This window comes from Python bivittatus, unplaced genomic scaffold (genome assembly GCF_059951505.1).
Source record: "Python bivittatus isolate LINGU-HERP-01145 unplaced genomic scaffold, Pbiv_v1 ctg000480_np1212, whole genome shotgun sequence".
Lineage (NCBI taxonomy): Eukaryota > Metazoa > Chordata > Lepidosauria > Squamata > Pythonidae > Python > Python bivittatus.
This window is the reverse complement of record NW_028277075.1, coordinates 35,839,699-35,965,786: the sequence shown is the minus strand read 5'-3', so window position 1 is coordinate 35,965,786 and position 126,088 is coordinate 35,839,699. Positions and strand designations below refer to the sequence as shown.

At 40.6% G+C, this 126,088-nt stretch overlaps 1 protein-coding gene across 1 annotated transcript; it reads right to left on the bottom strand.

Annotated features, from left to right (window-relative positions):
- Positions 1-7,047: 7,047 nt before the first annotated feature.
- Positions 7,048-81,045, bottom strand: ALX4 (ALX homeobox 4). Its single transcript, XM_088145753.1, has 4 exons — positions 80,571-81,045; positions 34,317-34,627; positions 17,650-17,778; positions 7,048-12,493 (listed from the first exon to the last, which is right to left on the bottom strand). The coding sequence occupies exons 1-4, from the start codon at positions 81,043-81,045 to the stop codon at positions 12,170-12,172; spliced, it is 1,239 nt and encodes a 412-aa protein (XP_088001879.1). The 3' UTR covers positions 7,048-12,169.
- Between the last annotated feature and the right edge of the window lie 45,043 nt (positions 81,046-126,088).

Sequence of the window (126,088 nt, the reverse complement as noted above, 5' to 3'; positions counted from 1 at the left end):
TGCATGCTGGGCTACTCACATGTAGATTTTCAATCCCCAGGAGCTCTCTCTGGGACCTCAGTGGAGTGCTAGCCCTCTTCATGAGCTTGTGGCTGGATGCTAATCTTGAGTAGAAGTCTGAGCCCAGATTTCCAAGCCATTGGGGACTGAGTGATCCTCACTTTGATCTTGTGTTAGAGTCTGGCTGAATTGCTGTGGAGGGCTTAGTTGGATGGCCCTTATTTGAGGTTATTAATCGCTACATTCACAACAAATAATTTTTTAGAAATGAAAAATATGGGCAAAACATGGCCTAAAGTAATCAGTCTCAGGTAATGTACTACTTAAGTATTACTTTACTTTCCCTGACTGGAAATGTTAGAAGATCACAAATCTCACAGCTCATATTTAACTTAGTTTCTTTTGAAGTTCTCAAAATCCAGGAATTATGGCTACTGAAATTAGTGGGACATAATCAGTTTATTATTTGGTTGTTTCTGATTTTTCATAACCCAATGGACATCATTTCAGGAGAATTGTTTGTGAGTAACTGCTTTTTTGAGTTCTTGTAAGCACATGCATTTGTCATCAATTCTAGTATCTAGTCATCTAGTCTTCATTTTATTGCCTTCAATTTTTCCAAGCATCAGGTTTTTTTCCAGTCCATTTAATTAACTTACCTGAACTTGGCTCAAAGATCCACATTTGCTAGAGAGTGAAAATTTATGGCAGTCTGATAAAGTAAGGGTAGAAAACTAGACACGTATGTGCAACAGCAAGACATTTTTAAGCATGTATTTTCTTACTCACAGAGCATATTATTTCTCAAGAAGGTCCCATGTTCCCTTGGCCACATCTTATTAAAAGAAAATGCAACTGAGCACTGGGAAAATATATTAGTTTGGAACTGGTTAAATTGTGAGAGTCACATGATTTTCCAAGGCACCAAGGAAAGAAAAACATTTAAACATCAACAAAAACTCACTCAAAATGGATGGTGAAAAGAGAGACTGGAGTTGTTCCCTCCCCTGGAGAAAAACACTACAGTGATGATAACTACTAATGTTAAATTCACTGCAGCATTGTGATTCTTCTTACTATAGAATGATAAGCAGGGCACAAGCTATACATTGTGTTTATTGTGCAATAATTACTACATAATAAGGGAATACATCTTTTTGCTTTCAGCGCAGCACATACTGACTAGGGGCTTCAGTGATAAACAGAAATGATGAATGCTACAAATGTATGCATGAAGCCATAAATCATGGGCTATGGGAACAATTAGTCCCCACCTGAATCCTGTAAATTGGCTTTAACACCTGAAGAAAAGAATTGCCCTGAGCGCTAATACATTCGGTGGTTTCAAGTGGATTTAGTTATTCCCCTAAGCTGTGATTTATAACTTTACATATTCTGCTTATCGATGGTTGAAGCCTTGATTCAGGCCAGTAATGTTCTTCCTAAGAATGGAATGAAAAACATCTGAGACTAAGTGCCACCCAACACCACAGGAAACATCTGAACCAAGATGGCGGTCCTTCATGGTAGCCAAAATTTGCCTTAAGCACTAGATAACAGTGCTAAGTTCTCAGACCATCTCTATTTTTTTATTGGGGTGAGTATGGTTGCTTTCAAACTTACTTGAGTTTGATGCTGTTTGGAATCACATGCCTTCTCTGTGTAATTTCAGTTCGGAACGAACTGCTGTTTTACAGATCTGCATCTGCTGATCTTCAGGATTCCATGGCCTGCCAGGTCCTTGCATTGGTTGTGCAGGAAAGTTGTGTTTCTCATTAAGAGGATAACGAATGGCAACATCTGAGACAATTAGCTGAAATGGAGCAGTGATGGCGAGTGGCTGAGGCATAATCCACTGGAGGAAACACAGCACAGCTCTGATAGGTATTCCCAGCAGAAATTCCCACAGGATTTCTGAGAAAGGATAGTGAATGGAGAGAGGCCCCTGTTTGCCAGCTTCATTTTCCGGAGTTGGTTCCAATAATTCCTCTCTGAATGTCCTTGACTTTATCCTCATTTGCCTTGATTGTCAGTTTGCTTGGAGTCAGAAGGAAAGTTTAACTCCTTCCTTGCCAGTGAAACACTTCTACAGTTTTTACTGGATATGTGGGAATGGAGACATTAGTGGCATCTGTGGGCTGATACTTTTATTTGATCTTAAGAGGTCTTTGGGGAGTGGAGTACAAGGGGGTGTGCTATTAAATGAGCTACTACTAAATTTCATTAATGACACAGAAAATAATTTTCATCAACAAGCCTTTCTGTTCACATGAGTGGACAAAAATGACTTTGCTGAAACCCAGCACTCTGAGTCATCCCGTATGGGGGTGGAGGGTCCCTACAATACAAATATAGCAGATGTGGTATTCTTGAAACTGAAGTGTGAATCCTTTCAGCATTTTCAGTGCAGGTCAATGTAACATCAACAGGGTGGGTTGATTATTATTATTCCAAATTTCATCCGATGTTGGATCTTCTACAGCAAGGTTCCTCAACCTTGGTGACTTGAAGATGTGTGGACTTCAACTCCCAGAATTCCCCAGCCAGTGTGCTGGCTTGGGAATTCTGGGAGTTGAAGTCCACACATCTTCAAGTCACCAAGGTTGAGGAACCCTGTTCTGCAGTGAATGATCGGACTGGCTGCAAATATGAATGACCTGTAAGCAGCATGAAAAAAGAAAGAATTGAGAAGCTTTTCTTGGCATCTACAGAAAAGAGAGCTGGGCAGCAAAGACTACTGTACATTCTAAAGGTATAAAATCGGTGAAGTTGCCTAGCATCTCTATGGTGTTAAAAAGGAAATAACTAGAATAATTCTCATTCTATTATATTGTGTACATTTGTACTGTACACAGTAAAATAACTAGAGGTCTCCACAGGATTGAAGCCCAGCTGTAAATGGAAAGTGAGGGTATCAGCCTCTTACTCTTACTTGCCTTAAATTAAATACAACACTAACCCAGAGTCTCTTTAAAGCAGGGTTCCTCAACCTCAGCAACTTTAAGATGGGTGGACTTGCACTCCCAGAATTCCCCAACCAGCACACTGGCTGGGGAATTCTGGGAGTTGAAGTCCACACACCTTAAAGTTGCTGAGGTTGAGGAACCCTGCTTTAAAGAGAGGTTTGCCACTCTCTCATATAAATAACAGCTATGATCCTCTCTAGATGTGCATTATTAAATACTGCTTTTCCATAATGAAATTTCACACCATGACTAAATGGGGTTCAGGCTACCAAATAACTCACTAAAGTAAAAAGTCTGTTGGATTTTGAGTTAGTGTCCCCGCTCTTTGCCCATATTTTGCTTCTAACTTTCCCTGCAAGTATATACTGTAGGAGATTCAGATGACATTCCCATATCCTTTCTGGCTGTAAGAGAGTAGCCATATAGCCATAAAGATAGCCCCACATTCATGGCCAATACAGCCTACATCGATTCCCTCCCCTGGTCTCTTATGTTTATCATGCCTAACCTTTGCAAGACTTCGAGGAATCAGAGGTCTTGGCCAGGCATTAAATAAAGTTAATTCCGGTCAGTGGCACCCCTGGATCTGGTTATTTGTGAGTACAGTGGGCTATTATGCCACTGTTAAAGCTCTGACAGCTTGAAAAATCTCAGCCCGCTATCATATAGGGGTAGGGGTTGATGAAAATGTGTTTTTAAAAACTGTCACATGATCTTGAATAAGTTCAGAGCCAACCCTCTCTCAGTGCCAGATGTTTGCTTCCTTTGAAACTGTGCTTCTATATAAAACTCTCAATCAGTTTGGCCCCACAATACTTTATCCTAGAACCTCATTGTGAGCTCCAAGACAAAGCTTCCCTTAATACCATCTTTCTTGGTCCTACAATAGAATTAACTGGTAAAATTCCCCACGATTGTCCTATGTCTGAGAATATTCCTTCTTGGGAGGAGTGTACTCTCTAGGCCAGTGTTTCTCAACCTTAGCAACTTTAAGGTGTCTGGACTTCAACTCCAATTCCCCAGCCAGCACACTGGCTGGGAAATTCTGGGAGTTGAAGTCCACACACCTTAAAGTTGCTAAGGTTGAGAAACACTACTCTAGGCATATCTGTGCTTACCATTTAGGCTGCTCCTGTCCTGTACTCATGCCAGCTTGACTCTAAGCTGGTCTAAGAAAATCCTGTCCAGATGGAGGCACTTTGGCAACAGCTTGTGAGGAATTCTGTCTCGACTCCTGGACTCTGCTGTGATCTCCCATTCATCCTTCTTTTCCAGGGAAGTGACTGCCAAAGGATTTCCTCTAGGTGTGCGTGCCTGTGTACATAAATCTATCTATCTATCTATCTATCTATCTATCTATCTATCTATCTATCTATCTATCTATCTATCTAGATATAAACTACCCTCTCTCTCTGAAGATACAGATTGTACACATACACATAGTTATCTTAAAAGATTTAAGCATCAAAATGCAGATACATGCATTCTTTTCTTCTTTAAAAAAAATCCTTTCTTTCCAGCATGCACTCTAATTGTTTTTATACTTCCCTTTACTAGCACTCTGAAACAGCACAGTGATTATGATTTTTTTTTTCTTAAAGTCCAGGGGAAAACTACTCAAGGAAAAAAGTCAGGTTTTTGTATGTTTGTTTTAAAGTTTCTGCCAGATTTCAGATGGGTAACGTCCTCTATGTTAAATGAAGATCTTAACTATTACAGTATGCTATTTCAGCAATACTGGTAAGGGAGGAATGGAAATGCGTGGTAAGCATTGGCTCAGTTAACCTGCAACCAATTGCTGTAGCCCACATAGGAAGTAGCATTTGAGGTGACAGTGCAGAGAAAGGTGTACTTCAGTAAACATGCCCTAAGGTCCCTTTGAGGGTCAGTGGTGGATTGTCCTTTCTGTCCTCCAGAAACTGGTGTCCATCTGTTCTGGGAATGGAACAACTGGGCTGTGTGTGAAAGTTCTTTATCTCAGAGACTGGGGTGGAAGGAGGTCTTGGACTATACCATTTGAACTAGGCACGGGGGAGTGAATGCCTATTCTTGCTGTGCTATGAATTTACGGAATTGTTTTACTATGTCTTTAATGCTTCTGTTCCTTTAGGATGATGCAGCTGCTCTTATTCTCCTGTCCTGGTCCTGCAGTTTCTTATACAATATAGTTTATGCTCAATCTCCTCTACCTTGGTGTTCTCCAGCCTCTACTGTATACCTTGCTGTCTAGGAATTATGGAATTATGTGGTGTATTTTATGGGATTTATTCAATCCATCTAAAGAACATTAAACTAGGAAAAACTGGCATTGTTATTAAACCATGGAACTGGAAATGCCACATTTTCTATTTAGTTTGCTGGGTGGGAGGGTTGTTTATATATTTACATTTGTTATCCATCCACTGGCTTAGCAAACCATTCTTTCTTTATGGCTTTAATCCAGTAGTATAACTGAGCTATCCATGTTTTCTGGTAGGTTCTGAGTAGGTAAAATTCCAGTGATAACCTAATAGGGATTGTCACATAATCACTTAATAGCAGTGATTGTCATGGTTGATCAAAATTCAACATAGAATTTAAAAAGCCACATAGATAAATTCAGGTTCCCATGAGAGAGGGTTGGTGTGATAAAATCCAAGGCATATGGAGAAAAGAATTGGATGCCCCTTCTAAATCAGAGTTTATAACTGAGAGAATGAAGTCCCATCTAGTGATAAAATCCAGTCATTTTCTTCTTTCTATTGCTAACACGTCACCCTCTCCTAAGGTTTTTTTTTTTTACTTTCTAATCCAATCAACCTCCCTGTATTCTCTAGAAGTCTCCCATCCAAATCCTAACCAGTCTCAGTCCTGCTTAAGCTTCCAATCCTAGACAAAGTTAATTAGGTGCTGCAAATCAAGGACGAGACCAAAAGACCATTCACTAAGCTTTGTGTTATGCTAATAGGAGATATTAATTAACAGCTATCCTTTTTTTGTCCAAGGGCAATGGTACAGAGAGTCACAAGAAGACCCATTAGTGGCTCAACTGAGTGTCTGAATTTATCCAGGTAGGTGAGAATGAGCAAGAAAGAGGCAGCCTTCCAGTCCGTCAGCTTTGTGTATTGATTAAAGGAGGATTGGTAGGGAGGGAAAGGAATAATTCTCCCAGCCAATTCTCTCAGGCAGACTAACCCAAGCCAGTTTTATCACACCTATGTAACCCATATGGGAACAACCTTCCACACAACTGGCCAAGGTAGAAAGATGTGTTTCCACATGGCATTCTTGATCTAAGGTGGTCAGATGCTTTTAGTCATTCCTATCCAAGGCCAGTCCAGTAGACGCAACAGCATGGGCAAGTATGGCCCTATGATGACTTCTGGAGGAGAACCTAATGGAAAATAATGGTCAAAAGTGGTTAGCTGTGTAATGTTTCAAAGGAGAGTCCTGAGAATAGACACCTATCTTATTTTTAGTCTCTAATGCCAGATTTGTCTCTTAAAAAATGAATAAGCAAACCAACCTTGTCACGTTTCCAAGGACACACGTATTTTGGAATACTGACTTGAGAATACCAATGCCACCTCCATATCCTATGCCACATCTTTGAAAAATAGTTTTGTGATCAGATCTTCCCTTAATTTACCAGCAGTCTAATTTTCAGCCACATATTGGCTGCTCTGACTTTGCCTCTAGGATGTTCTCATCATTGCTTCTTGGTTCCTAAGACTCTCTAGAGGCAGCGAGTCCGTGAGCTGCCACCTGTTGTTAATCTAGCCTTGTTTAATCCATTCTGCTCTGTGTCAGCAGTTCAAAAGGGCACTGTTAGTATTTTTTGCCAACTTCAATTAACATGAGATTTTGGAGCCCCCCCCCCTTCCCCCCGATCGCATTTCATTTGCTATGAGTCAGGCACAAAATAGACAGATTTCAGTTCAGAGCAGAGCAGAGACAGTTTATTGCAACTAAGAATGACAACAATAATAATATTTATGTGGCTCTCCCCTGTCTGTGCTCTGGATGTTTGCTCATTCTTTTCCAGCAATTTTTTGTCCGTTTAATTTTTGTTTGCAGCACTAAAAAAAATTAACCATACTGCCACCCTCAGCTCTAGGATAGGAAAAGATGATACAAGCAATAATTTATTTTCCCCAAAAATTAAAGGAAAAAAAGAGCAAGAAAGAAAGACAAGGTACAAAGCAATTTGTTCTTTTTTTTAATATTACAATGTAATGAATTCGCAGTACATATCTGTATAGGCAGTAACATTGTATGGCACAACCTCACACTGCAATTTTGTAGGCTTTCCTCCCAATCCATTGCTTTATTCATCAACATTTTTTGAATGTATATTTTAATATATTCTGCCTCAGGCCATAAAGCTAAAGGAAAAAAAAAAGTTGCATTTATACAAGGTTACAATATTTTACAACAATGCAATTGACTGAGGTTTCTTTTCTTATGATTTTTTTTCTCCCATTCTCCCTGTCAGTCACTGCACACCCCAAAACAGATATATTATTACACATTGAAAACTGCCCTTCAAGATCAGTAGTACGAAAGTCCTAGCACTATCTATGTCTGTGGAAGGAGGACTGGATAGCAGATTACCCCCAATTTGCTGTCAAGAGTTGGGGCAGGATGAAATGGGCCACACCTTGCCTTCCCTGTAATACCAGCCATGAAGCTGAAAGCCGTGAAAAAGCTTTCATCGAGGTTCCATTTGGGCTGATTTTTTCTGAAAAAAAATTACAAACATTTGCTTTTTTCCTGTGTCAGTCAAAGCAGCAAAATAAACAAAGTTCTCAGCAGCTGTGTCTTGCTGATTATTTTTTCAAACCATTTTCCAGGAAACTACCTTTTTTCACTGTTGTTTGTTTTCAAAATGCTTTGCAATGAAACCTTGGTGTATGATGAGACAAGGCAAAATTATTAAAGGAGTGAAGGGGGGGAAAAAAGATACAGGAATGCCCTGTAAAAGAAAAAAGGAAAAAAAAATAACCCCCTTCATTTAGCCCATGCTGTGTTGCCTTGACCAGCAACTCATTTACCAATGGAATGGAAAACAGGGTACGCCCACCTTTCCTTATCCCCCAAGGAAATGTCTTCTTGATTGCTCCCTGCACACAACTTCCTGGGTTCTAGCTTGGCAATTGAAGACCAACTGCTACTGTTCAGGCATCCAAAAAGCCTCTGGTGCTTGCTACCAGTATTCAACTCTTGTGCTGTGCCTATTAATGGAATTCTCTTGTTTAGGATGCATTTCAACAAAAAGTTTCCACTGAAGTTACAGTACAGGTAAATGCTATGTTTGATATCATGTGCACACACACACAACCCCCCATGGTAATCCTATGTTGCTTTTTCCTCCTCTTCCCATGTTTCTCATATGTAAACATACCATTTCTTTGTCCATCCACCACTGTCAGCCAGTGGCATGGAGTGAGGGGCAAAAACAGCCCTAGGTAATTCTGCCTACTAATGAGAGGAAGGAGGAGACTTAACACAATGGCTTATTCCATCATTGGTTTTTCAAGGAATTGATACATACAGTACTATATTGGGTTGAACATGATACAGATCCTGAAACACCTTCTGAAGTATATGTTACTGATGTACACTTGAACCATTCACATTCAAAGCCACTTGGGAATTGACATTGACATGAGATGAACAGCTAGTAAAAAAACTTAGCCAAAAATATTTTTGCCTGCTTTAGGCCTTTGAAAAGTCCCGTGCAACTACATGGCAGTTTTAGGGGCTGCTGACTTAGCATGAACAGCTAAAGTAGCTGCATGATTCTATTTCCAGTCCTCTTTTACCAACTGAAAACAAAGAACATTGGAGAGAGCTAGTACACTATCTCCCTGTTATGAGCAATCCTCTCCTTCACCTAAAAGATGGCAAACTTAGCTGTTATATAATAAACATGCCTGGAGCCAGCATGCACATAAATGTGTTTTCCTAGGTATGCACACTCAGGAACACAAAAACATGATTAGACATGGATCATGTCTATTATACAATCATGTCATCCCTTGCTTGAGACTTCAGGGTCTAATTCTCAAGGATAGCCTTAAAATCATTTGATGGCTCAATGTTCTCCGGTCATGGGAGGTAGTGATCACTGCCTGGGATTGTTCAATCTTGATTTCATAGATTAAAAGGGGTACAAAGCAAACACGTTTTTTTGTTTTTTTTTACAATCTTTATACACAGCATAACGTGTAAAAGTGTTGCATTCTTATTCTAGGAGCACCTTAAATGCCTTTCTGAAGGTAGCACTTCTATTGATATCTTACTGCATTTTCTTCATACTTACCCCACAGGGCAACAAGTCTAATGATGTTTTGCATTCCCACTGATTCCAATGGAATTTAAAAGTATTTACCAGATTTTTTTCAATGATCTTTAACTGTTTGTAGGAAAACGCAACAGTTAAAGTTAACTTTTAATGGTCTTTAACTGCTATTAGGAAAATGCTACAGTTAAAGCATGGCTTTAGTCATATTTGTTCCTCAAAGCCTATTTGCAGCACCCTAGGGGCATTTTCAGGATATATGAGAATAAATGCATCTGTATTACATGTGCATTGGTGTGTGTTACGTGCAAAAATTGTGAACAAATGTCTGATGTGTGAGAATGTTATATGTGGGTCTGTATGAAAGAAAGACTGTGAGGGGGTCTTCTTCTTCGTCATCATCACAGCAAATCTACTCATGTTTGCCATGCAGACTTCATAAAGTTTCCTATAAGTCAGCGTGGCTCTTGACTTGCAAAATGCTTCTGGTCTCTCTTCCCTAAAGGAAAAAAGTGTAGGCCTTTTTCCTCTGCATGCTATAGGCAGACTTATTACCATAGCTAGTCAGAAGTACTGGGGCTCCTAAGAAATGTTCCGAGGTGCTGGGGTTAAGAACGTACGTGGGAAGGGGAGTAACCCTCAAGTACGTTCTACCTCATTCTTATAAACTGAATGCATCCTCTCTCTTGCTCGCTCTTCAGATTTGCCACGGGTTTCTCTCCTTCTGGGGTTCTATGTGCTTGCTGTGGTACACGTGTTTCTTGACAGGCGTGCCCAGCTGTAGGCTTCCCATTCCAGGATGAATTGTATGTGCACGTTCATGACTCTGTGGCCACCTGCAGGTCAGAATGCTGGTGGGCGCTCATGCCCTGGAAGGCCTGCTTTTGTTCTGAAGCCCATTCAAATCTATCTGAATTATAAAGTCTGCAGAGCCACTGCTCGCCAGAAAAGGAAAGATCAGTAGTTACTAACCCAGTAAACACCTCTTAAACACCAGTTAGACGATTTCAAGCATTAAGTTTCTCTCCTCTAGTGGATGTGAATTGTTGTTTGAGAAACCACAAAACCCAAGCACCATTTCAGCTTTTTGAAAAGAATCTCAGCTGGCTGGACCCAAATCCTCTTTGATTCTTTTTTAAAGAGGGCAAACATGTGGAAATTGGGAAGTTGCCATTATCCTGATGAATGGGAACAACATGAGGCAGGCCTGTGTCTGCTACTTGGCTTTGGGGGGGAAAGCAAAAGAATTTCCAGCTAAGGAAAAAAAACCTCTTGCTTTATTTCTTCAAGATAGGCCTTTGAGTTATCTCCACTGATTTGGAAGGAGCTGGTGTTAAAGAAGGAATAATTTGATAGGGACACCAGAAAGGCAGTATTTGAAGTGGGTTATTGCCCACGGCAGTCTTCCTACAATCCCTTTGGAACCACGGAGCTCTCTAGTTATTATCCAGAAGCTTGTATATGAAATATCAGTCTAAGAAGAGAAAATCCTATAAATTGGTCTTCTTTCAGAACTGAGTGTACTGCAAGAGCAGACCAGTGCAGGAAATTAGGGAGACATTTTCCTTTATTGCCCAGATTTCTCCCAGTTTTGTTCTTCATTGAAACCAATCATCAGGCTATGGTTAGGTAGCACTTAATTTATGGATAACATCTCCCACAACTGATTTGTTGATGTTGCAATAAACGTGTTTGTATGATGGGGAAGTGGTACCAAAGTGTTCCAAATACTAGGCACCAGATTAAAAAAATGTTGATTTGGATTACACCAGCCCAGGAGTCCTTGGCTTGCTGTTTGAATTAGCTCATGGGGTTATGACTACAAAGTGACACCATGGGGACAAACCTTTCTCTTTGTAATTTCTGTTTAGGGACAGTATATTCTTAGCTTGCTTTTCATTGAACCCATGGTTGACTCATGCCTTCATTGCTGCACCCCTTGGATAGAACAGGAGATTGAAGGGGTGGCAGGGAGGAAAATAACAGGATAAAAGGAAAATTACAAAAAGCAACTCAGCAACTCACACAATTCATGTGGAAGATAAGGTGTGGACCAACTTCCAGCTGCAGTATGGCAACTTTGCTATAAATACCTGAATCAGGACACCTTCTACTCAGAATAGACCCATTCTTCCCAGGCTTTGGCACCAGCCATCTGCAGTGATAGCAACCACATGCTTTGTTGCTAGGGATCATAAACCTGTCTGTTACATTAAAATACGATGGATTAAAAAGAGCTCACATGGGAGCATTTAGCCAGACATTGTGGGCTGGTCTTTGTTTGTTTTCTTGTTTGTTTGTTTGTTTGTTTGACAGAGAGAGAGAGAGATCAGATGAACTTCCAGATGGATAGCTCCTAATGCTACCAGTCAAGAGAGCCCATGCAGCTATTTCTTCTCCCCCTCTTTAAAAGACTTTCTGTAGTCAAAAATGAGAGAGAGAGAGAGAGAGAGAGAGAGAGAATGTGAATGTCATGGGAAAATACAGGATTTCAAAAGAAAGATAGCACTCTCTGGAATCCTACCCCCCACCTGGTAATTCTGTGAAAAAGGCAAACAATTGCATGATGGAAGCCTTGGTGGGAGGCAGCTCTCATGTTAGATAGAGCAGGAACGGCAAACTGGCAATCAGGAGAACCACAGCATGAGGGGAGTAGAAAACTCAAGTTTGTCTGATGCAGGAGAAACATCCCCCCTTGGCTTCCACATTCCTGTTCCTGGGGAGGGGGAAAACAGGCCTACATGCTTAAAACACTCCAAATACGGCAATATGCACAATGCCATTATCCCTAAGGAAGCGAAAAGTGCTGCATTCAGACCTCTGAGGAGGGCGCACACTGCCCCAAGTCCAAGAGCGGAGGGTTTGGGTCAACGGTCCTGCTTGAGTTGTCCGTTTCTCGAGGGCAAAAGCGGCAGCCCTGTCATGTTGCCCACGATATGGCAGCACTGTGCTCCTTGGCTTTCATCCGCAGGGCTGCAATGCTGGAAGACTTGCGGTCGGGCTCGCCGTTCAGCTCGTAACCATTGATGCTGGGGCTGATGCCGGCACTGCCAAAGAGGCTGCCCATGTGTGTCTGCCCCACGTGGCTGCCGGGACCCGAGACGCTCAGGAATTCGGAGACTCCTCCAGTGGAGTGGGGATGAGCATGGGGGGACATGCAGGAGGGCACCGAGTCACAGGGCACTACACAGGCAGGCACAGGGGAGGCAGCACCGTTGTTGCCGATCCAGGAAGGGTTCTGTATCTGAGATGGAGCAGAGCGGGGAGGGAAGGAAAGAAAGAAAACAAAAGGAAAGGAAAGGAAAGACACCAGTTAGTTCGTATTGGCTCCTCCCATGCTACAAAGGCAAAGAACAGGGCCTTCCTAAAGGTGTGGATGGATTGTGCACTTACTCTAATACATCTCTCTTGCTCAGTCAAGCCAGCCCCATCCAGTGTAATAAGAGAAGCATGTAAGAGTCTTCTTTAGTGTTGAGGGTGTAAGAGATGGATGAACCCAGAGGAATTTGGGAATTCAGGGGGAATTTAGTCCTAATAAACAGGTTTAGCCTTAGTCAAACAGACTTCATTATAGTATTAGGATGCAACAGCACAGAATAGATAAGCAAACACCGCTATTGCTTACCCAGATGCAAGGGTGCAATCTGGTTGTGGTAGAACTACACACCACACCGTGAAACAGCTGCCATAGAAACAGGGCAAGTGCTATAGTGGGTTACTATAGAAATGCCATTATTATACACATGGGCAAACTTGGGGGGGATTTCCCACTTGCTCAGAAATATGTAAATGACCAAATGCGGATTAGCCAATGCCACTGCACAGTTTGAAAGGCCTTGTGTGAAATTGACTATACAGGTAGTCCTCATTTACCAACTGCCTCATTAGTGACTGTTCAAAGTTATGATGGAGTAAAAAAACAGCTTTGTGACCAGTCCTCGCATTTAGGACTGTCATAGCATCCTGCAGTCATGTGATTGACATTTGCGTGCTTTCCAACCAGCTTACGATAGAGTTAATGGAGAATGCAGAAGTAAAATTGTAAATCACAGTCATGTGATGTTTTGCTTAAATGCAGTGATTCACTTAACGACTGAATGGGCAGTGATGTCATAAGTCTGTCATGGTCACGTGATTTTCCACTTAGTGACTGCATCACTTAGCAACAGAATTGTGGGTCCCAATCGTGGTCACTAAGGGAGGACTACCTGTATAAGCTTGCTTGTATGTATATGTCTTTCATCTGCGGATGTTACTTAACATGTCCTTGCGTGTTTGATCAAGAATCTGCCAACTCTTAATAAAGTTTTGGAAACTTTTAATCCATGTCCTGATTGAATAGAGGAATGGATCTGAGAAGGGAGAAAGGCACTGGGGGGCAGTGGGATTCTCAGGGTATTTCTCCAACAGGAGCCATCACTGCTCTTTTTCTCTCCCTCTCTCTCTTTTCCCTTCTGCTGTGCCTGTAGCTCAGACACAAAATACACATTTCCATGAGAAGGCTTTTTTTTCAAGTAGACACAGAGAGATACCCCAGCTCCTCCCTAATTCCAAGAATAAAAAAATTGAATCTTTTAAAAATACAAAGGTAGAACTGTGGAAGAGAACAGAACAGATCTTTATTCGGTCAGTGACCAGCAAACCTGAGGAGGAAACAGGAGAAGCTGGGAATGGAGGCTGGGAGAACATGGGACAAATGCTCCCATCGGCCTCAGATTAAAGTCTGGAATTTTCAGGAAGAAAAGAAATATAGGAAGGATACAGGATTCTTTCACTTCAGAAAGTCTACTACTGTTGGAAGAAATAGGTAAATGACTAGACAAATGAGATAGGTCTTTAATTTCTGTTTTATTGTGCTTGGGCTAAACCAGGATTCACTGCTTTTTATGTTTCTATATAAAGCAGGAGATTCTGTTCTGAATCATACTTCAGGTATGTTCCAGAAGATCTACATTTTTTTACCCTGTGATATGTTTTAAAGTTACTTTGTGGTATGTTTTCAGTTGAAGGCTGTGCTCATTTTATTTTTCCTGGATGTTTGTCACTCCTTTCTGTTCTTTATTATTTCAAGTTGTTTTAATAGTTTATGCCACCCAGAATTGTTATAGAATTGGGCGGCCATACACATTTGAAAATAAATAAATGAATGGTATTTTCCCATCTCTTTGCTGAGACTTTGGACAGAGAAATCCTATTTATAGTAGAACAGTAGTTTCTTAGGATCTGCTGGATGCATTACACTTTTGTGATTTTATTTTTTTAATCAACCTGCTGTATTTCTATAATCTGAACAGTGCTGTACTTCATCTCCTTCACTATTGAATGTGTGCATTGGGGATATTTAAAGTTAAAAGGGGGGATTTTGAAACTGGTTTGTCTCCCAAGGAAGGGCCATTTCCCTCCCCACCCCCAACTCAACTTTTACCATTTTATCACCAGAAAGGTAGCACAAAGTATGACAGATCTGCCTTTCTCATACACCAAGGTTAGGGGGAGGCGCCAGGTGAGAAGCTGTATGGTGGAAGATAGGTGGTGGCAGTGGGAACTACCTAGCTGCTACCCCAAAGCAAGGGGGGAAGATGACCTCAAGGGCTTATGGAAGAAGAGATTTGAGACCTCTACCTTTCTAGAAGCATACTTCTGACAAAAGAGTATTTATAAAAACATACAACTGTTGTTTGGGGAGGTGAGAGTTCATCAGCCTTATTTTTCCCCTTCTTCTTCCCACCCCCCACCAATCTGATGAAGTGGACTGTGATCCACAATAGCTTATGCGTTACTACATGTATAGGTCAGGACTCACATAACTCTTTGTGGGGTTTTTTTTGCTGCAAAAGAATAACAAAGGCTAAGTAACCCTTTAGAAACCATAATACAATTCATACTCTAGCACCCCTTTGCCCCCACCACACTTTTTTTAGGTTATGAAAGGGAAATATTCTTACAATAACTAATGATCGGTGAAGTCCAATTCAACATGCACAAAAGGAGGGGAGAGGAAGAGTGGGAGGTGTGAAGAAGAGAAGAGCGTAAGATGAAAGAATGCAAGAGGAGAGGATCCAGATGGGGAGTAGGAAAAAACAGTTTTCTAGCAGGCCTGCATTTCTCAGCCTTTCATCATCATTTGCTCTGGCTCTGCTCTGACCTTTACTTCTGGCAGATTACAAATAAGTGGCCGGTATTGCAAGAAGCAGTAGCATAAAACTCAAAGGCGATGAAAATAAGCTCCACAAAATGGCAAGAATCCTGATGCCATTATATACATTGATAATTCTACCTCTTTTACAATATGAAGTAGAACTACAGTGACCATATGTCCTTTATTTCAGAAAGCTGCCCTTTAGATGTATTTATTTTTCAGAAACTCACCTTTGTCCTTTATTTTGGTCATTTAATTTTTACCATACAAATGGTACCACTTAATGCACAGTCTGATTGCAAAAATCCCTTTTAATACTTGCTTCTTATAACTTCATGGTTTTCTATGCTTTTTAGATATTTTTATTAGAAAATGCTTTTTGTATAGTTTTGTCTTGGTTTTGCTCTTGAATTTTCCTTTGTAAAGCAAAATTATAAACATAAACAATTTTTTTAATCTTTATGAACCTCTTGCAGATTTGCCCCCCTTTCAGGTTTGTCCTTTATTTTTCCAAAAAAATATGGTCACTGTAAGTATAACTTTAGTTGCTATCATCTCAAACAGGATGATATTATGCAGCTGGAGAAGGTTCAAAAACGACAGCTAAAATGATCAGGATATTATGTTTCCCTTATTAGGGAAAAGCTAAAAAAGTTAAGGGTCTTTTGGCTTGGAGATGAGGAGGGAGATTTTGAGGGCCATTAGCAACGACATATTTGTGAGCTTAAACTCCAGGAATTGAAAGAAAGCATTTGTGAAATTTCAGGATGCAGGGAAGCCAGATATTTCCTTTCAAGGAATAGTGATTATAATTTGGGGGCAGTCAATCTCAGTTAGAATCATGGTGAAGAAAAAATACTGAAACTCCACCTCGGCTTGCTATCGTCTTCATAAAAATATGCTGTTTTAAAAAACAGACCAGAAAACCTATCTAATTTGATGTTCATTTTAACAGCAAAGTTGGGGATAAGAATGATGTACAAGATTATAAATGTAAAAAATATTTCTGTCTAAGATATATGTAGTTGGTAGAGTTTGAAAAACAGTTTCATATATTTTTTGGCATCATTCACTTGTGAAATTCACTTCTGCAACATGTCTCATGCAGATGGTAACTAGCTTAAACATTAGGTAAAACCAAAATATGAAAGAGACAGAGGAGGGAAAAGCAGCCCAGAATGTTACCTAAAGTATTCTCTGGCTGAGAAGTAAAGGTCTTTTTTATGTAATGACCTTCCTCAAAGAACTCTTTTGAAGTCAAAAGATTGCTAAACTGATAGGTCTGCACTACTTTTAAAAAGTTCAGAATTTCTATTCAGGGAGTATTAAGGTTAATTTATCTGCCAAAGAACTTCTGGCATTGCTAAACATTCCAGTAAATGTTCCAGGCGGCACATTGCAGAAGGATTACTAGTAGAGGATTATGCCATATTATGGATGTTGCCATTAAAGACTTCTTGGTATGATTCTAAGACAGACCCATCACCCCACCTTTCAAAAAATTGGGATACAATATGGGCAGCCCGAAAATTGATAGCCTGTAGAGTCTGAAGATAGGTTGTGACATATTTTCATGTTACCACTCTTTAGTGCAGTCTGTCTTTCTTTGATTAAGTAATTCATAAGATGGGCTAGTGGTAACATGGCAAGGTAAATCAGATCATATGACTGAATTTCATGGACTTCTTCCTAAGTAATGGGCTTAGGCAGACAAGAAAACAAGCAAATGGATCATCAAACAAATCAACCCAGAGTTCTCACTCAAGGCACAAAAGATCAGGCTCAAATTACAATACTTTGGACATATTATGAGAAGATAGCTCTCTGGAGAAGGCTGTACTGATGGGAAAGGTGGAAGGAAAGAGAAGAGGACAACCAGAGGCAAGGTGGATGGACTCAGCTGCAGTGTCATGGGTGCACTGTTGGAAGATCTGAAGGACCAGGTTAGGGATAGATTGTTATGGAGAAAATCTATCTATATGATAGCTAAGAGTTGACACCAACTTGATGATACATAATCAATCAATCAATCAATCAATCAGCTTAGGTCTGCAAATGGGTAGCATATTTTCCAAACTACCTCTGCATTTCTCCATATTGTGCTGAATTTCATAATTGTTACAAACAGAAAAGGTTAAAGCATTAATTTCCTGAACCTTAAAACTCTCATTTCACCTAACAATATCTCATTTGGTTTATGACAGAACTTCTGATAAAACTGTCAGAAGTTCATGATAGGTGTGTTGATGAAAAGCACTTACCTGGGCATAGTTCTCTGCTCGAGTCAGCAAAGGCAGCTCATAGGCAGTGGAGAAATGCGTGCGAACCTGTTGCATTTGACCAAATCGCTCTCGTTTTCTCCATTTTGCTCTTCTGTTCTGAAACCAAACCTGAGGAGATCAGCACCAAGAAATCCACATTAGAGAAGAAGCAATCAGTATCACTTTGCTATACACAGACAGGTGTTCTTTCAGGAGGTTCAAACAGCACAGTTGTGCAGAACATTGGAAAGTGGTGCTTTGCAATGCACGCAAGCACAAATCAAGCACCTTTCTTTGAACAGTTAAAGCAGCCACCCTTTGCAGAAAGTGAAGCAAACTGGCTGTGTGTGCACACATGTGGAGATAAGCTGTGGACTGCTTCTGAAGGAGTCATTTCAGGTCTTCCAATGATGAGGCTACTTCCACTATTTGAAGTGAAATGCATCAATTGTGCTCTTGTGTGTTATGAAGCACCTCCTTCAAAAACAGTACTTTGTTTAGCCCTAGTTAATAACTTGAAAAGAGGCAGTTTGGTGTAGTGATCAAGGCATCAGGCTAGAAACTGAGACTGAGAGTTCTGGTCCTGCCTTAGGCACAAAGCCAGCTGGGTGACCTTGGGACAGTCATTCTCTCTCAGCTTCCACTTCCAAAAACCTTGCCAAGAAAACTGGAGGGACTAATCCAGGCAGTCACCAGCAGTCAAACTGACTCAAAGGCAAATCATCATCATCATCATCATCATCATCATCATCATCATCATCATCATCATCATCTGAAGGAAGAAATGCTGCTCATGAAACACAGAATCAAAGCATTGGAAGCTATCCCAAAAGTCATCTAATCATATCCCTTGCTCAGTGCAGGATCTGCTGAAACATTTCAGACAAATGAAATGAAAACCTCCAGCGAAAGGGAACATACCACTTCATGAGGCAATTTGTTCCACTGATTGACAGTTTGAACCATCAGGAAATTCCTTCTAATACCTATCCTGAATCTATTTTCCAGTAGTTTCAACCCACTTATTCAGGTTCTGTCCTCTGGGGGAACCGAGAACAAGTCCATTCCCTCCTCAGTATGATAACCTTTTAGATAAGCAATGACTGGTACCATGTTGTGGTGAAAGACTTTGTTGAATGCTTTGCTGAAATCTGGGTCCATGACCATGGCATTCCCCTGATCCATTAAGGTAATAACTGTCAAAAAAGAAGATGAGGTTAATCTGGCCTGCCTTGTTTGTGAAAAACCCGTGCTGGCTCTTGTGAACTGTTGCATTCATATTCAAGTGCTGACAAATATGATAATGAATTATCTCTTTGAGGACCTTGCCCAGCAGAGACATCAAGCTAACAGGTCTGTAATTTACAGGGTCCCCTTTTTTGAAGATAGGAACAACCTTTTCTTTTCTTTCCTTCAGTCTTCTGAAATCTAGCCAGTTCTCCAGAATTTCTTAAGTTTACAGCTGGCAGTTCTACAAACATTTCTGCTCCTTTCTTCAGTACTGTAGAATACAATTCATCTTGTCTTGGAGACTTGAGTTGGTTTACATTAGCTAAAATGTTCTTTTACCATCTCCTTGCCTATCCTGATCTGCAACTCCCACCTTCCACCAGCTGATGCCATCATATCATGTTCTTCCCTTCACATGTTGTCATTATTTTTATGGTTGACTGCAGTATGTTACAGCACTATTTTTTTATCCCACATTTCTCCTGCACGTATAGATGCATGATAAAGAAAATTAATAGTAGTGCTACTACTATTTCATCCAAAAAAAAAAAACCAAGCCCAAACAGGAGCCAGGATGTAAGTTGCCAACCCCAGATTAAAGCAAATAATATTCACTCTCCACACGCACAATTGTACATCCCCAAAAATTGAATAGCTGTAGGCTATGGCTCAATTTTTAAGTATCATATATGCGATTTACTGCTGAGAGTGGTACAGCTAGCTAAACCTATTTTTATTTTATAGGAATATAAGATAAGCTCTGCTGGATAAGACCAAAGGCCTATCTAAGCTAGAATTCTGTACCATGCACAAGATACATTTAAGACATTTATCATATGGACAAGAAGGTAATATTCCTCTTCTACTGTTGCTCTCCAGCAACTGATATTTAAAGTATGCTGCCTATGATTTAGGCAGTAGAAAACAGCTTTTTTCTAACTGTATAAATTGGTGGCCATTATCAATATTGTAGTAGTGAAATCCGCAGTTAATTCTGTCTTATCTAGCTCTCTGCCTGCTCTCCGTAAAGGGTTCTTACATTTCAAGATTCTAGGCCAAGAAATACTGATACTGTCATAATACATTATGGATATCATAAAGCTAAATTGTCAATGGTCAAAAGAGAATCAAAAATAAGAGTTGAATCAGAATTCTAATCAGCTGCCATAATTTTCATCCTTTGCTGCAGTTCAGCTTTAAGAATGATTAATTTCAGATTGGATGATGCAGTACTTAAAATACTGACTATTATCATTCTTATTTTTAAAAGTATAATGTAATGATAATAAACTTAAATGATAATAATTATTATAAGAAATCACAATATTAAGCAAATAAAGATTTGGGCATTTCATTGCACAAATGAAATTTCTATGTTCCAATTTGCTTTATGTATGTTTGTTCATCACCTGGGTCAGTCATCTAGTCCCCTTAATAAAACTCCAGAGATGAATAAACACCACCATTAAACATAATACAATTATTTAATACAGATATGTAATGGTATGTGAATCTATCTGGTTTTATTTCAATGAATATTTCCCCATGTTAACATGTATTATTTTTCTATTATTCTTCACTTTGCATATTCTTCTTGTCTCTTGTGTCTTTTTAGAACCAGGATAATGAGAGAGAATAGCAATTCTCTTCTGTGTCATCCATTCTCACAACCCCTTCTCCTATTTTTAGAATGACTTCCCTTTTAAACTGCTGGAATCATTCTTGCCAGGGCCTCACTTTGATGTCTGAGAAGAGATTTCCTTCTGCTTGCCTGAAGTTGGCAAGGAGCATCTCAGTGACCTCCCCATGCAGCATGAGATGGTATATTGCTTATCCAAGCAGCAGCAGCAGCCGCAACAGCAGTGGAAGTAAGGCCATCACTCATTTGTGTATAACGGCTAGAACTGTATTTGTATGACTGCCTGCCAGCTGTAGCATTTTGAGTTAGGGCAATTATTTTGGCCTTGCTTGGCCTGCACTTTATACCAGAAATGATGATCCCTACCAGTTAGACAGGAACTCCAAGAGACTACAAGATCAAACAGAGAGCATGCTGGGCGGGGGAAGGGGGAGAGGAGAGACAGAGTGGGCTACATCAATGATGATGATGCAGGAACACACACTTATGCAGGAAAAAAACAGCCTAAACAATGGGGCTGAAAGTGATCTAACTATCACCCTAGTTAGACTGCCTTGCCTTCACCGTACATTGACATTGACCCCTCCTGTAAGCAGTCCAGCTGGCAGCCACTTGCAGGCTTGGCCAAGCCCGTGTATCTTTGATCTGCAGATGCAGAGTCTAGGATGGTGACCCTGCTGTGTGAAAAGGAGTGGATAACAGGTAGAGAGGGTGCTCTCAGTTGGAAGCAGAACATATGCTATGCACATGTGCCCATCTCCATAGATGGCAAACACATTTCTCTCTGTCAGTATAAAACATTCCCTATGGTCCTCCTGAATATGCATGATGTGTGCTGCAGAATCGTTCTAGACTGCCCAGGCATGCCCAAAGGCGAGGAGAAACCTTAATGGCAACTTTTGATGGGAAGGCTGTGCTGGCAATATGTGTAAAAGCCCAAATATCAAAGCAGCTTTCATATTCACAGGTTAAACCCTTGAGAGGAACGAAGCTGACCCTGGACCTCTAAGTAGATTGATCTGAAGGGGAACCAAGATCTTTTTTTCCATTTCAGAATGATCAGGTATTTGAGGAAATACAGTGCTGTGTTCAGAGCAAGTCTGCAGGACAGATGTCCAGGATTCTGTTCTGCAGAATAAATAGGAGAGCTTCGGACAAAGCATGGCTGATTTACCCACGTTAATGTAAGGAAGTAATCTAAATTAACCTCTAAAGAGGAGGAGTCCAATAAGGCAATTGGATCAAGAATGTAAAATTATATAACTGCTCCACAAACTAGAAAAATAATCTGGTTTTCTACCTGTGTGCCAGACAGATCCTCCCTCCCTCCTAGATGTTTACAATTAGGATGCAATTGATTTTTAAGGATAGGCCCTGCTTTTAATTGAATGTACAGGAATTCTGTCCTGTGATTGATTTTGAACTACATTAAAGGAGGTGGGGGCCTCTCTGGGCTGAATTTGGGCACCTTGGAGTTTTCATATAAAGTTGTTGAAGTTCAGTCCAGAGATCTAGAAAAGGTTAGGGTTAGGTTTAATGTTAGTGTCAACACTATGTTCATTCCTCTTGTCTCTTCCTGTGTTTCTTTTTAATAAACATACTTCTCAATCAAGCAGTGATGAGTTTTTGGGCTGAGAAAGCCATAGGAAACTAGACCATGGCCATTCATCCCAAAAGCTCATCACTGTTTCATTGATGCCAACTGTGAAAGCCTACACCAGTATATAGTTCTCAATTCTTTGTCAGATTTTTCAGAAAAGTGATAGTTGATTGCTAAGTATTTAAGAGAGGGAGAAAAAAAGAGAAAATCTATTCTAATGCCCAAAGTCCTGTTTTTCCTGCACCTTTTATAAGGTGATAACTCCTGATAACTGTTTCTAATATTTTATGTCTCAGCGGGTAACTTGGAAGCTATTCAGGACTGGACCAGGTCTGTGCTTGGATGGGAAATGTCCAGGGAATACCAGGTTGTTGTCTAGATTGGGAAATCAAAACATTCCAGAAAAAGACAATAACAAATCACCTTCATATTGGTGCCAAGAAAACTGCATACTGATTTAATTATTAGGACTTGAGCTCAAAGTGAGGGCATTTTTACCTTTTATAATATTTTTAATTCTGATGGAATCGAATAGTCTTCAGATTATAGTCCAAGTGCAAAAAGGCCATTTGATTCCATCAGAAGCAATACTTAATTGGAATGTGCAGTGACAATATCATATGCTTTACTTTTATATTCATGATGGCCAAGGTGGACAAGACAGAACTTTCATTTGCCTCACCAACAGAAGCATCAATGATAAGCAGACATACTTTCCTTAGATAAGTAGGAGGTTCATGGTATTCATGAAAAACAAACTAGAAAACCTGTCCTCATGTTGAGTCAGCCATGATGTTTATTTCAGGTGTACCAAGTTCAGAAAAATTCTGAGCATAATGCTTCATAATCTTTCCAAAGTGATCAAAACCAAGGGGGAATCATCACAACATTTTATCTATGATTCAGTGCTTTGGAACACTACAGAAAGGCAGATGCTGTGTCTGTTGAACAAAGCTAGTCTCAAACAATTCTACTTTTAGCTTCAGTTTCTATATATTGTAAATATATAGAAAGCTGGAAGAGACTGGAATGGAACTGTATGATTGTCAGCTCTATTTTCTAATCATGGAAGTTGTGTTCAGGTGACATTGCTGACTAAGCCAGCTGCTCCCTGGGACAGTTAACTCAACCCTGTCTACTGGCACCACATAAATGTAGGTGACTCCATTCGTCATGTAATGGCCATTTTTGAAGCCCTCCCCCCCAAGCTGGTAGGCTATCATGAACTGGCTTTTTAAAATTTCTGGTAACAACAGGAAAAGTGTAGCACCTCTTCCCCAACACCTGTATGTTCCCTGTCCTTCAGGTAACTGAACAGGTGAGACATAAAAAGAAGTGATGGAAATGGAGATGGAGTGTTTAGAGAAACTCTGTTTTTTAAGGTTCTGAAAGCATGACATAGTTCATTGGAAGGAGTTGCTTTAGCTCCAGGGCAGTTTGGGGCTAAAATTAACTCCTCCAGGTTAGTTTTGGAGATTGACTATGTAACAGCATTCGCATCATACCCAAACCTCTCCTTGACCTAGTTAATAATGTGTGTGAACAGAGCCAGAAAATATTTCATCAGGGCTCATTGGCCACAGTACTATGGGAGAGGGGAGGCTGAGTTTTATTTATTTATTTATTTATTAAATTTTTCAACTGCCCATCTCCCCCCAATGGGGGAACTCTGGGCGATTCACAACAAATATTAAAAACATAAATGTATATAAATACATAAAACCTTAATTAAAACATTACTAAAAAGGAGAAGGAGAGTCCAATGAGGGTGAAAAATCTGAGGCTGAAGGCAGAAGGCCTCTATGGGGCTAGCCATCCCCATGCTTGAGGTATTCCCACCCCATCCCAGGCCAGGTGGCAGAACCAGGTCTTCAAAGTCTTATGGAAGGCCAGGAGTGTGGGGGCCAATCGCACCTCTGGGGGCAGAATGTTCCAAAGAGCAGGCGCTACCACAGAGAAGGCCCGCCTTCTGGACCCCGCCAGTTGAAGTTCTTTCACTGAGGGGGTCCGAAGCATGCCCTCTCTGTGTGATCGGGTGGGATGGGTTGAGGTCATAGGGGAGAGGCGGTCCCTTAGATAAACTGGTCCCATGCCATGTAGGGCTTTAAAGGTGATAACCAACACCTTGAATTGGACCCAGAAGCAAACTGGCACCCAATGCAGCTCACGGAGCAGAGGCGTTACATGGGCCCTCCTTGGGGCTCCAACAATAGCCCTCGTGGCTGCATTCTGGACCAGCTGTAGCTTCCGGATACTCTTCAAGGGTAGCCACATGTAGAGCGCATTGCAGTAGTCTATCTGGGAGATAACAAGGGCGTGAGTGACTGTTCGAAGGGCATCCCAATCCAGGAAAGGGCGTAACTGATGCACAACCCCAAGTTGTGCAAAGGACCTCCTTGCCACGGCTGCCACCTGCTCTTCAAGCAGGAGCCGTGAGTCTAGGAGGACCCCCATATTACGCACTGGATCTGTCTGGGGCATTGCTACCCCATCCAGCACCAAAGATGACAAAATCCCGGATACAGAGGAGCCATTAACCCACAGCCACTCTGTCTTACCAGGGTTCAGCCGAAGCCTGTTGTTCCCCATCCAGACCCTTACAGCCTCCAGGCACCGTGAAAGGGTGGCCACGGCATCACTTACTTCACCAGGGATGGAGATGTATAGCTGCGTATCATCAGCGTACTGATACCTCATCCCATGATGACGGATGATCTCGCCCAGCGGTTTCATGTAGATGTTGAAAAGGAGTGGAGAGAGAACTGAGCCCTGTGGTACCCCACAAAGGAGGGGCCGAGGATGGGACCTCTCGCTCCCTATCACCACCAATTGGGATCGGCCCTGGAGAAAGGAGGCGAACCAGCACAAGACTGTGCCACCCACCCCCAATTCCCTGAACCGTCCCAACAGGATATCGTGGTGGACGGTATCAAAAGCCGCTGAGAGATCAAGGAGAGCAAGGACGGTCGCACTTCTACCATCCCGCTCCTGCCAGAGATCATCCATAAGTGTGACCAATGCCATTTCCATTCCATATACAGGCCTGAAACCTGACTGGAAGGGATCTAGATAATTTGTTTCCTCCAGAACCCTTTGGAGCTGTGATGTCACCACTTTCTCAACCACCTTCCCCAAAAAGGGGAGTTGGGAGACTGGACACAAATTGTCCAGCACAGTAGGATCCAGGGAGGGTTTCTTGAGGAGGGGGTGCAACAAAAGCAGATGGAAACACTCCCTCCTGCAAGGATGTAGTAACCATTGCCTGGATCCAACCACATGTCACCTCCCGAGCTGCTTTCACCAGCCAGGAGGGGCATGGGTCAAGATGGCAAGTGGTGGCCTTCACAGTTCCCAGGATCCTGTCCACTTCCTCAGGAGCAACAGGATCAAACCATTCCCAGATAACTGGGTAAGAAGAGTCCCCCGGTATCTCCCCAGACCCTGCCCCATGCTCGGAGTCTAACTTGGAACGAATCTGAGTGACTTTGTCCTGCAGATGCTCTGAAAATTCCTCTGCACAGCCCTGCAAATGAACCCCCACATCCCCCTTACCAAGGAGGGACCTAGTGATCCTAAACAGGGCCGCTGAGCGGCATTCTGCGGACGTGATAAGGGCAGAGAACTAATGACGCTTCACCGCTCTTATTGCCATAAGGTAGGCCTTGATAGCGGCTCTAACTTGTGTTCAGTCAGATTCGGTCTTTGTTTCCCTCCAGCGGCACTCTAGACATCTCTTAACCCTCTTCAGCACCCTCAACTCTTCCGTGAACCATGGGGAGTGTCGGGGCTGATGTGGCAAGAGAGGTCGCATAGGCGCGATCTTGTCCAAGGCCCCGGCTGCCTCCCTATTCCAGGCAGCAGCCAAGGCCTCCACTGGACCATGCAGCAGATCCGTGGGAATATCCCCCAGCTCCTAATGGGTCCATCAGGCACCAGGGGTGGACCAATCGCATGGGTCCGGCCTCCGTGCAGAGGGGGGTGGTATAGGAGAAACTCAGGGTCACCAGGACGTGATCTGACCATGACAATGGGGAAAGTTGTAGATCTCCCCTAAGATCACTCTGCCATTGCTCCAACAAGAAAACCAAATCTGGCATGTGGCCACTGTCTTGGGTTGGGTCCCGCACAATTTGAGACAGGCCCATGGCTGCCATGGTATCCATGAACTCTTGAGCTGCCTCCGAGGACTGCCCCAAGGACGGTAGGTTGAAGTCCCCCAGAACCATAAGCCTGGGGAACTCCACCACCAGCCCCGAGATGGCTCCAGCAGCTCAGGCAGGGAGGCTGCCACACAGCAGGGAGGCTGGTACAATAGCAGAACTCCCAACTGTTCATGGGCGCCCAACGTCTCACAGCCAGAAACTTGTGGAGCAATGCCCCTGAAGGCCACTAGAGATTCCCGGATCACAACAGCCACCCCTCCTCCCCTGCCCTGGCATCTTGGCTGGTGCCACACCGAGAACCCAGCTGAGCACATTTCCGAGAGGGGCACCCCCCCCTTGGGCCCCAGCCAGGTCTCAGTAATGCATGCCAGGTCTGCCCCCTCCTCAATGATCAAGTCACATATGAGGGGGGCCTTGTTGTTAACCGACCTGGCATTAAGCAGCAGCAGCCAAAGGCCAGGGCCCCTACGAACCTGCTGACCAGGCTCTGGGAATGAGCCAGGAGGGCCGGAACACGCCACCAGTAACACACACCGGGGGCGTCTTTCCCGAAGATGGCCCACCCTCCAGCTCCCGCCATAGTGTCCCCTATCCCTCACCACCTCGATAGTGTAGCCCACCACATAATCCCCAGGGGCTGTAGGCCCAAATACCTCCACTCCTGAACCTCCGGGGTCCCTAACCCGGGGCAAGGGTCCCTCCTTCCTGTTACTTATCCTCATTCACACCCAAACACTCACAGGTGAGGGAGGGTCGCCCCGAATTATATTCAGGCAAGGAATTATATTATTCTTTGCCTGAAAATGTCATCTATTTTTCTCAGGGAATAAGTTAAGGCACACTCTTTTAAAAATGAAAGGCAGAATTTAAAGGAGACTAGCTCTAATTTCCCTTCATCAAAACTTCTGTAATCTGGGTGCTTCCAGTGAGGACTCATGGCGAACTAGATGTCTCCAAGGCAGCAGAAATAGCATTGTGGTGAGATCAGTGGTCAGATAACATTTTCTGGCCGGCCAAACCTCTCCAGATAAAGGAAAGATTGTGAGATCACCCACTTATACTCCAGACAGCTGCTCCTCATGAGTAAATTGCAGGAGCTGAAGTTTCTGCAGCTCATGAGTTAAGCAGGTGGGAGCCAAGGGATATCCACCAAGTTCACAGCCTTAATGTAGCCTTATGGAACAAAGTTCTGCTGAGCCTCGTTTCTTAATCACTTTTGGAAATTGCTTATTAATTGCTTTTTGAGTTTTAAGAACTTTTTGATTGAGAAGTTTTATAAGATGCACCAGGTGAGTTTCCTCTAATCCTTAATGAAAGAAGTTTTAAAGATAAGTTTAAGGGCTTAAAAAAATATTTTTTTGGAATAAGCATCAAAAGGGTGATTAGAATGTTGATTTTGGAAAGTTATAAATGGACTAGGGGTCCAAATGGATTTGAAATAAGGTTTTGAAATTGATCGTGGGAATCCTTCCCATGAGAATATGCTGTTGTTTTGAATTCTTGAAAGAAAATATGATAGGATAGAAATTTGAATGATGGACACTAGAAGGAACCAGAGGGAACTAAAGATTACAATTAAAGAGGAAGAACGCTTAAACTTAACTTACAGAATGGAGCAAAATACTTTAGCACTGGACATGTTCAAGGATATATGTGAGCAATGGATCCAGAAGTTAATCTTAAAAGAGTCTGCCATTATAGATAAATGGCTTTTAAGAGAAGTTGGAGAACAGAAACAAGTTTCGCCTGATGGGACTGGGACTGACCTGAAAGTGGATTTGAAATTGACAGGCTGCAAGAGTGATATGGAAAAAGATGTTACACTGAATATACAAATGAAACCAGCTGATGTCTTAATAATGGAAAGGGATGTGCAAGTAGCAAACCAAAAGATGGACATGAATAACTTTCTTATATTGGATCTACAAAAGAGATCTGTTAAAGTTCTGAAGGAGTTTGTCAGAAGAGATAAAGAAAAAATGAAAATAAAACAAGCTGTAGGACATTAGGGATTAAAGATCAAGATTGTTAAAAGTAAAAGGAAGGAATATAAAGTGGGTTTATTTGATCAAGGTTAAAATACATATGTTGCTATTTCTGGTAACCCTTAATGGACTTTTGCTGACCAGGAATGAATGACAAAGTTATAAAGATTTGTTTATAGATATGAGATGAGATATGAGATGAAGATATTTTTTTTTTGTATTTTAAGTGAAGGTGAAAAATTGTTAAAATTATTTATACTTGTTGTGATGAAGGGGGAAGCTACTTCTTTATATATTTCTTTTCTTTTTACTTTTTCTTTCTTTTTTATTTTTCTGTCTATATTTTTTTCTGCACTTTCTATTTTTTCTGTTTATTCTTTTTTATTTTTTGTAGTTTGTATTATTTTTATCTGTTTAACTATAATGTTTAGCAAAATTATTATTTGTAAAAAAGCTTCTGTAATCTGGCAAGTTACTTGCAAGGCATCACCTCACTATATCTACAACTTCTGAAGACCACACCTAACAGCAGGGGGATTAGCTAATCCCCCACCTCCAGAAACTTGAAAGATTCCACTTGAAAAATAAAAACAAATGAAACCCTGAAACCAGCACCAACAAAACCACACACAACCTTCTCTTAAACAACCCTCTATTTCCCTGCTAATCAGTGGGAGTCAGAAAACTCATCAAATCTCACCTGGAGTAGAACCTAACTTGAAAAAGTTATTTTCTGAATCTCAGAACTGGGTCCAAGTCAAATCCTCAATTTTGTTCCACCGTGTACATGATTCAGTATTTGGCAAATCCTGAAAACAATGTTTGTGAATCCTTGCAAAATGATAATTCACCACTATTGACAAGAGCCATCTTCTGGGTTATTTCAACAAATGCCTAGAATCAGCTCATAACAGAGCCTTAACTGATATGTGTAAACACACCTATTATAACCCAGATCTTTCTTGAATATTGTGTGTATTATCTATTCATATTCATATGGTAGGCAGATTTGTCTTTGGAGTCCTTGGGGCTCTCTGAGCTTGGTTGTTTGCTTGGTCTAGGATGCTCACAGTTTCCCAGTTGAAATTCTGGTTGAGTCTGTCCATGTGTTGTGAGATTAAGGAGTTTTCATTGTGTCTCCTGATGGCTAGTTGGTGTTCAACTACTATTATTACTGCTACCACAATTGTAAACAGTTTATGCTTTAAGTACAACTATGAAACATTCAAGACAAGGAATTATGCCAGTGTTTCTTAACCTTGGCAATTTTAAGATGACTTCAACTTCCAAAATTCCCGAGCCAGCATGCTGGGGGAATTCTGGGAACTGAAGTCCAGACATCTTAAAGTTCCTAAGATTGAGAAACACTGGAATAAGCTGTTTCTGTCACCTCCAGCAGAGGAAGAAAATGGAAGCAGTCCAAGAAGATTAATTTCACTAACAACTCACTTGACAGGCCAGATTCTTTTGGCTCCCTTCTTCCCACTTTTTAGTTCTAGTGTAAAGAGTTTTTTATCTCAGCATGTGGTGGCCCTGATTAACTTTGCCTGGGCTATAAAAGGAACAGACATCTGTTCCTATAAGTTTCATTTAAAAACAAATGTATTTCAAGCTTGTTAGAACTTCCTATTTATATGTTGATGGCATCATTTTGGTAAAAAAGAACCATACTTAATGCAGGAATATCAAATACATAACTCTGTTGTTTTCTGACTCTTACTCACAGTTCATCCCTAACGTACTCCAAGCAAATTGTCACTCACACAGACCACATTCCAACATGCACACATCAGTCTCTTTCTCATGATCAATGTTTCTTGCCTCAACTGATTCTCTCAGACACGTCCCCAGCCCTGCTTTTCATCCTGCTTGTCCTTCCTTTTCTTTTAGAGGGCAAGAGACTTGTTCTCTTGCCTGAATACAGGAAAAGAGCCAGAATTCATCTTTAATCACTGAAACTGGACACCATTTTATCAGTGGCTTGGAATGGGAAATTGGAGCTTGGGATAAGAGAGCCGAATCTCTTTAGCTTATTTTCATTTCATGTTTAATTTCCTGCAGGCTTAGCTCAGCCTTTCCACTTCTTCCACTAGCCTCTCAAGGTTTTATGGGAAAAAGGGGATCAAGATATATTACTTTTAGCTTTACGTTTATTCTCCCCTCCTGCTCTTTCTTCTTCAGCAAGGATTTTGCTCCAGCAAAGTTTGACATTTCACCTTGCTTTCAAAAGCCTTCCACAGTGCAGGGTCATCACTAGAAAAGATTTTCATTAACAAGAGAGTATTCTGGGATGAACAAAGGTTTCTCAGCACTCCACACAATGGAAGGAAGCAAGATAGAAAGAGATGGCTCCCAAACAGGACCAATTGTTAAAAAGCAACTGTAAGCAACTGTATATCCTGCAGATCTTGGCTAAGGTAGCTCAGTCCTTCACCACCACCCAGTTAGACTACTGCAGTGTGCTGTACAATGTTGCTTTTGAAGACCACTCAGCAACTGCAGTTGGTGCAAAAAGTAGCAACCGGTTTATTGAGTGACAGCCACCACGGCCATGTAATGCCTTTGCTACAGGCCTGCATTGGCTTCCACTAGGTTTCCAGATACAACTGAAAGTGCTGGCTTTAACCTGTAAAGCCCTCATAGTTTGGCTTCTACATATCTCCAACCAAAGTCAACATGTCCAGTACATTCATCCTGGGAAAAGTTACTATTGGTTTCCCATTTTTATGACCTGTGAAGACCTAGAGCCTGGAAAAGGAGCTTTGGGGTGATGGTTTTAATTTATGAAATAGCTTCTAGCCTGAAGTTAGACTGATACCCAACCTGATGACATTTTGGAAATGGGTTAAAATGGAGCTTTTCTGGAAAATGTAAGGAGAATGATTGGGTTGGAAGTATTTTTTTATTGTTTTTGCACAATTTATTATTGTGTCTTATGTGTTGCTATGTTGTTATCCATTTTATATTTTAGGTTAATTGCTGGGAGTCCTTGGTAATTGCATGTAATACAAACAAACAAACATGTACATATATTGCCAAGAGTGAACATTTTTTTAAAAAAACTAGTTGCTACTGTATAACTTATCCTCCCAGGCAGTTACAGGAGCTCTTCTTGTGGCATAACAAAAAAAAGGTGTCCCATTTTTAGCAGACTTGGCGTCTAGGAGAATTAAGTGGAAGCATTTTAGCTCAGAGAAAACCTGATCTCCTATACCCACTTTTCTCCCTCCCTCCCTTCCTTCTTGCTTTCTTGCTTTCTTTCTAAATATGCTGCTGAAATCCAGTAATTATGCTGTTGAATGTTGCTGGCATGCTATCAGGGTGTTTCAGGAGTTGCAGACAGAGTGTGGGTCACCTAATATTCACCCCTGTATTACACAGAGAAGATGGGTATGGACAACCTTTTTTGTGCATCTTCAGGTACCTGAGGAGCTGTACATAGGAGGCTGCCTTGTGCTGAATCTCAGACAGTTGGCCCATCAAGTTCAGTACTACTCAGACTGACTGCCACTGGCTGCCTTTCCAAATAAACTAGAGTTGGTGAGAATTGTCCATGGAACATCTACAGGTAGTCCTCAGTTAACGACGGTAATTGGGATCGGGAATTCTATTGCTAAGCAACACAATTGTAAAGTGTGACATGACGTGACAACACTGACTTATAATGGGAGTTCCAACTGCTGTCATTAAGTGAATCCCGCATGATTGTTAGGCATGATGTCATGTGATTGCCACTTGCAATCTCCTGCCAGCTTCCCCATTGACTTTGCTTGTCAGAAGCCAGCAGTGAAGGTCCAATTGGCAATAATGTGACTGCGGGATGCTGTGACCATCGTAATTGCAAGCTGGTTGCCAAGTACCCAAATCATCATCATGTGACCACAGAAATGCTGTGATGGCTGTAAGTTCAAGGACCAGCCATAAGTCTCCTCTTTCAGCACCATTGTAACTTTGAATGGTTGCTGAATGAATGGTCATTAACTGAGGACCACCTATATCTTCAAAACATCTGCTGTAGCACTGAGTTTCTCTGAAGAATTTTTTTGTAACGACTGTACCAAGAATTGTATATAATGCCTGCCATTGTTGAATGCCAGAAGTAGAGCGCAGAAATCTGTCATCTTGAATTAAGCATTCAAGTTGTAACAGTACTATTCCACACAAAGTAAGGAAGCAACCCTGGGCTTGCCCTCAACAGCTATTTCTCTTACTTGCTTGCTGATAAGGGTAGCCATGTAATATAATAAACATGTTTCTCTGATTCATTCACTTTTAGGTATATACCTATCTTGGATGCATATAAAAATATAATGATGGTGATGGTGATGATGATGAGGATGATGAGGATGATGATGTGCCTTTGAATCAATGTTGACTCCTGGTGACTTCCTGGACTAACCCCTGCAGTTTCCTTGGCAAGATTTCAGAAGTGGGTTGCCACTGCCTCCTTCCTAGGGCTGAGAGAGAGCGACTGGCCCAAAGTCACCCAGCTGACTTTGTGCCTAAGGTGGGACTAGAACTCACAGCATCCCAGTTTCTAGCCTGATGCCTTAACCACTACACCAAACTGGCTCATATAAAAATATAATTGTTGTGGTTGTTGTTTAGTCGTTAACTCGTGTCCAACTCTTCGTGACCCCATGAACCATATTGCGCCAGGCCTTCCTGTCCTTCACTGCCTCCCTGAGTTTGCTCAGTTTCATGCTCAAAAAAATATATATATATATATAAAATACTTAAAGCAAATTCATACAGAGCCTGTAGCTCACACCTAAGGCATCTCTACACAAATAATACTAGAAGACTCCTAGATCTGGCTGGTGAGGGTATGCTAGATCATTCTGCATGTCAGCACTTCAGTTGTACAGTCGACAGAGGAACACTACAGTACTTGAGAAATGGTGTTTAAAAAGTGTATTTTATTTCTTTAAGGATGGGAAAGAAGGATATATTTCAGCATAAATGGGGAGGCACAGAGCAAGATAGGCTAGCAGCTGTGGGCAGATTGGCTGAGAGTTCCATGCATATAAACAGCCCTGTCCTTGTTGCATTCCAATTTTGCATTCCAATTCCAATTTTGGAGAAGATTGCAAATGGTTGGAACAGTCCAGAGCAAGGTCACTTGGACTTTGAATTGGAACTGGAAGGCTTTCATAGATGGAAAGTCTTATTGTCTGGAAGCATTTCTTTAGGGCGCCCTGGTTTCCACTCAGATATTTTACTGCTCAATTGTGAATTCAGAGATTTAGAAGAAGCCAGAAATTGCTTGGTGTCATATACTAGCTTGATTCTTATTTATTTATCTATCTATCATATTTATATAGCCGCCCATCTCACACAAGGCGACTCTTACCAAATTTGTATCTGGATATAGAACAGCTTTCATTACACCTTTGCACCAGGAAAGGAGATTTAAGCTTTTCATTTTGAAAGATTTCTTAGAGGTTTTCAGTGCAATGGACCAGCTATCTTTATTGTCTCACCTGAAGATGACTGAAGCCATGTTGGCAGTTTGTTAACTAAATGCAGGAATTGTTGTTGTATAATGTGTACCTGGGATTTGCTCCAAATTTGCTTTCTGATTTATTAGTCCTTTTGGTTATTACTCTACAAGAAACTTCTAGAAGAGATCCTCCAGAGATTTGATATAATTAACAGACTCATGGCATCCTCATAGTTTCTCTTCTTCCACTCACTTCAGAAGAATCGCTGCTTGATAAATTGGCTGTAGGGATGATGTCAAGGGAAGTAAAACTAAAACCATGGAAGGAAGCTGGAAGTTGCTAGATGGTTTAGTAGTCACATGACAGCAGATCAAGGAGGACTCTCTAGAACAGGGTTTTTCAAACTCTGCAACTTTAAGATGTGTCGACTTCAACTCCCAGAATTGCTGGCTGGGGAATTCTGGGAGTTGAAATCCACACATCTTAAAGTTGCAGAGTTTGAAAAACTCTGCTCTAGAATATTACATACTATTGTAGTTATAGACATGGCAACTTTGTGGGCTTACTAGTTCCCTTGCTCCCATGTCCTACAGTTTCTGCCCTTACCTGTACTCGGGCTTCAGTGAGATCTGTCCTCATGGCTAACTGCTCTCTGGCATAGACATCTGGGTAATGGGTCTTCTGAAAGACCTTTTCCAGCTCCTCCAATTGGTAGCTGGTGAAGGTGGTGCGGTTACGCCTCTTCTTGCCCTTGTTGCTCTCTGAATCAGTCTTGTCCATTGGACTGGGAAGATCGTTACTTGCCCTCTCCTGGGATGCCTTCACACTGGTCTCTTTCATGCCGAGGTAACTACCATCCATTCCAGCAGAATCAGATCCTGGCTGCAGTTCAGTCTCTCCCAGTGAACTTTCTTTAGCTATGTATGAGATGGGGATAGGGGAAGGGGAAGGAGAGAAAGAGAGAGAGAAAAAAACATAAAGCTGTGGATAAACAACTTGCTCTGAGCTGAATGCACGCTCTTGAAGAAAGAAGACCCAGGCAAAAGAGATGGATTTAAGGAGAAGGAGGTGTGCCAAGAGGATGAAACATTAAGAAATAAGAAATGCAAGGCCATTTGACTTAGGCTGTATGTAAAAGATGGAGGAAACAGCTGGAGGCCTATAAAATAAGTGGAATCCTTTAATTTACCTTTATATTTATAGGCTTAAAGAAGATCAGCTTTATGCTCCCCTCTGACAAAGATTTGAATCTATTGTGCTAATTCTGCTGCGATTTCCTATGCTGAAGTGGGCTACTTCAGACTGTACAAATATGACAAAGGTCCATATAATTTGTAGGCTATTAGATTTTCCCCTGTTTACAAAATGCGCATTGGACATTTGGATAACTGTGGCTACTTCACCCTGCCTTCCCCAATCTAGTATTCTCCAGATGTGGGGAGACCGCAATTCTCACAATTCCTAGCCAGGACTGCATGACCTTTGGTGATGCTGGCTGAGAATTCTGGGAGTTGCAGCCCTATGCCTCCTGGAGAATGTCAGACGGGATGGCTGCTGGACACATGGCCTACGGTGGGGAGCGGGGGGAAGAATTTCCAAAACACTCTAGAAAGGAAAGTGCACACACAAATACAGAGAAACAAATAAGAAAGAGTCTGGGAGCACCTTTGCTGACTAACCACTTCTATTAAAAGGCATAAGCCAGTGTTATTCAAACTTAGCCACTTTAAGATGTGTGGACTTCAACTCCCAGAATTCCCCAGCCAGCCTTGCTGGCTAGGGAATTCTGGGAGTTGAAGTCCACACATCTTAAAGTGGCCAAGTTTGAAAAACACCGGCATACGTTTTTGTGAGCTGTGGCTTACTTCATCAAATACAACTTTATCAGATGCTGCAGCTCATGAAAAGTAAACCCTTTTAATAAAATTGGTTAGTCAGAAAAGATAGCCGAAGACTTTTTCCGACATTTTTCCACCATAGACAAACACGGCTCTCCTCTGACAATGGAGAGCGAGAGAACATTATACTTCGTAGCAATGCTCTCTCTTAAACACACTTACAGCCTTATTCTTACTTTTAATTTATCAGTCACTTTTAACTTTATTTCTTTTTTTAAAAAATGACAGAGATCTGCAGGGGGGAACAGATGGGAAATCTACTTTTGTACTGAGAACTTGTCTCCCTGCCCCTTCTAGTCCCTTAGATTGTTAGCCATCAATCATTATGACTTCTTTCTGGGTTTTTTTGCTTTTGTTATCAATTCCAGAACATATTACATTCAACTTGCAAGAATTTGTCATCTTATGCTTCTGTATGACAAACAAATTCTGGGAGTTGAAGTCCACACATCTTGTATTGGTTCAGTAGACAGTGGATCCTGGATATTTTAGCAAATCATGAGTAAGTGAAGTTTTAAATCTTGGTCCTCCCAATTAAAATCTAACACACAGTACATATCAGTGAAGGGTTTTGTGAAAGAATAACAATATACTGTGCTTATACCTGATAATCCATTAGCTTCCTAATATGTTTTTGCTGGAACCAGAATTACACACATCCTGCATTTTTGATGCAGTGCAGTGATGAAATAAGAATGGGAAATGAGTTATTTACTTAATTTGCAGTTTTGGGACAAACCATCACTGCACTTTAAAATCTGCATGTTTCTCCATTTTCTGATGCCACTGCTCAACCAAAAATGTATCTACTACTGAAAACAGCATCCAAACCTCTAAAAATTAAGTACAAAAGTGTTCATTAAAAGGCACACAAAAGGCATTTGTTAGGAAAAATGTGTAGACGATAATACAATAATAATCATTCTTAAAATTGCAAGGTGATCCAAAATGAGAGGAAGTGAGTTTAAGTGTGAAGAAATGAGGAACTGAACAAAATCAAAACTGACAGAGTTGTCCATCCTTAGTTTAAGGATGCTTATGACCGTAAGCAATCAGCTAGGCAATCCTTGATTCAAATGTCACCAATTACTAGTTTGGCATGAAGCAAATGACTTAATGATAATTCACAGTCATTTAGATCCTCACGATCATGCCAACTTCAGAGTCTTTTTTATTTTAGAAAATGAGTGCCACTTTCCCCTCCTGTTTAGAATCCACAGACAGCAGAGCATGGAAGTATGGTATATAGTCCTATATTTTGTTTTGATCTGGAACTTACCTGGAATGTGGGACCTTCGGGGCAGGGGGGAGGGACAGAAAGAGAATGTAAATGAGTGTGTATCACAAGCTCCCATGTTCATGGTAATGGGGAAATACACACATTCCAAGTAAGATAAATATATGTAACTATCTTTACAGTGGAATCAGCAGCTCTATTTTTCCAGGATTCCAGATCACACAGAGAAGGCTTTCTGGATATATACATTGCTGCAGATGCTGATGTAAGCACATAGCTTTCTTATTTACTGATCAAAACATTTGTACACTGACTTTATTCTGTCACCAAAAGGTGGAGTTACTGTAGTGATCCCACTTCTCTCACCAATGCATTTAGCACATATGAAATCGTATGAGAGTTCTCTCCTCTTAAAAAAAAAAAAAGTAAATTAAAAGTGATAAGTGATCATTGGGTTTTGAGTGACTTGAAGACACTGATGCTCCACAAATTGGAGGCTACTCCTGTATACAATGGGATACAAGCCTATTCAGTGGCCATGTGACACTGCCTATAAAGCATACTTCTGTATTTAAGCTTCAGCCATGGGGAGAAAAAGATGTCTCTCCCAGTGATTCTGTGAAGTCCCCAATCTGGCAACCATTACATTGACATTTTCCAAATTCATTCCCCTGTTTATGGCCCTTCTTAATTTGTCATGCCTTCTAAGCCATTAATTGTACAAGAGCATTTACAGAAGACTCCATCTGAATGTGAAGCCACATGCTTTTTCTCCTAGAGCTGGCAGCAGAGGCTGAAAAGAACAATGGCTGGAGACGGGGTTGCCTGCCATCTGCCAACTTTTTTTCCACAGAGCTTTTTGTCTTCTTTGCTCACTTGCTGTTGCCAGTAGAGAAGAAAACGCATCATGGAAGTATATGAAAGAATTGTCACAGAGGGGGAATAATGCGTGTGTGCACAGCCCAGGGGGGAGGGGAATGATTATTGGACCGTTGTATCTTTATTGGATGCAGAACAGGCTCTGGAGAGAACACAAGCCAAGAGCTTTCAGCAAGTACATCTCTCCATTGTCTGCAGACAATAGACTCCCATGCACTGACCCCCCGACCTGCCATAGGGCCTGCAGATAAGATTTTCTCACAGGATATAGCGTATTTCAGGGCTACTCGCATCTAATTGTGTGTGTGTGTCTGTGTGGTTTTTTTCTTTTTTTAAACTATTGTTGAATTAAGGCAAACAGATTGACAAGGTGCTTCATAAATAAAACAATTGGGCAGTCTGTTTTTATAAGTCATGTATAAAGTGTGGGCAATGTACTTGTGTTTATTTGCATTTATTTCACCGTGTGTCCTTACTGTATACAGAAACTCTGTTAAGCCCAGATTCTCCAAAGAAGCAATCACAGATATCAGAAATGCCCATTCCTATGTCTATGTCATTGGCACTTTACACGGTTGGTTGCAAATACTATCCAAACGCTATCGCTCTGGGGCAAGGGGAGACATTGAAAATGTGCTTCCACCCAGCTAGGATGGCTTCTAGTGCTGCTCTCAGCCTACATCTCCCAGGTCTGCCAGCCACAAAGTAGAGGCTTTTTGGTGGCCACTGTGCCCAAAACTGGCTGTGGTCCCCATGGTAACGGTCAGCATAATTGGCACTTCCTGATCACCCATCACCTGGCAGAGGGCCTCGCACAGACCAGACACTATGGGCCAGTTTCCCATTACTCCATGCCAAGAACTCAGCAAGCAACAAAAGAAAAAGAACACCAAGAGACTCACACACAGCTCGCTCTCCCAGGCAGATTCCCATGGAGAAACGAGATTGCCTCGAAGCCCCTACAACAGTGCTACAGGCCTCAAGGGTGAAGATTTGTTTCCAGTTGGACAGATGTTCTGGGAAAGAGTTCTTTTAGGCTGGAGGACTTCTTTGAACATGAAGACCCATCGCTTGTTCTTGGTTGGCACCAACAGGATGAATAGGAGTAGGAAAACATTGGTCCCACTGGGGACTGTCCTATGAGTAATGGTTTGGAACTCTTACAATTACATTGGTAGTGGGCAGCTCATGATGACTTTTGGGAGGGATGCTTGAAATTGCACATATTGCTCCATCGTGGGCTGCTTCCTCCCTCTCTGCCCTTATTTTTTCAATTTGCAGAAGGGGGTCAGAGAAAATATGTGCCACAGGCTCAAAATGGGAGTTTCAATTGCCTGTAGGTTAGAGACGTACTTCTAGGGAGGGGAGAGGAGAGAACAAAGTGCAGAGAAACCACATATAGGATCAGGAACACAGCAATGTTGTTATTGTTCTGAAGAACAGAATAGCGAAGGGCATCCCACACATAATGTCAACGTAGGTAAAACCCAAGGCTGGCAATGGTTTTTTGATTCCAGAGGCAAAGTATCCTGCCAGAACCTCTTCCTTTGGATAATAACATAATAGTCTAACAGAACCATTTCACCGTCTCTTCATTCCAGCCAATTTTGGTTTTCTGAGTCCTGCCCCTACTTGCAGTTTACCACAGTGCACTCATATTCTGAGGACACTCGCATGCTTTTGGTCCCACAGTATTGCTCCCTTCTTGTTCCCAGCCCATGAATGAAACAACCAGAAGTCATAAACAGAAAGAGCAATTTTAAAGTAATATTTCTCCCCTTCAGCCCAGAGGTGTCTGCAGATGTGATTTTAAACATTCAAAATGGTGGCCACGACTGTGTGATCAAAGCTCCACCTGTCTTTTATGTGCATCGACATACCCCAACACCAGGCAGAGCTTCAATCCCACCACTGTGGCTGCCATCTTCCCTATTTTTACCATATCCTGTGGACACCACTGCTTTAGCTGGTGCTCTTTGAGGACTAATCTGAGTGACTGATCACAGACATGGAGCACACTGGCCCCTGGACCTGTTAGGTGGACATCTTGACAAATGGCTAAACATGCCTTTCCAAACACCTACCTACAATCACCTAACTCTGCTGTACTCATGCTAGGGAGAATGACAGTGGTAGTTTTCCTGACAGTCATTAATGTTTGGTAGAAAGGGAAATGAAGCTAGGGGAATCCACTCATTATTTTGCAGGCATTAAAGCAATAAGCAATAAAGCAATACAGTCAGTTTGGTGTAGTGGTTAAGGCATCAGGCTAGAAGCCTGGAAACCATGAGTTCTAGTCCTGCCTTGAGCACAAAACGAACTGGGTGACCTTGGTCCATTTGCTCTCTCTCTTAGTCGTAGGAAGAATTATGCAATGGCAAGCCAGTTCTGAAAAACCTTGCCAAGAAAACTTTAGGGACTAGTCCAGGCAGTTGCCAGGAGTCAACACTGACTCAAAGGCACCCCCCCCCCCCCCAATAAGGACAGCACAAGTCAGCAACATGACTGCTGTGGTAAAGTGTGGCAATCAGGGCAGGAAATTTTATGTTGGCATACTTTTCTACTGGCTAAAGGATTGGTGGATATCATTTTAATGTAGCCATCTGCTGGTGCCTTAAATCTAGTTACCCCATGACCACACTAGGAATTAAGAAACTGTGATTTGCTTAGCTTTGACATATCATTTTGAAGAAAAAGCAAAGTAAAAATCCAGCAGACCCTTTTAAAGCCTGAGCTAGATGTCAGATTAAGGGATGATTTCCAAATTATTTTGTTTGTGTTTTGAAAAAAGATTTTAAGAAAAGATAAGATGGAAAAAGCAATAGGAAATCAACAAAATCTAGATTGCTGACTGCCAAATTTTGAGGTAGAGCAATTGCACAATATAAGCTTCATTGGAAGAACGCCAAGTATAACACAGAGCTATTAGAGTAATCTAAATAGCTCAGTGGTATCCAATATTTGCCCTCTGATAATTTTCATCTGCCAAGATAGAGAAAGAGAGAGAGAAAGCATATTCCCTTGAAATAAATGGAGCCTTTTCTGTGTATGAAAACTACAAGAAGGTGGCAAATTTCCCTACCTACTCATCACACTAAGTTCTGAAAAACTGCATGTTATATGATAAAGATATTTGACCATTAGTTTATTTAATTTTTTAGAAATTTTGCTTCAAGCTAACACATAAAACATATGAATTTATTTAAGACAGTTGAATGCAATCCCATATTACAATGTTTTCAGGGTATGTGCCATAATATAATGAAGAGCAATTTAAGATACAAAACAAGCACACCATCAAAACTTTCAGAAACACAACAACAAATAGAATTTATAGGAACCCCTCAATGAAAGCACCATTTTTAAAACTGAGAGGCCCAAACTACATGAGCTATTTTAAAGGCATGAAAGCCACCTGGGTGATTTTGGGTCAGTCACTCTCTCTCAGCCCAACTCACCTCACAGGGCTGTTGTTGTGGGGAAAATGGAAAACGTCCCTCCTGGAAAAGTATTAGGTACGTTTACCACCTTGAGTTATTTATAACAATAATAAAGGTGGGATAAAAAAATCAGAAGAAGAAGAAGAGGAAGAAGAGGGAGGGGGAAGGGGAGGGGGAGGGGAAATCAAAAGAAAGGAAGATCCCAGAGATTGTGGCCCATTCAAGACCTTCAGAGTTCCATTACAGCATTATTACTGTGAAAATGTTTTCCTCCTAACAATGATTTTCTGTCTCACTTCATTTGGTGGGTGCAGTGGGGTGAGTGCCTCTAAGATTACAGCAGGCATTTATATGGCAGCATATGATCTTTTGGATCCCTTGTTCCAAAGTAATTTAGAACTTGAAAAGCTAAATTTGTACTTAGTCCCTCCTGAGAACTAAGAGCTAGTGCATTTGTCAAGCCACAGGCATAATTAGGTGAAAACATTCAATCTCACTTAGTAATCTTGTGGCCATTTGTTTGGATCAACTGCAGTTTTTAAACTGTTTCAGATGAATTTTTTTAAAAGGGAAAAAATGCAAGTCAATTCTGAAAATCGAGCCAAAAGAAAGATGCTGATTTTGAACATGTTGAATGTTATTTACTTTTGGGCAATGGTGGTGTTGATTCTTATTTCAACCATTGAAAGAAACAAAGTTCTTTTCAAAAACTGATTCTTTCTGAACACAGGAGAAGGGAAGGTTAAAACGCTTTGTGGAGTTAGAGGAAAGCACAGCGGTGTATGTTTTCCTGAGATTAAGGAAATCACTAGGAGCAGGCCTTTATGAAGACATGCCATAGCGTGTGTGAGCATCTGGAAAGTGTGAGCTACTAGATTGCCTTAGTAAGGTAATAAAACTTTCATCATATGTGCAAAGTTGCTGTTAATACTAGTTGTCCATTGATACAAGATGGGTGCATGGCAGTTCTTAGTGGTAGAGGTACTTTTCCTTTGATAGTTTTTTTTTTTCAGATCTGTCTGTCTATCTATGGGTAGAACTAGCACATTCTGGATTCAGTTGAACCAGATGGGCTGAAGTCCTCTGGATATCAATAAGGCTGTCACAGGTTTGTTTAACATCCAAGGGTGGATTACCCAGACTCACTTAAGATATTCCCAGTGAGACACTGCACACACAGATTTTTCTCTCCCCTTTTTATATTGGGGTTTCTTTACTTATAAAACCAATATTCACAGTACAAAAGTGTTCTTTTTTCTACTCAGGTGTCCCACTAATACAGTTTTCACCTAACCTATATTTCTATCACTTGATTTACTATTATACTACTCTAACTATTAGACACTACTGCTATCCCTAGAATATCTATTACTATTCCCAAGTACCAATGCTCCTTTAAAAGGACAATGCTCCTGGCCTTTCCACAAACCTTGACTGCTGCTCTCTCCCTTGCTTCCTTCTGCCTCTCCTCTACACACCCAACACACTACCATACCACCCCCCCAGCTGTTCCAAACACAGGGCTTTTTAAACAATCTCTCCCCCATCTGGATGCTGAGGTGCTTTAGAAATAAACGGAAAGGTACGCAATTTCCAGTTGCCTACACTCTTTTTACAACCCATTCTCCCACAAAGGCATAACAACTTTTCCACAGATTGCACTGCAATTTGGACAAGATAAATTTGTTGCAAATATACCTGTTCTGAGCCAGTATTACATACTGAGATGCAGCTGTTAACAATAGAAAATAATTTCATATTCTCCCTTACAAGGACAATGCATCCAAAGAGAGATGGGTAACTTGGGATCTGTCTTGTTATTTTCAAAATAAATTTGGCATTTAAAATGGAAGAAAAGGAGTGGCATAAATCATAACAGAAGATACAAGGTAGAGATGGACAATGGAAGTTAACTGTTGCTGTTCTTTTAACATCTAGCCTTGCCAAGTTGATTCCTAGCCCATAGATAGATGGACAGATAGACAGATATACACACATATACACATACATACTTTGGGCTAAGATATTGTGTATAGTTAGGCTACCAGGAGTGTTCACTGTGTTGCCAATGGTGGAATGGCCATTAGATATAGTTGCTATTATATAAATCAATGTGATATCAGCTATCCAATAAGCAGGCATTGAGAATTAGCAGCGACACCAGCAGTAACATGTAGGAAATATTACTGACTTAACAAGAAGACTACCTGTATCAGTGCTGTGACCTGGTGAATAATGCTGCCAGCAAATAAACGTGCCCTTGACAGAAGGCAGGTTCTCTACCAGTAGTAGATGAAAAAAATACAAAATAAAATAAAATTATAAAACTCTACCCTCTTGGAAATGTGGCCATCAATTCACTTTGCAAAGCTCAGCATGGCACTTGAGTTGACAGGAGTTACCTCCTCCCCAGTAAAAAACTGAGGTGTACAAGTATATCCTGCATAGAGTTCCTCTATACATCTAGCCTGGATGTGTTGTCTTTGACAAGAAAGTGCAACAATGTTCAGCCCATAGTCTTGTAATAACAGTTCTGGAAGGCTAAATAAAAGTTCTTGTTATTACACAGATAATGGTGTACACCAGTTTTGGACAAACTATTAATAGAATATGGTGTCAGATGTAAAACAGAAGCTGAAAATCTAACAACAGAGAGCACAGATGACCTATATTACAAAGCACGCATCCTCTGTAGCAGTGTTTCTCAACTTTGGGAACTTTAGGATGTGTGGACTTCAACTCCCAGAATTCCCCAGTCCAATGGAGGGTGTTCATGGAATATTCTGCAGGTCACTATCATGATGCCTTTTTAGAACCAGCGTATCAGCTACTCCCCAAAATGGTACTTGTGACTTGTCAAAATTGATTTTTTTCCCCACAGAAAATTAAAAGTGGCTGAATTTTTTTACATTTGCCAGATCTTGTACAAGATTGCAAAAATCTTCACCAGATTTCATGAGGCTCTAACATTAATTAATGTGATTTCATGAGGACTGAGGGTGAGCTCACCCAAATCTCAGGGGTTTGGGGAGATTTGGGAGGTTGAGATGGTGGTGTCTGTGGAAGAATTTAAGCCATTTTAATATTAATAAATATTTTAAGCAACTATTTAGCAAGCACTAGAAGAAAGTAGGTACATAATAGTTTCTACATTGTTTTTGTGGTTAGGCTTCAAGAGGAAGTCAGTCAGGGCAGCTAGAGCTAGCTGAACCTGTGGTTTGACAGTTAGCAGGTACATTTAGTGGGTCTATTTTAAAATTTGGGGTTTTTTATAATTAATATGTAACCAATCACATTTATAATCTTGCATTTCCATGCTGCTTGATTATAAATACATCTTGTTTCCTATGTATTGGGGTCTTGCCCATACTGAATCTTACTGCCCATCTTGACCTCATGTATTGGGGTCTTGCCCATCTTACTGAACGTGTCCACGTGTGCTAGCTTTGCAAACCCATAATACATTTTGGAGATCGAAGCACTCTAGTGTCCTGCTTGAGTAGAGAAAATGAACCTCAGCTTGAGAAGGGAGAGAAAACTTGTAAGACAGAAATGAGATGGAAATTCAGGAGTTCCCTCTTACAGATTTTTCTCTGCCATGTCCAAAGCCTGAAAAGATTTCCACTCTCTGGAATAACCTTTGCAGGTTCAGGAGCAGAAAACTGATCTGAAGAACAAAATGCTGCACAAGAATTAAGAGAGTAATGGAAAATTATCTGCAGAAGACAGAAATAAATAACAGTACTATTTGCAATATTTGAAGAATTCTGCACATCCTGGGGAAAAATGCTGCTATAGAACACAAATCATTTTATGAAAGGTAGCAAAGATTAGGAGAAGCAGTAGAGGGACAGGCCCCCCAGTACTTCCTAATATGCAAAAAAAATTGTGTTGTTTTATGACAGTAATGAACCGAATGCATAATGGACTGAATATCCATGGGATTCACCTCAAAAGAACCTGAAGAGTAATTATTGTAGGAGGAATGTCTGACCCTAGAGAAATGTTAGAAAAGAACAAGAGCATACAGTATTGAGATACCCTAAGCATGCATGACATTGCTGTAAAACTCCAAGAAGTGAACGAGTTTGATACATAAGTGGCAAGTTACAGACAGGGGGTTAGACTGGCTGCTACATCTCTCACCAAAAATTTACTTTTGGCAAAAAGAGAGGCAACAAAAGAAGGCATAGAAAGAAACACAGCAAAGTGGAGGAATGCCTAGCAAAGGAAACTATTTGTCTCAACCACAAAAGAAGAAACCATTTTAATCAACTTACATTCCAAATAATATGGACCTAAGAAAAATGAACAAGATTCAGAGAGAGACAAGGAGAGAGAGAGACATAGTGAGAAACCTTCCAAAGTAAAAGACAGTAAAAATTCATTGTTTCTGGCATCAATAATAAGAGCAGGCAAGGTTGTTATATGGACATCAGAAAATCATTCAGTTCTCATTATATGCAGCGTACATTAGAGCATACCAGGAAGATAAACCGTAGAATGCTAGGAGAGAGGAGGAGGGTTTAGAAGCTATGACTATAACAGTATTAACAGGATATGAAGAGCATCCATTAAATGTGGCTGGCAGATGTGGGTCTTATAAAAGAGTACATCCTTTAGAATTTACATAATAAATACTGCAAAAGCTGTACAGATAGTGCAGACCAAAGATAGTTAAAAACTGTAGCCCCAGGGCCTTGTGCAACCCCCAAATTCCTAATTTTGCCTCCCCCCCTCCCCAGTTTTTCTAACTGTATGACTCACAAGCAACAGCATAATTGCTGAAAATATCAGCGCAGGTTCTATCCTTTGTAACTGAAAAATAAATAAAAATAGTGTCAGTCCTCATGCATTTTTTTAAGAAAAGAAAAGAAATCTTAACCCCTTCCTGCTAGAGAAACAAATATTGAAAAAAATTAGCCTTCCTCATTTTATTTCTTTATTGGCTGCCCAACTCCAATGGACTCCATATGCATGATTTGGGCCTGCCCATTTTGCGTTGTTTCTCCCCTCCTACCCCTTCCCCACCCCCAAAATTAAGTATGTCTCCTGGTCACCAAAATGTTCTCCCTTACTGGTTTACATTATACATCCAGCCAACATCAATGAAAGTTAAAATCACAAGCTAAGCCAGTTACCCATACTCAAATGATGATTCCTATTTAATGATAAAGGGCACATGTAGGGTATATAAATCCATAGAATGAACCCCTATAATAGACAAAATGAAGAAAAGTTCAGGACATACCACATTTTAGAGAAAAATTCACTGGAACTTAAAGAGATGCAGAGAAGGGCAACAAGGATAATCAGGGGGTTGGAAACAAAGGTTTATGAAATAAAAATGTGGCATAAGGTATCATAGAATCATGAAACTGGATGGGGACATGTAGGCCATTAACCTCAATCCTCTGCACCATGCAGGAATCCAGATTAGAACATCTGTGTAGTGGGCTGTCCAGACTCTTATTGAAACCATCCTTGAGGAGCTGCTAGCAATCCTCCGAGTAATTGGTTCTAGTGTTCAACTGCTTTTACTGTTAGGATAATTTCCTAACCTTCAACCAAAATGTGCCTTCCTGTAGTTTAAATTTATAATTATGTACCCTGCCTCTGGGATAGGAGAAAAAAAGTCTTGGCTTTCTTCTCTGTGCCCCCGCTTCACATAATTGCAGTATGCTATCATAATCTCCCTGACTTCTCTTCTCAAAACTAAACTTTCCCAATCAGTTCTGTTTTTAGGCTTAGTTTCAAATAGCCTGATCATCCTCACTGTTTGAATCTTTCTCACAGTGTGGCATCCAGAACTGGACATGCTAACTGACATATGGTCCGACCAATGCAGAATAACGTGGTATAATTACTTCCCATGATTTGGAAACGATGCTTCTATAGATACAGCCCAGCATTGTATTTCTGTTTTTTCTGGCCAGATCATACTGCTGGTTCATATTGACTTTGTAATCAGCTACTATTCTAAGATCATTTTCACAAATATTATTGCCAAACTAGGGATCTCCCACTTGATATCCATGCATTTGATTTCTGTTTTCTGAGGGCGTAACTTTGCATTTCTCTGTTAAATTTAATTATGTCATTTTAGCCCACTTCTCTTATCTGCCAAGTTCATTCTATCTTCCTGGGTATAAGCCATTCCATCCAACTTTGCATCATTGGCAAATTGAAAAAATTCCCTCTATCGCTTCATCCAACTCATTAATACAACTATGGAAGATTACACAGTCTAAGACTGAACCTTGCGGCCCTCCACTTGGGATCTCCCAATCCAGGCTGATGAGGTATGGTTGATGGGCACCCTTGGAATACATTTCTAAGTACCAGCTAAGTATGTCAAATACCTGGTAAAATATCACACAGAAGAAGGTCTCCTGCTTTTTATAGTGCCAGGAAGCAGTTCAGGGAGTAACAGTGTTAAGTTAAAGAAGAAAGATTCTAGTTAAATGGTACAAAAAACCTCATAATAGTAAGAACCGTTGAACATAGGAATGAATTCCAAGGAAATGGTGAGCTTTCCTTTAGTGGACAGGCTCAGAAAGAGCCTGGAGACAGCAATATGTCAGGCATGTCTGGATTCCTGAACTTAGCAATGCCTAAATTTCCCCTTTCAACTTTATGTTTTTATGACTCCATCCTTAAAATATGAGAATTTCTTCTTAAATTACATATGTGTGTTTGTGTATTTGCATGTTTTCCCTCCCTCCCTCCCTCCCTCCCTTTGCTTTTAGAGGAAGGAAACCCTGGTTTCTTTCAATGTTTTAGTGTGTTTCTTCAAACATGCACTCATAAATACATACACTCCCAGGTGCTCCATCTGAGGATAATACATCAACAATATAAAAACTACTGGAGGGGACAGATGAAAACTAAAAAGTAATTTAAAGAAGATGCTGATTGGAGTCAACAGAATCACCTCTGCTAACTCAGACTGTCTGATACAAGAATCAGATGCAGACAAGCTTGTAACAATAAAGTAATTGGAAACCCAGAGTCTGGCTCAGAGTGGGAAAACTGTAACAGGAATGTTTAACCTGTGATAAGTTTTAGCCTCTGGATGGGGACAAATAAGTGATTCAGAAAGGCTACAGGATGTATTCAGAATGAAGGTGGTGAAAAAAACCTTCCAGGAGGTGAAGAAACTCAACAAAGGCCCAGAAATAACCCTTCCCTGAGACTAGTACCTCCATGTTTTAATGCAGAAAGTGAAGTCAAGTTAATGTAGTTGGGGAGACCCAGGTTCTAGCCCCCAGTTAGCCAGAGAAGATCACTAGATCAGGGTTCCTCAACCTTGGCAACTTTAAGACGGGTGGATTTCAACTCCCAGAATTCCCCAGCCAGCCTTGCTGGCTGGGGAATTCTGGGAGTTGAAGTCCACCCGTCTTAAAGTTGCCAAGGTTGAGGAACCCTGCACTAGATGGTTTTAGGCCAGTCACTCTCTCTCTCTCAGTCCAGCTTAGCTTACAAGGTTGTTATGAGGAAAAATAGAAGAAAGGAATGATATGTACAACGCCTTCCACTCCTGAATGAAAGGTAGGATATAAATGTAATAGATAGGTAGACAGACAGACAGAAGAACAGTACTGTTGTAAGAAGGGAAATGTTCCTTCTATATATTTATAAACAAATAGTAAGAGAAGAGATAGATCACAAGTCAGTAAAATACATAATAATGAAGGCACCTTTAGCTGAAATGTTAGCCAGATGGAAAGATTGATTTTATGTTTACCAAGATATGACCTGGGAATCCCTTACAAAACAGGGGGAAAATACCTGCAAGCAGGCATATTATCCAGCGCAGTCTTCCTGGAAAAATAATGCCAAAGGGGGAAATCTAGAGCAACATGTACACATAATAATAGAGAAGATTTCTCCAAGAAAGGAGAAATTGAATGAAACAAAATATGAAAGAGAGAAAGACGAAGTTATGCAAAAGTTGCTTAGAATAGGAGTAAGTGAGGGCCAGAAAGGGATAGAATAGGAGTTGAGTCAAGGACCGAAAATAGATAGAGCTAGGACAAAAAATTATTCCAGTTATCTTAGATTAAATATAATTACTGGGTTACTTCCAATATATTTAGTCATTCCTCCCTTTTTGAAATTGGTTGCAGTATTTTGGACAAATTCAGGGAGTCATAGGATTTGCATCTCTGGCTTAGAATGTTAAGATGATAAATGAAATAAACTGATACAAATATTTAAAGGTTTCTGGGAAATCAGATAATTAACAACAAAAATGCCTTTTTGTTTCAAGTAGAACAGATGATCATATAAGATCACCAAGAAGAGTATCCTAGGAAATATTCACAAGGGGACTTTGGCAAAATGTTTTGGAAAAGGTAAGTATGCAATACACTATATTGATGAGGGACAAGGTAAGGTAAGGTATTTATACATTTTATAATAGTAAAAAGGAATTCTAAGGAATTACTGGCTTTTAAAACCACATGTCAGATATGCAGATTAGGATTGATTTGGACGTGACATAATTATTTGTTCATTATGGACTATTCAATCTTAATTTCAGGTATTGAATTCTAATTCATATTCTAATGAAGCATGCAATGAAATGGGCTGCTGTATTTATCAGCTGGACATCTAACTTTGGCTGAAGAGTATAATTTTCGGCACTCGCAGGTATATACATAGATACAGCGAATTGACAGGGAAATATGTATGGGTTATCATCAGATGAAAAAAGCAATATAGGCTAAAAAGACACATATAAACTTGCTGTGCCACAGAAATTCCAGTCATGGATATCTACGTCCATTCACCCAAACATAAATAGACAAATGTAAAAAAAAAAAAAAATCCTCCCAAAAAGTAAATGAGATAAGAAACAATATTTTAAATTCAAGGTAAAAATAAAGTACGCCAGCAACAACAACAAAAATGCAGGCAGTTGTAGAGAAATTCCTAGGGAAATTCCAAAAGCCACAATCTACAGATTCCCCATAGAATGAATGTGACCTGATAGCTTTCTCAGGTGAATCCAGAGGAAAAGGGCAGAACGAAATGGCAAGAAAATTACTAATCAGAAAGACGCTTGAGGAACAACAAAATCAATCTTAAATGATCAGCAAGCAGATCAAAGATAGCATTCCGTCTGTGATCAGCTAAAGGTCTGGATGCATTATGTACCAAAATGAGAATTGGTGTTAAAAAGTATTTTCAGGTAATAAATAAGGGAAGGTTTTGCTTTTAAAAAAGGAAGTTATGGTGGTTTGAACTGTGTAAAAATGCATGATCTCAGAGTACCTGGGAGAAGGGCTAGGATGATCAAATTCACATACTGCGGTGTTCTAAAGGAAATACCATCAGTCTTTTTATAAGAAACTAGAAATAGCACACTTTCTAACAGCCAGGCACTACTGAACCCGCTCAGTTCTGAACTTGAATGCACCCGAATGGCTAAGTGGTCACAGATGGATTCTAGTCTGCTGAAGCTATGAAATGGCTTTCGTTTGTTTGTTAGCTTTAATGTGAATCGGTTTAGATTACACATATTTTTAGGAATCATCTTCGTCAGACACTATGAGAAGATAATACATAGATACTGAATGAGATTTACATTCAGTATCTCCAAATCGGAATTAGAAGTGACTAAGATGGTTCCAAAACTTGAATTAGCTACTGTGCAATGATGATAAGTTTTAAACCCCTTTGGAAATATGTTTTAAGAAGAAGAGAGGGAAAGGAGAAAGGAAGTGATTTTTCAGGAAGTTTAGGTAAAAATAAGTAAAGATTTATATATAAGCTAAGGAAAAAAATATAAATAAAATTACTAGAATACTATAAATGCATAGAATTAAAATGCTAATTATAAAACTGCTTTGTGAATAAATATTAAAATACTAAATAGCTAAACTAAGTGAATAAAGTATTTTATTTGTGTACTGAACTACAGCACTAAAATACTGGCTTGCTAATTTTGAAATTGCTTCTAACCATTATCATATCTAGCCACCAGGGGGCATTTAATGTGAAAATCTAATTCTATACACACCCAAAGAGAGAAAGTGTGTGTCTGCATGACACAGATACACCAAACTATGATAGCAGTATTTACTTAAGTACAGGTAGTCCCGGGGTTAAGAACGCCCAGGTTACAGATCACCCATAGTTAAGAATGGAGCCTACTATAGCAAATATCAAGTTAAATACACGATGATTAGAGTTCATTACACAATACAACTTATACAGTATTATACAATAATACTGTTCCGGCTTACATACAAATTCAACTTAAGGACAGATCTTGGGAACAGAACTTGTTCTTAAACTGGGGACTATCTGTAATTACTTAAGAGAACACCTCTTCAGGAAGACTTACTTCTGAACATCTCAGTGCAAACATTTGTACTTGATTCTGTCTTCTCACTTTAATGGATTGCTCATAATTTTAACTCACCTGCTAAACACGTTAGTTTGAAATACAACTTATGTTTATAGAACAAGAGATAAGAGATTCAACTAGCCAATATTTCCACTCCACTTCTGCTTCGCTTCACTAGAATGCCATGAAATGTATTCAAACAATGTGCCTAAAAATGTGTATTATACAGGCTGTTGGTGGTGCACAGGCACCTCTGAGGTTGTGTTAGCCATTCCTCCTCTGGCCAGTTCCGCACAATTACTTTCAGGCACCAGGTCCTTTTGCCTGAGACAGCACCTACATTTCAGGTTAGGCTGTAAGACATGTCTAATTTGTTGTGCTAAATGAAGAGATGGAAGATGTCAAAGAAGACCATTTTCCTATTTATATGATGGGTGCTGTGTTGCTTCCCATGGATTGCCTGGAGCAGAACTCCTATTGGCTGGGAAAAGACTAATGAGTTGTCTTTGAGGGATGGAAGAGAGCTCCCAGAAGATTTAATCAATTTTTAAAAGAGGTCTGAAAAACCAGCCAGGAAAAGCCTTCTTCCCTCAAACTGCCCTTACCCAAATCTACAGCCAATGGAGTGATAGACAATCAGACCCAGAGCTGCAAATCTTAGGATACTTCCCTAGTACTACTTTAAAGCATGGATGAACCTTGCATGCAAAAAACCCCCAAACATTGCTGTCATAAATGCAGTTATCCAGATCATCAGCTCCACCCTGGTTTGGAACGTCTGGAGCGGGACAGGGCCAAACTGGGCTGTCTTCATTGGCAGATTTTTTAATATGGCCCCTGCTTGGCATCTCTCCCTTCCTTTCTGGCATTACTATTTTCCCTCTGCCAATGTTATCTGCCGGCAGAAAGCACCCACAGATCAGGTCATTCTAACAAGGAAGGGAAAGGCTATTGGACCTAGTTCTGAGAGGTCTAATGGCAGAAGAGAAATGGCAACAGTGGGAAAGGGAGACAACCATACCACCAGATATATCTATTGTTGTTCACAAAGAGGCTGCAAAAAACACAGATTTTACAAAGCACATTGCTGTGGTGGAACACAGCAGGAAAACCTACTTTTAATAGAGAATGGGAAGATGCAACCAAAGACTATTTAAATTCTGATCTGAGAACTAGATAAGAGTTAGGGTTACATGATTAAGTGGTAACCTACTACTAGTGCCAATTGAAGCTGGGGAAAGTTCCTAAAAGCATAACGCTGTGGGTTGGAGTTACCACACACTGTTTAGGGAATCTTGGCATTCTCCTCATATATTCCACAAGTCTTTGAATCCAGCCTCCATAGTTCCCTTCCAAACAACTTCCAAGTAGGAAAATAGGGTATTGGAGGCACCCCTGCTGAGATCATTTTTGGTGCTTGGGTGAGATATGAATGTTATTTGTAGAACCTGTTTTGCAATCTGTAAATGTGGAAAACCATTTTTCTACTGTTCTCTCTTTGAATTTGGCTCTCCTCAGATGGTATCTGGTTGATGAAGAGGACAGCAAGAACCTGAGTCATACACAAGTCCTTACGGTATATGGCGAACCAAACAGAACAGGAGCTTTCAGTGATTCAGTTTCCCTTGAATCATATCTTTTAATAAGATCTTACAAAAGTTAAGAGTTCTTTAAAAATCAGATCAGTTTCAACAAATACTACAACAGTGGGACGTGAAGTGCTTTTCCAATATCATAGACAGGGTGCAGAGAAGAATCTGCATTTGCTTTTTCTGCTTTCCAAGCATCAAACCAAAAAACAAAAGAAAACAAAAACCCCGGATAGGATTTAAATAAAATCAGACAGAAGGTAAAACCTCCTTCATAGTCTAGCTACAGTCTTTGCTGCTGGTTTCTCATTCATATGCCACCAGGTCTAACCATGTCTAGCTTTTCAAGACTAACAAAGGTCAGCTATATGCTATCACTTTGCTGGGCAAATCAAATAAAAAGCATAGCAAAATACAGAAGACATCTGGCGAAAATCCCAAGACAGAAATAGGGATTTATGTTATTGTTTTAATACCATGTCTTTTCTTTTTCTTTTTCTTTAAGTATCTCTCAAATAGTTAGTAAAGTATATTGTGGAACAAATTCTGATTTCCATATACAGTCTGCAAAATCCAATTTAACCAGTTAAGTTTCTGGTTGCTGTTTCTACTACAGTGTTACATCAGCCTGCCAAGGATAGAGAAGGTCCTCTACTCCCCCTCCCACAAGCTACTCAAGGTTGCAGTAACAGGAGAGATCTGCAAGCTCTTCCCATTGACACAATGACAGCATCAGATACAATCCAATGCTCTTTAAGAAAATTGAAGATGGCACACCATTCCAGTGACCTCCTTCCACTCTTGTTGCTAGGCGAGCAAGTCCCCCCCCCCCCACATTTTAGAAACAATATGACCCAGCACAGCTATATACAGAGACAACAGTATGACTGAAATGAAAAAACATTCAACAGGTACTGATGCTTCAGTCATATCAGTATCAACTCCATGGTGGTGTAGGACCAAAATCTGTGACAACTGCTAATATTTCAACAAGTTCATGCTTTCCACAACTCTTGAGCTGACTTGCATTTTCAACAATATTTTTGTTTACTTCTTCCCCCCACAAATGCCCTGATTTCCTGCCTTATGATTATCAGCTCATCAAAACTTTTGTTTACATTCCTCAACTGTAAATTACATGGTTCTTCACTGAAACCATGCATTATGGAGTCAGCAGGGTATAGTGGTTAGAATGCTGGTCTAAAACCAGAGACACTGGACTTCAGTCTATACTAGCACTTGACTCTGACTGGTTCATTCTTTCTCAGCTTAATCTATCCCGTAGGGTTAAGTCACTGAACATAAAATAGGGAGGGGGAAAGGAAATAAGAATGTAGGCTGTCCCCTTAGCTAATTGAAAACAAAGTGAGATATAAATAAACAAAAAATCCCCCACTATTATTATGTATGTTATGTAGTATTCTGCTGGCTTGCTTCCCTAAATGTGGAGTCATTGTGGTACCCTAGACTGTTATTAATACAAAATGTCGTATTCAGTTTTCTACATTATATCGGATTAGCTATAGAAACATTTTTATTTACAAAAGGCATTGCTAGCTAAGGAGATTGCAGCCAGGAAACAAAAGGAGTTAAAACCAGAACCTAATGGAAATTGCTATGCAGAATATTTATGTTGGAAATATGGACAACATGAAGGGTCATTTTTATCATGCCTGGTGAAAAAGCCAGACATTTCTGGGTTCAAATACATATAATGATACGAAGAATTTTAAAGATCAACATTCAACTGAAACCAGAACTTTTCTTGCTGGGATTAATGGACAGTCACCAATAGAAGATAATATATGTAGCTCAGCGTCAGACTGTGGAGTCCTTGGGGTTCTCTGAGCTTGGTTGTTTTCTTGCAGACATTTCATTACCTGGCTAGGTAACATCTTAGCACTGAAGAAGTTACCTAGCTGGGTAATGAAACATCTGCAAGAAAACAACCAAGCTCGGAGAACCCCAAGGACTCCACAACTGACAGTCAATTAGCCTTGGAAGATTATTCTTACATATGATTACTGCTGCAAGATAACTGTATGCGCAAAAATGGAAAGACTCTGAAATACCCACAATGGAAGAATGGTTGGTAGAGATGACAGAACTAGCAGAGATGGCAAAATTAACTTGTCCGATTCAAGAAAGATCAACAACTACATTTATCAATGACTGGAAAACCCTTATGCACTTTTTGCTGAAAAAAGAGAAAAATGAGTCAGAAAGAAGTCAGAAAGAAGAAAAATACTGGATGACTTCCAGTGCCCAAATAAGATCTCAACAAATATTTATTTAAATTATTTAAAATATCCCTACCCTTTACCTGTATCCCAGAAGACTGCCATAAAAGATCTGCAAACAGGCTGTCATTAACCTTTGCTGCCCTAAGTAAAGCATATTTCAATGGCAAAGCCATATTTCAGTTTCAAAGCTTCTGTGAGCTTCTTCCTCCTTCCTTGCCCATCTCCTTCATCTGTCTTTCCAGCATGACTTCTAGCACTGGCATTCTGCCTTAGCAAAGGCTGCTAATGGGAGAGTTCATTAGTGTTACATTGGCTTCTGATCTGAAGGGTAAAGCACCTTGAAGTGTTCTGTCAATCACAACTCTAAGTAGTTACTCCAGTGTCACACTTTTTATTCCTTCAGTTGAGAAAGAAGGAATTGCTTTGAAGAACATTCCCATTTTCCAGTTATTATTTTCCAATCCCTCCAGTCTCAGATGTAGGTTTAGATCTTTGCACACAGTGAAGTGAGTAACTCAAACCTTCTCAGGATCAAGTCCCCAAACCTTTAAAACTGCATGCCAGGCACAAGATAAGGAAAAATAAAGTGAGATAACAGAACCAATGCACTTGGTTTTCTCTACCAGATTTAGATCAACCTTACAAGAAGCCCCAAAACAATTTAAGTGACATTCGGTCAGATTGTCATCTTGTTTCTTCCATGATGAAATATAACCTAACCAGGCCAGTTCAGACTAAAAATCTATCTCATTCAGCATCACGTTTCCTGCAGTGGCAACCAAACTGATTAAAGGAAGTCCAAAGAATATGGAAGCAATTGCATTCTCCCACTCATGTTCCCTAGCAACCAGTATTCATATTCAAGGTGGAGACCAGGATCCTGAGACAAATATGTACCCAGCTTCCTAAATGAATGAAACTAAATGGGAATAGATGACCCCCCTCTATATTGAGCAATAGACACCAAGACTGTTTTCATACTATGAGAGAAAACTATTTCATATGGATAAGTAGGAACATGTAAAACTAAAAGTCATGGTTGCATTTTCTGAGCATCTCATAAGTTTAGATAGAGGGCAAAAAGTCAAGATCTGCAACAAAACGGGTCCATGTTATATTATACTGTTATATTATACTCCTGATCACTGTCATAAGGTTCACCCAGACAGCCAATTTTGCCGTGCTTCCTCCTCCCATCCTGGAGCCAGGAGAGAATCCCATTCCATGCATCTGAAAAGGGGCCATGGTGAGCTGCAGTCCATACAGCTGAACTGCACAATGCCTTAGAATCAGCCCCCAAATGAAATTTAAATATCACTACCTGTACAGCATGTGTGCTGGGACAGTGCTCCTAAAGTCTGGGTGGTCCATCCAATACAGTTTTTCTAGGTTTTTTCCCCCCAAAAGACTGTTGATTTATTGACATAATAATCACTAGGTGGCAGCAAAGATTTTTTTCTCTCTCTCTTGACTGCAGGGTCCCCTGATTTCTGCTGCCCAGAATCAGCCATTGCATAAAAGTTTTTGGAATGTTGGTGTGTGGCAGAGATGCATTAAGCTGTAGGGTACATTAACATAATTATCCCAAAATGATCATTGACCTGTTGACAGTCAACCAATCATCCACCAGGAGGCAGCAAACAGAGTTTTTGTATCTCTTGGCTGCCATCTAGTGGTCATCTGGATCTCTGACAAGAATTGTTGAAGAACTGAAGTTTGAAAAGTGGGGAGCAGCTGTTGCTGTGTATGTATAGGTAGACTGGTCAAAATGCAGTGAGTATGAGTGGCTACAGAAGCTGGATTCTAATCTCCCTCACAACTAAATCAATGGCCAGTGCAGCAGAAAGCCTTTGGACCATCCTTCACACATAAAGAAAGCCCCCACCCCAACACCTGCCCTAGAACACAATATGAATAGAACTGGTGTTCAAGAGCAGGAATAATGTGTATGCAGTGTCCGCCTGTTGGGTGCTTTGGGTTGCAAGGGTCTCAGTTGAGGTAGTAGCCACTGTTAGGTCAGTTGGTCAACCTATCTTTGGGGGGAAAAATCCACACAGAAAGAGGCTTTGGTAGCTGCAGTTCCAGTCTGCCTCACAGCCAAAACAACACTGCAGCATAGGAGCAAGCCCCAGCAACAGAACAGAAGGGGATGGTCCCACAGCCTACCTGCTGGACCAGTTGGAGCTAAGCAGTTTGCCATCTCTGACCTGTATCTCAATCTGCTTCCTCCGTGAGCCCTGGATTGTCTACATGGAATGTCTTGTGCTGGCATAACAGTGAAAACACCTGAACAGTTAAAGCTGTCTTCACATGATTTTAGCAGCAAACTGTTAATGAGACAGAAGTGACACTGCAGAACCAGGTCCTCAGCAAACAGGAAATTGGCCATCTTTACCGCTGGGGCAAGGAAACAGTATGGATGAGCTTCTAATTAGTCAACCATGCTCTGTTTCAGGATACTACATTCTGTTCCATCTTTGATTTTTTTCTTGTTTTGGTCCTCAGCATCCAATCAGTCAGCATTCTGTGGCCTCTGAGTATGTTCAATCCTTGTTCCACCACTTTGGTATCTCCTTTAGGCTTTTATTTCCACTAAAGACTGGGGGGTATATTTCTGTAAACCTAAGGGTTGTCCTGAATCAGTTGCTATCTGTGCACAGGTAGGCTGTTTGGCTTCAAAGACAACTGCACACACTTCTGAAAACTGGAAATACAGAGAAAGCAACATTCTGTGCCTCTTGTTAAAGCACAACAAGAACCTCTATAGTTATATTTGTTGTTGGGCAAAAGAGAGTGTTATAAAATCAATGCCGAAGAAATAGCAGGCAATCTATAAAGCCTAATGACATTAGGGTTATGCCACCTGCTGAGTTAACCTCTGTGAAGATGAAATGGCCGCATTCCAGTACACTTAAGCCTGATTCACACATTTCGTATGACCATAAACGGACAGAGGGATCATTGAGTTGCTTGTATACAGAAAAAAATAGGTTGTGTGAAGCTTCACTTATTTCCTGGGGAATGTGTTGAAGACTGGGGTGCCAAAAAATAATAAACATGTGCACATGTGAGTGGAGGATTTGAGATGCAGGGAAATAGATGGAATGGCTTTGAAGTTTTTTTAAAGGCACATGTCAAGCCCCCTCCCTGCCCATTTCCGTTTTCCCAACTGTTTTGAGATATGCCTATCTCCAGGGGTCTGGAAAGAATGAAATTAAGGAAGAAGAAGAAGAGATAAACATTTTAGATTCCAATAGATGAAAGATACTGGAATTCACAGCAGGGAATAGGAGAAGGGGGAGCTTGCCAGTATTGGTAGAGGCATATTCTCAAGCTGTCCCCAGAATCCAAAGCTGGAGGAATGTTTGAAAGGGGAAGTTTCTGTCTTCATTTGCTAGAACAACAAAAATTCTCTCTCTCCCTCTCTCTCCTCTCTCTCTCTCTCTTCTGCAGGCTTCTCAACCTCTCTAGTAATTAGGTCAAACTCATACAAGAGCTTTAGAAGGACAATACAGGAAAGTTTCCATAATTTCTGGGGTGCAGATTTTTCTGACTTTAATTTCTTGCAAGATTGCTTTCAGAGTTGGTCCAGAAGAAGCTACTGAATCCCCTGAGCCATTCAGAAAGATGTTATTTTCTTTGGGGAATCGAGCCTTCAGAAGTAGAAATCACCAAGTTCCCCTTGATTGGATTGTTAAATGGAAAGGTTTTCCTCCACCTATTTCAGCAAGCTTTCATTATGACAAAGAGAACGATTATTCCAGCAAAGGAGCTATGATGCAGCAGTTATCTGGAATAACTGTTCCAATGTAGAAAAAAGAGTTTACTGCAAAGTAACTGTGCTTAAATTACAGGCCAATCTTATGAGTGTTTACCTAAAAAATATGTCCACCACAGTTGCCAACTGAGAATAACATGTCATAGATTGAATGAGGTGAACTCTAGCTTGCAATCATTGAAACAATTTAAGAAAAAAAAATCTTTTCTTTCCATTCCCCTCTTCCTCCTCTGTTGTTTATCCTATGTTGAATTTTTGGTTGTCAGCCATTCAAGGCTGGTTTTTTTTCCCCTGTACTCTGCTAAATGCTATCCAGATTTATGGTGGTATATTATTATAGTATAATACTGTATTGTTGGAAGAGAAGAATCCTTCTGAGTCCCATCCCTTAGGCGGTGTCATCTTCAGGGATCCTGGATCAGACCTTCTCAGTCACTGCCTCCCTTCTCTTGAACAGTGTTCCATCCTCCTGATACTAAATGGGCCCCAACTCTGTTAACTTTCACCAAAGCCATGAAGACCTGGCTAGTATTCCAATAGGCCTCTGGGGGCTAAGGAAGCCTTTTCAATCTCTCCTCACGTGCATGCTGCTATGGTTGTTTCTCAGTGTGGGGGATGTTACTCATTCATTTATTTTATTATGTTGTTCTGTTTTAGTTTTAATCTTATTCCTGCTTTGGGAGGTCTGTATACGGCTCTGAGTTAGGCACGTCTGTACTGGCATATAAGCCTCATCAAACAAACAGTAATAATTAAATACATGGTCCTACATAGGAGAATGAAGATGAGAAGAAACTGCTCTTTTGAGATGTATTACTTCGGTGTAAGAAAATTCCGCATCCTCATCATGCACGTTCATCATCATCATCATGCACGTTGTGTTCTTATGCCCATCTTTCAGCATGTGCTTCTTTACTAGGTAATGATATACATTGGTAACACGCAGTCTGATATCTGGTAGAGGAACCTTCATGAGAAAAGCAGATTTAACCATTCTCTTGTACTATGGATAGTAAAAGCATCTCACATCAGCTGGGAAATGTTTCAAGATTCTTTCAACGTGTATGTACGCAAAAGCTTAAAGAAGCAGACACTTTTCTGGGAAAAATGGTTTAGCAGAGTGGTGAAGAGCATGAGCAATGCGTTGGTAGTCTTCAGTTTTTCATGTTTTTCTCCAAATTAATGCCTAGGCCAACCACGTAGGGCACCCAGACCATGCCAGATTTAGTATGCTTAAAAAACAAAACAAAAAACAAAACTGGAGCGTTGTCAAAGCTTTGTTTGGATCATCACCATGTTCCTTCCTAGGATCAGGCATGAAAGAAGACAATGTGAGAATTTCAAAGTCCCCAGGTATGGGATAGAATACACCATATCTTAAGCCAATTAAGTTCAGAGAATAGGAAAATGTGCAGTACTCTGTTCTGGCATGCAATATATAACATATAAGATGAAAAAGGTCATAGGCTGTCCTAGTTGAGTTTGCAGAAAGATGCTTCTTTCCCATTTATTCCAAATAAGTGGTTGTTCAAAAAAAATTGCCTACTACCATTTTACTTCCAGAGCACCCTATCAGGAATCTATACCCATACAGTATTATGTTCTGTCTCTCATGGTGTTCATCTTAGAGGTATCTGTGCAAAGATAATCAGTTAATCAATCAATCAATCAATCAATCTAGAGTAAATAGATTAATTTATGTACCTTCATAGAATGTTAACCAAAGATGAGGAAATTAGTGGAGAAACTTTTAGAAGTGCAAGTGTTGGTAGAAAAGTAGGGTAATACATGGTATGTAACAAAAATAATGGGTGCTTCTTCCCACTTTATTATATGGAAGTGAAAATCAGTTATGTTAGGAGACACATAAAAGGTTGAATGCAGAAAAAAGGGGGTATTTAAAAAGAATGTGTAATAAAACAAAAATACATAGAATCAAAATGAATGAGTGCTGAATGAATGTTGAATACAATGGATCAATACAAAAGTGAGTGGCCAATATAAAAGAAGTAGAGTAAGGTGGTTTGGTCAGAAAGTGAAAATAAATGAGGATTTAGTTGCAGAACTAATATATGAAGGAAAGGTATATATGTCCAGAGAAAGAGGAAAAGTGGGGGTGGGTTATCTGAGGGAACACTCTCCCTGATTACATCAGCCCATCCCTTTAGATCCAGCAGGAAAGGCACACTATGTATTCTATCGGCCAGGGACTTGCATCTGGTGGGTCCCAGGAGGCAGGCCTTCTCGGCCGTGGCTCCCTCCTTGTGGAACATTCTCCCCCCTGAAGTGAGGCTCCCCATTTCCCTGCTGTTGTTTAGGGAGTCCCTCAAGATATGGTTCCAAAGGCCTGGGGTCTTTGGAAACAGGAGACATTCTAAGATGGCTCCACTATGATTGATATTCTGCTCTCTCTGCAGGGCTTGTATATTTTAAAATTTTAAATGTTTAAACTTTTTGGTAATGTTGCAGTTTAATAACTATTTTTCTTTTATAATGATTGTTTTTATCTGTTTGTTATTTTATTCAATTGTTGTATGCTTCCCAGAGTTGCTTTGTGTGAGATGGGTGGCTATATCAATGTGAGATAGATAGATAGATAGATAGATAGATAGATAGATAGATAGATAGATAGATAGATAGATAGATAGATAGATATATATATATATATATATATATATATATATGTAAATAAATAAATAAATAAATAAAAGTGATAAAATCATGGCTGGATGGAGTTGATGAGATCCGAAAAGAAAAGAAAAGACACAAGAATTTTAAAGAACAAAAGGAAGCGACGTATGGAAATGGTGGAAACAAAAATGGTTTGCAAGGATTGTAAAATATGGCATTAATGCAAATTAGATTTAATCTATTTTTATTTCTTTATCTCATGCCTTTAATGTCTTTGACTTACTATTTCTGTTTGCAGTGGTGTCTGCAGACTCTCACTGCTTTTGTCACAATGAGTATGCGTGTGACACTGCAATGTACATGGTTGAGCTTCCATTGCAATGCTCTATATATCCCTTTTTTCCTCCCTTCCCTTCCCTTCACCCCTGCTCCCTCCCCCACATGCTGCAGTCTGTCTATAATGTCCGATTTCCAAAACTCTTAAGGAAGTAATGTTTGCCTCAATCCTGGAACAGGCAGGTTGCTCCTATTTAAAAGCACAATCAGTCATGAAGTCCTTGTGTTAAATCAAATCTGGTCCACGTGCATGATTTCAAATGGTATTTCACTGCATGTATGAAAAGTGATATTTGAAAATGGCCTTGTTTCATTAAAAAAAAACAACACAACAAAAACTAAACATGGACAAAATCAATATTGGCTCCCTGATTTTCTCCCATCTAAAAAGATATGCTCTGACCCAGCCCAATCATTTCATCTAAAGATCTTCAAAATAGCAGCAAGCAAGTCCCATCTCATCTATTATGGGAGGATAATAACGCTGCATCACTTTGCAGGGTACTTGTAGAATGCAACAGAGGAACTCGTGCAAAGTGCCTGATATTTTGGATATTGTGCTCCTTCAAACTGATCACAGTCATTTGTTGGTTGGCTCTTTCAAAATTCGTGCCTGCTGTAATTCTGTAGCTGCTTTTGTCATCTAGATGTGAAAAGTAGGGATGGACCCCTACAGTCTTTTTAGAAGGCTATCCTAACCCTAATTCAAAGAGACATAAGAAAGAAATGGATTATCAAGGTGTAGCTACATTAAACTATAAAAGTAGCTTAAATTAAATTAAATTAAAGTAAAAGTGTATCTACATTAAATTAAAAACGGATAGGCTACATGAAGAGAGCACCAAATAGACATGAAACAAAAGTACAGGAAGCCAACATCATTCATTTGCTATAGTGCATTGCCAAATTTTCATAGAACTGTATCACATGGTTATTCACAGGATGCCCTGAGACATTCTGAGATCAGCTATATTGGAGAAACAGACGGACATATGCAGAAATGTGCTTGATAGACATTGTTCTGAATGTCAATGAATGGTGGCATAACTATGTCCAATCTTATGGAATAAGAAGTCTTATAATAAACAGCAGGGATTTATTTCTCTTAAAAACACCATCCTTTCTTAAAAGGAGTATAAACAGCAGGAGTCCTTATATTTGAGCAGGAGTGCTATATTTCCAGTATCCTTCTGTTAGTACCTGGTTCCATTAAATATATCCCCCTCTTGTAAATGTTTGGTGCAGTGGTTAAGGCATCAGGCTAGAAGCCAGGAGACTGTGAATTCTAGTCCTGCCTTCGACATGACCTTGGGCCAATCTCTCTCTCAGCCCTAGGAAGGAGGCAATGGCAAAGCACTTCTGAAAAATCTTGCCAAGAAACTTCAGGGACTTGTCCAGGCAGTCACCAGGAGTCAACGCTAACTCAAAAGCGCGCATGCGCACGCGCACACACACACACACACATACAAACACTTGTAAATAAATGTTAAATAGGTGAAAACTTCAGCTTAAACAAGCATTTCAAGAAAATTGGTATAAATACTTCTTTCTGCTCATCTACCTGGGAAGTTAGAAGCTTTATTTGATGTCACATAGACTTCCCTTTCCAGAGATCAGATAATTTGTAATCTAAATTTATTATCCAGGCTATTACTATTTAACTGCCAGTACCTCTGTATCTGCAGTCTATACTGGCAGGTCTTATAAATGAATGGCCCTTGCAGACAGATAATTAGCTGATGGAATAACCAGCCATTCAACATTACATTGTTTGGAGGAGTTGGGTATACATATCACACAAAATAAGGGCTGTTTGGTTTTGGTTTAGGGTGCTGTGTAAACCCAGCCACTATGATTTACAAATTATGGTGTACGGCATATTACTACTTGTGGGCCTAGTCAATTGTGCTTATTCAACAAGCCATAATTTAAAATTGTGGCTTACTGTGATGTGTGAACCCAGCCAGACATACTATTCAGGCAATTTGAGTAAAATCTAGTGTTAGCCACTTGTTTCTCATTATGACTCATACCCTGTAAATTGGTTGTACATCTTAGAGCAGAGATTGGTTTCATATTAATAGATATATTTTAGGGACATTTTTTCTCTATTCCAGATTGATAAATGGATCAAAGAGTTAGCCACGTTATAGATGCAAATCATCAAAGCACACGCAATCTATAGATTTAGGTTGTTAGCTGTATCTATAATGTGATCCTTTTATGCTGTGGTTTATCATTTTTTTACTGAAATGTTCCAAGGGGTACAAAAACTATCCTAAGATATCAAACTCTGCTCACTCACTTTACTATCCATGGATCAAGGGCTATATCCTGCTTTGTGGGGTACGTCCAGAGCAGCATTCTAAAAATGGGCAGGGCCAAGAAGCCTCCAATTCTGACTGACAAGGAGGGGGAAAGTGTTGGAAGAATTGCTAACTCAGGTCAGGTGAGCTGTGGCTGTCAATCCTTTGCTGCATTTGCTGTTTGGCACAGAAACTATGGAGAAAGTGAAATGAAGCCACTAGGGCTAACTGTCCAGTTGTATTAGCTTTTTGCTTAGGGCTCATATTATACATTGAATCATGGCATATATGAGAACCAGAGTGAAGCAGCGGTTAGATTAGGAGCAGAAAAATGCAGGTTCTTGTACTCCCTCAGCCTTGGACATTTACTGGTTGACGCTGGGACAGTTTCTCTCCCTCTCTCTTATTCAGCCCATCCTATCTCACAAGACTGTTGTTGTGGGGGGAAAAAATGGAGGAGAAGAGAGCTCCTAGAGGAATATAAATGAATAAATATGTTTGCTGTTGCAGGAAAATGTTCCCCAGTTGGTTGCCCTCCAGATGAATTGGATTACAGCTTCCATCACTCCTGGAGGCGGAGAAGGCATTTGCAAGCAGTTAAGCACTAAACCAAACCAAAACTATTTCTTTTATGGAGGCCCAGACAGGTTTTCACAAGATGACGGATGCTCAGCGTCTTGAAGTCTCCAGGATCTGTAATCAAGTATCCAAAGTTCGTAGCTACTTTGCCCATGTGACCTACCATCTGATTAGTTTGAACTTGGTATAATTGCCATTTTACCATTACGGGGAGGCATACAGAACGTCCTGAATGGTAAACCTTTGCTCCAAATACAAGTCACCATAAAATATTGGCCAGTTCCTTCATTTTCCTGCCTCTAAAATACCTTTAAACTAATTTAGTGTTCATTTCCTTTCCCTAGAGAACTCAAGCAACATTCTGTTTGTGAAACAGTTTAAATGCATGAACTTCTGATGCACTGGACAACGATTCTCATCATCTTTTCCCTGTGTGTGCTGTGGTTGTGGATGATAGGGGCTGTGGTCCCTACATCTGCAGATTCCAGGCTGAGTGAGTCTAATGACAAATCCTTGGGAAAGGCTGATCAGCCTTCGAAAAAGTTTGGCGTGTAGATAGGCGGCCACATTTCCATCTTCCCATCTTCATGGTTTTCTGGTAAGCCCATGAAAGCCACTGAATCATAAACATTCGGATGTCAAAGAGGAAACAGGGCTGGCTCCGCAATATGGCACAGTGAAGTGATCTGCACTGTGAGACAGGATGGATGAAGGGTAGGAATTTTGGATCTGAATGCCAAGAATGAAGAGACATGACATTTAAAAAGTGCTAACCAGGGCTGGGTGGGAGGAAGAGGCTGACTCCATCTGGAACCTTTTCAGCCTTTAGGTTGTAGAATGGCTCAGTTGGCTGGCACCAAAGATGTGACTGGAAAGGCCTTTTCACATCAGGTTTTGGCAGGCAAAGCTCACCTCTACCCTGCAAGGGAAATGCATCATAGCCCTGGGTGGAAAAAGGAATAAATCTGCTGGCTCCGAGAGCCTGAAGTCTGCAAATTAACTCTCCTTAAGCCCTGCGTGCATTAACTTGGGAGGTTAGAAAGTTGCGCCAAAACGTTTCTATTGATGCACAACTTGTTTTGTAGAGTCACCCAGAAAGGCAGCCAGTGAATCACTCCAGCCGCCTTTAGTCATGAAACCACACCAAGTGCACACTCCAAGGCAGTACAAAATAAACAGCCTGCATAAGCCCAGATAATGCACGCACACACACACATACACACAATACACCCACCCTTTTGATCTGTGCTGCTTGGCCTCTGTGTATCTTTTTAAAGATGGGGCATCCCTTCACAGGACACACATTTGGGAAGCATTCGCAGGCTTTTCACCCAGGCGATGCCTCCCACCCCTCCAGCTGCTTTGTGGTGGGTGGTTTGCTATGACAAACAGAAAACTGTCTTCCACTTCTTCTCCTCCCCTGTCTTTTTCCTCTCTCCCAAGCTTTGGCCTTGGCCACAGCATTTCAAACAGATTCCAGCACGAAAGCCTCAGACAACGCAGAGTTAACATCAGAGCAATTCCGCTGGGAAAGAAACAGCCTAGTGCGGTGAGAATCTTTTTTCTTCTTCCTCTTTTGTTAGAAAGGAAAGAAAAGTACGAGCAGCAAGTTTGAGTCTTTGACATTTTACTGCTTCAGGTAGGATTCCGAGGAAGGAGGAGGAGGAGGAGGAGGAGGAGGAGGAGGAGGAGGAGGAGGAGGAGGAGGAGGAAGGCAGCCGCCGCCGCCGCCGCCGCCGCCGCCGCCGCCGCGTCTCAGTGCAAAAGATTCACATGCATCTGGTTCGAGAAAGTCCTACCTTTCAGCCCCCGATTTGGGGCGCAAAAACCTCGCCGACTGGCTGCCTGTGGAGACGGAAAGGACTCCTCCGATGCTGCCTCCAGGCAGGCAAGGACTTACTCCGAGCTCAGGACGCCTTTCACCAACTTCTAAAGGCAGCTCCTCTTCTTCCCTCCTCTCTCTCGGGGAGGCGGGGGGGGGGGGTGCTGGAGCCGTTTGAATGACCGCTCTGACGACCTCTGTTGCGCAACTTGAAGGCGGAGGCGAAAGCCGCTTCCGAAGCCTTCCCCCGGCAGCATCACCCCAAGGGCCAAAGGGAGCTCTTCCAGCAGAGCGCGGAGAGGGGAAGCGAGCCAGGCAGCGCCGGAGGGGCAAGTCGGCATCTGCGCTGGGCGCTCCTTTCTCCGATGCAGCCACATGGGTGTGAGAGTCATGCGTGCAGGACGTTTGAGTGCAGGCGAGAATTGGCCGCGGGTGGGGGAGGGGGGCTGTTTGTTGTATACACCAAGTTGCATATCATCATCATCATCATCATCATCATCATCACCACCACCACCACCACCACCATCGTTTCTTGCACTGGGCAGGGGGTTGGAGTAAAGGATTCCGAGGTCCTCTCCAATCCTCCCATTCTATGACTGGGCCATTTCTCAGTCGCAAACCTTCGAATTCTGCAAAACTCTTCATCAGGCCAGACAGTAAGGAACAAAAAAGAGAGAGGCAGAGAAGCGGCTGGTAGTCAAGATATGGAAATTATTTAATTACAGGTCTTAAAATGGAATGTGAGAGTAAGTACTCACATTGTCAGGATGGAGATGGTTTTCGATTAGATTTCGATACAGTTTTGAATATATAAAATCCAGGTGGAATTGTCTTCATCCTTCGGTCCTTCATATTTTAGGCTAATTTTAGATGGTATACTAGAGTAAAAACAATTTTATTTCAGTGGAAGATAGTGAAATGGGTCCTTCAGTTCTATTTTGAAACCAAAGTAATTTTTCCAGACACTTTTCTCTGGTGACAATAGATAATGGACTTTTTCTTCTTCCATCTTGTGTTGGGTATGTTTGTGGATGTATTGCTTTCCATTCCTCCCATTTCTATTCATGATGATCTCCAGGTTTGGTGAATCTGGGTTGTCTCTTCATTGTTCTTACACAATTATGCATCTGCACTTTTCTTGTATTCCCTCCCCGCTTTTGAAAATGTGGAAAGGTGACATCCAATGTAGAGGTACTGCATAAATGCCTGATGGATCCCCTTCCTTAGAAAGTAGTAATTTTTAGAGGAACTGTTCCGAGGTACTGCCAATTTATGGGGGTCCCTTTCTGCCTCTTGACTGCTGGGGGTGGAAATCTCTTTCTGTCCCTAGCCTGGTACTCAGCTGCCTTTTCCTCACATCTATTTCTATTTGAGAAGTCTATAATGCTGGGCAAGGTGGAAGGAAAGAGAAGAAGAAGACGGCCAGCACTAAGGTGGATGGACTCAGTTACGATGGCGATGAATGCACTATTGGAAGATATGAAGGACCAGGTTGGAAGCAAATAATCATGGGGAAAATCTATCTATGTATTCACTAAGAGCTGACACTGATTTGATGGCCCATAATCATAATCATGAACCTCTTACCATTCTCAGTTTATAGAGAGTGACTTTATTAGGTAAGAGTTGTCAAGTTTGATTAGGTCTTCATGTGCCAGCTGATTACCCAATATTATAAAATGTTCCTCCATTGGTTAGATTTGAGATTAGCAACAAAACATGATGTCGCCATTTTGCTTTGGAGTTTTGGGAAAATCTCTCTGAAAATGTCTCCTCATAGAAAATGTTGCAACTTGAAATGAATTGCGCTTTGCCTTGGGTGTGTGTGTGTGTGGTAGAGTAAGATGCTTTTTCTCCTCAACCCCACAGGTTGGTATATTGAGTTGATAAGTTTACATGTTTACTCCAAAGGAGATTGTTGTGACTTAATCTTGCACAAGTTTATGGCACGCTAATTCAACCTTCCTTAGCCTGGTTCCTTAGCCTGACTTCTCAACATTGGGAAAATTGGGACATTCAGATGACAATGAGGCATCACAAATGGTATCACTTCAGTGGATCAACAGCAATCATAATTCAGAATGTGGCAACAAACAAGCAAACAACCCCCAAATGCTAGCAAACAAGCCACCAAAACTTCTCTGTTGTTAAAACAATCCTTTAAGCTTACATCACATGTTTTTCTTCTTATATTTGTTTTTTACTTGTGGAACATTAAATAAAACAAAACATGGAGAAGCATTAAAAATTGATTTAATAGCACAGTCTCCTCAACATTTCATTTCCTCTGTAGTGATTTATACAGTCATCTAGCCATAATTGCGGCATTAGACTGTCTTCATTACTGATATACCAGCATAATGATGGTTAGATGATGCCATAAATCACCATAGAGGAAATGGCCTTTGATTATATTACCTCTTTCACTTGCCTGCATACATCCAGTCTCAGTTCCAAGCACGTGTGAACCATTTGGTAAGCACACATTAGCATAATCTGGAAGGTAAAAGTTATTTTAAAGATGTGAAGCCAGACTGTTCTAGTGTAATTGGTGTGAGAGAAGCAGAAGAATTATTTGGGAAGTTGGGAAGCAGATTAGCATGTGCAACTCTTTATATTTCCCAAAATATATATTTGGCAATCACTTTCTTTTTTTGACACCCATAATAAATAAATAAATAAATAAATAAATAAGGCACAAAAATATATCTCAGAAATGAAACAAAATATAGGAACTCCATTTTTCATTTTACTCAAAGTAGTTTTCTTGGTCAAGGAGACAGAGGAACCATTTTTAACCAGCAGCAAACCCAATGGGAAAGCAATTTCTGTGGCCATGAACAGCCTCATTTCTTTTTCCTTTTCCTTACATAGTATGTGCTTTATTAATTGAATTCCTGAGTAGATTATAATGTTTTTGGTACAACAAATGCTCAGTCTACAATCTTACCTAACATTTATATTGAAGTAAATCTCATTGGACTAAACTTCTGGGCTTAACCAAATAAAGAATTGCATTTCAGGATTCTCCCGTCTCCCACCTGTCATTTTTCTGCAAGTTGGTGTGTATGTTAATTTAAGATCTTAAACTGAATGTAAGGAAACTGTGGCTCTTCAGATGTTTTTAAATTCTAGTTCCCATTAGCTTTAATTAATATGGCCAATTGGAAGGAGTGTTGAGAACTGGAAGGACCACATTTCTCACAGTGCCCAATACCCCATTGAATCAGGGTTTAACTCAGTCTGGTGTTGTACAGTGACAAAGAAGTAAATTACAGAGGCTCAAGATTATTCACATCCAGCATTTTTTTAAAGGTGTAGGGAACAGCACAGCAGAAGGCCCATATACTTAGAAGTTAATTCTATGATGTTCAAATGTAATTCAGTATATTACAATGAATTCTCCCCCGCCCCCCCCACACAAAAACTTCCTCTTCCCCTCCCCCAGCCTGGTGGCCTTCAAATGAGCTGGATCCTAACTTTATAGTGGCCAGTCACTATGTACCCTAGGAATTCTGGGAATTGCAGTTCAAGCATCTGGAGGGCACCAGATTGGGGAAACAAAAACAAAGGGTCCTATGAATCTTTACAAATTCTCATATTTATTGATGCATTTTCCCAAATTAGGCTCTGCTTCATTTATGTAAAAAGGAAAAAAAAATGCAAGAAGTGAATTGATATGGGAAATAACACAGGTAACAAAAGGCAGTGTAACAGCTATTTTAGAATGGACGGCTGCAAAATCCTGCACGGATTTACCAGGAGTAAATCTCAAGGAGCATAACAGATTTTACTTGTGAGTAGACATGCTTAGAGTCTCACTGTTAATATATTTAACACGATTTACAGTATTGTCATCTGTTTTTGTTCAAACCAAGCCTGAGCACATCTCTGACTAGCCGTGCGGGACCTGGCTGATGGACGCAGCTCATCCTATTTGCAAGGATTCGGACCAGAAGCCGCCGCCGCCGCTGCCGCCGCTGCCGCCCCTTGACTTGCCAGCTTCAGAGCCGCCGTCGCCGCTGTAGCGGCCACCTTGTCCGCCCCGCCAATTCCCGTTATGTGGGCAGATCCTCCAAGGGCGGCAGCGGAGCGAGCCAGCTCGTAGCTCGTTCCCCCGCCGGGAGGAGAACCGAAAGGGCTTGGAAATCGGGCGGAAGGGAGAACGTTGCCCGCGGTAGCCTTTTTTCAATGGGCTGAGTTCGCCCAGCTGCCTAATGGGACTCTGTAGAGGGAGGCTTAGCACGTTGTAGGAATCCTTACTACTGGGCCGGGTGCTTCAATCTTTGCTAATCCCTATTCACTAATGCCGGGCGTTTTTGTCCTTGCCTGATTCTGCCAGAGGAGGGATAGCCTTCAAAGTCCAGAAGAAGGGCAGTTTCAACCTCTGGACACCACAGACACCCATCATCACTCGGGCCATTTCTGCACTAGTAATTTATAGCGTCACTTGGCCATGCTGATGTTGATCCAGAGCCCATCTTCATCACCATCACATAGCTGGGAATGGTCTCGAGCTGTCTTCTCACTAGAGATTTGTAGCATTTTATAGGGTCCTGCTACTATCACTACAATGATAGAAAGTCTGGGGTAAATTCTAGGCATTTATAGCAACTCTAGCATCATCTAGCCATGGTTGTAATATAAGGCCAGTTTTCATTACTGTTATATCAGTGCAGGATAACATTGTGAGCCTTTTAACTCACTAATGAGGAAATGGCCTGTCTTCATTATAATAGATGTATAATCACACCAATGGTTGGGTGTATAAGATGCTATTATTTACTAGTGAGGAAGCAACCTGGGTATGAATGAAACCAAAGGGAAGATTGGATCTATTACAGTATGTGGGGCATGGAGGAGGGGTTCATAATTTCAACAAATCCCAATCACTGTGGCTGGGAAGTTTAAGTTACCATGTAAAGCCCTGGTTACCAGGTCTTTCCAGGCATAATCTGAAGGACTGGTTAATATACAGAATATTTTCTCCTATAAACTCTACAAGGCTTTAAGATCTTCAGGCAAAAGTCTTCCCTCAGTCCCACCAAAAGGTAGGTCTGGGACTGGTGAGGTTAAAATAAGAGAAGCCCAGATTTGAACATTTCAGACCATCTGATTCCACACAGATTATCGTAATTCTGAAATAGGTAAAATCGCTTGAAAAGTATTCTAAGGATTCTCTAACTAATAGAAGAGAATATGTGTAACTCAGGGTTGAACTGTGGAGTCCTTGGGGTTCACTGAGCTCAGAGAACCCCAAGGACTCCACGATTCTCTAACTCATTACTCCTGAAGCAGTTCAGATTAAATTTTATTTCAACCTCCATTTCATTCTGATAGTCTGTCTGAACACAGCAGACATTTTAGTCCAATTCATTTACCAGATTGCATAAAGTTGCTCTAAGAACCCAACCCAGAGTTCTGAGAATTTATTTATGTGATGGATATACCACCTTTGTGCCACAGTGTGCTTGATTATTCTAACCATCAAGCAGCAGCAAAAATTGGTCCAAATCCAGAACTACATTTTCTAGTGTGTATGTATGTGGGGGAGGGGGATGTTGCTAAAAACAGTTCTATCATAACAAATTAAATCTTTTGTTAAGTAGGAAAATAGCTAGTTGCCCCAATTTAGCACCCTCCAGAGGTACTGGGATTCTCATAATTCCTATCCAACATACCCTTTCTTCTTATATTCTGGCTGGGAATGATGGGATTGGCCAAACACATCTGAAGGACATGTTGGGAAAGTGTGGTATAGGCTCAGGAGGTATCTGGTTCTGAACTATTAGAGAAGGTGATAAGTTACTGAAATTGTTTGTTCTTGCCTTAATGAAGGGGAAAGTTATTTCTTAATACATCTTTTTTCTTTTTTCCTTATCTTTCTTTTTTTCTTTTTCTCTGCATTTTTTATTTTTTATATATTTTTCTTAATTTGTATTACTTTTTAAATCTTTGTATCTGTAAATTTCAATAAAAATTATTATATAAAAAAGGAAGTAACTGCTGCTATCAACCACTGAAGTTTTGGTAACTTCTTTGGGGAGTGATGGCCATGGACTCATGGACTTTTATAATAAGTTCCTGGACTCAAAAATGTTCCACTGCTTCTCTCTCTTATTATCAGTGGGTAAGGAACAGCCAAGCTAAAAAAGGCAGAGACATCTTCTCTGTCCCATCTGCTAGAAGCGATATTTCTCCTTTAAGGGTAGGTCCAGAAGGCTATATTTTAGTGATATGGAAAATATGATTGACTGCTAGGTTATGGAAGGGCTGAGATGTGTTGGTGGGCCTGCTAGAGCTATAAGTCAGGCTACATAAATTAGTGGTTCCATCCATCCATGCCTGATTCGTTGACCTTGATGCCTCTAAGGCCAAGTCACAGTGATATAAGACCAATTCCATTTCAGGACTCTCACACCAGCATGGAATTAGCTGGTTTTGTTGGCCAATGGAAGAAGGCTGCCCAAGAAACAGTCGGAGAAGGAAAGCCACAACAATGGTTATGTCAATAGTCTGTGGCCAAGTGTTATTTTTTTAAAGCATAGGAGGTTACTGGGTTTATACCAGTTTATACCAGGTACTTGGCTGCACTTAACTGAATGCTGATTTACTGAACTGACTGAGTTCACACAGCATATTGAACCAGAAACTACCTATGCTGGCTCATTCTTACAATGTACTGGGCCAGGTACCTTTTCACTTAGTGTGTTACGTGAACCCAGCCTGGCTGTATGCAATCAGTATGGTAGAGAACTGTATTCCAGCACTCTAACAAAGCAAAACAAAGATGTTGAGCACAAGTGTTGACCTTCAAACAGATTTAGTCCAGCAGTAAAGCTCCTTGGATAGCTTGTCCTGTCCAAAAAAGAGAAACCACCATTGGAGAGGCAAAAAGTGCCCTTCAGCAGAAAGAAAGCTCAGCAGATACTCCCAACAGCCAGAAACTCAATGGAGGTCGGGCTTCTTGTCCTGCAAAATCTTTGCCCTGATGGAAGCCTTCAGTTCTCAGCTGTTTTCAAACTCTCTGAAAGGTCATTTGGAAAAACTGCCACCCTCCTCAGGTTTCTATGCAGACAGTCTCTTCCCACTCCCAACAATGCTGCTTTAGAGACTGCCTGGTTATTCCCTCTCTAAGAAAACAGGTCATTAGGAATTGCCAGGTCTGGCACTTTTAGATCTTTGAATGCCAGGAAAACAGTTTTTCTTCTATCAGGCCAGTGAGAAAATATCCCAGGGCACATTCTCTCTTTCTCTCTACGCCCCCCCCCCTCATGCTGTGAAAGAGCATCCCCACCCAAGCACGCACACATGCATGCCTGCCTGCCCCCTTCCCTTTCAGAACCATTTTAAGAGGGCAATATATTTAAGTATGGAGAAAAACCATTTATCTCAGCTCCGAGTTGGAGAAATACTAATTCAGACTACTTTTCACCACAAATCATATGGGGGAGCTTCCCCTCCCTTCTACCATCTTCTAACCAAATATACAGCTTACTCTTACATTTTCTGTTTTCCCCTTAATTACAATTTCAGTTTGAAGATGCACAGTCCACAGTCTTTTTGATACAAGGAAATTCAGAGGGTCATATTCAGAAGAGAGAGGCATATTCAGGTGTGTTTATGCAGGCACATTTCATTCACAAACAAAAACCTAATAGAGGTGGATGGATCAGATACCATTTCCACTGGAGGTTAGAACTCATTTGCATTTGGTACAACATTCACACATGTACACCTACTTGTAGCAATTAATCAATCAATCAATCAATCAATCAATCAAGCCTCTTAAAAGAGGTGCCATTTGCTTGCTTGTGATTTATAGCCTCATCTAACCATCGCTGAGCTGATATATCAGACATGAAGATCAGCTTTCCATTGCCACAACAGTTGAATAATTTGTAAAAAGCAGTAAATAACTAGTGAGGAAATGGACTAATTATGAAGGGGTAATTAAAGACCTGTCCCTCTAATGTTATTTTGCACATTTGTTATTATCAAGTACAAGTTTACAAATGTAGAAACTTCTGAATAAGCATGTATGTTACATGGTTCAATTCACAAGTTCCATTTGAAAGTGTATTTGTATCTGTACCAAATATGTGATTGGTTCTGTCAGAGAGGGACTTCAATCACTTTCCTCATCCCATCTCAGGAGTCACTCCTTTTCCAAACAAGCTGAGCTTCAGCTAAATCTAGTCTCCTTTTAAACAGATGTGACTCCCTCGGTTCTGGAGAGATAAGGGGAAAGCATGAAGGGGTCCATTTAGTTGTGTCACCTTTTAACTCTAGAAATAAAGCAGAGACTCTGAAGACCGGCTCTGATGACCCAAGGCAAGGGCCAAATGGAATTCTCTAGGCCAGAGGCCTCTAGTTTGCAGGGACCTTTCATCTCCTGGAATCATGAGGGTAAAGCTGGCCTGGAGAGCAGCCCAAACACTCTCTTTCTGTAGACACCATTGAGAAGACAGACTCAAGATCCACCCACCCTGCCCAGTGCTGGAGAGGCTGAACCTGAACCTGGAGGGGTAAAACAGAGGGCTGACAATAAAAGGGGTTTTGGGCCAGGGAGGAAGAGGAACACTTCTTAAGCAGATCCCCAAGGGACCTTAACCGCCCCCACATTTTCTATTCCCGGGGCACAGCCTTATCAGTCCTCACTGGGGGGATAGAATTAGGGGGATAGAATTACTAAGGCCTACCAAGAACTGACTCCACACTGACGCCTTTCTACCTAGGTCAATTTGCAGAGTTTGGCTGCTGGTAGAAGTCCTTCGAAATAGCGCTGAGGCCACGAGCCAGGCTTTGACCTGCAGCTTTGCTTTGCCCTATGGGGGAGCCTTGATTTCCAGGAAGGGACCTGAAGCGGCAATCGCTGAATGGCATAGAGTACAGTTCCCACCATTCATTGGGAAGGGAGGGAATCATTGCTCTCCCACATCTGGGGGATCCAAGCTTGTATAAAACTACATGACAATAATGGGCCTTAGAAATCGCCATGGAGGGGTGGAGGGGAGGGTGTTGGAAAAGCTTCCCTTGAGGTTGCCGCCCTTGATTCCCCATGGTTGAAGGAGCCAAGACACGGGCTGGGCCATACCTCCACACTTGACAAAAAAGACGGGGAACAGGTTTCTGGGGGACCCCGAGTGTTCTGGAAAGATGTCCCCTTGACGCCAAGGGCTTTAGCTGGAATGTTAAGGGGGGGTTGGCGGGTGAGCCCCCGACCAGATTAAGATCCACACTGAATGTCAAGCAAATCCGTTGGAAACCAAGGGCCTCTCTTCCGCGTCGAGTGCCGCTGGCTGCAAAGGTTGACTTCGCTCACGTTCCCGAAGTCCAGTTAAAAAGTGCATGTCCAAAACTCTGGGAGCGATTCTTGCTCCAACAGGAACCGCCGAAATCTCTCTCCGGCCTCCCCGCACAGCAGTAGTCAGACCTTGACCAAGAAGCCCCGCTGCTTTCCAGGCGTTTCCTTCCTTGTAAGGGCTTCGTTGCCCTGCGCCCTGGAGGGGCTTCGCCCAGGAGCCGTGGGTTCTCCATCTTGTTCCCCCTCCCAAATATTGCCGCCTTCTCTAAAGGGAGACGGTCGGCCTCCCGGGGGAGTTCCTGTTCGGAGGAAGCCCCAAGCCGAGCGAGGCAAACCGGAGTTGGCAAAGCTGTTGCGAGCTGGTGAACCAGAACGACACTTCGCGCCACCGTTCTTGTTTCTTGCTGTTTACGGTCTTTGCCAGGCCCTACATCTCATGAACGGCTTCGGTGGCAGAAGTGGCGAACTTGGAGCTGTGATTACAGTCGCTCGGCCCCGGGAAAAATGTTGTTCGCTTTCGCTAGAGAAAGCTGCCTTTGATGCCAGAGCTTTTAACGGGATGCAGTGCTTGCTTTCCAGCTGCCACAGCAAGGCCGATGAAACGGCCCGTGCGCAGATGTATTTTGCTTCTGAACGTGCGAGAACCGCATCCGGCTCTTTCTTCCCTCTCATCCCGATATGGGCTCTTCCAAATGAACGCTTTGCTCCGGTTTGAATTCAGGATCGCGTTCCCAGCGTTGGAGATTCATCAAGACCGGTTTATCTCTGGTGGAAAGTACAGTCTATTTCATGCGTTCATAATTGGCAGCCCTCGCTCCCTAACCTCTTCTTCATGCTAATCAGCAACTATTCTTTCATCAATATTCTTTATTATTGTGATTCATTATCCCCACAAATCCAGGTGGTTCCCATTAAATTGCCTTGTCCCTCAAGCCACATCACACACAACGCCACGGAGCTCTGCTTTGAAAATACGCCTCTGACTGTAAGGTGGTTGGAAATTCTGCTAGCATTTAATCAATCGCCATCCTTACCGCTGTGGCCACCCTCATTTAATGGGTCCTTTTCCCAAAGACAAAGATCACGGGGAAGGTGACGGGGACTTTTCTCTCACGGGACGATGAGCAGTTATAAAGCCAACCTGGACTTCTTTATTTTTAGTTAAAGTAGCACGAATACTACCCCTTATAAGAATAATACCGAACATTAACGCTAATTAATTTGGAAATTAAGTTCGCGTGATTTCCTTGTGATTTTCTCTAAATATGATTAGGAATTGCACATTCCTCGGTGTTAACACAGTCGGGCAGAGTAAGAAACCTCTGGTTTTCAATGGCCATTCTCGTCTTCACCAAATAGTGACAATCGCAGCCTCGGATCCCAAGCATCTGGTTTAAAGATTCCGACACAAGGGCTAGAATCAGCTGATTCCGCGACGCAGAGCTATTAGAGGCGTCCAACCGCGCAAATGGTTATTCAGAACAGATCCAGGCCAGGTGTCGGGAATAGTTCCTTATGAGAGGCCCTCCTTCCCCTGCCCCCGTTTTCCCAATTTATCATCCCGAAAGCCAAAAGGAAAAGTGGCGGGTAATAGACATCTTCCGGTGCAGGTGAATATTTAGCTATTGGCGGCGACTGACCAAGGCTATATAGGGCTCTGCCCGGTGGAGAATGCCCGCACGTAGAGCTTATTACGCCTGTCCTGTCGCTCTCAACTTGGAGGGGGTCGCTTTGGGGCTCACCTTGGACGCTCCATTGTTTAGGAGGAGATTTTTTTTTTTTAAAGGCAGACCAGAATCGGGGCCACTTATTTCTCTTTCCTTTCCCGCGTGACAAAAGAGGGTCGTTATGTGGGTGCTGGGGCTTCCCGCTTGGAGCGGTTCTGCCCCAAGAGATTTCAGCGTCAGCTCCCCTTTTCTATTTTTAGGGGAGTTAAATACTCGCCTGCTTAGTGCTATATTTGCCCTTCATAAGAAATTGAAGAGGACATCCTGCAGTCAAATCAGTTACTGAAACCTCCTTCTTGGAAGGAGAATGGTGGAAGGCTCCAGGGCCTGCATTTTCCACCTCCCTAGCTTGACTTTAATGGACCTCCAGTTTCATTCCCCTGGAGATCGGCCGGCTGAATTCGGCTGCAAATAGGTCAATAAGCAGGCACGGATCCGTTCCGATATGATTGTGTGAGCAAGCGTGCATGGAAGGGACCAAAACGTCTTGTCAAGATCTTAGTCAAGGTGGAGGTTGACAGAAAGAAAATATATGCATGTCCTTTTTCAACGCATTTCTGAAAAAGGCACTGCAGAGAAAAAGTCTTCTGTCACACAACATGGACCACCCGGATAAATTTTCTTTCGTTGGTCAGTTTAGCTGAGAGTCCCAGCGCCTAATCCACCCTTGATCCTGGGCGCCTAGTTGGCCATGGAATTGAGCAACCGGCTTTGTGGTGCATTCCGACGTTCCTCCTCGAATAGGAGAATGGAAATTCAGTAGAATTTCCCAGTAGACTCTGGGACCTGGCTGGATATCTAACGAGTGAGTGAAGCCAGAAAACAAGGTAGACAGGAGGATCTCTTTGCTCTTCCAGTGATGGATGGCTTATTAACATAACCTCAGCCCCCATCATTTTTCCTCTAGGTCCAAACACTCCCAGACTTTCAAACTTCTTAGAAGGGTCGAAAGGGCTGTTTGTGGAAGCAAGAAAGTGAAATAGAGAAAGAGAAAAATTTCCGAAAGTAACTGGCTAGGAAAGCCAAAACCGGGTGCAAAGACAAAGATGTTGAAAGACACAGGCTGAGGTGCAGGGGTTAGACCGACTCCCCATGAAAATCAAGAGGTGCTAAAAGAGCTGGTGTGTGTGTGTGTGTGTATGTGCACGTGCCTGTGTGTTACAGGGTAAGTACAGGATAAAAGCTCATCAGCCAAAGACTCCAGCAAGCAATAGCTTGCAGGTTGCTGAAATAAGTGTAACTCCAGTTATTCCTTTTTTGTATTGATCATGGCCCAGCCAGACTTGACCGACTTAAATCATTGGGACTTTAAAGCGGTCAGCAAATTTTAAGATGATAATGATTAGAAGAAGGAGGAGATGGATAAGGAGGCATGAAATTACACCTCTTGCCAATCAAGAGATCTTCCCGAATTCTAAATCATTTTCTTGAAAATAGGTTGTAGCTTTGAAATGTATATTTAGGACTACATTTATATATAACCTAAATTTATACTTAGGATCATAAACTTTACAAAGCTGATTTGTTTCCCTTGTCTCCAAGCAGAGACTTTTTTCAGAATTGAAAGGAAAAGACAGTTGAGGTGACATTAAAGGATGTTTTTGTAAGGGGGGGGGAGCTGGCGGAAGAAAGATTCAGAGAGATAATCCTATTTTCACTTTCTTTATCACTAATGTATTCTCCCAGAAGAACCGCCAAAGCAAACACTTGCTTTCCATTTTAACCACTCCTTTAATGTATAACGAGAACGAATCCTGGATAAGCTATTCATGAATTCCATGCACCTAATTAATTGGCACTAATGAAACTTTGCGGGTGGCATTCAGAAGTTCAAGGCCGAAGACTTTCTATCGGGAAAGAAGGAGGACTTTGGGGATGCTAAATATGTGATCATTGTGCTCTTCTGAGGCACTTGGGCAGAACAAGAGAAATGGAATAAAACAGAATTAGGAGTCAACCTTTGCCCCGTGATTAGCAACGAACCTCGCAAGTAAAATGTCTTTTCTGTGCCTGCCTCCAACACCCCTCCAGACTTTCAGACTTTTTTCTTTCTGAAAGAGAATACGTAATTTTGAAATAAATTCCATCCCAATCCCAGGAAATTACTTCCAAGCCATGCTTCTCCAGTCAGAAAATAAGAAACAGCTAAGTTATATAAGGTAATATATTAATCAACATTCGCACTCTTTTGTTTTAAATTACACGGAAAACCATGAAGTTCACAGTAGTGGACTGTTAATCCCAGAAAGGGATGTGCAGCTCAACAGCGTGTGAATCCACTAAATTAGACCATTTGCAAATCTCCTTCTCCCCCGCGCAATCAGGCAGTGGGCGGCACATCTCCTTTCGGAGGCTTCCTTTCTGAGATTTGGCGATGCCCCTTTCTTTCTAAGCGGTCGTCTGCCTCGGTTGCTTCCCGTCATGGAGCCAAGAGGCCCATTCATGGACTTCCACTCCAGCAAACGAAGGAGCCCTGAATTGCCATCGCTCTGCTTTGCAAAGAGGGAAGGGGAGAAAGGAGATACCCGCGCTCTAATTTTAAGTCCCGAAGAACTGGACGGATACACCGAAAAGAGGCGGACCAGGATTCGCAGCCCGGAAAGCCGTGCCCATTCTGGGCCGTGCAAGCAACCGGCCCTGGCTGTTTTCGAATGGAGCAGCGGCTAGACGTCTTGCCCTATCAGCCCCGGCCCCGGCCCCGGCCCCGGCCCCGACCGATCGGGCGACTCACCGTAGCAAGAAAGCTGCAGGGCTCCGTTGTGGCCGCTGGTGTCCTGCAGCTTGAGGCTGCTGCTCGGGGGGCTTTTACAAGAGCCGCGCTGCCCGTAGAGCGGCGGCGGTTGCTGCAAGTGGTACTTGTTAAAGGCGGCGGCGGCGGTGGTGGTGGCGGCGGCGGCGGTCGAGAGCGCCTGTTGCTGCTGCGCGCCGCTGCCGTCCAGAGACTGACATTCCGGCTGGCTGTAGCGGGTTCGGCGCTTGGGGCTGCTGCTGCTGCTGCTGCTGCTGCCGCCGCCGCCGCCCCCGCCGCTGTCTCCAAAGCTTTGTCCTTTGCTGGCCAGGAAAGCGGAGCTGAATTTGTCGCTGCTGCCGGGAAATGCCCTAAAAGGCGAGGAGCCGTCGACGCTGCCTTGCGAGGCGGCGTTGTAGAAGGAATCCATGGCAGCAGCCGCCGGGTCGCAGAACGACACGCAACTCTCAGCATTCATGCCTAAAATTAAAAGGCCCCGGCAGCAGTGTCCTCATGCAACGCCAGCGAGCCTTTCTCTGGGTTCCCCCCACTCTTCTCCCCCCCCCCCCGCAAGCTCATGCACACACACTCACCGACACACGCAGACACACACCCGCACACAGACGGCTGGGCTAGCCAGCACTAAGCAGAGTCAGATGTTCTCCGGAGCTAAGCAGATCCGTCCCACCCCGCTGCAAGAGGGGAAGGGGCTCTTCCCTCTCGCCTCCCCTTGGGCTCGCCGAGAGGGGAGGGAGGGGCGAGAGAAGGAGGGATTCCTCTGAGGGAGCTCTTCCTTCAGCCCCTTTTTTCTCCTTCCTTAGGTTTTCCTCCTTCTCCTTCTCCTCCTCCTCTCCAGCCCCCGAGCCAAGAAGTCGGCTCTCTCGCCCGGCGCTGCCCAATCCATTCGCGCAAAGAAAGGCAGGAGAGATGGGGAAGCGGGGGAGAAAGAGGGGCAGGCTTCCTTGTTTGTTGTTTTTGCATTATTTATTTGTTTTTAAGTAACCATTAGAAAACAGTACAAATATAGAAGCCGGGGAGCCACATGGCGATGATGCAACTGGGGCTGCCGGCTCAGATTTGCGCAGGGCGGAAGAGCCGGCCGACTCCAAGGCGTCCCTCCGGGCATTCCTGGGCCGATTCCTCCGGCCCCCCTTTTTCTTCTTCTTCGGGGCTATAGCCCGGCAACTCTTCTCTTGCCCCGGCGGAACTTTCCCTTGGGGAGTATCTCTCTCTGCCTCCCGCTTCTTGCTTCCCAACCATTGGGCTCCGACCGATCATTTTGGGTTTGCTGACCGGGAGAATGACCACCGACGCCTGGGTAACTTGGCCGGTTTTGCGAGGCAGCCTATCGGCTTGCTGGCTTTGATTGCTCTCTTTCCCAACTTTTGTGCTGGAAAAAGCCGGGGAACAAGTATACATTCAATAGGAGGAGCTTTCAAGGGAAAGAAGAAAGCTTCACCGGTTGAATGCCCACCTGGATTGAATTTTAGCTGGTAAAGGTGCGGAATTTCTTAGAATTTAAAGGGGGGGGTCTATCCTCCCCCACGAATCCAACCAGGCAAATCTTTCCTGCTGGTGGTTTTCTTTTAGCAAATGCTTGTCCCGCGACCTGGATGCCGGAAAGGGAATCTCCTCTGCGCTTCTCAAGGTGCTTTGGAGGTTTACGTTCTGGGGGTCCCACTTCTCCAGGCCTCCGAAATGGATCCAGGAAAAAAAAAAATCCCGACTCCTCCTTTCCCGCTTTAACTCCTGCCGCTCCATGTTCTCCATCTTCCTTTGTAATCCCTCATTTTCCATCCCGACATCTGGTTTCCATTGCGTCTCTCTCTCTCTACCTTGAAGTTTTCAGTAATAAAGATATTACGCAAACGGGATCCGCGGCTTCTCGGTCAAAAGCACCCTTAACCCTTTCTTCGCGTGGCCTTTGCTACACTTATTTCACCTCACCAGGGAGGGATAATAATCAACATCACTCACTTCAAGATCCCTTTAAAAAAGAAGCACGGTCACTTAAAAACGGGGATGGAGGGAGAGCTGGAGGTGATCCCCCGGGAAAGAGATGAGGTGGGAAAACAGTTATCTAGATGGCAAAAGTGTGGCGAGCCCTGCTCAGGCGGAAAATCTCTGCTTTTTGAGAAGCAGGACACAGAAGGGAACCAACATTTCGGAAGCTTCGGGAATTTGACCCGATTTGGGATCTTAAGAGAGGCGGACAGTTGAGCATAAGCTCGAAATGGAATTGTATCAATGGCGGAACGGGTCGCAATGCACCTGAACCGATGGAGAGCCTGATGGATCCCAGGCGACCGATCTTAGTGGGGTCTCACTGACTTGCTTCGCTTTCACACCAGGCACCTGTTTGAACATCTGGGCCTGACTGGGAAACAACACGCTCGCATTATCCACTTGACTGAGTTCTCTTAAGGTTTTTTGTCATGTCAGATGGTAGATCGCCAAGCCCGGGGCCTGGGCAGTTTGATGGTTCGGACTGGGGCACGGGGAAGCTCTCTTGCAGTCGGTCTTAGTAAGCAGGGACGGTTGGACAAGGATCTCTCGGGAGGGAGGCACCTGTAACCCAACTTATCACCCCCTTCCTTCCCCTCTCAGGGACACATTTTCCTTCTGGGAGCTCAGCAACTGGAGTCGCTGTTTCTTGGTTTCTATTAAGACCCGCCGGATTGTCTTGAGAGAAGCAGCCCTAAATGTTTAAGGGAAGAGGTTTCAAACAATCCCCAAGTCCTTCTTGGGCAGAGTTTTGGCCCGGTTTCTGATCCAAGAAAGCTTTCAGCGGCTTTTCTTGCCTTCGTCTCTTTATTACCTGCTTAATTCTTTCCTCGTTTTTGGGGCCTCCCCCTCTCCCCCCTCTCGCTCTCCCTCTCTCGTATGACTTAATAAAAACCAAATCAGCTCCATGGTGCGTTCGAGCCTTTCTAAAACCACTTCTGGACAGGCCATGGGAAATCCTCAGAGAAAAGGCAAGTTGGGCGATCTTGAGTTGGGGGGGCAGTCTGGCTGGGGGGGGGTGATCGCTCTTTTTTTGTGCAGCGGGACTTCCGCAGCTGCGGTAGACTTGGAAGAAGGCAGACTTAGGGCGGCTAGGTTTTCCAGCGAATTTCAAAATGTCTTGGCTTCTGATGCACTTTTTAGGAGGGGGTAACTTAAGCTCCCTTAGCTACAGCCCAACTAAAATGAGCAGCTTGTGAGCTCCGCTGAAAACTGTGAAGCTTTAGACAGCCCGGACTATTGGTTTTACTTTGTTTAAATGGGACTTTAATCTCCATGATTTTTTGCTGGAGTTGGAGGGAAAAAAACGTTAAGAACAGTAAGAAAGTGAGAGAATCCTTAAAAATACCAAACTTTTCCTTATCTCAAATATTAAAATCAGACCTGAACTTATTTAATGGGAGAGGCATCTATAGGTGGTGAAGTTTTTAAACAGGAGAAATCTAGCTCTTAAAAGTGCATTGATAAACACATTTATTTTGTCTTAAGAATGCACCACATTTATTTGGGGCTAGGATTTCTGGTTGATAAACATTATATTCTGGATCTGGGGAGGGCAGGAATTTGAGCCCTTGAACTATGTGAGTGAATTAACTGGCACAGCACGCACAGCGACGGTTTCAGTGGTGTGGGGAAGGCCTGTTTCCCTGTTGTGGCTTTTTGCCAGAGCAACGGGTCTCGCCTGAGAAATCCAGCGGAGCTAGGAATCCCTGTGAAACAAACCCCCTCTTTGGGGAGAGCTGACATTCTGATGAATCTGATGAAGTTACTGGTTTTGGTCTAAAGTGTGAAGGGTCTTCACCTGCCTTTTCCTAAACTGGTTTACCTGAAACGAAATAACAGCCTGCGAAATCAATGCAGAATTCAGTTTGGGACTAAAGAGAATGAAGGAAAAAGAGAGATAGATTGGGCTGGAGGATAACATTCAGGCTCTTGTGATGAGACCAAAATGATCTAACACCCTGGGCAGAATATTGGCTGTCAGAATGACCCATTTCCATTTTTCTGTCTTTCCCAGAACATACAGCAATTATTTTACTTCCCCAAAATAATAACATGTATAGCTTCTTCCTCCCCATTTGTAATGCCTTTTCTTTTCTTTATTTTTTAAAAGTTGGTCGGCCTCTAATGCTTCCTTTTGCTTGCCTTAACTCTAATGAGCAATTCCTTTATGGTGACATAGTGAGATTTCAGGGAATGACGCTGGAATGAAGTTTCTTTTATAACTTAACTGGAGGTGCAGCCCTCTCTTTTCGTTTTTTATATTATTATTGCATGGTCAAATTTCTCTTTAAAAACTAAAATTTAAAAAATAATTTTAAAAAATCTACTTGCATGAGCGACCATTGTCCAAATATCCCAGCAACAAGAGCTCTCTAGGAGGCACCTTGGAAGAGTGGGACCTGGGCTTGTGGGGAGCAGCTGTGTCGGATTCGTGCATTTTAACTGGGACTCATCGGTCTGCACTTCTAGCAATCCGAGGACAGAAGTTCTGCGCAACCGATCTTCGGGATGCATCGCCTGAGCGGAATGGAAACCAGCCCGACTTTTTTAAAAAACCGCAATGATTAGCGCATCCAGGTTCATAATCAGTTTCAGAGTAGTTCGGTCCTCTGTGCGAAAAACATTCAGAGCTTCAAAGAAATTGGAGAGAAAATCTATCCCCTCCACAGACACAATTCTCACCTCTGCGATCATTACCAAAAATGGCGGGATGTTTGTGCGAGCAGACGAGGTCGTTAGCGCCCTTGTAAAGTCTCATTAAGCCGCAGGAATTAGGACACCCCTACGCAGTTCCCATTTCCTTCAGATTGCACTTGCTCTCCGCTGTATAGTGAGTTTGTGTTTCGGGCATTGCTATCTAGCCCATATTCATTCAGAATTAAACCCTCCCGATTTTACGGGAGGTACAGTTCCCTTAAGGCTCTCTCTCTTTTCATCGAGGATATTGTGGAAAGCGATCGAAGAATCAAGCATGCAAAATCCCTAAAACCCCTAAAATTCCTAAAATCCAGTATCAGTAGCCCAATGGCCAATGGGAATAGGAGAGTAATGGAAAACTAGTGCTACTGTGGCGAATGAATCTTAAAGTAGCAGTAAGAATTTATTAGCTGGAAACAATTAGCAGTTATTAGTTGGAAACAATCATCTTGGTCCAAACCATCGATCTCGTTTTCTATTGGGTTGGGTTCGGGTATTCTTAAGCGTGCCCTTAGTCCTGCTGTCGGAATGTCAAAGTTTTAAGCACACATCCGCTTAAGAGAACCGCTTATTTAGGTAATTTCTCAGCGATGATCATCAAACCAAATGTGGCTGTCACTGGCTTATCTTTTGCAGCCCAGACCCGACCGTCCCGAGAACAGTCGATCGGCCAAATCCGAAATATACATTCCTCAGAAACAGAACGGAGACGATTTCTTCTCCTAAAGTCCGGCCCTGTGACACCCGAACGCTCCTTCACGGAGCGCCTCGGTGTGAATAGCTTGCAGCCCACTTTAAGGCTGGGATTCAAAGCACACTTGCTTTAGTCTCAGGAAGGCTTCGCCTTCGCGGAAACCATTGAAGCTTGAATCACCAGGCGCTTGAGACTGAATGGCTTGTTTTGAATCCGATACTATTTTCCCTGTCCAAACTAATAGGAACCAAAATAGATCCCTGTCATCAAAATGCTTCCTCTTTCCGAATAAAACTATTGGTTTCGTTCCACGGGGTTAAAATAAATGGAAGAGCTATCTGGTCAGTGCCCATGGACCTGGAAGCCTATTCTTCAGTTCCAGAAACTCTGGCTGGGAAGTTGTTAGAAAACGGCTAGAAAACCTCGTTTTGCACAGTCCTTCTAAGCGCCTGGTTTACCAAACCACACCAGAGGCAAAGTCAAGGTAATGGCTGTGTGAGGGACCCTCAGCTCTACTCAGAAGTAAGTCCCTCTGATTTCCATTGAACTTATTCCCAGGTATTTGAACCAAGAAGTCAACCCTTAATTTGGGCAGGTGGTGATAAGAATTTCGGGCACAGCAAGAACTGCATTGAAGGACGCCTAAAACCATTCGGAATCTGAGCCCTTGAGCCCGGCGGAGGTAAAGTCGCTACCGGCGCTGCTGTTACCGAACCACGGCCCTTCCTCGCCTACATAGGACTGCATTGTGAAGCTGTGGTTTCTTGCACACTTACTTGGAGTAAATGATTTTGCCTTTTATTTTTTTCCTCACACCTTATTCCATTAAGGTGGATGGGATCGGGATTTTAGAACATAAGATACCCTCATCCACCCAATTTCTGAAGCTACTCCAATCCTTTATTACCGAGTCTTTCAGTAACTGGGCCAGACTAGAGCGGGAGTTGTGGATCCTGCTCCACAGGGACCTCATTGCAAAAACTGCCTTTGAAATGCTGTGGCTTCCAAGAATTAATGAATAGTGCTGGTGCCCATGCAGGCTGCCAGATCCACCTGGGTGGATGTGTCTGATGATCACTGCACCTTGTGTGCGTTTTGCTGAATTAATCCACGTTAAATTGTCCTCACTTCAATTGTAGGCAACTATCTGAAGAGGAAAAAAAAAAAAAAAGACTATGAAGGACTGATGTGCGTTGAAAGGGGTGGGGATCAGAAAAAAGTTGGAGAACTCACTATATTCATATAAGTAAGTAAAATAATCTTGGAGGACTACTAAAACCACGTGCAAATTATATTGAAAAAAAAATCTATTGCCAGGCTACCTCTAGTCCCAGGACTTTTATTTCTAAATTAACCCTGACAAAAGCCCTTCAAGACAGAATCGAAAGGAACTGAAATGGGCAGGAGTCTGTGAAGTGAATGTGCGACTTTATTTGGAGGTAAACATAAAGACTGGATGTGACTTTGCTTGAAGGAAAGACAGGAATGGGCTGTAGATTTACTTGATAAAGTTCAGCCCAGGGACAGAGAGCTGTTACTGCAAAGTAAGATAAGGTTGGGTGTTTAGGAACATTCTGTATGGAAAGTCAAAACTATTAGCCCTTTGAAACTCATATCGCCCCCTCCTGCCCCTTCTCCCTGGGGAGGCTCTTGGTCACCTTTCCAGCCTGCCTGGCCAGCTTGCCCTGGCTTCAGTCCCAGCCACTCCTCTCGAGGGGAGTTAACCGGGGTCCCTTGTACACCTTCAGCTTTTTTAAAAATTGGGGTTGGGGGTGACTTACTATCTCAAAGAGTTGCCTGGGGGTGGGGTGGGTGGGGTGGGGAAGAACACATATGAAAACCCTTCTTGGGAAGAACGGTTCCTTGTCTTCTCCTGAAGGAAGAAGCTTCACTCCTCCCGGCTGGAGTTCCTCAGCGCTTCTCTGAAAGATTATTGAGATTCTTTCCCCTTCCTTCCTTCCTCCCTCCTTCCCTCCCTGCCTGACACCACTGCTTTTCCTAAGTTGGGTGCTGGGCAAGGAAGGGAGCAGCCCACAGAGCCAAATTGCGAAGCTCAAAGCCTTCCTTTAGCAACCCAGCTCCTTCCATGATGGGCAGAAATGTTTTGCTCTCCAGTGGAAAATAAACATTTAAAGCGGGGGGGTGGGGGAGGTGGGGAGAGAACTTTCCTTATGTTTCGTTGACTTGGCGGCGGCACTAACATCCTTGTCCTTCAATGGGACTAAGGTGATTCCTTTGCTAGTGATTTATGGCATCATCGAACCACTGTCATGCCGACTCAGTAATGAAGACAGGCTTCATATCGCTACAGCGAGGAAATGGCAATCCCCGGCTCAAAGAGTTAAATTTCCAAATTTCAAATCCAAAGTGACAAAGTGGGTCAGCATTTGCACTCTCATCTATCTCCAGCCACCCAAGGCCAACAAGGATTGTAATCCAACCTTTCTGAAAGGCGCCAAAGGAAACTGATCTACAGTATTAACCTGCGCGCGCTTCCCAGCCATGACTTGAAAGCCTGCTTCATGAATCCTCAAAGTTTGGGATTCAGAGAGGAGGCCCTCCTTGACTCATGATATATTCGGAGAAAAATTCCACTGGTTCAGCTACTTGGCCTTAGCTGTTTAGCAGTGGGGTAGGACGGGGGAAGACCTGTATGTTTGACTATCGTGCTAATTGCACTGCCTTCCCTAATCTGGAGTGCTCCAGAATACATGGATTAACTGGGGATAAAAATCCAACACGATTTTTGGCTGGTTGAGGATGATGGGACTTGGAAGTGACACAGAGAGGGAAGGTCGGGGAAGGCCGACGAATCGTTGCTGAGCTGGACAGACCTTTTCTGGCCTTTTCCTGTTTCTCTCCTATCCAAACATGCCCACAAAGCCAGTGCAATCGGTAGTAGTAGCGAGTAACTACGTGGTTACGGTGCATTCTCGCTGTGCTCTTCCGCGGCACCAAGTTTTCGGGGGCTTCCTTTTAACGCCATTTTGAAGTTGGCCCCGGTGCTAGGCGGGCAACCACCCCTCATGCCTGAGTCCTCGTATCGCTTATTTGCAAATCCTGTTGGTGCCTTCAAGCAGCATCTAGAGATTAATGGCCACTGATTTCTGTACGTTCTAGCTATGGGCGCAAAGGCGGCAGGCATTTTTAAAATCGTTTTGTTTTTGAGAAGGCCGGAGGAGGGACGACGCAGAAGAATCTGCTGTGGGCTTTTCAAGTAAAGCGCTGCCGTTTGATTTCCTCCGCTGGCAGAGCTGCCCATCCCCTTTTCCCAAGGTGGTCTTCAGGAAGCCGATGGCTGTTTCTTCGCTGCTAAAGGGGAAGCCTCCCCACTCCTCCGGCCGCCCAATGTGCAGCTGCTCCCTCCGTTTTTGTGAGGTAATGAGTGTAGATAGGCCTGTGCGCGAGGGTGATTGCGGGTGAATGACAGTATTTGGGTAGGTCTTGGCCTAGTGAACTGCGCGTTTCTGAACGATTTTACCGTTCTTCTAACCCCAGCATGGCCTACCCTGACGTAAAAAATACTAGCATGACTTAAACCTATAATTCTGTACACATTTCAAGGCTGTCTCCTTCAGTCCACCTTCACTCCTTGTACTTCGTGGGCACATCCATGCTGCCTTCTTGGAAGTGGCTTGCCATTGTCTTCTTCCTGAATATTTTTTTCAAACCTCTCCATCTAGCCTACAACCCTGGGGTTTCTCAATGACAGCTACTGGTTGATTTCCAAGTAACTCTCCATAGGAGATATTGCTTGATTGTGCCATTCTGTACACATCTATGGAGCAGTAACATTCCCATGGAAGTATTTTAATTTTCAAAGGGATGTTGGCTGTGTTTTTCTACTACAGTTTAATGAAATATATACAATGAGTAAATATAATAACCAGAAAATATGAAGTACAACCAAAAATATAACAGTACTAACAAAAGAATTATTCCAATTTTGTGACTCCCTGGCAGCACCCAAACTATTAACCAACTGCACAGAGAAAATTGGCACAAGAAACTAGGCTAAATTGTACCTAGCTAATTTGTGGTTCAGAGCGATATGCCAGCACAGCCCTAAAGCTCATTTCCTTATTACAGCATGTTCTAGCACCCTCCAAATGTGGCTAGCCTGATATAACACTAATGAAGTCAGGCTTTATATCCTCATAATATGTCCTCCCACAAGGAGCAGCTGAAGGGACCAACTTGAGGAACAGACCCCTTTTCTTGCACTTCTAATATACAGTAAGCAAAAAATTAAGTCTATGGCATTGTGCATAAATACATTATGTAGCCAAGGATCACAAATCTCCCAGTCAATGTTACCATAATCTTGTTCCAAAATAGCTATTCGGAAATCAAGACTTTGCCACACAGACAGAAGATATTGATGATATAGTGATAAGTTGTCCTGAATCTTCTTGCTGTTCAAGGCTGGTCTGGTTATACAGTGCACTAATGTTTATGCCTCATGGGTCTATGTCATATTAAACAGGAGAAAGTGGCTCTTTTCCAGAAAGGAAAACATCAGTATAAGTCTATTTAAACATGGGCTGGGATGAGATAAGGCCAGTGTCATGTGATCAAGGGGGGAACATTGGGGCTGCCCAGCGGTTCTGCTGATGTAAACAGCAAGTGAGGAAAGGATCAAATTTCAGTGCTTTATGAAATATCCACATAGAAATCTGTTCAGCTGAAAAACAACTGGCTGTTACTACCCCAAACAATTAAGAGTCATATAATTCTTTTTAAAGACCATGATTACATTATATATATTTCCTGTTATTCCTTTATATCTTCTCAAGTAATATACTCATTTTATTCATACAACTCTGTCAGGTAGGTTGGTCAGAGGGGTGGTGATTGTCCCAAAGTCACCCATTTGAGTTCTGTGGCTAAGTGGGGAATTAAATGTGGATGCCCTAGTCCCAGTCCAACACCTTCAACTATCCAGATTCCTAGCTAGTGTGTCCATTGTCCATGCAGATTTAGTACTGAGAATTTAAGTCCAATACTTTTCGACTGATCAGGTGGGGAAGGTTGCTTTAGCATGGTGCCTTAGTAATCTTTATACCAGCCCTGTAAGGTGGACTGTCATTGACAATAACCACAACAATATCACATCTTTATTGTACTTTATATTTGAACATACAATTTTCCAGATCTCAGCTCAGGTTTCTAGTCATTCACCACAGCTGAACTTTTATTACTGGAAAACCCTTCTTAGGACAGTGCCCTCCCCCCCCAGAATAATGACAAAATAGATTTTTCTGGCCAGTTGATACCACTATTGTTAATGGGAGGGAAGCATATCTTTATCCACAATTATACACACTTGGTATTGCACATGATCTTAGCCAATAGGCTGAGAAGAGAGATCTACAACTGCTAGTTGCAGTCACCAGAATCCAAGTTGAGATGGATAAATATCAAGCCTGAAAAGCCTGATTCTAAGTGATCCATGACGTTCTATCAGAGTCAAATGTACTAATTACCAAGTAATGATTCAAGATGTAAACTAGTGACTGATGGCATAATCCACTGAAAAGCTATCCCACTTTTCGTATGGAATGAACAGGCACTATATAGGAGCACAGTGGAACTGTATCATAGCGTTCTTGAGCAGCTTCCATTAATATTAATGGGGCTAATTTCTCTGGAATTATGCTCTTATTTTTCATTTCTGTTTCCTGAAGGAAGCTTACAAACAATATAATGTGGACCTTACTTAACATGTTGTTATTGTTGTTAGAGAACAGTAAGACTAACTGGAATAAGACTTCAAAGTTTCCTCAAAATACTTTAAGTCATTTCTTATTTAGAAACGTAAGTAGTATGTTATACAACACTCCAGCCAATGTCTTGAAGGGTCAATCTTTATCCTGCCTCATTTCTTAAGTTTTTAATTGTGAGATGGGTACAAGTTCTTCTGAGTTCATCTCTAACCATTGTGCATATACAGTATGGAAAAAACATCCTGTCACTATGCCTTGACCTCAGGGAAACATCTCTGCCCTAATACATTTATACAGGTAGTGCCAATGGAACCCATTTCCAGGTAAATGTGTTTGATCAGAACAGGTGGCAATAGCTGGATGACCTTGTCTGAACTGGGAAGCTAAGCAAGTCAGGTGTGGTTAGTATTTGGATAGAAGACCAGCCAGAAGTCACCGTGCTATAAGTTAGACTGGAAGGGCGAAAAGCATCTTAAAAGAAAGCAGTGGCAAATCACTTCTTCTTTGTGGCCAAGAAACAAGATGAAATTCAGGAGTCAAGCTTGACTTGAGATAGACTTTATTTAGTTTTTAAAGTTAGCCTTATAAAGCAATGCCAATTTATGAAAGCGTAATAATTCTAGCTTGATTGGGAATGATGTATAGTCTGGGTTGCAGTGGAAGCAAAAGCCAAAGCTTTATTTATTTATACTTTACTTTTGCTTAGTTTTAGTTTTATGTATACCATGCACACTGTTAATTTCTGGTGTAAAATGGTAAAGAGGTTGTGGATGAATACGCCTTAAAAAGGAAATGAAAGACTCTGTCACTGAATAGCACATCTCCATTAAAAACACTACTTTAGTTGAATATAAAAACAGACATGAACAATGTGTTTCTAATAGGTAGAGTAGGCAACATCATCTGGTAAAACTTTGCTGAGGACAGTTTCCTTTATCTTTGGTTTCTGCAGTGGGTTTCATGCAACTGTTCATGAGAAAGAGAAATTTGAAAAAGCAATAATACTAAATATGAGGATGTAAATAATAGAATGATAATGGATTTTGCTTTTTATTATAAGGCAATTTGTTGGAAAACCCATAAGCACCTTAAAGAAGCTTGAGTTACTGTTCACAAACTGGCTATGGTCTACCAATCCCCAGGAAACAAAAGCTGCTTATACTTAAGGCCTGCAACACTGATTTCAGGCTCCAGCATCAGAAATGCTCCTGGCACTTACTAACCACTTGTGTTCCTAAAATGTACTTGAAGGCTGTAATCCTACACCCTTTTATCAGGGAATAAGACCCACTGAATGCAATGTGACTTACTTTTGAATCAATGCATACTTGATTGGGCTGCTAAGGACCTTTAACTTTTCCTGGATTTGGCCAACAGTACAGAAGAGAACTGTTTAGAAGGAAACAGTGCTTCCACATGCTACTTCTACATTTGGAATGCATGCACTACTACACATTGCAGCAACTGTTGCCTTACAGTAAGAGATCAACATTTCTTGTTGTTCCTGAGAGGGAGGACTGATTTGGTTCCAGAAGTCTGCATCCTCTGAACTAGGCAGGGCAGAATGAATCAGATCTTTTAAAATCTACATCTACAATTCATGTCACTGCTGCTGAGCAGAATGTAAATTCAGTCTGGAGCTAAGGAATGCCTGGAGGAACATGAAAGCTGAATAAGGGTAGCTGGCTAAGGAGGCAAGGCATGGAGACAATAGAAGGTCCATTCTGAGGGTGGCCACGTTAAGTTTAAGAGCATGATCTTCTTGAAGTCCGCTGCCAGTGCCCAGACTCTCCAGCTGATTCCACCTGTGATATTTGCTGCCCTCTGAAGGCATGTACCAGCCCTAGGAATGTCTCCTTTGACCTTTGCAGGGAATCCAGTACAAAGGAGGCATGGAGAGATTGCTAGGCTTTGGAGGAGAGGAGTGCATCTCCAACTATACTGTTGATATCTGGGCATACCAGTCAGTGGCCAGTGGAGGATCAAAAGAGAAGAAGCAAAAGAGCCAAAGAGGGAAAAGTTAGGGAGGAGCTATTTTACTCCTCGTCCATGATCACCCTATTGATCCTGCTGAATAATAATTCTTGATTTAAGTTTTCCTCATATGGTAGAAATGTTACCTTATGGCTGCAATCTTGGGCAGCGGGCATGTTGCCTTGAGTATTTTGTCTAGCTGAAATGAGCAGGGCATACCTCCATGTAAATGCCATAGTCAGGCAGCACTTATTTTTGTATTGACCTTGTCAGAACAGTTGAACAATGATGTGATTAAATAAATCACATAAAAGCATTTATTGATGAGTAAGGCCTGTTCAGCTCAGTGCAAATCATGGTGGAGTAAATAAAATTTGTTGGGGTTTGTGTGGTTATGTGTATAAATATTAAATATAATCATAATAGATGCTGAATTTACACTATAGCACTGCATGGATGAATTCATGAAGTCACCAGAAGTTGAGCTTAGCTCAAATAAGATGATGTTTGTGTGTTTTGGTGTTTGTTTATATATTTAATAGAGACAGCACAGTTTGGCCCTATAAGAATTGGATGCAACACTTAGGACACTTCTCGGTACATGTCTACTTGATCTACTCTGTTCTGGTGGGGTAGTTTTCTTTAGTCCTTGAAGCTGTCATTGATCAACAATCAAGGCTGCCCAGAAGAGCAATATTTACTCCTTGCCTGGAATAGAACAAAAGTAAATACATAAATGGGGAACTCCCACAGAGAGCAGTTCTTTCCGGATCATTCCAACATCCAAAAAGAATGAATGATTTGTTTACGATCCAACTAGATAAGCAATTTCCTTACCATTCTTGGTGTACTTTTTAAAAACAAATTTTATAGTGAAATGAGGAAAGAACAATGGAGCAGGCAAGTAAGAAAGCAAGTAAAAAATAGCAGATTTCTGTTATTTTAGAAGCAAATGGCAAACATCACAGTAGGAGATGGAGCTGACAAGATCTCAATATTATTGTTAGTATTTTAACAATATAGATTCCAATTGTACGAACTGTGTTTTGAGGCATAATTCTCCTTAACAGAATTGTCCGTCCGTCCTTCCTTCCGCCCTCCCTCTGTGGAAAATAATCTAGGCTTTTATTCTGCACATGATTTGCTTGATTCAGTCCATTAGCTACAGCAGGTTTTAAGCAAATTAACTGTATGTCAGATTGCAGCCCTATACAATATTCTACACACCAATGTTGTTATAACAAAGAATGATATTAAATTACTCCATGGCTTTACTACAAAGATTATGATTGCTCCAAAATAATCTTACTGTTATAAGGTTAATTTACTGGTCTCTATCTTATTTGTACCATTTGTACTATTCTTACTATTTATTTTACCATCATAATATTTCATCATTGACCAAGTTACTTAATTAGCCCTCTCTGAAGAGTAAATCCAGAAATAGGGAAGGCAAAATCCCTCCCTGGGATTATGAAATTCTCTCACCCAGTGGCAAGATCAAGTTTGCTTCCCATTTTTTGCACTCATAATTACAACCAGGTAAGCAATAAACGGGCATGCCAAAGATGTCTTGACTCTCCATTGCTGGGGAACATAATGTGGAGCAGATGCCCCATCTCTAGGCTGGCAAGCAGAGTCATCCAGCAGGCCTGGCTGCCTGGCATAAACCTGCCACCACTCTTCTCAAAAAAATCATGGTCAGGTTGTGACCTGCAAACCAGGCAGGAATCTCCCCCACCATTTTTTTTTTTTCTGCTAAGCAGCAGAATGAAGCAAGAAGGAATGGACAAGAGACTCTGGCCAGGGAAGAAGCAGTGCAGAATCAGTTGACTGGCAAAACAAAAAGGGATTTCGGGGGTCCCTCACTTGTCATTTGTTGCATCATCCAATCACTACTGGGTAATGAAGACAAGATTTACATTGCCACAGCAATGTGCAGTGACATTGTGCCACGCTGGATTCCTGATGATTGCATGGACAAATCAGGGTAGTTTTCTTGCAACGGAATTGCTTTCTTCTGAGATTTTTTTTTTTTTTTTTTTGCCTCTACACTCTACTTACAACCCTGGATTCTTTGGTAGTCTTACATCTAGAAAGATCCAGCCATTGTACTGCTAAAACGGTAACAAGGACTGCTTTTATATTGTTTCAGAAATAGCTGGGTGACTCTAGAAAGTGATGTAAGTCACTAATGTGGAAATGGCTAAGTCTACTGGGAAGGAAACGCCTTTAAAAAGCAGTGATCTTTAATCATATTTGCCTGAAATGTTTTATAGGAGCCTTTGCCAACCTGGTATCTTCTAGACAGCCTAGACATAAGCTCCCATAATCCCCAGCCGATAACATTGTACTAGTTGAGGTTATGGTGGTTGAAAAAGCAGCACAGCTGGAGATTTGGGGAATCTTTGCTACAGTTCTAATAAAGAGCTCTGCCTGTCAGTCCCAAATTGTTATTGCATAGAATGAAGGCCCTCTTTCCCCCTTTGGCTTAAGAAAAGTTTATTTAAAGAAATAATAGGATTTCAAGACTTTCCATCTGTTCCTGAATGCACCAGCTTTGTGGAAGAAAATGGATCTTAAGCCGTTTCATAGCTGTAAATTCTCCTGCATATGGAAATGTTTGCTTAAGACACTAGGAACAGTGTTCCAACAGGTTGAATGTTTTGATTTAAAATGTTTCCTAGCTGTCCCATAAAATCAGTCTGCTAGATGCTGTATAGATATCATTTAATTAAAGCTATCTTTGGTCCGCTGGCAGTTTACAATGGCACATAATACTCTGATAATGCATACTTCTCCATTAATCATCCAGTTTAGGCCTCATCTCATTCCCAGCCTACGATATATAGCCTATACCAGAATAAAAGTAGCTTCCTTGCTTAATCTGATGCTATCCCACCATATCTATAATGCGTTGCCACCCATTATCTTGGAGGCAGGTTAGATTATTTGTTGTAGTGTAACCACAGGAGTGTGTTGAGAAGTGAAAGCCTATTTTCTCCCCCCTGTCATGAGTCAGCTTCTGCCTCAGCCATTTCTCTCCTAGCATTTGCCCTCTCAATTGTCATTAAGTTTCCTAAGTTCCTTTCATGCTTGCCACCTCTTTCCCCATTTTTAAAATCAGCTTTGCTCCAGGCTTTTAACTAAGGACAGGAAAGAGATCCGAGTTCCACTTTTTTTTTTTTTTAAGAAAGAAGACTTTGAGTACTTTGCACAACTTCAAATTTGCACAATTCTGAAATGGTGGCAAGAAATATATAGTATTTCTTGTATATATAGTATATACAATGAGTACCTCATTGCCCACCATGAAAACAGTGAGGGATACTGAACTGGGCTTTTGCTGATTATTTGTCAGCTTCTCTGTATTTGTCAATGTCAACAACTTTTCTCTGTGGAGTGAGATAGGTAATTGCCCAGCAGTTAGCCCGGTTCAGTTACTAAGTTCTATAGAATCTAGCTAGCTGCACAAACATGGTAGGTTTGCCTCCCTCTTCTCTCTGGCTGTTTCTACTCTGGTATCTCCCTGTGCCTAATTAAAATGACCTGTTCATTTAAAAATTTTAGTAGACACATGTTTATGACTATGCAACATTTTCCCATATGTTTCTTCATTTTAAACTTGCCAGATGCCCAAATCAGATGGATGAGAGGAAGATAAACCAAGCAGAATCTCAAAATGGTGGAATTACACAATGATATCAGATCCCACTAGAGAAAACCATTCAATGTACCTGTAATAACTGATGCACCCACTAATCTGGACTACACAGTTTTGCAAAGTATTCCACCAGAAGCAGGATAGACTTGGCAAGGAAGGCAGCCATTTTTGTTATGGTTTCATTTCATGCTGACATAGGAAAGGTAGATAGCACTTTAACTCAGGAGTAGAAAATGGCCTTTGTAAATTCCTTCAGTTGTTTTTTAAAAAATATGATTTCTTTCTCCTTACTTATTTTCCTCAGTTTATTAACTTGCTTAATTCATTTTAGTAATGCATTCCTATACATGTCTAGTCAGAACATCAATATGATTTATTCCAGACAAGTCTATATAAACTCCCAGTTTTACTAATTATCTTGCTGATGTTTACCTGGTCTGTAACTGCCAGTGGAGTCTCCCTCAGAACTGCCAGTGTAAAGTGAGGCATTTTTGTCAAATATATCACTTTCTAAACATGCATTGAGCTGTATCTTAATTGTTTCTCTATTTTGGATGTATTCATTTAAAATTACTTGCAATCATTATTTTTTTTAACCTTTTTGGCCATTTCAGCCTTCATTTCCAATAATTTATGAAAAGAAAGTGTGATGCTCAATTCACTTTCCTCTTTGATTCCCCTTCCTACATCCTTCCATTTGTTACTCTCCCCTACTTCCTGTTGTTTTATCAGTTACTGATTTACAGCAAGATTTGTCCTTTTACTCATCACTGCTAAATTTATTCTGGGGCTTTTAATGAGAGTTTTTGGGAAAAAAATATATTGAAAGTCAGCATTAGCAATACCTACTAGATCACCTCTCCCCACATGCTGACACATAGAATTTTCTAAAAGTGAATTAGATAGAACCTTCTTTTGCTGAAACTGTTTTGATTCTTAGTCTTCTTCATGCCAATTCTTGATTTTAAGTTGAATCATGATTTTTACCTACTGACATGGTATAGCCACTGACCAACTAGCCTGTAATGTCTGGGCATCTTTTTGTTATAAACCTCTCTGGCAGACTCCTTCTTCCAAGGCTTTTCTAGCAAAAACTAATTATAATAGGTTGCTACCAGTCCAGTTGAACCTCATGACACCCCTAACCTGTTCAGCTGGGGAGTTCTAGACTTCTCCTTTCAGTCTAGCTTTAGGAAAAGAGAAAGGAAAGTACTTTGGAACTTCTCACTAAAAGCCCAGAAATACAGAACTTAACAAACTTTGTTAAAGGCTATGTAACTCTATTCTCTTGCATGCAGGGAAGGTTTTAATGAGAAATTCTTTTATAAACCAATGAAGCCATATCTCCAGATATAAAAAAGATTGGGGAATATAGAGTGGACCCAAAGAAAAGAAGAGAAGGCAACATACCTGCAGAATTCCAAATAAAATCAATACCATCAGCTTAATTATACTAGCTACCTATTACATCTTAGAATAAGCACTTGGATTTCAGCACCCATTTATTGCAGAGATCATCTGAGCCACCTGCTTGAATGTTTTTAGATCAGCCTTCTTTCTTTCTCTTCTTCCTTTCTGCTTTGCTCTGGGCATTATCCCCAGTTTATAGAAAGTGAGTGATAAAGGCAGCATGTTTGGGGAAAGTGACTTGCTTTGCCCGGTCAAGACAACACTCTTTCTATGATGGAGGGCAAATCTATCTTCCTCATGACCATTGGTGGAATTATAAAGGGACTGCCTGTTGTTGTTTTAACCTAGTTATGACTTTATATAAATGGGATTACATGGGAGAGACTTTTTGAGGAAAGAAAAATTGAATTTTACCTACAGAAGCAGACTGTGTATAATTTTTAAAAAATTAGTATCAGCCACTTTACAGTTCAGTTAATCTCTTGGATTGACACCATGCAGAAGTGGCAATTTATTTATTTTTAATATGTCAGTAAAGATTAAAATCAGTTTCTTGTATATGCTTCATTCTTTTACTGTTGTTATTTCTATCAATACTTCGTAATTCCTCAAAACGATGTATTCAGTGAAGGCAAAAGGTATTCAGCTTTTCTATAATCTCCTTATCTACTTCTAACATACCCTTAACTCTTGTCATTCAATAATCTAACCTCCTGTCTCTGATTAATTTAAGCAAATTTTATTGTTGATCTCAATGTTTTTAATAATGCCTTTATATTGATTTCAACTGTTATTGTAATTTTGTATTTCTTTTCCTAAAGTCTTTGTTCTGTTAATTTCTGTGAACATACTTTCTGAACAAACTTCCTTGCCTCTATTAGCTTCTTCAACTATGTTTTCTTTATTATGCTATTGGACTTAGTGGCAACTGTCCTGATTTCCTCTATATGCTTTATGAAAGCCATGTACACAAGCTTTTACATTTCTTTAATATTTTCAAACACAGCAACACATAGCCAGTCATTTAATACGAAGTGTGTCCAAAATGGCAGATAGAAACAAGCCACATATTCTTCTATTATACAATCATTTACAGTTACTTTAATTATCAGGAGTGCAAATAATACATTTATTCCATGAAAATCTGTGTTGAATACCTCATAATAGGTAATAATATCTCTAAGAACCAGAGTAGTTCACATGAACTATAGAACCTAGAGAACTAAGCAAGAATTTTTTTGATTCCAGTAATAATGAGAACTCAGTTATGATATAATTAATAAAATATTGAGCTGTGCTTCAGTCATGGAGAGGAGGAAAATTAGCAAATCCATAAATCCCATTTGGAATGCTTCCAATGTTTAGTCAAATCCTGGCCTTTTCTAGTCTTCTAAAAAGCAAAGATGACCATTGAAATAGTGCTTTCTCTACTGATCTTTACTCATATATATTTGTACTGCGAACTCTTATATGTATAGCATATATGTTTATTAAAATATTTATAGCCTGCTCCATATCAAAGGCTTTCAAAGTGGGATGTAATCAGTAAAAGCAACTGAAAAATCCTGAAAAACAAAACAAAACAGAAAAGCAATCAGCATTATTTATCATGATTAACTTGATCCCAAATAGACTACGTACTTTATTCTAGATCATTAGAATCCCCAGCCAGCTGTTTTATTGTTTATTTATTTATTCATTCAATTTAGGTGCCACCCAACTGCAGATCCACCCTGGGCATCTCACAGTATAAAAACCAAAATGTAAAAATACACAGTCTAAACAGAGAATATTAAACAAGGTGGTGAATCTGGCCAACACCTAAAAACACGTACCACACATCTAGCAAAGAGTTCCAACCACCTTAGCCCAAAGCCTGGGAAAATGTTGTTGCTCCATTTTATCTTGTTTATATTTCAATTTGTTTATTCCCATTCAGTTCAGTACCAATGCTACATAACAGTTCAAGACTTCTGGAACCTTACTGGGATTAATAAATTGACAGGAAAAATAAAAGCAGTTATCATAAGCAAAATTATAACATCCAAAGCTACATTTTCAAATGAGCTCTTCCAACTCTACAACTTATATATGGGCTATATTGCTATTTCCTATAAAGCTGTCACGGAGGGGTAGCCCAAAACATTTTGCTATTTTGAGCAACTACAGCTCAGATGGAATTGCTGCAGTATAAAATTTGCATAATGCACACCTTAAAAATGGTTGCTCCAATAACATGCGTGGTTCCATTGGTATCACTATTAATACTGCTACCCAGAATGACTGCTGGCTTGGATTAGCTTTGTTTCTTGTGCAAACCTTTAAAGACAACTTCAATACTGTGCTGTCTAGAGCATTCGAAAACAATCCTTAGAAATCCTCAGAGCAGAAGTTTAACCATGTGCTTAAATCCCACTAGTGAATTATAAAAGAGATTTAGGTATAATATGTTTAACTTTCCCAGTCTGTGAGTACAGTCTGCAAAGTACTTACTAATTAGCAGCTCTGAGGCATCACTGCATTTCTTTGAGATATATTAATTGAGATCAGCAAACATATAAGTTCAATAAAGAAAAGCATATTATATTATTAGGAATCACAGCTATCTATTCATATTTCTTCTTTTACTTAAATGGTACTCAAAACTGCTTACAATAAAATTCAGATGATGTAACATAAAGTTTATCAAATAAAGCATAATGATAATAAGTAAAAACACCCACTAGATACAATTTAATTCAGCAGCAAAATACCTTAGGCTAAACTTGTTAGAATAAACATATTTTTGCTTGTCAGCAGAGGAACACCAGAAATTAATAAATGGTGGGGAGTCCAGAGACTGTTCGTAGCTACCACAGAGAGTCCTCTCCCCAATCTTTGCCAAAAAATGCTCTTATACCCATAGGGGAGAGAATCTCTCAGAAATCCTCAAATCTTGAGTTTCCCATTTTTCAAGATCTGAGCCCTTATGAATCTAAAAATAGTGTTCCAGCCCAGATGGATTCAAATGAATTGAAAGAAAAACAAAACAATCCATCAATAGTAGGATTGTGGAGATGTCTGGGATTTGTGGTGTATGATGGATTAAATTTATTAGGTAGTGAAATGAAGATCCAGCAAAATTCTCTGATGTTTGAAATGACAGGTAAAGGCATTTGGCTATAAGGCCACCTGTGTCCTCACTGCCAATCAGATTTATAGAGTGCCACATTTTAATCACTCTCTCTCTCTCTCTCTCACACACACACATTTTCCCACTTGGGTGCATTAAGAGATTTCCAGCAAGACACAGAAATGTTGCTATAAATTTTCTTCCCAGCACTCTTGCAAGTAATAATTCAAAACCCAGTATTTTGGATTAATGCTTATTTTGATGGCTACATTCCAAAAGAAAAGAAAAGAAAACCCATTCCAATTGCTATTAGCCTGATGTTTTTAATAAAAGCCAGAACAAACTATGTAGCCATCAAAATAAGCATTAATCCAAACACTTGAGGAAAAAGCATTTTAGGTTTCTGTCCTTGTTGACAGGGAACTTGCATCTGATATTATAGATAATAATAACAGCAACAACAACACAAAAGAAGTGCCACTTATGAGAAAGCAAGAGTGATAAAATGAGCCTACACAGCAGACAATAGTCACAAATAGCACCAAAGAACCCTCTGCCCCATGAGCTGCACTGGCTACCAGTATGCTTCCAGGTACAATTCAAGGTGCTGGTGGTAACCTTTAAAGCCTTTCATGATTTAGGGCCTGGTTATTTACAGGACCATCTCTCCTGGTGGAATCCATGTTGCATTAGATCTGTCAGGAGAGGCATCCTGTGGCTCCTGTCCATGAGGGTGTATTCTCTGGTGGGACCCAGGAAGAGAGCCTTCTCGGTTGTGGCACCTGCCATCTGGAACCTCATCCCCTCTGAGATCAGATTTGCCCTGACCCTGCTGGCTTTTCACAAGGCCTTAAAGGCCTGATTTTTCCATCAACCTGGGGCCCTGATGATGAGGGTGAGTCCGTTTCTTGGTTGCGTTAGGTGGAATGATTGTTAAAGTTGTAGGTTGGTTGCTTGGCTGCTATTTATGTTAGTTATAATTTTGTTTATTGCTTTGATTCGTTTTTTAATTGTTAGCCACCCAGAGTCAGGTACTTGGGCTGGGCATCCATATAAATTTAATAAATAAATAAACAATATAACCTTAATACAGCAGCCTATAGCAACTCATAAAAACCCTGAAACAAAACTCTCAAATAATCTAAAATAGAATTTATCCTTGAACAATTTTATTATTTTTTCATTGTTTTAATTTGTAACCCACTTTTCTATCCTGGAAATGAGGAATTTCCTGAAGGAAATCCAACATGGAAATAAGGAGGAATTACCTGACAGTGAGAACTATTAAGCAGTAGAATAGCTTGCTTCCTGGAATTGTGGGTGCTCCATTGCTGGAGGTTTTCAAGAAAAGATTGGTCAACCATTTGCCTGAGATGGTACGAGGACTCCTGCCTCCAAGGTCCCTTCCAACCCTACGATTCTATGGTTCTATGATCCTCATACTTAACTCATATTTTTCCAGCAGCATTCAAAGTGTTGGTTATAACCTCAAAAATCTTACAGAGCTAGCTTACTGAAAAGGCTGTGTTCTTCCAGAGGAGGCAGCCTAGATGTTATGGACTTTTGGAGAGGTCCTTCTGACTATCCCCTCAAGGACTAAAGCTTGTTTTTTAGGAATATGAGAAACAGCCTTCTTTGGGGATGCTCCCAGACTCAAGCATTACTATAAATACAGGTCTGCAGTAAAACCTGGACTTTGTCACAGGAGGTGAGACCATCCCCCTGTCTATTAAGATCTTCTGCCAGCCTAGTAGTTTCAGAAGAAAAAAGTAGCTTTGCTCTCAAGCACACTATAATTCAAATAAATCAGCTCAATTTTTAAACAAAGCTAATATGACAGGATCACAGAAGTTTGGAGCTGGTTCTGAACTGATGCACAGAGTCTTCTTGTGTAGGTGCCCATAGTTTCAAACAGTAGATTAACCAATGAGGAGACTAGCAACACAATTAGGTGCTTTTTAACTCAGAAGTAACTCTATTAAGTTCAATGGACCTTTTTAGGTCAGTGTTAACAGCACCCTTCCTCTACCTGGTACTTCAGATACTTGTATATTGAGTTGTTGGACTGCAGCCCAAGATATGGAAATATAGAGATAATGCAGACTACAAAAATTCCACAAAGATAAACTGAATATTGTTAACCTGTTTCATGCTTTATTTTAGCATTTAGTATAGATTTCCTAATAATATGCTATACCTTGAAAAGTTCAGCTTAGTTTTGAACAGACTGCTATGCTGCATTTTGAGTAAAACCAGTTTAATCTGAAGACTGCCTTTAGTTTAATCAATCCAAGTGAAGCACAACACAATATGTATCCAGGTTGAAATAAGCAGCAGCAACCACAGCAGTGAGCTCCATGTATATATACAGATATTAGAATTCCTCTAGACGATGTCTACTGTAATTGGCTAAAAATAAATAAAAAACACAGAGCCTGGCCCCATGGCAGAGATGCAAACAATACATTACCTTTCTGCTCAGTGATTAGGGGACTCAAGTTTCAAATGAGGTTAAAAGCTTTATGATTTGTTTAACCAATCCGTGTAAACCTCAGGGCTATTTTTGACCCACAGAGTATTCTTGGCTCATAACAAGAAGACATCTGTAAACAGACAGTTATATGGTTTCATCTATTACTTTGCTTAGTACAAGCTTCCCTAACCAGGGCCCCTCCAGCTGTGTTAGACTATAAGCCCCATAACTCCTAGCCAGTTTCACTGTGCTCTGGGAAATGTAAGGATTGGAGCCCAACCATCTGGAGGATCTGAGGATCCTGAGAAAGGCTGGAGAGTAACTGTTCTGGAATTAACAAGAACATGATTTCTAATGGAAGTCATATGAAGAGAGTTAGCAGCAGCACTGGACATGGCCAAAGAGCAGTACTGAGATGGATTTGAGATAAAAATATCCAGCACCACATAATCACACATTCTCCATGGTACCAATGTAATACTTAAGTAACACGTAACTTACTCTGCCCCCTTTTTCATGTTTCACAATGCTGCCATTCTTTTGAACAACCAGCAAAATTTGCTAACAGTGGAAAAGTAGAAGGAGCAGTTACTAGAATAATTGCTCTCTTTGATATGCCCAGAGATCAATGGCACTTTGATCTAAATATGGTCTCCACATATGGACATACCACTTATCTAAATATGGTCTCAAGTTCAGTTCTGGGCATCTCTACTTAGAAATATCATTATTAGCACAGATGGAAAGGCCTCCGCTGCCAGTTGAGTAAAGAAGACTAGACAATTTGATTCAGTCATATAAGACTGTATCAGATAGTCATACACGCCTTGTCATCTCATGACTGGACCATTGCAATGCATTCTGCATGGGCTGCCTTTGAAGACCGTCAGGAAGCTACAGCTGGTTCAAAATGCAGTGGCATGACCAGTAATGGGCACTTCTTGTTATGCCCATGTGCTATCACTGCTATGTGAGCTGCACTGGCTGCCAGTCAGCTTCCAGGTGCAATTCAAGGTGCTGGTTGTCAATTCCTTCATGACATACAGCCTTGTTATCTGCAGGACCACCTACATCGAATTGTTTCTGCCCAATTGGTACATTCAGGCACTGGGTACACTCTAAGTTCCCTCAATTAAACATTGTCAACTTGTGGGCCCAAAGAAGCATGCCTTCTCGGTCAATGTCCCTGGCCTCAGGAATAGTATCCCCACAGAGATATGGATGGTGTCATTCTCCTGGGGTCCTGAAAAGCTCATAAATCCTGCTTCTTTCCCAGGTCTAGGAGTTAGTGTGTTTGTGGATGCTCTGCCAAGTTTTTTTATATTGTTATGGTTGCTTTTTAGTCTGGGCTGCATGTTTTGTTATCATGTTTTAAACTGTTTTAATTGTATATTTTGAGGTATAAGCCACCCAGAGTCTTTTGGAGTGAGCAGCCATAATAAATGTAAATACTACTGATAATAATAATAATAGTAATAATGCTATTCACTGTGGAACACAGGCCTCTAAGCTTCTGGAGTTTGTCAGTTTTTGGTACTTTTCTTAACATGAGGTGTGTCATTTATCTCAAAGTTCCTGATGATCTCAAAGATTTTGATAGTTCCCTAATGCTGAGGAAAGTTGTAATAGTATAGATTAGTAAAACTATTAGTATTTGAGATGCAAATCCCTTTCTCAAACAGATGGTTACTCCTGTAGATTCCACAGACCTAGTAGTTTATGTAATCTTTCCTTTCATCTTTCTAATGATATTGATATAGATTGTCAAAAATTGCCACATGCTAATTGCTATGGAGAAATGCAAATTTTGAATGTATTGATTTATTTCTATTTTCCAACACTCAATAACTGCTGTAATTTAAATAAAAATAAATTGAAACTCATGTTAGCTGGAAAGAATATGATCTGGTAATGTTGTGCTATTCGATCTACTGTACAGGTGCGATTGCATGGGCAGATTTTCCTAGAGATGAGAGAGAGCCTTTTGACAGCCTTTCCTATAAAAGGCTTTCTTTTGCAAAATAAGACAAATGGCCACTTAGGCAATTCAGTACAGGAATCCCAATAAAGCACCATCTCAGTTTCTTTGCTATCTTGTACACCAATAGGAGTTTGTATTGCAGATAAATATATGATCCTTGCCAGAGGACAGATCTACATTTACAGCACCTTCTGATGGGTATCTTCTCAAGTCCTGGAGGTCTCTTACTTGATAGCACTGAGTTGAGGTGGTAATAACAGTATTCCAAACAGAAACAGAGTGCTGAGTGTAGCCACCATTTTTAATTTCCTATGATACAGTGTAGAATCATTCCAAGGCATATGTGGCCAACATTCTGAGGCTTCCCCTGACCAACTAGAAGGCAGCTTATAACATTACACCTTTCTTGGGTGGGATCATTTTTTTTCTGTTTTTCCACAAATGGTAGGTAGGTTGATAGGGAGATAGTTTTTAAGGGTGGGAATGGAAGCAGAAAGCTTCTGGGAGGCAAATTGAGCCCAATTTACCCCTCAAAGTTTCATAAATGTCCCCAAATAGCTCAAAATTGCATTCAGAAGCAAAATAGTCAAATTTCAGTGATATGATTTCAGGGCTTTTGGAGGGTGGGTGGGATTTTTTAAGGTTAAACATTTCCCTTCTTTTCCCCTCCTTTTTTGATCCTTATTTTGAAAAGAAAGAAAACAACAAATGTGCTGATGAAAATCAGCCACTGATTTGGCTACTGAATATTACAACTGAATTATGCAATATAATTTCAGGGTACCAGGGAACCACAAATGTGGTGTTGGGGATCACATGTAACCCACACACGATAGATTGTCCATCATTCCTCTAGGGTAATATTTCTTAAACTTTTTGTTCTCAGGACCTCTTCACACTTTTAAAAATTATGGAGGACTTCAAAAGAGCTTTTGTTTGGATAGATTATATTTATTGATATTTACCATATTAAAAATTAAAATTGATGCATCCGTAGATTATTTATTTATTGAATCATGTAAAAAATAACAATATTAAACCCATTGGATATTAACATAAATATTTTTCATGAAAAAAACCCCTATTTTTTAACAAATAAAAAATGAGTGACATTATTTTGAGTTTTTGCAAATATCTTCAATATCTGGCAAATAATTTTGATTCTTCAGACCCCTGAGAAGGTCTTGAGGGACCCCTGGGGCTCCTCAGAGCACACTTTAAGAAATACTACTTTAGAGCATATGGGAAATATAAACATAAAAATATGATTATATTGAAATAATACTTTGGATTCCAGGCCTTCCCTACCATAAGCTCTGTGATGCATAATCAGCTTCTTATTAACAAACAGAAATCTCCTTCACAGGAAAAAAACAAAACAAAAAACGCTTCAAAAAATTGGATTTCAGACAGTGTTACCAAAGTGTAATCCTAGATTGACTCGTTAGAAACAACAAAAAGTGTAAAATGCTATTTAGCCTCTTGAAAAAAGATACAGAAAAACCAATAGAAACCTATAATTAGATAATCCTAACCTAGTTTTTACACTGATTATAATCACTTGTCTAAATGCAGATCTAGTAGAAAAGACTGCCATACTGCTAGGTCATTTGTCATTTTGGGGTTTTAATTTTACATATAGGAATAATGTCTCTGAATATTCATTTTTCTCCTCTATCATTTCTGGCTGCACTTGCAAAATTGTGGTTAGGATAAAACTGAGCTGGGAGACCATAAATCAGCCAGACTTCAATCCCTTAACCTTTCATATTAACCTCTTGCATCATGTGTGATGTTTTGCAGTCATAACTCATTTTGCCAGAAATTTGCCAACTCCCTAATAAAATGTGCACTCAATGGCCACCCTTTCACTTGGCCATTCAGAAAATATATGCAGGAAAAACTTTAATGAGTGGGACCCATGACAATTAACCAGTTCAACCTCTCCACAAAGGGACCTGTCAGGATAGCTTCATCCTTCTGTGAGGGAAGGGTACACTTCGTTTAATCCTGACATGCCATTCTTTTCTACTCTTTACAATTATGTCTGTCCTGGGGAGAAATGGGACCAGAAGTTAAATAAATGTGGGGGTTTAAAATAACAATAATAGTACTTTATTCCACCAATACTTTGAGAATAACCTGCTGCTTGCATTAGTACTTTTAAAAAGGAGCTTGGTTTATTTAATGGGCACCATGATTATGACCATGGTTGACTATGCACCACATGAACACAGACTTCTTCTCACAGTGGACATTCAGATTCCACTATGAAGGCCAAGTCATTTATCAGTTGTTGACCAACTGGCACTCTGCAGCATAATTCCAGCTCAATCTGATCTTCAGGTCTGAGAGTCAATTGAATGGCTAGTTCCTTCTCATTTACTAAGCAACTACAGTTATTTGCCCTTAAGTGCTTAGAGACATTGTTGTGTTGTCTTGTTTTCCACTCTGGAGATTGCCAAGTGAATATTTAAATAGATGTACAGGTCAAGACAAGGTCATTCACACCCACCATTCCTGTTTGACTTGGCATTTGAAGAAAGCCATCAGAACCAGATTAGAACTTTTGATGTGTTAGTCCATGAATGGTAACCACAAGCCTCTTTCAAAGGCTGGTATCAATTTAACAGCTGACCATTTGGACACATATGAGGAACTTCTTTCAAGATGAACAGGCACAGTACAAAAATAGGTTTGAAAAACGTAAGGATTGCATCTTATTTTTCACTACAGCTGTGTAGTTTTCTCCAACTGGTTCCCTTCAGGTGTTGTTGATGTCAATTTCATAATTCTGGGATTATGACTGTGTCATCTAAAGTTTATGGAAGTTGAAGTGTACTACCTTTAGAAGGAAGTCAGATGGGGAAATTTAAGGTCTGGGACTAGGATTGAGGAGACCCAGGTTCTTATCAGCCTTCAACCATGGAAGCCCACAGGATTACTCTGAACTAGTCACTCTCTCTCAGCCCAATTTATCTTACAAGAGTGCTATTGCAAGGATAAAATGGAAATCCCCCTGTAAGTTGCCTTGAACAAGCAAGGCAAAAAACAAGGAAAGGCAGGGGATATAAATCTAACAATATAACATATACTGTAAACTAAGTGGGACAACTATGACAATTTTGACCCACTACTGTTGAATGATATCTAAATATATTTCAGTCGAGATGAACAGCAGTAAAGCAAAGGGTAGCAAAGGCTAACAGACTTTATAGACCAGGAGGCTGTCCTTGGACTATGTGAAATAAGAGAGAACTAACACCAGTACAGCTAAAACCAGCTTAAAGCTGTCTCACTCATGTGGTGAAAATGAGGTGAAGGTAATAACATGGGGAAAAATGTTGGCAGGATTTGGTTGAGCCATGGTTAGGTGCAACTGGAGAAAGGCCCAATAAGCTTTGTTGCTCAGCAGGCATTTTAACCTGAGTTTCCCTGTCTTCATCTGACTATCCATTGTATTGTCCTGGTCCTCAGTCCTTTCAAATGTCCTGGTCCTCAGTCAATTTCAAATGTTACAACAAGAAGACAACAGTAACCAGGTGCATATGCACCTGGTTACTGTTGTCTTCTTGTTGTAACATTTGAAATTTCTTCTAGACTTTGCTTGATAGGCTATTAGGGATCAGTTTCCAAAGCTGAAGACTTTGACCAGTCTGAACCTCAGCCTGCACCTAGGAACCAGGTGAAAAGAGTGTACCTGAGGAGATACAGGTGTAGGCTGAGTCAGATGATCCAAAACCTGAGTTAGGCAATGTCCTGAGCCCAGCAGTACATTGCAAATTACAAAGAGAAGAGCAAAGGAAGTCAGACTTCTACATGAAAGAAAGATGTGTGATTCAGCCAATCAGTCAAGTTGGTAGTAAGGACTATATAAAGGAACTGTGGCTTGATTGGTTCTCTAAGGTTATCGGTGTTCTACTGTCCTCCTGCTTGTAACCTTATCTGTATGTTGTTTTGGTTTACTTGTATTACCTGGCTGAACTTTGAACTGGAAACTGATCACACTTGGATCATTCCTGAACTGAAATTTTGTCTCTCTGGGTTATATGAAAAGTAAGCTTTTGTATTTTTGTTCTCAAAACAGAAAGTTTGCCATTTACAATGTGTTTATGTTACTATAGTTAAGGATTTACAACTGCAACAAATACCTTGAGTTTTCATCAGAAGCTGACTGTGTGTGTAATTGGCAGCACAGAATACTGGCATTCTAAATATGTGATTATGGAGAAACATATGAGTAGAAATCTTTCCAAAGACCTAGTTAGCAGGGATGAAAACATGGAAAGTGGGCATGATCCAGGAATAGGGTAGGATCATAGTTTATATTTGATTCCATTAACAACAGTGGTGCTTTGTTGGCTCAGAAATGTGTGCAACTTAATTAGATTTGAATAAAAATAGTAAGATTGTCGTCTCACATGGTGGAAGAAGGTTGGTGGAAAATGTTGAAAGAAGACACAAAGAATTTCATTGGAAGAAACAAAATAAAAGGTGATTGATGAAGATGTTCAGAGAAACACTATACTCAAGTATCCTTCCATAAAGCACAAGCCCTTAAAAAAATCTGAGTTTTTCATGAATCCAATTGTTTTAATATATTCAGATAACTATATAGGTACATCATCCTCATACAGTAATGCTAATAGATACTCAACAAATTATACAAAGCAACAAGAAAAAAACAACCTTGATCTTTCATACCTTAAAGGCCAATTTACATGACACAGAGCTATTCATTATGGATAGGAAATTAATTCATTCTTAAAAATAGGCAACACCTGATGGTTACCAGAGCAGTGAAGCATGTGAGGCAATTAATAAGGCTTGACTGAATGATGAAGCCATTACACTCTTATTCAACTTCTGTCAGTATTTTGAAATTGTTCTGGTCCTCCAAGGTTCCAGATGACTCAACTTATATGAAAGAACAATGCTTTTCCAGCACAGATTCAGTTCCTCTCATATGAATAACATAGTTTGTGAAGGGCATTAGAAGATTTCCTGGTGCAAATGCTCCCTATACTGCTACAATGAAGAGGGTATACGAGGCTGTGAGAGCACAGAGTCATGAATATGGAAGTGATTCTCTGAGATGCTGAATCCTTTCAGTTCCCACTGATGTCAGTGGATAAAATTTTGGCCGTGGGTACTTTATTAAGCTGGGCCAATAGCAACTTCAGAAAGCCCACTATAACATTTCATACATCATGGTTATAAAAAGGACTAAGCTAGGTGGGAGTAGGTTTTCTTTCAGAATTATCAGCCTTGTTTGATTTAATCTAAAATAACTCAGCAGCGCTATCGATGTGGTCACTAAGAATTGACAACTTGATGGCATATAATCAATCACAAACATTGAGGAACATAAAGATCCATTTCTATTTTAAATTCTCACAAATTGGTCAGTCAGATCTTGGCTACCTGAGCTGAAAACCCTAGGGGATAGCAGAAAAAGGCTGGCTGGTCTCCTATGTCCTGCATGTTATGTGTTGCCAATCTCTGCTTTAGAGGACAAATTGTTTCTTTTTTGGTACTATTCGCCTAATCACATTTGCTAAGAAATTAAGTTATTCTTTTTTGAGGCATGAAAGTCTTCAGTTTGTATGGAATTATATAAAGAACAAATCTTAAAACAGTAGATTGGCTATTTTAACCTTGGATATTATGGAGAAAGTTGGTCAATTCCTATCACAACCAATGGATCAACGTTCAGTTGATCCGAAAAAAAGACCCTGCATCTGTGGGAAAAATGCTAGGAAGAAAAAGAGAAAAAGAGAAAATATTGTGGAGAAAGGATACATTAATGACAATTTAAATTGTTGATTATGTGCACTAGAATGTTGAGTTTATTCTAGATTATGATCTATAGAAAGCAATCCAGAGAAATAAAAAGACATCTATATTTCACAGATTTGGGAAGAAGGTGATATTGCTTTCTATCATTTTGTACTACAGAAGTATTAATAACAATGATGAATTGATGGGTGATAAAAAGAGAGCTTGTATCAGTACCTGGTACAATTTATTGGCCAACTGTGCTATGTGCACAAATCCAGTCTTTAAATTTGCATTGTGGAACTTGTTTATTACACAAAGTGATGAAGATTCGAATATCTTTGAAAGGGGATTGGTCAAATTGATGGAAGATAAACTGCCAACTACTTCCAGAATTAGAATGTCCTTCTCATGTTTTCCTAGTGAGCTTCTCAGAAATACCTGGCTACCCATTGCAGGACACAGAACACCAGATTAGATTAGCCTTTTGTCTAATCTAAGTGGGCTCTTTGGGCCATCAAACTGACTTTTGTGATTTTCAGCACAAATGCATATTCTTGATATTTATACTCTGGAAAGGCCTGTATCAGTGTTGAATTTCCTATATGAAACTATTCTTATGGAGTGCACATTCTTGGATTCCATGGCCATAGGCAGCCCTTAAAGCCTTGGGCACAGCTCTCAGACTCCATCCTCAAGTTGTGGTGGCACTGCAGTTTTTAATGTGACAACTCACTGTATTTCTGAGCTCATTGTATTGAATTGATTAGTAATAGTTGTGTTGTATTTTGTTGTACGCCTTAATAAAGCATGTAGGGAATAATTATTATTCTTAGGAGGGAAAATTATTTAATACATGGGGCAATCATAGGAGTTTAGCTAATTAAAATGGTCCCTGCCCCACCTGTTTCTTTTTTTTTGTTTTGTTTTAAACCCTGTTCACATTTTTGCCAGATGTAACCTTCTACCTGAAAAAGTTGCACAACAACCTTGTTTTATTCATTACATTGTAGAACCACTTTTCTTGATATCGATTAACTTGTTTAGGTAATGATACATACTAAAATCCATTCAATAAGCAGCTTTTTTCATTGCTTTTATGCTATATCAGAAGTGCAAGATCTGAACTGTTTATAAAAATATATAAAGAAAAAGTATATGAATTCTAAAGCAGGTCACATGACTTGAAATGCTTCCACAACTGCTACCTAAAAAGAGGGCAGGAAATTATTGGCATAGGATGAGTATGTTTGTGTGGGTTATATATGCATAAATTGTGTGCATATACAATATGTGTGGGATATGGGTCACACAGGATGTAAATTAAAATACCTTCAAAACTGCCCAGTATCTTCCTCTATTGAGAACTTTTCATTCACAGCATATTCCAAGGTCTGAGGTTTACAGCCAAATAAAATAATGAACTCTAATAAGTATTTAGACTCTTACCCTTTAAGGCCACCTATGCTTGGTTCTCAAAACCCACCATTTAAAAACAAATAGAGGAAGACATTAATCTCTTTTCATTAAGTTAGACTGTTCTTTCAGTCAGCTTATATGGTCACTCATAGACTTTCCTTTCCAGGTACAAAATGAGTGATGTCTTTGTTTACTAAAATACTTGTCTTTAGCACTAGCACAAATAAAAAACCCTAAACAAACAATTTCATAGTTAAAAACCACAATTTTTTTCTGCTCTTTACTTGCTTATTAAATGCAGCTCTCTGGGATCCAGAACAAATGTGACTGCTGTTCTTTAATACTGCCTCCCAGCTTTTTTTGTCTTGCACACACATATACCACCTTAATTCTCAGCCTGGCAAAGATTGGCAGCATCTTTAATTTGCTAATAAATACATAATTAAACAGAAGCTAATGAGTTGCAATGAGGAAAAGATTTTGATTATGTGCCATCAAGTCATTGTTGTGCCTTAATGACCATGTACATAGATTTTCTCTATGATGATCTGTCCCTAACTTGGTCTTTCAGATCTTCCAATGGTGCACCCATTGCCACTGTAACTAAATCGATCCACCTTTGCTTCTGGTTATCCCCTTATCTTTCCTTCTACCTTTCCCAGCATTAGAGCCTTTTCCAGAGAGCTAGGTCTTCACTTAATGCGTCCAAAGTAGAATAATTTGAAGAAACGATAGTAGCTTTATATCCTATCTAAAATAGTTATGATAGCATTTGCAAAGATGAAATAATAATTTTGACTAAGTCACTGTTCAACTCTCAGCTCTTGTCTTTTCACCTTTACCTATTCAGTAAAGTGAAGTTATGGTTTTATTTTTAAAGAGGAAACAGCAGAACATGGAATTAAGTCCATTCATTTCAGTCAGTGGAACAAATAAACGCTTTCTTCCCAAGATCCTTCTATGCATCATGAAAACGACTTTCCCTGACTCAGTGATTTTCATGATGTGGAGCAAAGCTGTGCTAAGAGAATAGTATGGAACCTTAGGTTGTTTTTTTTTATTAAGACCTCTGTGCAAACTGCTTTATGCATGATATGGCAAAGGATATCAAAAAAGCATTTGAAAGCAGATATTTAGCCAGCTCCACAAAAGATATAAGGTTTGCAGGGGGAAGGAAAGGAATGAGGCCAGCTGATGAACATAAAACACAGTAACACCCAATATAGATTTTGTGAGCAGCGCTTGAATCTCTCTCATCTGTATTCATCCATGTTGTATGCAGCACAGTTTTCCCTGAAAGAATCTGGGGAATGGAAGCCTTATGGAATACATATTGTAGTTCACAGGATTATGGGGAAGAATTATTTTAGGGGCCATTAGAATATAGTTTGGTCTTGTAGTCATTGAATCTCAAGCCCAGTTTGGAAGTTACAAGTAAAACAGTTCTTGTTGAATAGGGTTGTGAAATCTGGGCTTCAAGTAGCTTTTTGTATATCTTTGCTGCTTAGGTATGATAGCCCTAACTGAAAGATTCAGTTCTACCAGAAATCACATTACTCAATCTAGTACCTTCCAGATGCTAGACTTATAATTCTCAGATTTCCCAGCAGGCACTGGACACATTGGATGAGAATTTTGGGACTTAAATCCCAACACATCTGGAGAAGTGTTGGAGAAGGTTATTCTATATCCTTAGCTGTGAAGCAATTTCACTTTAGGGTGGTTATGGAATGAGGATTTGAATAGGGACAGATGTACACTCAGTGGACACATCATCCTTTATATCAGTGCCTTCAGTCAAATTAATTTTTGGTCTGTTCTACCTACCCTGTGAGATATATAGTGAGCATATAATAAATGGTGGCCAGCTAGTTAACATGCTTGCAGTTGGAAAGAAAGAAGTATTTTTTCTTCAAGTATCTATTTTACTGGATTCTTATGCTTGTGGTTTAGTGCACAAATGTCAAATTGAGAGCATGAGAACCTGCCATCTGGAAATACCACACTTCTAACCACATTTACTTGGAAGCAAATGCCATTTATTTCAATAGAATTTACTTGCTTTCATATATAAGTGACAGGATCTCAGCCATACAATATAACTAAAATTGAACTTTCCAAGTGTTTTCTGGGCTCCTGTTTTGGCTCTGAATTGCTGAAAATAAAAGCTCAAGAACCAGTATTTTCTAAAACAAAGATTACAGCCAGGGAAAGTCCTGATTTGATAATACTTATAATGAAGATTGTTAGCTTGTAATTGCTCTAGCACTAACAGAGATTAAAGTTGAAAATAGTGCAATCATAGAAATTAAATATGGAATAGACCACATTCAGTGCAAGAATGATTAGTCCTTAGCTTAATTAATAATGGCAATACTAAATGCTCCATCTTCTTTATGTCTAAATTTATGTGTAAACAGAGATTTCTTGAATCTTTTGCTTTTTCAAGAATCCTATGCCACATTTTCAGCTATAGGTGGCAACATGTGAAATCAGCCTAAAATGTTTTGTAAGGATCAGTACAATATTCTGTAGACTTTTCTCCAATGAGAAACCACACATAGCAAGAGGGTCTGCCTCATGAAATCAGAGCAGCCCAAATATGGATTTTGGCTGAGGAACAAACATATTCTGGCGATGAGACTCAGTATTCTCATAAATAAGAAAACACTTTCTGGATTGCAAAACATTTTAATTAAATAAATGCAAGCTGCCCACACCCAGGCTATTTTAACGATCTGCAAGAAAACTATGTGCCACCCCAATTAAATAGGTCTCTACAGCTGTCTTCTAGTGTGTAAATGAGATTGGAACCTCTAATTGAAAAGCAATCTAAAAGTGAAGAGTGAACTGCTTCCCATCAGAAAGCAGATGACATTTTAAAAGATCTGATGTGTACTTTTAGACAAAATACTCAACAGGAACCATGTTTTGGGATAGCCTTTAGCCTTTAACCTATTTAATTCTATTATAGTTCTTCAGTATTTTTCTTTGCAGCTTGAATGAAATACTGCATAAATTCAATTGCATTTTTCCAAATAGGGTATGAGAATGATTCCTGCAAAACTCAGATTCCAAGCATGAAAATTCTTCAAGGCATTAGGAAGATGAAAATTGCAGTTATAAAGTTAGAGCAGGTCTTAGGGGTCACAATTTATCCATGATGCTGTAAAGCTTAACAAATTTGCAGTTACTGGGGCCCTAAGTATGAACATTTTTTTGAAAAGGTTTTTGATCTAGCTCTTAAATTTTAAGTTTGGAATTCTAGAGAATGCTATTTATAAAATGAACTCATTCACAACTGAATATACTACCACTTATTAAGTGCAATTATTTATACTTAGGAAATGAAATCAATAGATCCTGCTGGGGATTAGGAATTCTATTTCCCTGAATCTTTAACCTGACCAATTGGTGATTGGATAAGGGTTGGCATTTCTTTCCTTGGGTGACTACATGGTAGGCATGGCTGAAACAAGTAATATATCAGGGCAGAACCAAAGGTTGGTGGTAACACCGGCTCAGATGCACTTTTTTCTCTTACTGATATCCTGTTCTTTTTTTCCCTTTCTGATATCCTGTTCTTTTCTTCCTGAACAGTAGGCTATAAGGAAGAGAGAGATAACTTTTACAAGGCTACTGAACTGATCTCTTGCACAGAGGTTTTGAAATTATCTTAAGGAACACTGGTTGCCCACCTTTGAAAGTCTTTTTAGTTTCTAAAGCTGATTGCACTTTGATGTGATTGTTGCTGTTTTAACATCACAAACCCAAAGGTTTGTTCACTTTTCTGAATCCTGTCCTTAATACTATTTTGGTTAGAATCACATCAGAACTAGGCCTACCATGAAGTAGTCCTCCATCATGCTGAAAACTCCTGCAACATTGCCTTACATCAAGTCAACTTATTCTTTCATCTAGCTTGATTTTGTTTATAGTGACTGGTAGTTGCTCATCAGAATTTCAGCTGGAGTCTTCCAGCCCTGCCTAGAAAAAAACAGATGATTTGCCTGAGATTTCTTTATGCACATGCTTTTTCAGTGAGCTATGAGCTTTCATCAAAAAGATCCAAAGCAATTCCAAGATCTTAAGTAAAAGAAGAGTGATAGAAAGAGGATGCTTAGCTGATTTCCCAGCCAACCGCTATCTCATCCTGAATAACCTTTTGAAGCTATTCTACCTATTCACTGACTCATGGCCAGACTCCTAAATGCATGGTTGCCTTTCCAAAAAGGCATCTGAAATTCTAGTAGGAGAAAATGGGTGGCAAGGGCATATAGAGTATGAAGTAGGGTAGGGTAGGAGAACATTACTGGCGCACATATGTGTTTTCATCATTCTGAAATTCCCTTCTGAAACTATAAGGTGTTTAATATATGCATAGACAAGCAACATGCATTTCTGCTTTTAGAATTGGATGAAGAATTGAAGATCTTTCACACACCAATGTCTGTCTTTCAGTTCATATACACAGTCCTCCCTCTCATTCTTATAAATGAGTCAATTATGAATGGTCTCAATCTCCAATGTGGAAGTCTTAAACAAAACCTTTTTCAAAGGTCTCATCCTTCAAATTTTCTGGTGGCCTACCAAATGTGAATACATACTGAATACTTCATAAAGCCAGGGAATAGGTGACAAAGTCAAATGGTGATGGGAGTAATTCTATTTAAATTCAGTTCATATGCACAGAGATTGGATTCTTCAGATCACTTTCGGTTGGCTAGAAAGAGTTTATAAAACTTGTTATAAAATTATAAAAGAGTTTATAAAACTGCTGATAAGCTCCCCCCTTTTCATTTTAAAAAAAATCCAGGCTGTTTAACACCTGGGGTTCATTGAAAAGTCCCTTATCTCATTCCCCTTCCCCACCCTCTGCAACTGAATACCCAACTTTCCCACACTCCCTATTGCAAGTTTCTCTCTTAAAGAGACGCCACTTAAAGTGGATTTAAGGAAACGAAACCATCTTAACATAACAATACACTTAATCTTTCAAATGATTTCAGCTTGGCAGTTTTGCAACAATTTCATTTAAATATTTTGTTGGCTATAAAATAGCTGCATCTCTGAATACAGCTCTTCTCTTATGCTGAAAAATACTGTTTTCCCCCTCATGGTATGGAAAATGTCTGCAATATAAAGAAAGAAAAAGACATAACACACAGAGGCCCGACTCTGCTTCTCAGAAAATTCAGGAGGATATTTCAAGTTTCAAGTTTGTTTACCTTACAGAAAAGTTAATTAGATTCTTTTGATCTCACAGGAAAAAACCACAAAGTAAATTTTCTTAGAGTCACTGAAAGCCGGAACCAAAGTTGCTCTCCTAATTTTGGATATTCATTATAACAAATGTATTTAATTTTTAATTTAAAAAACTTCTAAAAAATTTCTTTGTTTATTATTAAAAGTCCTACTTTCCTTAGGCTAAGATATAATAACTCCCTCCCCCCGCTTAGAAGCCAACATTAAGCAGTTTAATAACCTGTTTTATAGTGCAATTCTGTAATTTCTATTCAAAAGTAAGTTCTATTGTATGTGGTGGAATTTGCTCCAAAGTAAGTGTATCTAGGATTGCAGGCTATAAAGAGTATATGTTTATGCCTACAGGAAAACAAACAGCTTTGTGTAAAGAAAATAATTTTTTACTTCTAAAGTATTATGAAGAATTTGACGTGATACATTCTCTGCTCTATTGAAGCCTGAATTAATCTTCTGTATGGATGTTCAATACACATATTACAATTAAAAATAAAACCTACCATTCTGAATTTGTAATTATTCAAGTAATTTCAATGTTGTCCCTTGTGACTGGAAAATAGTTAACTGTTCTTAAACATATATAATTCAGTCAAGGGATTTTAAAGTCACAAATGCGCAGAATTTCCAGTTTTGCTCATTTTCTTTACAGGGTTTTTGTGTGTGTGTGTTGTGTGTTTCTTAAGAGATGTACGAGATGTATGTAAGAAACAGTAAAAAGTAAACATCAAAAACGTGGAACAAAGCCAGAGGAAAAGCAGAAAAAATTAGGATAACAGAAAAACATTACTTTTAATATAAGGATAGTAGAAAAAAGATAAAACTCAAAAGGAGGGAAAGTATGAATGACAAATGTAAAAATAATATGTTTAGATCCAATATATTTGACAATTCAATTGCTTCCATATTGAACTAGAGAACATGTAAATGTTTGAGAAATGATAAAATACATGTCCTGTGTAATTTATGTATATATTGTTCACTCACAGACAAAATATTTGTCTATCTCAAAATTCTATAGAATGTTATCAGTTATGATTATGTCAAGTTTAAATGTTTGTGTGTATATACACAGTATAATATATGTATCCTGTGTTTAATAGAACTTACTTCCAAGTAAATGTACATAGAATTTCAGATTTAGTAGGGATTTATCCACAAATCTTTTATTGTCAGTTCTAAACCGGCTAAATATTGAAACCAAATAAGCCTAACAAAATATTGGATATTCTTAAATCACTTGAATGTTATATCATTGTTTACTTTCAAAATATTCCTAGATGGTCTTTCCCTGGTTTACAATTTTCTGGTTACTTTTTCTTTCTATATATAGTATTTTTAATTTCGAACATGTTATTTTAAAATCTATTGTTTTTAATACAGCCACACTGAAACATTTCAAATAAAACATCAAACAATGTGAAAAACTGTAATGGTTATTCATTTTTAAGAAGATTTTTGTATTGCCTGAATTTAAAATTCAGAATATCACAACAGTGTTTTGAACTGTATTTTAATATAATTCTTATGGCAGGATTCCTGAAGCAGTTTGAACCAAAAGGGCAGCCAAACAGATGTAGTATATGGCTCTCTCTCTTTGCTACACAAATTATTTTGAACAGGGATTTTTTTAAACATTCATCACACAACCAGGAGGAAAAAAAGGATGCTGACTTTCTAAGTTATCTTTAAAGAAAAGAAATGGCAGGAAAAAATAAACAAATGAAACAGAACCATTGCTACTTTTTTAAAAAAATAAAAGAAATCAGAGAATAGGAAGGGAGAAGATTACTTACAGTTTACAGTAGTGAAAAGTTGACTAACTGAACAATATACCAAGTGCTTAATTCAGTTCCATTTTAAAAGGCAACGCACTTACCCAGTGAGGAAGAGTAACTTTGGACTCTACCATCAGTACAAGAAAAGTAAGGGAGTACCGTGTTCCAAAAGTGTATGTGACTTTAGACTGTCTATATGGTATGCTTTACCTTAAAATCTATACAATTCTAACCAAAACAGCTTGGAGCAATTCACATAAAACAGACCCAAATGTTGCCTATTCCATGTAGGATCAGGTTTCTGTCTCAACTCAGCCTGTGATATCAGGGTGGCTGTTTCACTTTTCTTTTTTTTTAAAATGTATTCTTATGTTTCCAGTCCTTCCAACATACTTTTTTCATCTTAGGGAAAGTACTCTTTTCTGGAGATGAATGTGTGGGGAAAAGGTCTCAGACTTATCAGGATCCTGGTCTTTTCGGGATAATGAAGTATTCACTTGATTGTTGCAAGGCTTGAATGATTTGCTGTGATCCCTTGCTCTTGATTATTAATATTGTTGCAGATGCATAAAGTTTACTGCAAGTAGTAAAAATGTCAGGTTTTGGCATGGGGTTTACTAATAAGGACCTGTTATGTTGAGGTTATTAATGGCAAAGATAATCTTGTCAATAAGGTTCTTGCCTGCCCTTTCTCTTTTTCCTCTCAAGGAAAGTTTAGTTCAGGGGCATTCCTTAACAAGGAAAATGCAAGTGTTAGAAAATATCGCTGCAGGCTAGGTTAGGCATAGCACTTCTGTTCTTGGCTTCCTTTTGACAATGTGAGTCCCTCTTTCAGTAGTATTTTAAATGCTTTTTTAGTGTTAATAATATGTTGGGTATAATATCTCTTTTTCCATACTTAAGAGCCTTTGCCTGTACAAAATTGACGGATTGACATTGGATGTTTCCTAGTTATTTGCTTAGGTGTTGCCTGGATAATGTGGATGCTGTTAATTGATATACTATGCTTTTTATCAGATGGACTTTTTGCATACAAATAATGTAATATGCAATATAACCCTTGTAAAGTTATGTATTTCTTTAAAAAGTCTTTCATATCTATTTAAGGGGATGTGTTAAAATGCAATGCAATCAAGAGAGCATTTTGCTCTTGATTAGGAAATGCATCAGTATATTTTCCTGCTCTATTCTTGTTATGATAAGTCTCTTTCTCCAAGAGTTGTACATCACAATTGGAAATTTTTATTCACTTTAATAATTATTACAATGAAAATAAGCTTGTTGGTCTCACCTAGTGTTAAAGGGATTTTCATATGTTTTATTGGCTAGAGGAGTTCTGTGGGCATTTAACATTAATTAAATCCACAATAAACTGGATTTGAATTGAAGGGGGAAAAAGAATGATTTGTATCCCTCAAAGGTCTCCTTTGCTTAAATTTAATTCTACAAAAATGGCAAGGGAGTTATAAAGGACAGATTGTTGCTTAGGCCATTTCTTTGAAACAGGCACAGACAGCAGTTCATTCTAAACAGTATACTTGAGAAATGTATGCAGAAATTCAAAATGAAGTATAAAGCTTGAATTGATTTAAGTCATGCCATGTTGGTGAATTTGTTCATTGGAGATTTAATATGCTAGCCATATTCAGATTGGATGAGACCGGTTCCCGTGCATTTGTGAGTGTGTGTGTGTGTGTGAGAGAGAGAGAGAGAGAGAGGAGTGGTGTTCATGTGCTCTTTGTTTATGCAAAGCTCACTTGCTTATACACATGCACATACATATATAACAAAAGGCACCTTTGCTTTCTAAAAATTGCTTAAGTAGCAACTAGCCAAACATTGTTAAAAGCTTCAGCATCACCTTGAATGCCACACCCTTAAAGTAGCAAGAGGCCAGTTTATTAGCATTAGTTGACAGCGAGAGAATAGTGCATTCATGTAGTGTCTTAAAATCTTCCCAAAAATCAGCTTCAATTTTTTTTTTTGCCTTTTCCTATGTCAGAGGTGCTCTGGGTAGACTCAGAAGGAATTCTGAGAGATCACGTATCGCCTGCAATCATGTAAGTTGCCCAACAGGTTCTACAGAATGACCAAATCTGGAAAAACTACTGAATGTCATGTATATACAAATTATTAGCAAATTGAAATAGACCTGTATTTGGAAATAGGGAACAAAACCAGCTTCTTGACACTTGGAGACATATTTTTTCCCTTATAAATCTATCAGAGAAATTCAGATTCAAAGCATGATTTGCATTTCATGGAAAAATTTGCAAGCACAATTGTTATATCCTAACTCCCATTTGTAATCTCAACATGTTTTCACTGATTCTCTCCAGAACAGCTGAATTGTACAGAATATGTTTTTCTTTGGGAAGACTTCCACCTTAGTTTCCCAACGTGGGATTCTATTTCTATTTTTGTAAACCAACCATAGATATAAGACTCTGTTCTTCAGTTTGACCTGAAGTTAACCAGGGCAACATTCAATAGCCCAAGTCTGTGCATACAATGTAGTTGCAGCAACAGAAATAAGCAGAAAGAAATATGATGAGGCCTGAGTTGTGGTCACTAGTCAGGAGTCTGAGATGAGAAGTTGTACCAAAAACTGGAACCAATGAACAGGCAAGTGTCAGAACCAAACAGCAAATCAGAACTCAGAGCCTTGGACCAAGTTAGGACCAAGAAGCAGAGCCAAGGGCAAGAAAATACAGGAACATACTAGAGCCAGGAAAGATTTCTTGCTCAAATAAACTCTGGAAGAGCTAACTTTTTGGCTTGATGGGCATATTTATTTATTTATTTATTAAATTTGAATACATATCAGGCATTTCAAGTGGATGCTGCAAGTATTCTTGCAAAATGGGGGGAGCGGTACCTATCCAAAAAGGGGCTACTACTGTGGGCATGTTCATTCTTAAAACAGCATGACAAACTGTGAAATTGCTGCTTGCCATCTTCTTGAGTCCCCCAGCATGCAATGTTTACTGTTTTCTTTTCTCCAGACATCTGGCCATGTTTCCAAACAAAGAATTGGCCGATCATTTGGATTTTCTACAGTGGAGAGGCATTCTTAGAAATGAAAATGATGCCACAGACAGCCCCTTCCCAGCACATCATCATCCCATTAAAACAAACAAATAAATTAAAAAATCTGTTGAAGGAAGAAGTTTAGCAAGCAATAGTTTATCTACCCTGCATGTCCTGCTTTAACTCAGACATAATGATCTCATATAGTTCTTTCTATACAGGAAAGTCCAGTGGTTAGTTTGGTGGATGGGGCCAGCTCCAGGCTTGAAGGTGTTTTTCTCTCTAGTCAGATGTTGCAGCCCACAGTCTGGTGGCTGAACAAATAGGACAACTGCACAGTAATCAGATGAATCACACTCTGAGCCCTAGCGGGACCTGAATTTGACTTTCAAGTGAGGCAGTGCCAGTTCTGTCCCATATGCTAATGACAGTCCATTCTGATGGAGAGAAAGAAGACAGTTCTGGACCAAAGTTTCTTAAAAGTGTGAAACACATTTGCCTTTCCTGATAATCTACTAGTGATGGAACAGTGATGTATAGCATATTGGGGTTTTAAGGAGCAAGCAGAAATTGTGACACTGACCCTGTAGCAATATAAAAATAGCACCTTCAAATCATTGAAGCTTAGTACTGTCAGCCCTTTGAGGTAGGCCTGGTCAGGAAGTAGACTCCACAAGAAATACTGGAACAGAGTCAACATTATTGACTTAGGCTATAGTAAACAATCTTGAAATCTTGATAATATTTTCCCTTCCCTTCCTCTTATACAAAAGAACGTCAAAGTACAGTCACTTCAAGTTTCTAACACCTTCTTTGTTTCCTGGGCTTAATTCATGTTTTGTTAACTGCTGCATTCCTTTTTCAAGGTCATCTCTGTGGTTCTCTACAAGTACTAAGATAATCCTTGTTCTTGAAGTACTTCAGATGACTGGTGCCACAGGTTCCACAGAAGTTAGCTTGGCTAGTGATTCTGAAGTACTAACAGGATGATGTGCCATCACAGGAATTTTCATAATGACATCCCCAGTAAGTGTCAGAATGATGAAGAGAGTTTAATTTTCACCTTTTTGGACATAGCAGATATGGAACGTTCATGGCCCTGATATATACTGATGACATTATTTGTGACTGAGTGTGGCTGTCTCTAAACAAATCTATTGCAGCTTGGTGCAACTTAGATTTTTTAGATTTTATTTACTATACCCATCCTAAATTGTAGGCCTAATGCATGATCACAAAGTCCTTTCCAATTTCTTTTTCAATCTTTTTTCAACAATTTCCAAATTAGAAAACTGTTACAGTTCTATAACTGCTTAACATGAAACTAACAAAAACTTCAAAGAACTGACTTGCACTAAGAGAGTGGATGAAGCTATATGTTTAAGCTTCATGCCAGTTCAGTTTGGTACCAGAGGATCTCTGAAACAAAGTTGGAGATCTGGAAAACTAACTGTGCTCTTAAACTTGCATGTCCTCAAGCTTATAGTATATTAGGAAGGAATTGACATACCAGCCTTCCTCATCCACTTTGATGAGTATTGTTCTTTGCCTCTAAACCACAGTTCTCAGCCATCTTGCAAAAATCAGCTCAACTGAAAATGAAACAGGAAAGTTTAATTTAAATTGAATGTAATAGGTCAGCTCATTTAATTAAAAAAGTAGCAATTCTGTCAAATGAGCTACACATTTTCTTATTGTCCAAGTGCTGATGTTCCCTACTCCTGAGTGACTTGCAGCTGATATTAGAAGTTTTCAATATATCCTTTTTTCTTCACTTGGGTACTCTTGGCTCTCTTTGTTTCTATGGAATTCAAATTTTGTCATAAATCAAAATTTGTGGAGTCCTTGGGGTTCTCTGAGCTTGGTTTTTTTCTTGCAAACATTTCATTACCCGGCTAGGCAACATCTTCAGTGCAAAAATGGAGTGGGGTTTGCTCTCTGTTTACATACAGTGGCATGCCCTGCCAGTATTGGTGTGTGTGTATGTGCATGTTTAGAGGGCTTTAGTCCAAAACATCTTAAGTGAACCAAAAGACTCAGTAGCCCAAAAGAAAAAACAGAAGTCATCTACAACATACAGTGTAAGGATTGTAACAACCACTATGTAGGACAGACAGGCAGAAGACTGGCAGAGTGCATCCACGAACACCAACTAGCAGTCAGAAGACATGATGAAAACTCCTTAATTTCACAATATATGGACAGACATAACCATCATTTCAACTGGGAAACTGTCAGTCTCTTAGACCAAGCTAAATCCAAAAATGCAAGGGAATTCCTGGAAGCTTGGTATTCAGACAAATCAGCCATCAACAGGCACATAGAAATAAACATCTACACACTATTCAAAAGAGATAATAAAAAGGGAACAAAAGACCAGAACATCTCCTCACCAGCAATCATCACCCAGGTAAGCAGAGATTAATACCAAGATTATCACCAGACATCAATCAAGCAGTAAACTATACCCCAATCAAGAAACTACCAGAGAAACACACGCATGTGCACACACCACACAC

Bases quoted from the DNA above. Each gene is read 5' to 3' on its own strand.
- ALX4 (XM_088145753.1), bottom strand. From the start codon at position 81,045: ATGAATGCTGAGAGTTGCGTGTCGTTCTGCGACCCGGCGGCTGCTGCC. The intron at 17,779-34,316 runs GTAAGGGCAGAA...TGATCTCCTCAG, and splicing joins TCACTGAAGCCCGAGTACAG to GTTTGGTTTCAGAACAGAAG. The intron at 12,494-17,649 runs GTAAGTGCTTTT...GCTCCATCTCAG, and splicing joins GAGCAGAGAACTATGCCCAG to ATACAGAACCCTTCCTGGAT.